This window comes from Acipenser ruthenus, chromosome 6 (genome assembly GCF_902713425.1).
Source record: "Acipenser ruthenus chromosome 6, fAciRut3.2 maternal haplotype, whole genome shotgun sequence".
In the NCBI taxonomy this organism is placed as follows: domain Eukaryota; kingdom Metazoa; phylum Chordata; class Actinopteri; order Acipenseriformes; family Acipenseridae; genus Acipenser; species Acipenser ruthenus.
In genome coordinates this window covers 79,890,531-80,034,709 of record NC_081194.1, presented here as the reverse complement: position 1 = coordinate 80,034,709, position 144,179 = coordinate 79,890,531, and the positions used below count along the sequence as shown (strand labels likewise).

At 37.2% G+C, this 144,179-nt stretch overlaps 2 protein-coding genes and 1 long non-coding RNA gene across 6 annotated transcripts in view; 1 reads left to right on the top strand and 2 right to left on the bottom strand.

The window, feature by feature from the left end:
• Nucleotides 1-37,662: 37,662 nt before the first annotated feature.
• LOC117410941 (uncharacterized) lies at nucleotides 37,663-49,267 on the top strand. Its single transcript, XR_004545746.3, has 3 exons — nucleotides 37,663-37,784; nucleotides 40,205-40,377; nucleotides 49,133-49,267. It is a non-coding gene; the product is annotated as an uncharacterized LOC117410941 (long non-coding RNA).
• Nucleotides 40,818-139,213, bottom strand: LOC117410940 (collagen alpha-1(XII) chain-like). Of its 4 annotated transcripts, none has more exons than XM_059025878.1 (66): nucleotides 138,991-139,212; nucleotides 134,814-134,921; nucleotides 128,803-128,919; nucleotides 128,099-128,242; nucleotides 126,895-126,960; nucleotides 125,315-125,578; nucleotides 124,690-124,854; nucleotides 124,021-124,194; nucleotides 121,586-121,876; nucleotides 120,872-121,474; nucleotides 117,250-117,522; nucleotides 115,997-116,269; nucleotides 114,409-114,681; nucleotides 105,755-106,024; nucleotides 104,490-104,756; nucleotides 104,166-104,358; nucleotides 103,341-103,465; nucleotides 101,081-101,233; nucleotides 100,871-100,990; nucleotides 100,494-100,658; nucleotides 100,101-100,247; nucleotides 99,378-99,517; nucleotides 99,034-99,163; nucleotides 96,194-96,339; nucleotides 95,918-96,047; nucleotides 95,570-95,706; nucleotides 92,161-92,290; nucleotides 91,421-91,560; nucleotides 91,181-91,313; nucleotides 91,042-91,068; nucleotides 90,295-90,434; nucleotides 85,016-85,145; nucleotides 84,379-84,518; nucleotides 83,307-83,436; nucleotides 82,484-82,626; nucleotides 81,559-81,688; nucleotides 79,161-79,303; nucleotides 77,214-77,343; nucleotides 76,853-76,972; nucleotides 76,030-76,176; nucleotides 75,376-75,492; nucleotides 73,938-74,090; nucleotides 73,544-73,618; nucleotides 71,102-71,241; nucleotides 70,577-70,700; nucleotides 69,431-69,574; nucleotides 68,978-69,142; nucleotides 68,656-68,694; nucleotides 68,418-68,556; nucleotides 67,348-67,490; nucleotides 66,845-66,954; nucleotides 59,399-59,557; nucleotides 57,622-57,699; nucleotides 55,803-55,889; nucleotides 55,370-55,423; nucleotides 54,514-54,609; nucleotides 53,794-53,847; nucleotides 52,494-52,547; nucleotides 50,653-50,706; nucleotides 49,862-49,933; nucleotides 47,932-47,967; nucleotides 47,767-47,833; nucleotides 47,460-47,648; nucleotides 45,947-46,024; nucleotides 44,605-44,775; nucleotides 40,818-41,768 (listed from the first exon to the last, which is right to left on the bottom strand). In XM_059025878.1, exons 2-66 carry the CDS (start codon nucleotides 134,884-134,886, stop codon nucleotides 41,611-41,613), a joined length of 9,378 nt encoding a protein of 3,125 aa, XP_058881861.1. In that variant the 5' UTR covers nucleotides 134,887-134,921; nucleotides 138,991-139,212; the 3' UTR covers nucleotides 40,818-41,610. The 4 variants fall into 4 exon arrangements, with proteins under 4 accessions (XP_058881861.1, XP_033873795.3, XP_033873798.1 ...); XM_034017904.3 differs by having other exon boundaries at nucleotides 101,081-101,230; XM_059025879.1 differs by lacking the exon at nucleotides 40,818-41,768 and adding an exon at nucleotides 41,974-42,743 and having other exon boundaries at nucleotides 138,991-139,213.
• Nucleotides 139,214-143,241: 4,028 nt separating this feature from the next.
• The window catches only part of LOC117410769 (cytochrome c oxidase subunit 7A2, mitochondrial-like), an 8,198-nt gene continuing 7,260 nt past the window's right edge, over nucleotides 143,242-144,179 (bottom strand). Inside the window, exon 4 of the mRNA XM_034017560.3 lies at nucleotides 143,242-143,474. Within this exon, the coding sequence (XP_033873451.1) occupies nucleotides 143,419-143,474 (56 nt within the window). The 3' untranslated portion in view covers nucleotides 143,242-143,418. The remainder of the gene's footprint in view (nucleotides 143,475-144,179) is intronic.

Genomic DNA, 144,179 nt, shown 5'->3' with positions numbered 1-144,179 from the left:
GTAAATGAATAACAACTGTAAATGGGTAAAAATATATATATATACAGCTGCCATCTTAAGTTTTATATGGGTTAGATATACACCATATGGTATGAGTGCTTCTCTAGTGGCTTTCAAGAGTGACTGCAGAAAATACTGGATCAGTTTGTGGTAGGATGAGGGTTATTAGGAGGAGTGGAGTCTGGCCTCCAACAGATGGAGGTGCTATTGAGCCTAGCTTCTCTTTCCCTTACCAAGATGGATCGGACCCAAGTCTAGGACTACATTGCAGTGGAAATCTTGGTAAGGGCAGCAATACAGGTGCTCCTGGTTCCATCTCATCAGTACAGTGAATAAGCAATAATCTAATCGATGTGATTGGCTATTGCTAGAGTAATGGGGCAGAGCTTAGAGCATGTAAAGATGGTGGATTGAATGGAGGAGCCGACTCATACCACGTCTGGATCCTGCTTGACTTGCTGTTCCAAGGCGGTGACTCCCTCGCCACTTCAGGAGTAAACCTGTGAACAGTGTCGCTAATCAATACTACTGGAGCTCTGGCTATTTCAGAGGGGAGGTAAAGCTTGACTGAGCCATATGAGAGTACTGAAGATTTGGCCTGCTGTAGGATTTGAGCAGCTTGTAGGGAATAACTGTTTTCAAAACCAACTTAAAATAAGTGATCTCAGAAATGCATAGAATGTGAGGGACTTCCAGTGTCCTGGTTGATACACCCAATTCTTCCACAGGACAGAGACAGATTCCAAGTGATGCAATGTTCCTGAATCTGAACATGACCTCATTCCTGCAATGTGGTTTTCACAACCCAAAGTATAAACTTTTACACCTGAAACAACAATTGGCACAAATTGCAGAGAACAGAGGAACCTAACCCTACTAAAAGTCCACCTTTAACAGATCCATCTGACATTGCCTCTTTTTTTCTATTTTTACAGGGTGTCTGAGTGTGAGCAAAACAAAGCAGAGGAATTTGGTCAAGCAGACAGTTCACATTTTCAGTGCAAATCATAGCACTGAAAATATATATTATGTATATTGCTGTACTGTAGTGTGTGTGTATATACTGTATATATATACATACACACACACACACACACAAACACACATACACAGTTGTAGTCAAAAGTTTACATACCCCAATGGAATTTTTTTTTATTTTTAGTAATTTCTCGAAAACAAATAATTATAGGAAAAATCTTTTGTAGCAATTTTTGCTTTGTGGATGAGGAAAAAAAAAAGTTACAAGAAATAAATGTCTACAATGATCTATTTCAGCAATTTTTTTTTCAACACTCCAAAAATGCTAATTCAGAAGTATTCATACTCTGACAAGGGTGATGAAATTAATAGCTAGTTGAGGCACCTTTAGCAATAATAACCTCTTTTAAATGATTCGGATATTTGTCAATGAGCTTTTGGCATGATTCTTTAGTGATTTTTGACCATTCTTCAATGTAAAATTGTTCCAGTTCATTCAAATTCCGAGGACTTCTCTTGTGCACAGCCTTCTGCAACTCATACCAAAGAATCTCAAAAGGATTTAGATCTGGACTTTGACTAGGCCAATCCAGAACCTTGATTTTATTCTTCTTTAACCATTCTGAAGTAGATTTTGGTGTGTGGATTGTTGTTGTGTTGGAACGTCCAGTTGCACTTTGACCAGAACTCATATCCATCATTCAAAAGCTGTTTTGCAAATTTTAAGCTGTTGTCCTTGTGATGTTTTCCTAAGAGCATTTTTTTCCTTGGCCTGTGACCATTGAGACCTTCACCATGCGATACTCAACCTATAGTTGAAATGGAAACCCCAGTCCCACTTGCAGCCAATTCACTTTGAATATCTTTGACAGTCAATCTCAGATTGTTATTAACTTCCTCACAATTCTTCTACTTGTTCTGTGTGAAAGAACCTTCTTTCTTCCAGACCGAGGGTACATTGTGACATGAGTCTTGTACTTCTTGATAATAGAAACAATAGTTGAAATTGTGGTACTCAAATTCTTGGAAATCTTCTTGTATCCTTCTCCAGCTTTATGACAATAAATCATTTTCTGCCTAAGGTCTTCAGATAGCTCTTTACTTTTTCCCTTAGTGACTTATTGGTAATGACAGCAATCCTATGCCTAACCCTTTTATACTCTCTAGAATGTTCACCTACAATCCAACATCTTCCAGACTTTTCTAGAATTAGGTTTTGCATTATCATATGGAAATTTCCAGCACTTTGTAGACAATACTATCATAGCATCAAAGGGTATAAATATGTTTGAATTAGCATTTTTGGAGGTTTGCAAAAAAAAATCTATTTTTTATAAACTTTTTTTTTCCTCATCCAGAAAAGCAAAACTTTTGCTAGAAAAGATTTTTCCTAAAATTCTTTGTTTTCAAGAAATACAACATCGTATCACTGCATTTAGCGCTCTCGTCTATGTAATTCACATTGATACTAGAGTCTGTACTACATTTGGAACCAATATCACTTTGTAAAAATATGAATTAATATAGTAAATATATGAATTAATAAATCAAACGTTTGTATAAATGACATTATGTTAGTTTGCTTGTTTAATAAAAACAGCATATAATTGAAATAAAAAGTACAAAAACGTCACTGTTTCTGCCAAATATTGTCACTAATTACACTGTATTCACATTGTAATAACATATTAATTACACACATTGTTGTATAGTTACAATGCACCAACATGTTTCAATACAAATTGTTTTTTTCTTTTTTAATTACACTGTAATTACCACACAAGGTTGTGTATTTACCATGTGATTACTATATTACCATACATGGAATTCCGCTGATCATCAGCAATACTTGTCCCAGCTACTGTTTGAGATGCAAATGCAACTGATTAAAAATCCAATCAAAAATGTATTCTGCAGAGGGATGACACTTTATCATCACAAACAGGGCCAATTTTTTACAATTCTGTATGTCATTTCTTCAGCAAAATCTCACAAAACATATTGTGTTGAATATGTAATGCGTGCGCTTTGCAAAGTTCAGTAGGATGAGCAACTGCTTCCACCTTCCCACCACTCCTCAGCCAGCCTTTTCTTTTGAAGCCCTGGGATATACTTGGTCTCTGTCAAGGTTTAATTGCTTCTCCAGCTCATCTCCGCTACCTCTGCAATGGATAAGTTCTGCCAATTTTCATAATTATTTTGCAACCAAATACATTTTGAAGTTTTCCAAAGCTCAGCCTGCATGACTATATAATAAAACATGCAAAAATCAAAACGGAAAAAATGGCTGAAGAGAATTCTACATTGTGTCTGCGTCTCTTTTTGGAAAATGTGTTTCTTTCTCAGTCACTGCTGGAAGTGGATCTTCTGTTCTTTCTTTTAATGATGTCAAAAGGTGTCTCTGAAAGAGCCAATGTCACCCTGTTGTCATAACAACAAATGGTGTTATAAATATTGATTGAGTTTGCATTGGCTTTAACCCCTTTCATAATCTTGAATAAATTATAAAAAACAAATCCATTACTCAAACCTTGGTGTGTTCTGCTAGTACTCATATGAGAACAATACACACATGGGCCTTTCTACTCATAAATCAAAATATTTGAATATCTGGTTGCCCATTTTCCTGTCATTTAACTGGCTGTTGGCAGGTCCAATGGGCCTGGATAGTTTAGTATTGTATTTGACCCTCATAGTCTTTCTTTAATAAATGATGATGGAATCCACCAGGAAAACAGTTCCTTTATTTAACTATGACTCAGTTGGCTTGAAATCTTACACAGACAAGTAGCTTTAAAGGCAATCTGAATTTTTAAGCATTGTTAATGGTTGTTATAGGCTCTGTGAGGCCAATATGTAATATGGCTATCTGAGCTCTGCATTGTTAACTGCATAAAATAAACACCAGGGGAACTTAACACTAGAACAACCTCATTTACAGGCATATCCAGAACAACCATGACCAGTCAATTTGACCAGTGTATTAAAAACAACATAAATATTATAATGAAAGGACAAAACATTGGATATAAGTCATAGTTTTATTCAGGAACATCATATAAAGCATCTATACAACTGAAACATTGTAAATAAACGGACATTTGAACAGAAATGTGTTTATATACAGACATATTACATAACGTGCAACCTCAAAAGACGATAAAAAATGAAATAAACAAATATTTGAAAATGAATTTGTGTATATACAGGTATATCATATAAATACAAAACTGTACAACTGAAACGATGTAAACAAGTATCAAAATGTCTTCAAATAAATGGGCTGATATTGCCTACATAACAAAGCACATATACGCAACCAAAGCTATGCATTGGTACACGGACAGCTATAATTGAAATATTGGAATGACATGAATAATTAAACATTTGAACAAAATGGGCTTCATTTACAATTGTTTCAAAGTCTAAGTGCTGTTTGTTTTTTTGGGGCTTTTTTTGTTTTGTTTTGTTTTTTTATTGTTTAGTGAGGTTAATAAGTAAAAAAAAACAAAAAAAAAACGCGGCTGGATCAGAATATTAGCATGATTGCAACAAAGCTTCATGACAGCTGTATTTGTTTATTCATATGCCATTAACTTGAGTTACAATCATGGTCCATTTAATTTAATCCCAGTATATGTAAATGTAACTGGGTTTGATTGCTCCAGTTTTTTTTTTTACAAAACCTGTTTCATTAATATGCCTATACAGGTAGATTGAAAGTAAAATGAGTTCCATAGCCTAGACATCATAACATAGCAGACCTGTGCAGATTGTCAACTATACCCCCTGTGTAGATGACCTGAGCACAGAAGGATCCACACTTATGTAAATGGCCCTAGCTGTGCTGGCAACAGCTGTTAAAATATAAGCAGTTTTCAGTTTGTAGACTTTGGGAAAATTCACATCGAGGAAGAAGCCCCCTATTCAGAGGGTAGGATGAGTAGAATGCCCCAGTGGAGTATTTAATAGACCTATATTCTTTTATGTATAAGGGATTCATGCTGGAAATGGCCACCCTAGCCAGCATGGATAGTAATGCTGAGAGAATGTACCCATTCAATACTTTGTATACACATCTGATTGACAGCAGAGTATACCTCACACCACACCCTATTGATTGCTCTATAAAACACAGTCTTTTAGTTGCTGTTTTATTGTAGTACCCTTTTGTCTTTGAAAAACATAATTTGGCTAATTTCAGAACCAGATTTCTGGAGGTATTAGTTTTAGACATTTCAATCAGGGCAGTACGCTTGTCAAGCCCTTCATATTATATGACTTTCTGTACCAATGAAGGTTTCTTGAGGATAATACCATGGCAGCCAGTAAGCAGCTTCCTTTAATACATAGTCTTATTAAATTACATTTTTGCAACACATGCCTCTGTTGGGCTATAAACATGGCGGTGCTGCCTTCTTATAATGAGTAAAGGTCTTTCTGCCAAAACATACATAATTCACAGATGATAATTTATCTATATAAGCAATGTGTAAACAGAAATATAAAGCCTTCAAGTTCAATGCAGAGCAGGGAAACACGGTTCTAATACATGACACCATTCTTTTCAACGAAGAAGATGGACCTTATGAGCCCTTGAACAGAACATTTGTTATTTACATTCTGCACTCTGATGTGACTAATGATTCATCAGTTAAATACTTTCCAAAGAATAAAAAGGTCACTTGATGTGCAACCTGTGGTCTTAATAACTTTAACAGCATTCACATTAAAATCATTTGATTTTACAAGAAAGAATTACCTAATTTACAGCCCGACATGGGCTCCAGGTCTACTCTGGTCTCTCGTAAAAAAAAATCAAACTAAAGGTCCCTATGCAAAGCCCTAAGCCATTTTGTTGATGTACACCAAAAACATAATTGTAGGAATCAACATTTACAGATATAAAGCCCCAGCCATCTGAAATCAGGGCATTTATTGGATAAGACTTCTGAAAGGCTGTGGTGTGCTTGTTAGTATATACAGTACAGTAATGTTTGAATCATTAAGCATGATGGACCTAAACATAACCACAAACATTTAAACTAAATATGACATAATTCCCATTTAGCCAAATGTTTAATACAGCTATTTGTAACAGATGCCACAGATCTTCAAAATTGTACAAAGGGTTTCAAAAGATATCTGATGTCCTTCTCTCACTCATAATGGGCAGTACAAACTAATCCACAGATCTACAGTCCAAAGAGGGTGAAATGATTTCCATCCAACAAAACTCCTTGCTGAAGTTAAGGTAATAGCATTGTCCCATATCAGAAAACTATGCTGAAGACAAGTGATATATTTCTGCTGGACAAAGCAATATATACTGTATATATATATATATATATATATATATGTATTGCTTTGTCCAGCAGAAATATATCACTTGTCTTCAGCATAGTTTTCTGAGTATATCTATCTATCTATCTATCTATCTATCTATCTATCTATATATATATATATATATATATATATATATATATATATATATATATATATATATATATATATACTTCTTTGACCTCAAAACAGAAACAAGGACCAGGGGTCACAAATGGAGATTAGACAACGTGGCATTCAGAACAGAAAATAGGAGGCACTGTTTTCCACAGAGAATTGTGAGGGTCTGGAACCAACTCCCCAGCAATGTTGTTGAAGCTGACACCCTGGGATCCTTCAAGAAGCTGCTTGATGAGATTCTGGGATTAATAAGCTACTAACAACCAAACGAGCAAGATGGGCTGAATGGCCTCCTCTCGTTTGTAAACTTTTTTATGTTCTTATGTTCTTATATATATATATATATATATATATATATATATATATATATATATATATATATATAAGAAATATAAGAAATAAATAATAATAATAATATATTGGCCTGTCGATAAGTGGCTTTCTTTTATTTCCAGTGACGTCCCATGGAAATCACAAGTATTTCCAGTGATGTCCCATGGAAATCACAAGTATTTCCAGCGATGTCCCATGGAAATCACAAGTATTTCCAGTGATGTCCCATGGAAATCACAAGTATTTCCAACGATGTCCCATGGAAATCACAAGTATTTCCAACGATGTCCCATGGAAATCACAAGTATTTCCAGCGACGTCCCATGGAAATCACAAGTATTTCCAGTGACGTCCCATGGAAATCACAAGTATTTCCAGTGATGTCCCATGGAAATCACAAGTATTTCCAGTGATGTCCCATGGAAATCACAAGTATTTCCAGCGATGTCCCATGGAAATCACAAGTATTTCCAGTGATGTCCCATGGAAATCACAAGTATTTCCAGTGACGTCCCATGGAAATCACAAGTATTTCCAGTGATGTCCCATGGAAATCACAAGTATTTCCAACGATGTCCCATGGAAATCACAAGTATTTCCAGCGATGTCCCATGGAAATCACAAGTATTTCCAATGATGTCCCATGGAAATCACAAGTATTTCCAGTGACGTCCCATGGAAATCACAAGTATTTCCAACGATGTCCCATGGAAATCACAAGTATTTCCAACGATGTCCCATGGAAATCACAAGTATTTCCAGTGATGTCCCATGGAAATCACAAGTATTTCCAGTGATGTCCCATGGAAATCACAAGTATTTCCAGTGACGTCCCATGGAAATCACAAGTATTTCCAGTGATGTCCCATGGAAATCACAAGTATTTCCAGTGATGTCCCATGGAAATCACAAGTATTTCCAGTGATGTCCCATGGAAATCACAAGTATTTCCAACGATGTCCCATGGAAATCACAAGTATTTCCAGTGATGTCCCATGGAAATCACAAGTATTTCCAGTGATGTCCCATGGAAATCACAAGTATTTCCAATGATGTCCCATGGAAATCACAAGTATTTCCAGTGACGTCCCATGGAAATCACAAGTATTTCCAACGATGTCCCATGGAAATCACAAGTATTTCCAACGATGTCCCATGGAAATCACAAGTATTTCCAGCGATGTCCCATGGAAATCACAAGTATTTCCAGTGATGTCCCATGGAAATCACAAGTATTTCCAGTGACGTCCCATGGAAATCACAAGTATTTCCAGTGATGTCCCATGGAAATCACAAGTATTTCCAGTGATGTCCCATGGAAATCACAAGTATTTCCAGTGATGTCCCATGGAAATCACAAGTATTTCCAACGATGTCCCATGGAAATCACAAGTATTTCCAGTGATGTCCCATGGAAATCACAAGTATTTCCAGTGATGTCCCATGGAAATCACAAGTATTTCCAACGATGTCCCATGGAAATCACAAGTATTTCCAACGATGTCCCATGGAAATCACAAGTATTTCCAGCGACGTCCCATGGAAATTACAAGTATTTCCAGCGACGTCCCATGGAAATCACAAGTATTTCCAGTGATGTCCCATGGAAATCACAAGTATTTCCAGTGATGTCCCATGGAAATCACAAGTATTTCCAGTGATGTCCCATGGAAATCACAAGTATTTCCAACGATGTCCCATGGAAATCACAAGTATTTCCAGTGATGTCCCATGGAAATCACAAGTATTTCCAGTGATGTCCCATGGAAATCACAAGTATTTCCAACGATGTCCCATGGAAATCACAAGTATTTCCAACGATGTCCCATGGAAATCACAAGTATTTCCAGCGACGTCCCATGGAAATCACAAGTATTTCCAACTATGTTTGGAGATGGAATGTTTCTTGAATCCCTGTGTCACATCCAAGCCCAGGCCAGTAAATTTTTTTAAAACAATGTGGAAAAACACAATGATGTCTAAGCTTCCGATTATCCTTTTGTTTCTTTAAAGCATTTGCCAGACGGGATGACATATAAATGTTAATTATTTAACAATGATTTACAACCCAGAAAATACTTACAATTACTTATATGAGTGAATACATCCTGTCATCCTGAAATGCAACTACTTACTGTTACTGCAGGACAATAACCCCCTTCTCTCCAACAAGCATGTAAATTCATGTCTGTGGCAATGCTTAAAAGCTACATTCTGATACTGAGGTCAAATGGCCAGCGGTAAAGATGACTAGAATACTTGATACAGAGAACCTGCACATTTGTGAACTAGTCTGTCAATCCACCTCATTGGATGGAAAACAGCATTCTGATGTTGTTTTGTAGTGTTTCCATTTCTCTAATGGCAAATCACTTTTTTTGAAATTCAGAGTCTTCAGAGTTAGCAGAAATGTTAACCTCAAACCCTTTCCAACTGTTCCGAAGAATATCATATTTAACAGCTCCTCTCGCTCCTGATTATAAACATATTTTGCAGAGATACCCACTATTTAATGGATTTGTACCTGTTTAACCTACATCTATATCACACTGAACCTACTTTGTTTGAATGAGGGGAAAAATCAAATAACAAAGTTTACATGTGTTCAATGCAGTATGTACAGTGTATTGCACCTCTTTTATTGAAGCTTGTAGTACTTTAAGATGTAAGATTCAGCAATTACATCATTTAAATATGTCAGTACTAATATTGCTGCAATAATCAAAATAAGCAAAGACAATAAAACCCTGTAAACAAGTTACATCTATGTTGATCATGACTGGGACTCAAAGGAAGGGGTGGAGGAAATGTCTGTTATTCAGTTTTAAAGAAGGGTCTCGGCTGTTTTTGGCCCAGCATAGAAGTGAACATTTCAAAGTGTAGGAAACTGGGAGTGTGTTAGCATTAAATTCCTTTTATGAAAATATTGAGATGTAATGGGAAATATACTTTTGCTGGCTTTGCCAAATTCTTTTGGCCAAGAAATACATGACACCACCATGTTTCAAAGTTAGATGTACAGATATACAATAAAACCCTCCTTTACAGCCACTTGGTTTGATCTGTCAGTAAACCCGGATGTGACAGGGCAGAAGCCCTGCCCATGTAAATAATGTAATTGTATTCATAAAGTTTATGTATTTTGAATTTAAGTTTGGCAGGGATGGGGTTAAAATCTCATCCCTGCCAAATCCATGTGCAGAATGTGGCAAGAGTTTAATTGATTAATTGAGGCTCAATGAAGCACAGCCACGTGGTTTAAATGAAGAGCCAGCACCTTTATTCTGGGGAGATTAGTGTAGGGGGAATCTGTGGAGGAGCAGGTTGTGCTTCTGCATCTGCTATTTCTGCCATTGGCCAGCCTTTACTGTGACTCTACTCTACCACACCGGAACATATTTACTTTGAATGAGAGAGACACCTTTTAACCCCAGCACCTTGTGTGACCAACACAAGTATTTTGAATTGATGTTGCATGTTGCATGTAAACCGGCATGGCTGGGGGAGAACTGACTGGTGAATAGCTACCACCCATTCATTTTGGTAGCAGAGATGGGGAGGAGACGATTTGTGAATTAAAGTAGGCTGTTTTTTTTCAAGTTTAATTTGGATAGAGTAACTTGTCCCGGCAGCCAAATTTATGTTTAAAGTTTAATTAAATTACTGCCCACAGGTAAAAGTGTGGGAACAAAAGATCACACAATTTTTATTACTAATGTACTGTTATATACTTGATTACCCAGGTATGTTTCTTAATGGATTCCAGCTTGGGCAAGATGCATTTTGGAAAGAACAGATTTATTGATCTAAAATGGTATGCTCATCTTGGCAGATGTAGCTCTCTTGATGGTCTTATCTTGTAGAATTCCAAAGTTTTTATGAGATTCTGATTTGGTCTTGTAAATGTGGCATTCCTGGTCATGGAAAGTGCATTACAGCTTTGTGAGGGTTCTGTGATACCCCATAAAAATGACATGGGCATCACATGATACCTCACGAGAGCCACACAAAGGTACAATGTTTCAATTGCGTTGTCTCCTTCCTCATTTTCCTGTGCTTATGTTGAGAGTATTTTAGAAAATGTGAACTGTGTCTTTTTAATACATTGACATCATTTGGTGAATAATAGTAGCTTTTTGGAGAGCAACTGTGTTTATTCAAACATAAAGCATATGTATACTGGAATAAATCTTATACATATGAGATGTGTTGCTGATGAGAATCACAGAGCATTATAGTCTAAATATGTATTGCATTAATCTATATGACACTTGCTGTAAAGCATGTAAATATGTAACACATACTGTAGTCTGAGTAATTTTAAAAACTCCTGCAAAAAATGTTTTTCATTAGTCCCACAGCAGGCTTACAATAGCATGGATTATTCATCTTCAAACCAAATCCAAGTTGCAGTGATTTGCCAGTTTGCATTTTATCCCTGTTGTATGAAGTTTAAATGGAAGCTCGCACTGTAGTTAATAGAGGGGCTCCAGTCTTAGACTCTCCCCTTTCAACATCACCCGCTTTCTATCAAATTATTTTGCTTAACTTGTGTGACAGTAAGAGGTCAGGAAGGTCATGCATTGGAGAAAGGCTGAAGACACAGCTTTTAATATATATTTATAGTGTTCTGTGACAACCTTAAATCACACTGAGAATGGCTTATTGCATACACTTTGTTTTAACAGGCCCACGAGCAAAGCAAAATAAAACAATAATTTCTTGACATGCCTCTCTGCCTTTGTCCAAGCACAATCCAATCTGACACTGCGCAAGTGTAGCCCACAAAAATGATACATCCAGTGATTTCATGTACATGCATGTGCCATTTTATATAACCAGCTTTTATCAGCCTACTGCATTTGAATCTTTTTCAATTACTGGATAGAAGAGATTAAACCTCAAGACTATGTACACTAGAAATAGTTCCAAAATCATATTATTTTGATAGAAGTATCTTAACTAAAGTTTAATGAGACTCTGAACAAACCACAAAGTACTTGCCGATAGTTTCCACCAAATTCATCACTTTCAACAAAAAAATAGAAATACTGTATGCTGTACAGTGCAGAACACAAGGCTGGTAGGTAAAGGTCATGCACTGGTCTTACAATTAGTCATTCATCTAATTAGTCTAAAACTCAGACATTCGTCTAACACAGTCTAACCTGAATATGGTGACACATCTGCTTCTTCTCACACCTCACACAGCTTACCACATGTTCAAATGAACTTGATACCTTGCATGAACACGCTAGTTTCATAACTAATCAGCAGTGAAATAGGCAGGCATACACATTACACATAAGAAAAGGCCATTCGGCCCACCTATGCTCGCTGGCTTAATGCAAGCGTGGTCCGTTAGGAAAAGTACTGATGACTTTATTTAGATTGTATCCCCTTAGAAAACAGTAGGGGTGCCTAGCTGGACTATCATTTCCTCCTGTGCATTGTTGCTGAGGGAAAGTGTAGGGAATTAGGCATCTGTTCATCCGAGATACCATAGAAGTGTCCTTAATTAGATGCAAGCTATAATTATTTGTAATTGATATCTAAGTGATTTTGTTCAGTCACCAAACTGAACTGCCTGCTTTTGCCAAACACCTAAAACACTCCAGTTGATAAATCCAACTGAATCAAGCTGTCCGTACTTGCCATGGGTGTGCCTTGAGCATTCTGTAAGTTCAATCTGTGACTCAATTTCAATAACTCTTCAAGTTAGGTATGCCTTTAATGCCTTTTCAGCTACCAGGTGGTTTTACATAAATGTTTTTATACCTAGTACTTTTAAGGTAGTGTGTCACACAACAGCATTCCTTACACTCTTCCCCCTTTAACCTTGGGGATCAGCTGCAGCCAATCTATGAGATCTGAGCCAAGGCACCAATGTAACAGGGTGGAGACTGAGCGCGAACCAGCAACCTGGGCAGTGCTAGCCAGCGTCTTAACCACAATGCAGAAGAGCCGGTCTCGTCTGCTTTTGTGATGAGAGAATAAAATTGGTGAGAAAAACAGGGATAAAATAATTTCTCAAAAAATAAAACAAAAAATAAAAACTGCATGTGTTAACAAGCCTGGCTGTTTTGCGCAGTGGTTAAGACAGTTCTATTCCCAGTCTCCAATTATCATTTATATTTTTTTGAACACTTTTATTATTATTATTATTATTATTATTTATTTCTTAGCAAACGCCCTTATCCAGGGCGACTTACAATTGTTACAAGATATCACTTTATTTTTACATACAATTACATAATTTTTTACACATTATTTTTACATACAATTACCCATTTATACAGCTGGGTTTTTACTGGAGCAATGTAGGTAAAGTACCTTGCTCAAAGGTACAGCAGCAGTGTCCCCACAACCCACCGGTCAAGAGTCCAGAGCCCTAACCACTACTCCACACTGCTGCCCTACACATGCACTATTGATTTTATTATTTTTATTGACACATTTGTTTATTTGTGTAAGTTAAGTTACCTTGTTTGTATTGCATGGAGCACTGTGACTGGGAAGAGGCAGACATGTGACATCATCACCTTTTATAGACATTTCCCACTGGATTCTAGGAAATGTAGTTTTTGATCCGGTGCTAGTGCTGGTTAGAAATTGTTTGCTGTGTCTAATTCGTCTTGAGCAGGAATAGGAGAGGCAAACCAGGTATATGAGCAGCACAACATGAGCTAGAGAAGGAGAACGACCGGGACACAGATCAACGTGGAACTGGGGAGAAGAACTACAGTTTCAGAAAACCGGCGCAGCGAAACTTTAAATGTGCCAGCTTACGCTGTGCCTCATTAATTTTGGGCCAGTTAATACATTCGGGATGGGGTAAAGTTTGTGCCGCCCATTGTTTTCCTTCTCCTGGGGACCCAAGTGGAGATCAGATGAACAGCAACTTTGCACTTTAGCTATTATAGTGGGGGGGGGGGATATTTTGTACTTTTCCCATAGCCATTGTAGTGGGGGCTTCTTTTATTTTCCTACTTTACACCCTAGTCACTGAAGTGAGTGTTTTATGCTTTGGATTTTATCCCACCATTTTATCTACTGTTTTATTTGTTGCTGTACCTTTAATAAATTATTGTTTTAAACCGTGCACCTTGTGTTTGCCTTTCTTGGTATGGTTAGTGTCTGTGGAGGCTTCCAAAGTGGTCACATTTTAAACAAACCTCTGTAAGCCTGTTGAAATTTGGATCCCACTGCCCGACCACCACCAATTGGCGTAGTCGGCTACCAGTAAAACAAAAAGAGATTTACTACAAGTAGTACATTTAAGTAAAGCTAAATTAAGCAGCCTTGTGCTTTGACGACTGGTGACATATCCACTGGACTATTTGTAGCTTCCAGGCACTTTTCCAACAGGGTAGAAAAAAGCTGTTAAGCTCTGTGATAGAGCATAATAACAATGACTGTGTTTAGTTTAATAGACCAGCAAGCAGTTATTCTCAGCTTTGTGTGCAAAGAAAAAGCAATTAGTCAGTAATACCCATGTAAAATTCTATTTTCCACAGTCAATATTTAGAGGTCATTAAAACAAACTGCAATAACCGGAAGGAGACACATATGGAATGTTTTTACTACACATACTGTTGCTATTCTGTTTGCAATCTATTGTTAGATTGCTATTCTGTTTGCAATCTAACAATAGCCTGACAAGAATGATATCATGAGGATGGAAAGCTTTATGAATGGTTTATTCCTACTAATTTATTCCTACTGTCACTACTGAGAAACATTGATTTGAATCTTTTTAATGGTTTACATCTAAAATGTTAACATCCATTTGGTAAGGATTACATTCCTCAAGCATTTAGTAGTAGCAAACTGCTTTTTCTGAAAAACTGAAATGTCAAAGCCCTCACTTCAAATGAATGATTACATCAACATAAATACAGCATGATAATGCAGCTGTTTTTGGCATCCACATCTCTTAAAAAAAAAAATACAACCAAATGTATGAGATTTAAAAGACTGTGCCTTCAGAGTAACTTCCAGTTTTCAAATTTAAACTGACAATAAAACTATATCCATATGGAAGAAGGATGTCTGGAATTCCCTCTCCTCGCTAATTCACTCTTGATTATTGCTGGAAAGCTATAATCAACATCCGCAGATATTAATATTTGAGAATATCAGTGATTAAAAAAAAACTTTGTAAAGACTGTGGAAAAGAAATGTAAAACATAACGGGACCAATAGGAAAATGTGGCAAGCATTTTCCAAGTAAAAATAAAACCACCACTATAAACGTATAGGACATATATATATATATATATATATATATATATATATATATATATATATATAATAAGTGCCTTTAACCAGAAGACTGGTGGCAAAACCAGAAAGTAGAAGGAAGGAATTAAATAGATTATGGTTAAGCCTTTCAGCTGATTGATATCTTTTGACGTTTGAAATGTATTTTCTCAATATGGTAAAAATTGGGATGACTGCATCAGCCTGCAAAGCTGCAGATTTTTTTTCTGTATAAAGGGTGTTTTAGCAGTTTGTATGGAGGAAAGGGTCTTAGGAAGCCAGGGTAAACCTTGTGAACATCCTAATAGGTCAACTCATCACATCTCCGATCAGCTAGCATCTGCTGGTATATGGCCTACAGTGTATCTTCCACGAAGTAGAAACTGCAGGCAAATTCCAGACAATGGAAAATCAGGTCTGAGATGGTATCATACATTTACAAATGTATGGATAACACCGCTCTTGTTAATCTTTTATAAAAGAGGTGTAACACTTTGGTCCTTGATTTTCTGGGATGCAGACAACTAATCAGGAACACATAAGCATGACCTTTAAAACTAACAATCTACCAGCGTCACAGCCAACTAACCAAATGTAGCTGTTCTAACCAAACTAACAATCTACCAGCGTCACAGCCAACTAACCAAATCTAGCTGCTCTAACCAAACTAACAATCTACCAGCGCCACAGCCAACTAACCAAATCTAGCTGCTCTAACCAAACTAACAATCTACCAGTGTCACAGCCAACTAACCAAATCTAGCTGCTCTAACCAAACTAACAATCTACCAGCGCCACAGCCAACTAACCAAATCTAGCTGCTCTAACCAAACTAACAATCTACCAGCGTCACAGCCAACTAACCAAATCTAGCTGCTCTAACCAAACTAACAATCTACCAGCGCCACAGCCAACTAACCAAATCCAGCTATCTACCAGCGTCACAGCCAACTAACCAAATCTAGCTGCTCTAACCAAACCAACAATCTACCAGCGTCACAGCCAACTAACCAAATCCAGCTGCTCTAACCAAACTAACAATCTACCAGCGTCACAGCCAACTAACACAAATCCAGCTGCTCTAACCAAACTAACAATCTACCAGCGTCACAGCCAACTAACACAAATCCAGCTGCTCTAACCAAACTAACAATCTACCAGCGTCACAGCCAACTAACCAAATCTAGTTGATCTAACCCTTGAATACAACATATTGAAGCTGATCGTGTGGCATGCAAAGTAGGTCAGCTCCTTTTCGTAAAATTGCTGCATAATGTACTGTTTCTGTTTTATATCTTAATTATATGTGTGGGGGGAGGAGTACAGCCAGGGGTGAAATTCTCAACAAAAAAGTGCAGGTACAGCCGGGTGTAAACATTTTAACAATTGAGACAATTTGAGTGCCAATGAATAAATACTTTAAAAATTTATACATATTGGTGCATGATACATGTATAAATACAAAATAAGCCTTAAAAAATAACTGATTATTTATAACCAATTCAACATAAACAAAGAAGCTGAAAATCACTCAGTCATGTACTGAACTGTAATGTAACACTTAAACAGTTAAACCTTAAATGACAAGCATTAAGAAATATGACACTATGCAGTAACTGCTGTAGAGAGGGCATTTTTTTCAAGATATCCTTAAAAGGGATGATGTTACAAAAAAATGGTATAAAAAAACAACTGTACTACCAGTATTAAAAAAATGATACAACAAGGTCTAAGTCAAACAATGCACAATAGGGGCTAAAATACCCCTCAAATGTATTATGTAACAGGCACTACTACGACTAATGATGTACTTGGCCATTTTAATCTCCATAGTCTTCTCTGAAATCATTCCCATACTTTCCAGACCCTGGGTACTCACCTACAACAGGACCTGGCAATGCTACAATAATAGCCTTGGATTAGAACATACTGTATATCCCTGTGTCTTTTATTTGTTTTGTACTTATTACTTATCTTACAATAATATGTTCTGTGTGCTTCTCTGTTGTGTTTCTGAGTAGATTAATTACCATGATCTAATCCAGAAAAAGATTTTTCAGGCAGCAACAGTATAAAAGTAGACTTTTTATTTTATTTTATCCCTGGTATTGTGGTTTCTGCAAAAGAAACAAAGTGGCAAAAGACACATTATCATAAAGTAATATCATTACTGTGGTTTACTTCTGCCTTTTTTTGAGATGTGCATGCAAGTGAAAACTCACTTTTAACTTAAATAAACTCTTTAAAATGTTTTAGAAAAGGGGGCACCTCATCGTTTTGGTTTTTGTTTATTACAGTCCTCATAACAGAAAATACTAGGATCAAAACAAAACGTTGATGACTATGCTTAACATGTACCTTGCAAGTTGGGCCCATGTTTGAAAAGCGTGAAGCACACCTTCATCTGTATCCTGATTCTGATTCACTTACCAAATCTGAAGCTGCACTTTGATCCTGTTTTTTATGTTATTGTTAATCGCTACTGTCCCACACATCACTTGCCATTTTAGAACATTTTGTGCAAATTCTGACAATATGGTAAATTAGTACAAGGCAAATTGTGTTATGATAATTATTTCTAATATTTATCAACTATGTAATTTATAGTGAACACTGACGTGGATTTTTGCTTTCAAACTCATGTGCAGCAATGTTCGTTTTGAATATTTCAGATAGTTTCTCCGCCACAATAAAGAAAATAATTATTACTTCATAATAATGATAATTACTCCATACAGCTGTTTTCACGTTACACTGCTAAAGTCTTCTCTCGTTGATCAACGAATGAGCACTGACACAAAGCTGATAAGTCCCGGTACCCAGTGTCGGCATCAAAATAAGTCCCGGTACAGAGTACCGGTAAGTACCAGCAGAATTTCACCCCTGGGTACACCCATACATTCAGGGAAATCCATTTTTTCATAGTCTTTCATGAACTTCTGAAAGCTGAGATTATCAAAAAGGTAGATAAAACTGTGTGACAGAGAGCGAATGAATCCTAGTCAACAATCTCCCTCCTGACCTGTGAGGGTGCTGTATAACAGGAACAGTGTGCCTCGTACTGGATGGTTTGACAGTTCATTCCAGGGTCAGTTGGAAGTAGGCCATCCAAAAAGGGGGCGAAGCCACAATACTAGAAGTCAGCGCCTTACTGCGGTAGGCAATGTGTCAGTCATGGATTAGAGGAGACATAACTGCACACACTACCGAAGGGGACATGACTGAAAGTATATCAGGGAATGTGGGCAAGCGATCTGTTCCTGTGTTATGGTTGTGAAAAAGACCTGTAAAGGATGGTAAAAGCCAAAAGTAACCATGAGTTTTTGTCGTGTTGTATCTGTCTGTCTATTAACTGTCACCCTTATCATTCATGGAAGACTAAATTTTGGAGCCATCGCTATTCAGCCAGCATCAATCCAGGACTGCACTGCACTACTGTTTCAGTGTTACTGTATAATTCACTACTTACATTAGGAGTGCTCACTGCTGGCATTCATGACCATGTCTGTGTATAGTTTGTGTTATTATTATTTCAGGACTGAACCCTGTGGTTTTGACTGGCTTTACACATCGCTGTGTATAGTCAGTCTTATTATTTAAAGCAACAAATAAATCTTTTTCACCATTGGTACTGCTGTTGGACTGTTGTTTCTAAGCACTGCATCACCTCTACACCTGTGCACTACTAACCACTTTGCCACAGACATTAATGTGTACAGGCCACTGTGTTTTGTTTGTTCGGTTAGAGGTGTTTTGTTTGTTCGAGGTTAGATGTGTTTTGTTTGTTCAGTTAGAGGTGTTTTGTTTGTTAAGTTAGAGGTGTTTTGTTTGTTCGGTTAGATGTGTTTTGTTTTTTCGAGGTTAGAGGTGTTTTGTTTGTTTGGTTAGAGGTGTTTTGTTTGTTCAGTTAGAGGTGTTTTGTTTGTTCAGTTAGAGGTGTTTTGTTTGTTCGGTTAGATGTGTTTTGTTTGTTCAGTGTTAGAGGTGTTTTGTTTGTTCGGTTAGAGGTGTTTTATTTGTTCAGTTAGAGGTGTTTTGTTTGTTCGGTTAGAGGTGTTTTGTTTGTTCAGTTAGAGGTGTTTTGTTTGTTCAGTTAGAGGTGTTTTGTTTGTTCAGTTAGAGGTGTTTTGTTTGTTCGGTTAGATGTGTTTTGTTTTTTTCAGTTAGATGTGTTTTGTTTGTTCAGTTAGAGGTGTTTTGTTTGTTCAGTTAGCGGTGTTTTGTTTGTTCAGTTAGAGGTGTTTTGTTTGTTCGGTTAGAGGTGTTTTGTTTGTTCAGTTAGAGGTGTTTTGTTTGTTCGAGGTTAGAGGTGTTTTGTTTTTTTCAGTTAGATGTGTTTTGTATGTTCGGTTAGAGGTGTTTTGTTTGTTCAGTTAGAGGTGTTTTGTATGTTCGGTTAGAGGTGTTTTGTTTGTTCGGTTAGAGGTGTTTTGTTTGTTCAGTTAGAGGTGTTTTGTTTGTTCAGTTAGAGGTGTTTTCTTTGTTCGGTTAGAGGTGTTTTGTTTGTTCGGTTAGAGGTGTTTTGTTTGTTCGAGGTTAGAGATGTTTTGTTTGTTCGATTAGAGGTGTTTTGTATGTTCGGTTAGAGGTGTTTTGTTTGTTCGGTTAGAGGTGTTTTGTTTGTTCAGTTAGAGGTGTTTTGTTTGTTCGGTTGGAGGTGTTTTCTTTGTTAGGTTAGAGGTGTTTTGTATGTTCGGTTAGAGGTGTTTTGTTTGTTCGGTTAGAGGTGTTTTGTTTGTTCAGTTAGAGGTGTTTTGTTTGTTCATTTAGAGGTGTTTTGTATGTTCGGTTAGAGGTGTTTTGTTTGTTCGGTTAGAGGTGTTTTGTTTGTTCGAAGTTAGAGATGTTTTGTTTGTTCGATTAGAGGTGTTTTGTATGTTTGGTTAGAGGTGTTTTGTTTGTTCGGTTAGAGGTGTTTTGTTTGTTCAGTTAGAGGTGTTTTGTTTGTTCGGTTGGAGGTGTTTTCTTTGTTAGGTTAGAGGTGTTTTGTATGTTCGGTTAGAGGTGTTTTGTTTGTTCGGTTAGAGGTGTTTTGTTTGTTCGGTTAGAGGTGTTTTGTTTGTTCAGTTAGAGGTGTTTTGTTTGTTCAGTGTTAGATGTGTTTTGTTTGTTCAGTTAGAGGTGTTTTGTTTGTTCAGTTAGAGGTGTTTTGTTTGTTCGGTCAGAGGTGTTTTGTTTGTTCGAGGTTAGAGGTGTTTTGTTTGTTCGATTAGAGGTGTTTTGTTTGTTCGATTAGATGTGTTTTGTATGTTCGTTTAGAGGTGTTTTGTTTGTTCAGTTAGAGGTGTTTTGTTTGTTCGGTTAGATGTGTTTTGTTTGTTCAGTGTTAGAGGTGTTTTGTTTGTTCGGTTAGAGGTGTTTTGTTTGTTCAGTTAGAGGTGTTTTGTTTGTTCAGTGTTAGATGTGTTTTGTTTGTTCAGTTAGAGGTGTTTTGTTTGTTCAGTTAGAGGTGTTTTGTTTGTTCGGTTAGAGGTGTTTTGTTTGTTCGAGGTTAGAGGTGTTTTGTTTGTTCGATTAGAGGTGTTTTGTTTGTTCGATTAGATGTGTTTTGTATGTTCGTTTAGAGGTGTTTTGTTTGTTCAGTTAGAGGTGTTTTGTTTGTTCGGTTAGAGGTGTTTTGTTTGTTCAGTTAGAGGTGTTTTGTTTGTTCAGTTAGAGGTGTTTTGTTTGTTCAGTTAGATGTGTTTTGTATGTTTGGTTAGAGGTGTTTTGTTTGTTCGATTAGATGTGTTTTGTATGTTCGGTTAGAGGTGTTTTGTTTGTTCAGTTAGATGTGTTTTGTATGTTCGGTTAGAGGTGTTTTGTTTGTTCAGTTAGAGGTGTTTTGTATGTTCGGTTAGAGGTGTTTTGTTTGTTCGGTTAGAGGTGTTTTGTTTGTTCAGTTAGAGGTGTTTTGTTTGTTCAGTTAGAGGTGTTTTGTTTGTTCAGTTAGAGGTGTTTTGTTTGTTCATTTAGAGGTGTTTTGTATGTTCGGTTAGAGGTGTTTTGTTTGTTCGGTTAGAGGTGTTTTGTTTGTTCGAGGTTAGAGATGTTTTGTTTGTTCGATTAGAGGTGTTTTGTATGTTCGGTTAGAGGTGTTTTGTTTGTTCGGTTAGAGGTGTTTTGTTTGTTCAGTTAGAGGTGTTTTGTTTGTTCGGTTGGAGGTGTTTTCTTTGTTAGGTTAGAGGTGTTTTGTATGTTCGGTTAGAGGTGTTTTGTTTGTTCGGTTAGAGGTGTTTTGTTTGTTCAGTTAGAGGTGTTTTGTTTGTTCAGTTAGAGGTGTTTTGTTTGTTCAGTGTTAGATGTGTTTTGTTTGTTCAGTTAGAGGTGTTTTGTTTGTTCAGTTAGAGGTGTTTTGTTTGTTCGGTTAGAGGTGTTTTGTTTGTTCGAGGTTAGAGGTGTTTTGTTTGTTCGATTAGAGGTGTTTTGTATGTACAGTTAGAGGTGTTTTGTTTGTTCGGTTAGAGGTGTTTTGTTTGTTCGGTTAGAGGTGTTTTGTTTGTTCGAGGTTAGAGGTGTTTTGTTTGTTCAGTTAGAGGTGTTTTGTTTGTTCAGTTAGAGGTGTTTTGTTTGTTCGATTAGATGTGTTTTGTATGTTCGGTTAGAGGTGTTTTGTTTGTTCAGTTAGAGGTGTTTTGTTTGTTCGGTTAGATGTGTTTTGTTTGTTCAGTGTTAGAGGTGTTTTGTTTGTTCGGTTAGAGGTGTTTTGTTTGTTCAGTTAGAGGTGTTTTGTTTGTTCAGTTAGAGGTGTTTTGTATGTTTGGTTAGAGGTGTTTTGTTTGTTCGATTAGATGTGTTTTGTATGTTCGGTTAGAGGTGTTTTGTTTGTTCAGTTAGAGGTGTTTTGTTTGTTCAGTTAGAGGTGTTTTGTTTGTTCGGTTAGAGGTGTTTTGTTTGTTCGAGGTTAGAGGTGTTTTGTTTGTTCGATTAGAGGTGTTTTGTATGTTCAGTTAGAGGTGTTTTGTTTGTTCGGTTAGAGGTGTTTTGTTTGTTCGAGGTTAGAGGTGTTTTGTTTGTTCGATTAGAGGTGTTTTGTATGTTCGGTTAGAGGTGTTTTGTTTGTTCGGTTAGAGGTGTTTTGTTTGTTCAGTCAGAGGTGTTTTGTTTGTTCAGTTAGAGGTGTTTTGTTTGTTCGGTTAGAGGTGTTTTGTTTGTTCAGTGTTAGAGGTGTTTTGCTTGTTCAGTTAGAGGTGTTTTGTTTGTTCAGTTAGAGGTGTTTTGTTTGTTCGGTTAGAGGTGTTTTGTTTGTTCAGTGTTAGAGGTGTTTTGTATGTTCGGTTAGAGGTGTTTTGTTTGTTCGGTTAGAGGTGTTTTGTTTGTTCGAGGTTAGAGGTGTTTTGTTTGTTCAGTTAGAGGTGTTTTGTTTGTTCAGATAGAGGTGTTTTGTTTGTTCGATTAGATGTGTTTTGTATGTTCGGTTAGAGGTGTTTTGTTTGTTCAGTTAGAGGTGTTTTGTTTGTTCGGTTAGATGTGTTTTGTTTGTTCAGTGTTAGAGGTGTTTTGTTTGTTCGGTTAGAGGTGTTTTGTTTGTTCAGTTAGAGGTGTTTTGTTTGTTCAGTTAGAGGTGTTTTGTTTGTTCAGTTAGATGTGTTTTGTATGTTTGGTTAGAGGTGTTTTGTTTGTTCGATTAGATGTGTTTTGTATGTTCGGTTAGAGGTGTTTTGTTTGTTCAGTTAGAGGTGTTTTGTTTGTTCAGTTAGAGGTGTTTTGTTTGTTCAGTTAGAGGTGTTTTGTATGTTCAGTTAGAGGTGTTTTGTTTGTTCGGTTAGAGGTGTTTTGTTTGTTCGAGGTTAGAGGTGTTTTGTTTGTTCGATTAGAGGTGTTTTGTATGTTCGGTTAGAGGTGTTTTGTTTGTTCAGTGTTAGAGGTGTTTTGTATGTTCGGTTAGAGGTGTTTTGTTTGTTCAGTTAGAGGTGTTTTGTATGTTCGGTTAGAGGTGTTTTGTTTGTTCGGTTAGAGGTGTTTTGTTTGTTCAGTTAGAGGTGTTTTGTTTGTTCAGTTAGAGGTGTTTTGTTTGTTCGGTTAGAGGTGTTTTGTTTGTTCGAGGTTAGAGATGTTTTGTTTGTTCGATTAGAGGTGTTTTGTTTGTTCGGTTAGAGGTGTTTTGTTTGTTCAGTTAGAGGTGTTTTGTTTGTTCGGTTGGAGGTGTTTTCTTTGTTAGGTTAGAGGTGTTTTGTATGTTCGGTTAGAGGTGTTTTGTTTGTTCGGTTAGAGGTGTTTTGTTTGTTCAGTTAGAGGTGTTTTGTTTGTTCATTTAGAGGTGTTTTGTATGTTCGGTTAGAGGTGTTTTGTTTGTTCGGTTAGAGGTGTTTTGTTTGTTCGAAGTTAGAGATGTTTTGTTTGTTCGATTAGAGGTGTTTTGTATGTTTGGTTAGAGGTGTTTTGTTTGTTCGGTTAGAGGTGTTTTGTTTGTTCAGTTAGAGGTGTTTTGTTTGTTCGGTTGGAGGTGTTTTCTTTGTTAGGTTAGAGGTGTTTTGTATGTTCGGTTAGAGGTGTTTTGTTTGTTCGGTTAGAGGTGTTTTGTTTGTTCGGTTAGAGGTGTTTTGTTTGTTCAGTTAGAGGTGTTTTGTTTGTTCAGTGTTAGATGTGTTTTGTTTGTTCAGTTAGAGGTGTTTTGTTTGTTCAGTTAGAGGTGTTTTGTTTGTTCGGTCAGAGGTGTTTTGTTTGTTCGAGGTTAGAGGTGTTTTGTTTGTTCGATTAGAGGTGTTTTGTTTGTTCGATTAGATGTGTTTTGTATGTTCGTTTAGAGGTGTTTTGTTTGTTCAGTTAGAGGTGTTTTGTTTGTTCGGTTAGATGTGTTTTGTTTGTTCAGTGTTAGAGGTGTTTTGTTTGTTCGGTTAGAGGTGTTTTGTTTGTTCAGTTAGAGGTGTTTTGTTTGTTCAGTTAGAGGTGTTTTGTTTGTTCAGTTAGAGGTGTTTTGTTTGTTCAGTTAGAGGTGTTTTGTTTGTTCGGTTAGAGGTGTTTTGTTTGTTCGAGGTTAGAGGTGTTTTGTTTGTTCGATTAGAGGTGTTTTGTTTGTTCGATTAGATGTGTTTTGTATGTTCGTTTAGAGGTGTTTTGTTTGTTCAGTTAGAGGTGTTTTGTTTGTTCGGTTAGAGGTGTTTTGTTTGTTCAGTTAGAGGTGTTTTGTTTGTTCAGTTAGAGGTGTTTTGTTTGTTCAGTTAGATGTGTTTTGTATGTTTGGTTAGAGGTGTTTTGTTTGTTCGATTAGATGTGTTTTGTATGTTCGGTTAGAGGTGTTTTGTTTGTTCAGTTAGATGTGTTTTGTATGTTCGGTTAGAGGTGTTTTGTTTGTTCAGTTAGAGGTGTTTTGTATGTTCGGTTAGAGGTGTTTTGTTTGTTCGGTTAGAGGTGTTTTGTTTGTTCAGTTAGAGGTGTTTTGTTTGTTCAGTTAGAGGTGTTTTGTTTGTTCAGTTAGAGGTGTTTTGTTTGTTCATTTAGAGGTGTTTTGTATGTTCGGTTAGAGGTGTTTTGTTTGTTCGGTTAGAGGTGTTTTGTTTGTTCGAGGTTAGAGATGTTTTGTTTGTTCGATTAGAGGTGTTTTGTATGTTCGGTTAGAGGTGTTTTGTTTGTTCGGTTAGAGGTGTTTTGTTTGTTCAGTTAGAGGTGTTTTGTTTGTTCGGTTGGAGGTGTTTTCTTTGTTAGGTTAGAGGTGTTTTGTATGTTCGGTTAGAGGTGTTTTGTTTGTTCGGTTAGAGGTGTTTTGTTTGTTCAGTTAGAGGTGTTTTGTTTGTTCAGTTAGAGGTGTTTTGTTTGTTCAGTGTTAGATGTGTTTTGTTTGTTCAGTTAGAGGTGTTTTGTTTGTTCAGTTAGAGGTGTTTTGTTTGTTCGGTTAGAGGTGTTTTGTTTGTTCGAGGTTAGAGGTGTTTTGTTTGTTCGATTAGAGGTGTTTTGTATGTACAGTTAGAGGTGTTTTGTTTGTTCGGTTAGAGGTGTTTTGTTTGTTCGGTTAGAGGTGTTTTGTTTGTTCGAGGTTAGAGGTGTTTTGTTTGTTCAGTTAGAGGTGTTTTGTTTGTTCAGTTAGAGGTGTTTTGTTTGTTCGATTAGATGTGTTTTGTATGTTCGGTTAGAGGTGTTTTGTTTGTTCAGTTAGAGGTGTTTTGTTTGTTCGGTTAGATGTGTTTTGTTTGTTCAGTGTTAGAGGTGTTTTGTTTGTTCGGTTAGAGGTGTTTTGTTTGTTCAGTTAGAGGTGTTTTGTTTGTTCAGTTAGAGGTGTTTTGTATGTTTGGTTAGAGGTGTTTTGTTTGTTCGATTAGATGTGTTTTGTATGTTCGGTTAGAGGTGTTTTGTTTGTTCAGTTAGAGGTGTTTTGTTTGTTCAGTTAGAGGTGTTTTGTTTGTTCGGTTAGAGGTGTTTTGTTTGTTCGAGGTTAGAGGTGTTTTGTTTGTTCGATTAGAGGTGTTTTGTATGTTCAGTTAGAGGTGTTTTGTTTGTTCGGTTAGAGGTGTTTTGTTTGTTCGAGGTTAGAGGTGTTTTGTTTGTTCGATTAGAGGTGTTTTGTATGTTCGGTTAGAGGTGTTTTGTTTGTTCGGTTAGAGGTGTTTTGTTTGTTCAGTCAGAGGTGTTTTGTTTGTTCAGTTAGAGGTGTTTTGTTTGTTCGGTTAGAGGTGTTTTGTTTGTTCAGTGTTAGAGGTGTTTTGCTTGTTCAGTTAGAGGTGTTTTGTTTGTTCAGTTAGAGGTGTTTTGTTTGTTCGGTTAGAGGTGTTTTGTTTGTTCAGTGTTAGAGGTGTTTTGTATGTTCGGTTAGAGGTGTTTTGTTTGTTCGGTTAGAGGTGTTTTGTTTGTTCGAGGTTAGAGGTGTTTTGTTTGTTCAGTTAGAGGTGTTTTGTTTGTTCAGTTAGAGGTGTTTTGTTTGTTCGATTAGATGTGTTTTGTATGTTCGGTTAGAGGTGTTTTGTTTGTTCAGTTAGAGGTGTTTTGTTTGTTCGGTTAGATGTGTTTTGTTTGTTCAGTGTTAGAGGTGTTTTGTTTGTTCGGTTAGAGGTGTTTTGTTTGTTCAGTTAGAGGTGTTTTGTTTGTTCAGTTAGAGGTGTTTTGTTTGTTCAGTTAGATGTGTTTTGTATGTTTGGTTAGAGGTGTTTTGTTTGTTCGATTAGATGTGTTTTGTATGTTCGGTTAGAGGTGTTTTGTTTGTTCAGTTAGAGGTGTTTTGTTTGTTCAGTTAGAGGTGTTTTGTTTGTTCAGTTAGAGGTGTTTTGTATGTTCAGTTAGAGGTGTTTTGTTTGTTCGGTTAGAGGTGTTTTGTTTGTTCGAGGTTAGAGGTGTTTTGTTTTTTCGATTAGAGGTGTTTTGTATGTTCGGTTAGAGGTGTTTTGTTTGTTCAGTTAGAGGTGTTTTGTTTGTTCAGTTAGAGGTGTTTTGTTTGTTCAGTTAGAGGTGTTTTGTTTGTTCATTTAGAGGTGTTTTGTATGTTCGGTTAGAGGTGTTTTGTTTGTTCGGTTAGAGGTGTTTTGTTTGTTCGAGGTTAGAGATGTTTTGTTTGTTCGATTAGAGGTGTTTTGTATGTTCGGTTAGAGGTGTTTTGTTTGTTCGGTTAGAGGTGTTTTGTTTGTTCAGTTAGAGGTGTTTTGTTTGTTCGGTTGGAGGTGTTTTCTTTGTTAGGTTAGAGGTGTTTTGTATGTTCGGTTAGAGGTGTTTTGTTTGTTCGGTTAGAGGTGTTTTGTTTGTTCAGTTAGAGGTGTTTTGTTTGTTCAGTTAGAGGTGTTTTGTTTGTTCAGTGTTAGATGTGTTTTGTTTGTTCAGTTAGAGGTGTTTTGTTTGTTCAGTTAGAGGTGTTTTGTTTGTTCGGTTAGAGGTGTTTTGTTTGTTCGAGGTTAGAGGTGTTTTGTTTGTTCGATTAGAGGTGTTTTGTATGTACAGTTAGAGGTGTTTTGTTTGTTCGGTTAGAGGTGTTTTGTTTGTTCGGTTAGAGGTGTTTTGTTTGTTCGAGGTTAGAGGTGTTTTGTTTGTTCAGTTAGAGGTGTTTTGTTTGTTCAGTTAGAGGTGTTTTGTTTGTTCGATTAGATGTGTTTTGTATGTTCGGTTAGAGGTGTTTTGTTTGTTCAGTTAGAGGTGTTTTGTTTGTTCGGTTAGATGTGTTTTGTTTGTTCAGTGTTAGAGGTGTTTTGTTTGTTCGGTTAGAGGTGTTTTGTTTGTTCAGTTAGAGGTGTTTTGTTTGTTCAGTTAGAGGTGTTTTGTATGTTTGGTTAGAGGTGTTTTGTTTGTTCGATTAGATGTGTTTTGTATGTTCGGTTAGAGGTGTTTTGTTTGTTCAGTTAGAGGTGTTTTGTTTGTTCAGTTAGAGGTGTTTTGTTTGTTCGGTTAGAGGTGTTTTGTTTGTTCGAGGTTAGAGGTGTTTTGTTTGTTCGATTAGAGGTGTTTTGTATGTTCAGTTAGAGGTGTTTTGTTTGTTCGGTTAGAGGTGTTTTGTTTGTTCGAGGTTAGAGGTGTTTTGTTTGTTCGATTAGAGGTGTTTTGTATGTTCGGTTAGAGGTGTTTTGTTTGTTCGGTTAGAGGTGTTTTGTTTGTTCAGTCAGAGGTGTTTTGTTTGTTCAGTTAGAGGTGTTTTGTTTGTTCGGTTAGAGGTGTTTTGTTTGTTCAGTGTTAGAGGTGTTTTGCTTGTTCAGTTAGAGGTGTTTTGTTTGTTCAGTTAGAGGTGTTTTGTTTGTTCGGTTAGAGGTGTTTTGTTTGTTCAGTGTTAGAGGTGTTTTGTATGTTCGGTTAGAGGTGTTTTGTTTGTTCGGTTAGAGGTGTTTTGTTTGTTCGAGGTTAGAGGTGTTTTGTTTGTTCAGTTAGAGGTGTTTTGTTTGTTCAGTTAGAGGTGTTTTGTTTGTTCGATTAGATGTGTTTTGTATGTTCGGTTAGAGGTGTTTTGTTTGTTCAGTTAGAGGTGTTTTGTTTGTTCGGTTAGATGTGTTTTGTTTGTTCAGTGTTAGAGGTGTTTTGTTTGTTCGGTTAGAGGTGTTTTGTTTGTTCAGTTAGAGGTGTTTTGTTTGTTCAGTTAGAGGTGTTTTGTTTGTTCAGTTAGATGTGTTTTGTATGTTTGGTTAGAGGTGTTTTGTTTGTTCGATTAGATGTGTTTTGTATGTTCGGTTAGAGGTGTTTTGTTTGTTCAGTTAGAGGTGTTTTGTTTGTTCAGTTAGAGGTGTTTTGTTTGTTCAGTTAGAGGTGTTTTGTATGTTCAGTTAGAGGTGTTTTGTTTGTTCGGTTAGAGGTGTTTTGTTTGTTCGAGGTTAGAGGTGTTTTGTTTTTTCGATTAGAGGTGTTTTGTATGTTCGGTTAGAGGTGTTTTGTTTGTTCAGTGTTAGAGGTGTTTTGTATGTTCGGTTAGAGGTGTTTTGTTTGTTCAGTTAGAGGTGTTTTGTATGTTCGGTTAGAGGTGTTTTGTGTGTTCGGTTAGAGGTGTTTTGTTTGTTCAGTTAGAGGTGTTTTGTTTGTTCAGTTAGAGGTGTTTTGTTTGTTCGGTTAGAGGTGTTTTGTTTGTTCGAGGTTAGAGATGTTTTGTTTGTTCGATTAGAGGTGTTTTGTATGTTCGGTTAGAGGTGTTTTGTTTGTTCGGTTAGAGGTGTTTTGTTTGTTCAGTCAGAGGTGTTTTGTTTGTTCAGTTAGAGGTGTTTTGTTTGTTCGGTTAGAGGTGTTTTGTTTGTTCAGTGTTAGAGGTGTTTTGCTTGTTCAGTTAGAGGTGTTTTGTTTGTTCAGTTAGAGGTGTTTTGTTTGTTCGGTTAGAGGTGTTTTGTTTGTTCAGTGTTAGAGGTGTTTTGTATGTTCTGTTAGAGGTGTTTTGTTTGTTCGGTTAGAGGTGTTTTGTTTGTTCGAGGTTAGAGGTGTTTTGTTTGTTCAGTTAGAGGTGTTTTGTTTGTTCAGTTAGAGGTGTTTTGTTTGTTCAGTTAGAGGTGTTTTGTTTGTTCGATTAGAGGTGTTTTGTATGTTCGGTTAGAGGTGTTTTGTTTGTTCAGTTAGAGGTGTTTTGTTTGTTCGGTTAGATGTGTTTTGTTTGTTCAGTTAGATGTGTTTTGTTTGTTCAGTTAGATGTGTTTTATTTGTTCGATTAGTGGTGTTTTGTTTTTTTCAGTTAGATGTGTTTTGTTTGTTCGGTTAGAGGTGTTTTGTTTGTTCAGTTAGAGGTGTTTTGTTTGTTCAGTTAGAGGTGTTTTGTTTGTTCAGTTAGATGTGTTTTGTATGTTTGGTTAGAGGTGTTTTGTTTGTTCGATTAGATGTGTTTTGTATGTTCGGTTAGAGGTGTTTTGTTTGTTCAGTTAGAGGTGTTTTGTATGTTCGGTTAGAGGTGTTTTGTTTGTTCAGTTAGAGGTGTTTTGTTTGTTCAGTTAGAGGTGTTTTGTTTGTTCAGTTAGAGGTGTTTTGTTTGTTCGGTTAGAGGTGTTTTGTTTGTTCAGTTAGAGGTGTTTTGTTTGTTCAGTTAGATGTGTTTTGTTTGTTCGGTTAGAGGTGTTTTGTTTGTTCAGTGTTAGAGGTGTTTTGTTTGTTCAGTTAGAGGTGTTTTGTTTGTTCAGTTAGAGGTGTTTTGTTTGTTCGGTTAGAGGTGTTTTGTTTGTTCAGTGTTAGAGGTGTTTTGTATGTTCGGTTAGAGGTGTTTTGTTTGTTCGGTTAGATGTGTTTTGTTTTGTTCGAGGTTAGAGGTGTTTTGTTTGTTGGGTTAGAGGTGTTTTGTATTTTCGGTTAGAGGTGTTTTGTTTGTTCAGTTAGATGTGTTTTGTATGTTCGGTTAGAGGTGTTTTGTTTGTTCCGTTAGAGGTGTTTTGTATGTTCGGTTAGAGGTGTTTTGTTTGTTCGGTTAGATGTGTTTTGTTTGTTCGAGGTTAGAGGTGTTTTGTTTGTTGGGTTAGAGGTGTTTTGTATGTTCGGTTAGATGTGTTTTGTTTGTTCAAGGTTAGATGTGTTTTGTTTGTTCGAGGTTAGAGGTGTTTTGTTTGTTCGAGGTTAGAAGTGTTTTGTTTGTTCAGTTAGAGGTGTTTTGTTTTTTACAGTTAGAGGTGTTTTGCTTGTTCAGTGTTAGAGGTGTTTTGTTTGTTAGGTTAGAGGTGTTTTGTTTGTTCAGTTAGAGGTGTTTTGTTTGTTCAAGGTTAGAGATGTTTTGTTCATTACAAGAACGGGAACAAGCCTGTGGTTTGCAGCTGTTAACACAGAATAAGTGGTGTGATGTCTACAGAGATGCTAAATCTTTATTGTTCCACTGCTCACATGAAGTCACCAGACACACTCACTATCATATCGATTTCCAAAAGCATTATATCAATATGAGGTCCCTAATCTCTAGTAAAGGACCTTGAATGTTATCATTCAAACTATGTTAATGTAGACTAAGTCTGCTTCCTCGCTGTCCTATATGTTTAATATATCTATTTAAATTTAGTAAGCACTGTATTCTCTTCTCTACCAAAGCCAGGAGTCTTTGAATAAACTTTATCTACACAAATGTGCATGCAAATCTGAATTAAAAAATAAAAAGCTACTGGTACTTTTATTCATTTACCTTTTTTTATAAGGTAGATAAAAACAAACAATTCACACTATGTTCACTTTTGGGTAGGAGGTATGTGAACTCAAGTATACCTCCATGCAAGTAGAAGTTTTTTTTTTTTTTTTAGCACTGCGTTATTATTTAGGCTATAGGAAATGCCCATGTCGTGATATTATCCAGTTACAGCACACAGCCCCAAGATTAACAAATATAGAAAGAAAAAAATACAGAGAGAGAACAAATACTCAATTGTAATATTATAAAGACCTCTGAGTTAACCATTTCAACTGGGATAATGAAGCCTGAGGCTACTAGACCATACATGGAATTCTGAGCTCACTGCATTAGGCCAATTAAGTGTGACACTATGTCACTGAAGTGCATGATCCAAAGAGACAAAAAAGTCTGTTACACTGGGATATAGTCTAATTCCGTGAGAGCACCTCTCTTATTTTGAAGTTCAGGACCCACGACAGTATATTGTAGGACAGTCAGTTGTTAAAAGATTATAGTCTATATATCAGGCAGGCGGTTAAGTTTGATAGAAATAGTGTCTCTTGTTTAGAGTTTAAAATAGAAAAAGAATCTCGAAAGAGTACATGATAGGTCTATACCCTGAGGAACACCTGATAAGATTGCATATTCCTAAAAAAAAGAATGAGAAGCCAGCACAGCAGTGACTTTTTACTGTGGAATAGATAAAAATGGAAAATATTATGGTAGTTTAAAATAAAAAAATCTATAGTAATAATGTTGATATTTTTTGTTCTCCAAATATATACAGTGCCTTGCATAAGTATTCACCCCCTTGGACTTTTCCACATTTTGTAGTGTTACAACCTGGAATTAAAATGGATTTAATTAGGATTTTTTGTCACTGATCTACACAAAATAGTCCATAAGTGAGGAAAAAATCTACATATTTTTCAAAATTATTTACAAATAAAAAACTGAAAAGTCTTGATTGCATAAGTATTCACCCCTTTTGCTGTGACACCCCTAAATAAGCTCTGGTGCAACCAATTGCCTTCAGAAGTCACATAATTAGTTGAATGGAGTCCACCTGTGTGCAATTAAAGTGTCACATGATCTCAGATTAAATACACCTGTTTCTGGAAGGCCCCAGAGTTTGTTAGAGAGCATATCTAAACAAACAGCATCATGAAGACCAAGGAGCTATCAAAACAAGTCTGGGATAAAGTTCTGGAGAAGCACCAATCAGGGTTGGGTTATAAAAAATATCCCAAACTTTGAACATCCCCCGGAGCACCGTTAAATCCATTATTAAAAAATGGAAAGAATATGGCACAACCGTGACTCTGCCTAGAGAAGGCCGTCCACCAAAACTCAGTGACCAGGTAAAGAGGGCATTAGTCAGAGAAGCAACCAAGAGGCCAATGGTAACTCTGAAGGAGCTGGAGAGATCCACAGCTGAGATGGGAGAAACCGTCCATGGGACAACTATAACCGGGACGCTCCACAAAGCTGGGCTTTATGGAAGAGTGGTGAGAAGAAAGCCATTGCTGAAAAAAACCCACGTAAAATCCGGTTTGGATTTTGCCAAAAGGCATGTGGGAGACCCTGGAAAAAGGGTCTCTGGTCTGATGAGACCAAAATTTAACTTTTTGGCCTTAGCGCAAAACGCTATGTGTGGCGCAAAGCCAACACTGCTCATCACCCTGAGAACACCATCCCCACGGTGAAGCATGGTGGTGGCAGCATCATGTCATGGGGATGCTTTTCATCGGCAGGGACTGAGAAACTGGTCAGGATTGAGGGCAAGATGGATGGAGCCAAATACAGGGGAATTCTAGAGGAAAACCTGTTTCAGTCTGCAAGAGACCTGGGACTAGGGTGGAAGTTCACCTTCCAGCAGGACAATGGCCCTAAACACACAGCCAAAGCTACACTGGAGTGGTTTAAAACCAAGAACCTGAATGTCTTAGAATGGCCCAGTCAAACCCCAGACCTCAATCCGATTGAGAATCTGTGGCAAGACTTGAAAATTGCTGTTCACCAACGGTCCCCATCCAACTTGACAGAGCTTGAGCAATTTTGCCAAGAAGAATGGGCAAAATTTGCAGGACCCAGTTGTGCAAAGCTGGTAGAGACTCAGCCAAAAAGACTCTCAGCTGTAATTGCTGCCAAAGGTGCTTCTACCAAGTATTGACTCAGGGTGGTGAATACTTATGCAACCAACAAATGTCTTTTTTTTTTGTTTAATTAACTTTTGTGTCATAATAAAAAAAAAATTACACCTTCAAAGTGTTAAGTATGTTGTGTAAATCAAATCGTAAAAATCCCAATTAAATCCATTTTAATTCCAGGTTATAACACTACAAAATGTGGAAAAGTCCAAGGGGGGTGAATACTTATGCAAGGCACTGTGTTTTTTAAATGTTCTTTTTTAAAGTCTGTTTTAAAAAATAAATAAATTACAGTTTGATATTCATGAAACTGCGCAAGATGGTTACTGGTTTGTGTAACAGTATAGATTCCCTTCTTGAATACAAATACCAACAGCCACTTACCTTTCCACTTGAGTAATGTAGTCAAGGAGGTGCCCAGACATTGCCTGTTAACACGGCCTCAAGTAAGTGCTTTCAGCTGGGATAGGCCTCAAATGTGCAGTTTCTGCAGTTGATTCTCAATGAAACTTTCATTGAGATTCCAAACCTGGTTTTCATTTGGATCATTCCCATGTACTGTACAGTAGTTTTACCACTGGAAAGATTGAAAAATGGTCATAGGAATTACCAATAGTTACACAGGATTAGTTGGGATTGAAAACCTGAAACGTTTGCTCTGCTCAAACTTCTCAGCTCCACTTCCTGCTATGACCTATGTTATTGGTCTGTAAAGCACTATAATGTTATAACCAGTTCAGAATCCTGGGAGACAGGGGTGTGGATAATAATAAAAGCATAGGAAAGGATTCAGGACCCCCATGGGCAGCCATGATGACACTGTAGTGCTGAGTCTGCAAGGAGCTCTGATTGTTCAGTCAGAGAACTCCCGTGATAGACTATTCATTGAAACAGACCAGACAACACTTCTACAATATACATATTTTATACTACATTCTTCTGTCTCGCCTTTCGAGGTATCCCTGCCCATAAAGTAGCTTGCAGATAAGTGGAGAGGCTGGCCATAGTGGAGCCATGGGCAAGGGAGCAGGATAGCAAAATAAAGAAAAAAACGGCAAAAAAAGAAAAAAAGAAACGAAAAAATAAAGCCAAAAAAAAACCAATTGGAGGCTAGAGAAGTGGAGGTGAACGCTGGCACACAGCGGGGGCGTAATGGATTGAGGTAAGATATAAATCCTGTCCTTGCCGATCATTGGACATATTGTTTATCGAGGGACGAATACAAAACTAGCTATTCGATTGATATTTACATGATTTGATCCAAGGTTAAAGTGGGTTTCCTGCCAGAACCATCTCTTTGCTTAATGTCTGTAAAAATATGTGACTATTCCTGAAATGTTACCACCTCGAATTCATTCAGATCTGCAGCGAAGTCTGTTTTACCTGCCAATCAAGCATTAACTTTAGAAGTCTGTCAGATTTCGTCTTTGCCACGTGAATGAAACTGACTTGATAAGTTTATATGCAGGACACGTTGGCATAGCAAATACATACGTGCAGACTAATGGACAGCCTTTTTATACAACATTTGGTGCTGCAGTACATACATATTGTTGGCATATCTATTGTTTGCTGACTTCTGGAATTGCATTCAGTTTGGTTTTCCAATGAATACCCTTAGAAGATGAACATTACAGTATTCCTGAATTAGGTATTACATAAAAATATATTTGTATCATTTTTTAAATGCATTTACAGTTCTAAACTCCCAACACGTTGACATATCATTTAAAGAGTTATCTTTCAATTAATCTTTTGAAAAGGTTAAACATGTTCATAAAGGCATTAATGTAGTCACTATCTATATAGGTATACATATTAAAATGTCATAATTAATCTAACTACAGTACTTACCATAATGTTCAGTAATCTCTAAACAGATAATGTAGTTAAAGTGAAAGTGATGGCTGATTAAAAGGACCTCTGACAGACTGCCAGGATTTGCCTGGTTCCATACAGTTTCCATTAAGTCATTTTTTGGCTGGAAAACCATAAAGGTTTATAGTTCTGCTAAGTACCACAAAAACCCAGACAAAGAAATGTGTTTTTCTGCACTACATAGCAAGACATAAATAACAGCCACATACACGCTACAGTATGAAGGGTTGTGTACAGTAATTCACTTTTTAAAATTCAGTCCTGTTTCCATTTAATAACTGGTATTGCCAATGTTGTAAATCAGATTTGAATTCATTAAGAGTAAATTAGTTTTGGTCAGTACAGCATGCACCTTCCACTATAGAATCACTGTTTTGTTCTTGTGTGGTTGGCGTCATTCTTGCTAAGGGCGCTATACAATAAGAGAGAGTGGGAGCTCTACTCCATCCTACTGGATTACTGCAAGCAACCCGACTGTGAGAAGTGTGAGAGAATGCTTTTACCTTGAGGAGTAAATGTAGAAGTGCTGATCTAACTGCATGTACTATGTGAACTGGACACTACCATGCCCGGTACATTCAAGTAAAAGAAGGAAGACTGTTGCAGCTGTCCATCCAGATGCCACAGCATGTAAGCACCCTTCTGCCAGCCCTGCATACTGTGTGTGTGCTATTAAAATATCTCATCCGCTAGCTGACTAAGCTGAATAATATAAAGACCCGTCTCTCTGTTCAGCAAGTGGAGCAGACCATGCTTTGGTCACTGAACCCCGGTGATCTGCAGTAATAGCAGTAGCGCTGGATTACGGTGATTAATGTAACTAGAAATGTCCATGCATGGTCAGTACTGTGTAGACACATGGTGTTAACGGGTGTTAACAGGTCCAGTGAAACATCAGCAGCTCCAGAAGTATATACACATTAAATTTATATTACTAAGTCTGGGGCAGGGCTCATACCTTCAGCAGGGTTTCATTTTTCTTTTTCTAACTGGTATACATTTTTTAGTATGTCTTGGGTTTCATTGCTTACCATCAGGGCTGAAGAAATTGAAATCTTAGCTGCTTCTGGAGGTGTGGGTGTTCCTGGAGAAGTAAGTTTAAATACTGACGCTCCCAGGGTCATTCGTTCCAGATAAACCAATGACTTTTGATGCAAACCAGTATCAATGTATACAAAGGTTCTTGATCAGGACCCTAAATGGTAGTCATTTTGTGGAGTTTTCCCCCTTAAATTAAAGTGCAACAGAGCTATTTCAGTAAATGGCTTTTAATTCCTTTATAAAAGAAATACAGTAAGGACTGTTTTTGCCATTAGCTGCCCATGTTGGCAGTGGATTGTAAATGTCTGCCAGTCTACAGTATGTCGACTCTACATTAGCCCGTCCTTACTATCCACCCACCAGCTGCTTTAGAAGCCCAAATGAAAAGTAAATTAGCAGCTTTGCTTTATCGTTGGTAAAGGCCAGAGACATCCTTACTTTGGTTATGCTGGACATTCTTTGAGAGCTAACACTGATTTACTGAAACACTTCTAGCATCTCAGGGGCCAGCTGTTGACCCTTACATTACACTGTTAATATTTATGCATTTGCTCTTACTGTATTCTGGTAACCAATAACATGCTCTATTGTACTGACATGATACCTAAGGGTCAAATCAGATGCAGCTGTGCGGAGGTACCAATGTGATGAGCTGTCCTTAGAGCTATGTAGACAAGAACGGCGTCTGTTAGATACTAGTTTTTATTGTATATGACTTTCCCTTGAACTTTTTGTTTATCAATGACTAGATGATTTTTACTTTCATAAACAGAGGAAAATGTATTGGTTTGGCTTCTTGCATTGTCCATGCTGCTAGTAAAGGACACTCTTCCCATGTGAAAAGTTGTTGCTGTGCCAATAGTAGAGTCTCTAAATGGAACATGTGCATACACAGTAATCATAACTAACTGCAACACAAGGGCAGGGGGAACAGATTTGTATATTTTAAAAAAGCATATTTCATATGAGGTAGTTTCATTGAAAAAGTCAGAAACATGCCAGCTTTCTATTTTAAATATTTTCTCCAATACACTACATCATTCTTCACTTACCGCTGTTTATGAATTCTGTAAATCACCAATGAGCTGAAATTTAAGCCTAAACCAAAATGTGTCATTCTTTTAATATCAGAGTGCAGTGTAATTTTCTGTGATTGTGACAGTTCTGTAGGGGGTTGTAAGAGTGCGTGTATCTCAGTGAAGAGGTTTTCAGTGTTTGCTTTATGCGCTCTACAGGTTCAGCTTTTAGTTTGAAAAATAATATATTTCTGGAAGACAGGCAGCTCAGTGCATTTCTTATCTGTAAATGAGTACATTTCTGTTGTGTTTCATTGTCATGTTGTCGTAAGTCTTAGCAAATGGATACAAATTCAGAACAAATTTGTAAATGTTCAATCTTTAAATATGAAAGTCGCAATTACTTGCCCACTGTAAATAAAAAGCCCTGTAATCGCCCCTGCTTATGAATAGGAGGGTGACCTGTTTAAAACAGTTTTTTATTCCTTAAATAGTAAGAACAGTGAAAGAACAACAGAGATACCTATAAAAGACACACATTAAACAGGTACAAAATAAAGATGTAAATGTAGGTGGCAGGGAGTTTAAGTTACGAAATACAAATGCTGAATTTAAAGTCATTTTTTTTCTTTCAGAACAATGGCCAATGGAAAGTGGAAACTATGACACAGGCAAGCCTTGTATTTTCATTATGGATCCACCAAACTGCATTTGTGGTACATTTTATAGGAAGTTAAATTGTAACGCTTGAAATGTTTTTGCTTACGATTGTAAGTCGCCCTGGATAAGGGCGTCTGCTAAGAAATAAATAATAATAATAATAATAATAGCGTTACACTATTTAAATATTTCTAACCACTCATGTTTACCATAAACTTCATGTAACTGTAGCCAAAGTGTAAAAGGTATTTAAAAAAAAAAAAAAAAAAACTACATAGCAAACTCCTTGGATCAGGAAATAGTGGGAAACATTTTGAAAAGCGAATGCAGTACTTGAAAACTTGTTTGCTGTTCTGGAAAGGAGAAAACGCCCCTAACCAACACGTCATCACCAAGCGCCATAAAGGCTCTGTGTGGCTTTCACTCATGTCGCTTCTTTTGTTTTGGCCTCTCAGTCACGCGTGGTGAGGCCGAAACAGGAGACGACCATCTTAGAGCCTGGAGGAAGGGCTATCCTCAGCCATGGATTCCCTGAGGTTTCCCCCTACCATCAAAAAATATATAAATAATGTGAGTTGGGGGGGTTTCCTCACTTGAGTGCTGAGCGGTTCGTATTTAGTTCTGCAGGGTGTGTGGTCAGGCTGGAGAGGCTGGGCTCTTTCCCTCAGTGCAGTTGTGATCTGGGAGAGGGTCGTGTCTCAGCTGCTTCACTTTCATTAATCGTTTTCCATATTTTTTGGGGGGTCGGTGGCAGTGCGTCATTGCGGCTCGTTGCGTTAATCATTCATTATTATTTTATCCATTCATGGTCTGGCGGCCTCGTCTTTTGGTGGGAGGTGGCCCTGAGTGCCACTTCCTATCTGCGGCACTAGGATGCATTATGTCGTTCGTGTTTCCTAGCCGGCCTCGCGCAGGTAGCTGTTGAGCACCCACGGACAAGGTCTCCAGCCAAATTTATCATTCATCATTAAATCATCTGTTCAATTGGAAATCAATAAATCATCACATTGCGGATTCTCCGTTCTGAATAGATCATTCTTGTGCACGGCTAAGATGGTCGCTGTTTAGGCTGTTAGGGGTTGGGAAGACTGCAGTGATGATGCGTATAATAGACTTTCTGAAGATACACAGTGTTACATTGCACACATAAAGACTTGAAAACATTTCCACAAATATCACGAAGCACAGAGAGTAGTGATTGCTGTGTGAGACTCGCACATTATATTACACTGTCCTTGGAACAATAGGATAAATAGAAGAAAATCAAACACAGCTCATTATTTAAACCAAATGACTCTCGCTGTTACACGCTAGCCAATAAAACAAGTTTTTTGTCCACAGTAAATCTTAGCTTTGAAAATGATAAAGATTTGTAATATTGTGAAGCACCACAAAAATGAAAGTTGTTCTGCCGTGTTTTGGTAAATTTCCTTTTAATTCAATTTTGTATAATAATGGCCTTTTGTAATTCTCAGCTGTACTTTGTGTGCTTTTCTCTGTTTTTGTTTATAAGCCCTCCAACACATGGGCATAGTACATGTTTAATAAGCTGATCAAAGTCTTTCAGCTGATACCTGAGAAGGACCGCCCTGATCATGCTTGCTCTGTTTTTGTTTATAAGCCCTCCAACACATGGGCATAGTACATGTTTAATAAGCTGATCAAAGTCTTCCAGCTGATACCTGAGAAGGACCGCCTTGATCATGCTTGCTCTGTTTTTGTTTATAAGCCCTCCAACACATGGGCATAGTACATGTTTAATAAGCTGATCAAAGTCTTTCAGCTGATACCTGAGAAGGACCGCCCTGATCATGCTTGCTCTGTTTTTGTTTATAAGCCCTCCAACACATGGGCATAGTACATGTTTAATAAGCTGATCAAAGTCTTCCAGCTGATACCTGAGAAGGGCCGCCTTGATCATGCTTGCTCTGTTTTTGTTTATAAGCCCTCCAACACATGGGCATAGTACATGTTTAATAAGCTGATCAAAGTCTTTCAGCTGATACCTGAGAAGGACCGCCCTGATCATGCTTGCTCTGTTTTTGTTTATAAGCCCTCCAACACATGGGCATAGTACATGTTTAATAAGCTGATCAAATCTTCCAGCTGATACCTGAGAAGGACCGCCCTGATCATGCTTGCTCTGTTTTTGTTTATAAGCCCTCCAACACACGGGCATAGTACATGTTTAATAAGCTGATCAAAGTCTTCCAGCTGATACCTGAGAAGGACCGCCCTGATCATGCTTGCTCTGTTTTTGTTTATAAGCCCTCCAACACATGGGCATAGTACATGTTTAATAAGCTGATCAAAGTCTTTCAGCTGATACCTGAGAAGGACCGCCCTGATCATGCTTGCTCTGTTTTTGTTTATAAGCCCTCCAACACATGGGCATAGTACATGTTTAATAAGCTGATCAAATCTTCCAGCTGATACCTGAGAAGGACCGCCCTGATCATGCTTGCTATGTTTTTGTTTATAAGCCCTCCAACACATGGGCATAGTACATGTTTAATAAGCTGATCAAAGTCTTCCAACTGATACCTGAGAAGGACCGCCCTGATCATGCTTGCTCTGTTTTTGTTTATAAGCCCTCCAACACATGGGCATAGTACATGTTTAATAAGCTGATCAAAGTCTTCCAACTGATACCTGAGAAGGACTGCCCTGATCATGCTTGGTAGCGGTGCTGACAAATCTCAGTAAGAAGACACTTCAAAGCTCTTTCAGTCATAGCCCATCTGTGTAAATCCTGAAAAGGTGTTACCATGTCTTTACTTTTCCAGTGTTTGCTGGGTTTCTTATGACTGGATATCTATTTTCTCTGTAAGCATATTTTTCTTATTTTTCATTCCATTTTTTTTGTACTACCGGTAATTTCAATATTAATGCCCGAAACAAATTTTCAGAGAAAAATGTAATTGGGTTGATCATTCAAGTTTATAATCTGTGGGTAATTATATAATTTCATACATGACATGTTGTTACAGATAACTGCAATATGGCCCTGCAGCAAAGAGGCAAAGGCGGGGAGCAACAAACCTTCTTTAGGTTTGGCATTAAATGCAAAATCAACCCTGCTGATAACGTTGATGCATCAGAGAGTCAAGCGCCTGCCGCAGGAGAAGCTGGAATCCCCCAAGTAACTCAAAATCGTGTCTGTGTAAGTGTCACAACTTAATTTGAAATGTCATGTGCGTGGATTGTTTTTGTCTGTTGCATTTCAAACTGAGATTTTTTTGGATACACGGTATGAGGCATTTCACTGTATGAACTGCAAGAACATGAAATGAAAAATAACGTCAGTAACAGAACAGCGGAGAGGACTTTTTCCACTCTAAGAAGACCTACTTGCAGTCCACCGCTTTTTTGGTTCATTTTGATTTTTTTAAATAATTTTGGAATCTGCCCCCCCACCCCCCAATGTCAAACATTTTCTATGCCTATGATGGATTATTAACATTTATAACAGGTGTTTACATTAAAGGGTTACTACATGGTGCAAATCCTCACTTAACCTCTGTGTTAACAGCAAAGAGATGGGGCTGTAGAGGGGGAATCATACCAGAACCATCCCCTTCTAATTAAAAAGGACACAAACTGTACATTTTCAGTAGTTTTATTGAAAAATGCCTATTTTGTTTCAGAAATAAATAAGAAAATAAGGCTGTGAAATTCACAATTTGCAGTTTAAACATGAAAGCAGCAATTCTATATCAATAGTCTTGCAAACAAATTCCAACTGCATTGAATATCTAGAGAAAACCCCAACTATATTCTGATTAAAAAAAAAAAAAAAACATCCCATACTAAATATACAACACAGGCATGCAATTCCACCTTTGGTAAAATCGGCTGTGAGTTAGTATAATAAAAATACAATTACAAAATGGAAGCCATTTTCAACTACTGTATTGTGAGTTTTGTGTTGTTGGTAGATCTTGTAAGAAATATCCTCCTTATAAAGGCAATTAAAGAGGCTAAATATATAATGGCAATACAATGACAAACACTGGTTTTACGAGAAGACGTGTGGGGGAATGAAGATGCACTAGGGCATGTGAAAAATTAAAGCTGCATCCGGGCTAATTATTGTTGGTTACCATCATGCAGTGTGCCACCGGAGTTACTGAAATGCTACATTTGATAAGATGTGTGAATGTAATGCAGTTATATTACAAGCACAGACAATAAAGGGGGCAGATAGCAGATAGTAAGCTCACATGTTTTTAAAGAAATTCAATTTTTTGTTTTGTTTTTTTGCTATATTCACACATGCATAAATGTCAGCTGCTAGGTAAACCAAATACATTGCTTGTGGTGAGTATGTGACTTTGATAACATTTTCAGATGTGAAAATAGCAAATCATTTAACAAGAAAATCCATCCTCTTTGGCTACAGCGTTTTCTTCGCAGATTGCTTTCTTGATAGTGATCTCTTTCCACGCTGGTTTCGTGAATAGCCTGGTGACTGTATTTCTGTTTCCTCCTCCTCTGGTATTGGTACTACGTAGGTTTCTGACTCAGGCTGGTAAGGTCCTGGCTGGTAAGATTCTGCTTGGAAATATTTGTCCGATTGAACTTAATGATCATATGCAGTCTTTGAATCCACATGCACACAGACTTTTTGAATGTTGTACATAGTAATATGGCTACAGACATTATTGTTATGACATCATTAACATTAATATTAGCCAATAACTAGTTCGTTCCATGAAGGGTTAAAAAATGTTTCAGAAAAAGAGAAAATGAATGGCCATTGTAAACATTTTCTTTTTTATATATACTTTTTGTTAAAGCCTTGAGATTTATAGTACAGCAATTGTTCAAACAGCTCTAAAATTGGAATTACAGAGGTTTTGGAATGCATATAAATATATTATAAACTAAATTATTATTATTATTGGTGCTACTGTATTCCTCGCAGTTTACTGAGGTACAGATAAATAACTGGGAAAATACCTTCAGCATTTACATACAAGTATAATCGGCATGTGCTTTAATTTAGACCTGAGCAGATAGGCTGTGTAAATTCATTAAGGGGTTATTATATAGGCATACAGCAAGCAGCAGGCTACAATGCAAAAGCTATTTGAAAGATGTTAACTGATTCTAGTGGACATGATTCCAATAGAATCGTTTACAAGGCACAATTAGTTTATTTACAGATTCCGCTCCTTCATTACCATGTTAACCTGATTTCTTGGCATTACCTCCACATTGTTAGTAGTTTTACAAGCTCCTCTGCTGAAAGAAGCCTCTTTTTGTTTGTTTGTTTGTTTAATTGGTTCAAGATGCAAACAGGCTCACTAGGAAGCCATTGCTGGTGTTTGTCAGATTTAGAAGCTGAAAAGTGTTGTTAGTACAAGAGTCCTCTCCTTTATGATGGCCAACAATGTTCATTAATCATATCCATGGTGAATATCCTTATAGGCTCATAAGCATGTGAGCAAATATCTCAGAAACAGGATTTTCAGGAACTCAAACTGCAAGCAGCACAGGCGACTTAGAAAATGGGTTATGCCGAACCTGAAACAGGTTAAAGAGGATGTTAGTTTTCTCTGGAAAAAAAAGGCCTTTTTTAAAATAAAAAAATGACGTGATAATGAAAAAAAGATGGACCAAAATGAGTTATTACATACAGCACATACTTGAATGTTTTCTTATGCTAGGCTTTTGTTTAAATGAGTACTTTGTAATATGTTTAAACTTCATTCAGCAGGATGAAGAGAACGTTGTGTAAATGCAGAACTGGAAAAGTGATGGCTTATGATTATCTGTAATATACAGCTCTGGTAAAAGTGATGGCTTATGATTATCTGTAATATACAGCTCTGGTAAAAGTGATGGCTTATGATTATCTGTAATATACAGCTCTGGTAAAAGTGATGGCTTATAATTATCTGTAATATACAGCTCTGGTAAAAGTGATGGCTTATGATTATCTGTAATATACAGCTCTGGTAAAAGTGATGGCTTATGATTATCTGTAATATACAGCTCTGGTAAAAGTGATGGCTTATGATTATCTGTAATATACAGCTCTGGTAAAAGTGATGGCTTATGATTATCTGTAATATACAGCTCTGGTAAAAGTGATGGCTTATGATTATCTGTAATATACAGCTCTGGTAAAAGTGATGGCTTATGATTATCTGTAATATACAGCTCTGGTAAAAGTGATGGCTTATTATTTATTTCTTAGCAGACGTCCTTATCCAGGGAGATGTCACATTATTTTTATATACAGTTACCCATTTAAACAGTTGGGTTTTTACTGGAGCAATCTAGGTACAGTACCTTGCTCAAGGGTACAGCAGCAGTGTCTCCCACTGGGGATTGAACCCACGACCCTCCGGTCAAGAGTCCAGAGCCCTAACCACTACTCCACACTGCTGCCCGGCTTATGATTATCTGTAATATACAGCTCTGGTAAAAGTTTTGCAACACCTCGAATTTTAGGATTGAGAATTAAAAAAAATGAACATAATTTCGATATTGCATTTAACATCATGTAATCAAAGAAACTACAGAATGATATTATGTAAATGTCATAGTAGCTGTGTGTGCACGTGAATGTTAGTTTAATTTAATATATGTTTTTGTTTTTTTTATTTTAATATTTTTAAATATAACTGGGAGCAGACTTTTTTTTTTTTTTTACCTAAATATATATTTTTGGTACAGTATATAGTCATTATAGAATTATTGAAGTGTAAGTGTTTCTGATCCCAGATTGAACCTATGATGAGATTGTCTTTTAGAGTGATGTTGTTTTTAGGGATGTGAAATTACTGCTGTCTGTTTCTGGTCACCTTGCCAGGATACATTAAAGAATGAATACAATCAATCAATAAATAAATAAATAAATAAATAAAATATTGCAAAAGTCTACAGGAAGCCCTATTAGTAGATAATAGTTCATGTAAAATTTTGAAATGTTGCATTTTTCAATTTGTCATGTTTTTCATTCAGTTTATGGAAAACTACAAATGTAATTCAATATGTTAATGTAACATTATTCAGCAGGTTTCATTCGATTTTATGAAGCAAAATTTGTTCATTCTATAGGGTGATACAAAATGTTTGGCCATAGCTGTGCAGTGACTCAAGAACTGCTCCTGTACTGTTTTTACCGATCCCCTAATTGGTGTGAAATCTAACATATTCTTTACTTAAAGTCTCTAAATACAATGAAACGGCGATAGCACTAATGAGATGTCTAATGAAACTCCTATAGCACTAAGGAGATGTCTGATGAAACTGCTATAGCACTAAGGAGATGTCTGATGAAACTGCTATAGCACTAAGGAGATGTCTGATGAAACTGCTATAGCACTAAGGAGATGTCTGATGAAACTGCTATAGCACTAAGGAGATGTCACCCTACCTGGGAATCCTTGTCCATTGTAAGGAATGCCCACACACTGAGAGGAGTCGCAGTATCCAGGTGGACCCGGAGGGCCCCTGATCCCAGGTATTCCTTGCCGACCAGGAGGACCGGGAGGACCAGTGGAGCCCTGAGAACCAGGAGGGCCAATTGTAGATTCTCCTCGTTGGCCTAGGTTTTTATAAAAATTAAAAAAAAACACAAACAGTAATAACCAACTGACATCCTTCTCAAATATCAGCTGAATTAGGATCAAACAATTTGGTTTATGCCACTGCAATTTAAATTAAAAAAGTGAGCTCTGTTGCATTATTGGCACTTTTTCTCCTTTCCGTCTAGACGATGTAAGCATAGTACAGAATCTTTTAATTCTTTCAAGATCCCCACATGTGTTGTCAATGAAGCCATGAGAGGAAGCCCAATGTACAATATTCTGATTAGCCTCTGACTCATCATCACTTGCTTCTTTACTTGTATGCAATTTTCGACCCTTTATTCACAGAACCAGATTTGGCAGCGTTTGACCCATGCTACAGACATCAATGAACTGCATACTTTTTCCACTCTCTACAGTATGTTATAGGAAGTCCCCCTGGAACCCAGTGCACAGACAAGCACATGGTATTACAATTACATTGCATGGCTATATTAGACTTGCTACCCTATACCCCCTGGGTGGATGAAGTCATGCTTGTGTTGGATCATGCTGTATTACAGGGTTACAGAAATATTAAGCCTTTCGTATTTGGGGTTTAAAAACCATGGCATGTTTCATATAGCCACTGTGATTAACATAAAAAGTAATTCTAAAATTGGTAACTTGAAGACACAGGGAGCCAAACATAAACCTCTGGCTGCCAGCACAAAAGTTATTAAGGAAGCTAATTAGGTGACAGCATGAGCAAAAGAAGGACAGGAAGATTGTAACTGTGCATCACTCGAAACCAAAGGGACTGTGGGTTATTCCCAGCTTATATATAGTGCTGGCAGACTATTTCGTTCCATGTTGTCTGGAGTTAGTGTACAGGAAGAGGAAGAAGAGGGGTTAGAGTAATGTATGCAGCAGATGTGAGATAAATAAAAAAAGGTAACCATACTGACCCCCCCTCCCCCCCTCCCCCCTTCCAAAGAAAAACAACACAGATATCAGACATGACTACCACATGGGTCCTCACAGACTGCTTGTGAAAGCCCTAACAGTGTCAGGTAAGAGCTGGATAAAATGACAAGAAGAAAAAATGCCTACGATCACAACCAGATCTGTTTTGGAGAGGAAACTTTGAATTACTGAACATGCTTGGCTTTCTTCATGAAATTTGACAGAATAAACTATAACACGTACCAGGTGGTCCGGGTAAACCTCTCTGTCCTTTTGATCCAATTCCTTGGTTTCCTCTTTCACCCTTTTCTCCTGGCATTCCTATTAAGTGTACATTAAACCAAAAAAAAAGTAGCAATGGTAAGAATTACAGAGAAATGTCTCGTAATTCATGACTTGAAACCAAAAAGCCAATTTTTCTAATGCAAACACTTGCATCTGGCTTATGTCATAATTGTCCCCCTATATCAACACTAGACATCTCTCGTAACCCTTTAAAAACCTTTACAATATGCAACTTTACCGCTACTATAGAAACCAAAGGACTGGAACATGGATAATAGTGTTGGTATGCTGAGAGGGAGAAGTGTTGGTAGATGTTTTAAATGTTGCACTTCTTTCCATCTTACTTCCAAAAGTCACAAGAAGAAGCACAAAAACACAGCAAACACGTGACTCTGGAAAAGCAGTGATTGGTTACTAAGAAGCAGGGCAGCTCAGTCCTCAGTAACCAACTGATGCTTTTCCAATGCCTCACAGTTTGATGGATGTCTCTGTGTTCCTCTTGACTTCTTAAAGTAGAATGCAGAGAAATCAGTACATTATATTTATTAGTCCCTTAAAATAAATACCATACATAATTAAATCCATGTTTGCCATAATGTGTGTGTTTTACATAGGAAAATTAAAACGAAATATTCCGTTAGGTAAAATGTTGGGGGTTGTTTTATTTTGCTAGCTCTGTGTACTTTATTTTTAGGCTGCCATGATTCTGATGGAAGTCAAAAGCCCTATGTTCCATCCAACTGGAGAGCTACAGAACACCTGCTGTTAAAAATAGTACAGAACAAAAAGAGATTGTGTTCATGGTAACTTTAGCTCTTCCTTTGCTTTGGTATAACACATTACACAGATGAGCCAAAATAATCTGTCAGGATGGAAGGGAATCCACCATTTGATGCCTCATCACAAAAGTATTAAGGCAGCCCCAGCAATTCAATTCCTACAGTATCTACTCATTTCCTTAGGCATCTGCAAATATGGATCTGCATTAAAAAGGTTTTAACAAACACTTCAGTTAATGTATAACTATAACTATAATGTATACTCCAGTTAAAAAAAAATAAAGCAATACTTATTAAATACTTCTTACATGAACTGTAAGAAGTATTTAATCTTTGATACAGTTGTCATTTTGAAATATAACTTACTTGATGCTTTAAATAAACAGCATTGGGGTACCTTGAATTAATTTATGGTACTGCTTCATAACAAGTTTAAATTGAACTGCCTCACGCATGTCTTATTCTCCAATAAAAGTACTTACTTTTTTTTTAATTTCCACAAGGCAACACAGCAATATTTAAAAAAATGCTTTAAAAAAAAAAAAAGTAATTTAACTTTGACATTTTTAATTCTGAAAAACTTTTCAAACTCTTTACCCCTCTTTTTTTTATCCGACTTGTCAAATCTTCCCTGTTGCTCAGCAGTTAAACTGTGGTTGGGTTCCACAGCTCCCTGGGTGTCTCGTACGTACCTCTCTCTCCTGGGGGCCCTGGAACTCCTGGGGACCCTGGGAAGCCGGAAAGGCCAGCTTGACCCTGCTCTCCTCGGGGCCCCTGGTTGCCTGTGGGGCCAGGGGGACCAGGGGGGCCAGGATTGTTGCGGTTTGAATAATAACCGTTGGGAATTTGGTTTAGCATTGTGTTAAACCGGTTCATCTGGCCTAAAATTCAAAATCAAGATGGATGTATTATTTAAAGGTGAGATGAAGTGAGGCCACTGCAAAAGATGACCCATTGCATCTATTTAATACAATTTGGTACATAGTACTGCATGCTTACCGTTCATCAGTTGTTCACAAACTTGTCTGGCAATTGATCTCATCATGTTTTGGGATGCAAAGTCTCCCTAAGAGAAACATTACATATATTTTATTATATGGAGCTAGAGAAAAGCTATTTTCTTTTTTTTCAATTTAATTGAATTTTTTTTTACATAGCACTCACCCTCTCCCCCTTTTCTCCTTTCATACCAATTGGTCCCTAAAAAAAGATAAAATAATAAATGCAACATCTGATAGTTGATAATGATACTGTATCTACATGATATGTACTGCAAACATTTACTGATATCTGTACATTATTATATCCAAAGATGAGAGCTGTATAAAAACTAGGTGTTCTACATTGGGTGAGGATCCATGACCGAGTTTCACTCCTTATTGGGTAAACTCTTGAATTAATAGAGATGGAAGCACACAGCAGAAACCCATGATGCAGGTTAATGGCAGATCAGTACATGGATCAGGGTGAGGGTGGGTTGTTAATAAGGATTGTCAGGAAAGGATTAGTTGTTAAATAAGAAAAAACACAATATGAATATAGGAATAGTGTAACCTATATTTTGGAGAAAAATGTGGTTAAATTAGTCCATCTGTAAAAGATCATAGGCTAGATTATCAAAGCTATTAAATAAAAAAATGTGTTGAGTAATTTTTTTTTTTCAAACAGGGAAAAACCCCACTCGATTTTCCAAACCAGATATATACAATTTGTGCATTTAACTTGGGTGCAGTCTGATGTTGTTTCTTTGTTTGTTGAGTGCTTTTACCCTTCAGACAAATAACAGCTTTGAGAATCCAGCCCCATATGTTTCAGGTTCTTTTTTATCATAATTGTAATATGTGCTTTGCACAGAATGTTCTGGTAAGCATGTACAAAAGATGGACATGTGCTGCCAGAGCACAGTGTGTGGCTCATATTGCATTGCTCACAAAGACAAGCAACATTATTTTTGACCACATCATTTTATGAAAGAGCAAAACCTAAAAGGAAAGTTCTTTACTTTTAGTAGTTTTGTGGGTTTCTTGACATGTCCAAAGGATTTATTGTTTAACAAAAATATGACTTGTTTTTAAAAACAAGGAGGGCTTTCTTCAAAGGCAAGCCTTTTATTAATTCATTCATGTAATCACTATTGTATACTGTACATGGTTAGGTTATATTTCTATTTCAAAATGAAATGTTATTTACTTCAGAAACTTTTAACTCATGTTATTTAAAAGGATGTTTTAGTCTGTTTTGAATGAATAAAGTTTAATTGTTCCTGCAGGGACATTCCACGTGAAATCATTTCAATATTTTATTTTCAAAAGGAAAATGTTTAAAATATTTCTTCTCTTATGACATTAATGTGTTTTTTTTTCAGGACAATGTCTGACCTCTGTTCCAGTTGTACTTTTTGCTTTGAAACTCAGAAGACATAAAGATGAAATCCGGTCACAGTGGTTCAGTACACATGGCTGGCAGAACATCTACAAACTCCAGAGCCATAAGATGCTGGATCACAGAACTTTATCATGAAACCCTTTTGATTCAATTTATTTTGTGGGCCACCACTAAAAGAAAAGTGTCATTTGAATACACACAATAACAAGTTGAATACTGTTGGCTATCCTAGTAATTAAGCTGTTTTAGTCACCAGTTTGAAACGCATTCTTTGTATGTCCAAGTTGTAGCATGCATTCAACGACCACACCCAAACAGCAGGTGACACCCGGTCCAAGCAGGGTCCACGTCACTAATTGCTGTTGATTTGCCCTTTTTGTTGGTTGTGAGTCAACCCACTAGTACCTATGATGCGCTATTACTATTAAATGTTTTGACTCTGAAGTAAATGTATCCAAAAGGGCCACCGTTTTCTATTGTCAATAGTAGGTACATGATTTACTTGCATGGTAGTTATTAGTTGTGTATTCATTGGTAAGTGGTGAACGAGAAATTGGGATGGAGCCAAAGCAATACCCTGTATAATTTACAATTGGGGTGACTGCTGTCTACACATAGGTTATTCTCCGTGAAAATCCTGCCCAGGATTTGAACTCAAATCTGAGGTGCATAACAAAACCTTGCCTTGCCACTAAACCGCAGTACTTACTAGTTGTCCCATATCTCCTTGCTTTCCTGGTTTTCCAGTAGATCCTGGCATTCCATGAGCTCCTGGAGGACCCTACAGAATGGGACACAAATCATGGATTTGGAGGTTTGCAAAAACAAAAAGTAGTGACATATTGCATGTGCACAGGCCCTGTTCCTTGGTTTGGCCCCTTGGTTTATTTGAATCCTTTGAAGCTGCTTTTCCCCACTATACTGACCTTCATCCTAGTCTAGAAGTCAGTGAAGTAAATGCTTACCAAATGTAGTGCAAAATGTTAAACTGTTTTTCTTTGCAGTTAACAGCCAACCTGGAAAAGCACATCAAAAAGCGTGCTCAAGATGTTTAGTAAAATCTCTTAGCTGTTAAAACCTGAGGCATTTTAAGTTTCCAAAACACATTCATCAAGGAGTTCTCTTTGAACACCCTAAACTCCACATCATTAAAGCTCTATGTAATACAGGACTGGGTTCGATTTCACCTATTTACATACTTACATTTGATGTTTAAGTAGGAACATTATCTTATACTATTAGATGAAGTGTCAACTGTATTGTGAAGCTGGCAATGGGATTTGATTTGCAGACCTCTGAAGTAAGCAACTCTTTTAGTGAGCTAAATACTCTGTAAATGACACTGTCTGTTCATATGCTTGTACAATATGATTGTTAATCCTTTACGTATCGTACATATTTTATAATGTAATTTTGCTGCCACCCCACCCCCACGTCTTAAAAGTGCTGTTATTGATAAAACTTCTGTGCAAGACAAAAAAAAAAGGGTTGTTTTTTTACCATTGGGCCTGGTGGGCCTCTTGGTCCGGATGGTCCTTCCTTTCCTGGTGGTCCCTGCATTACAGACAGAATGAATATATACAAGACACTTACTAGGGATAAAGAAACCGTTGAAGAGAAGAGGGCACACAAACTGAAATTAGAGATTTGTTTTGCAAGTGGATTCAAAATGTTGTACCCTACTGTCTAACATCACATTTGTGCATGGGATGTCTGACACATTTTCGTCCGTACAAAAGCATATTAAAGAAAGAATGTTTTCAAAACGTATTAATTTACTGTATCATTGGCATTAACACTGTATCACAGTAGTTTTCTCTTATAGTGCACAACAAATACATTTTAAATTTGGTGTCTAGAGTGACATAATACATTTGTGGTAATAAAATAGTTTAAAAGACTCAACATTTTTACAATGTGTGTTCATTGCAATTCATTCCCATTAGCTATGTAAACAACAGCACACAAATAATAGATCATTTACTGGGAACAGCCATATTATATTTCAAACTTGCAAGCTTCAGCTTTAGAGGGTTCCAACAATCATGAATTTAAAAACATCTTTCTTTTCTTTAATGTCAACCCAAATAAAAGTAACATTTTCCAAACTCGTTTTTCACTTTGTTTTTTCTGTGTATAGCAGCTTTTATAGTCCATTCATTTAATATATCAAACACTGTGTCTTTTGGTTTTTTCTGTGTTGTGAATGTATTTGTATGGAAAGTTGCATATTGGGTTTCGTTTAATATAAAATGTTCCCCACAAGTAATTAAGAGCTATTTCTAAATATGACATCAGTTAGACGGATGATCATTTAGAGCAAGTCTGCCTTTTTGAAAGTTACATATAAGAATGTATTACTGTTTGGAAAATATGCTTTTAGGTATTAGATTACAGTGTCTGTGATACTGGATAAGATTTACGTAAACATACATATTTAATACTGTAAAGATGACTACCACCCAAATGGTGTCAATATAAACTACAAACTGCCTAAAATGGGCACTGCATTTGCAAACTGGCTTTCAGGCTTTGTTCAATTTATTTCTGAAGCTGGAAGATATTTGATTGTAAGTTTTTTTGCAGATTAATATTGTGTAATAGACCACATTGTTATAGCTCTTGTGGTATTACACAAGATGTGTTTAACCCTTTGCAGAGGACCTTTGCTGAGACACACTTGTATTTAGTCATTTTTGATATATATTCCACTGTGAAATACTGTAATTTGTACAGTGGCAAGCAAAGGGTTTAAAGGACACCATGTAATAATAACATAGTATTCATCATAATAATATATTAAGTATAAACATCCTGCCAGCCCAATCAATGTTATGGTGACACTAGGACTTTCTAACTGTTACCAATATGTGTGTCCAATGTATACCACTTTTAAGCTTCCCCCGATTACAACTCACTGGCAATTCTGGTTAAACCAGGAAATACCACTAAAAGCAATCATATTTGTAAATCAAGTGTTGTACTGCAAATCTCAGCATGCAATGAGGTAGACTAGTCTTACAGTACTGTTACAATGCATTTGTAGACTACTGGTACAAATCCTTTCCAATGTTATAATGTGGCAATGTGGCATCCGTTTGGAATTTGAATCAGATGTAAATAAGCAGCAGCAGTGGCAGTGCTCACATACTGTAGGGGTCTGGAATTAGGATCTAAACATCAGCACAGCTTAATATTGAGCCCCAGAAATGTATATGCCTACTATCACTGACTTCTTCAGCTTCTTAATAAATCACCCAGATGGAAAGAAACAAACCAGAATAATGAATATAAAGATCGGCTGCTGAAATAGACACCAGAAAGAAAGAAATGCAACTTACCCGGTCACCAGCTGGTCCAACTGGGCCTACTGGACCCGTCTGCCCTGGATTCCCCTAGGAAAGCAAAAAAGAAGCAGCTTTGCAACCAAGACATCTTCCATCCAGTAGCTTCCATATCGTGACACATCTCTTCGTTACCAGCTTTAGGAACATCCTATTGCCACATGTTCACAGCATCCTATAGTTAACCCTACTCCATGCCTGAATGTGCTTTCTTCATATTAACACATACAACATTTTACCAGTTCTTTTTGGTTCTGATTTGATGTTTACCAGAATATTAACAAAGCACTCAATAAGTTCCAGATCCATTTTATTGGCCTTTACAAACCTGGTTTGCTTACTTGGCTGATCATCAACTAGATGATGTCACCCTGGATAAGGGCGTCTGCTAAGAAATAAATAATAATAATAATAATAATAATAATAATAATAATAATAATAATAATAATAATAATAATAATAATAATAGATGATAATTAAGAGTAAGTGCATGACAGCCTAGCCTATTTTTTTAATGAAACCCAATAAAAAGAGGCAATTGCCTCTTCGTTAAATAAGACTACAAAATGTCTTGCAACTGGCATGGAAGATATTAAGTATACAGTACCCCATCAGCATGCTCCTGCTGTAGGTATGTACTGCATGCATTGATATCAACGTGCTCCTGCTGTAGGTATGTACTGCATGCATTGATATCAACGTGCTCCTGCTGTAGGTATGTACTGCATGCATTGATATCAACGTGCTCCTGCTGTAGGGATGTACTGCATGCATTGATATCAACGTGCTCCTGCTGTAGGTATGTACTGCATGCATTGATTCATAATAAATTAAAGGTGTCTTATTGAGGGGCTTTTCAACTATTATAATGCAATTATATTTTGAATCTGCCAGCAAACTTGATGTGCTATACAATTACACAGCACTGTTTTGATCAATTTGTATATTTTCATTCATGTGATCTACAATATTAATAGCATTGTATTTATTCTACCCTTTGTGAAATTGAGGAGGCTTGTCAATGGCCCCCTCTCATCACTAACCAGACTATTTAAACCCCAGGGTTTGCCGCTTTCTTTGCTATCTCTGCAATTGTGTCTAAGTTTTCATCTGTGGAGGCTCGATCTCAAGATCAAACTACCCCTGCAAACCCCCCCTCTCGCTCCCTAGACATCGTCCTTCCTAGTGAATGGAATCAAGTGTGTTCTAATAAAATCGTGATCTGGTGTGTGATTCACTGTATGGGTTACCCTTTGTATTCTTTACAACCACGTTATAGATTAAAAGAAGCACTTACTGGACGGCCAGGCAAGCCTGTGTCACCAGGATCACCTTTTAATCCTTGCCGACCCTGAGGAAATATAAAATAAGTTATACATACATGTCCATCATGTGAAGATTAGGTTCTTAATTATTCTGTAAAACTTTTCTCACAAATACAGCAAATTCACTTTCAGTTTCTGTTATTCTCTGACATAACAGAAAACACAAAACGTAAATGGTGACATATTAAGAAAAAGGTTAAACTTACAAGAAAGTCAGGTAAGTAGACAAATGTAATAAAGAAGGCCTAACAGGTTTCCATTCTTACCTTGACATCGTACACCACGGAAGAAAAACATGTTTTATACCATTTGACAGCAAAAAATGCCATTGTGGGATTATTTGAGGGTAAAGGTAGCGAGATGCAAACATTGTCTTTAGATGCAAGCAATTGTATACTGTATGGTAGGAGGAGAGCTTCCATGTACAGCAGTTTTCTGACTGCCAACACCTCATACTGCTGTAATTAGACTGGAATTTAAATACTTAAGCCATGCATAAGATCTTCAAATGACAAAAGCTGGGTATATAATAGGTTTCTAAATGTATGTTTGTGGATAACTAATGTTAAATGAGTTTTGGTTCATTGGGTGCAAAGTCAACCTAGCCAATGTGCAAGCACCTTTCAGAGAATCCCAGCGTCTACAATAAGAATATTTATGGCTTCATAAAGCCTGTATTTTGGAAGACCTACTGGTTCTCCTGGAATAGACAGCCCGTTGGGTCCTTGCGGGCCTGGAAGTCCTTGTGGTCCTGGTGGGCCTGATTCTCCACGAGGACCCAGTGGACCCTACAGAAAACCACAAATAAACCAAAGGTCACATTTCACACAAGAACATCTTTCTGAAGAATCTTCTGCCATCCTACCTTACAGCACAGTGCCACACAGTGGGTATTGGGAAGGTCTTACACAATGTCTTGGGAAGGTCTTACACAATGTCTTGGGAAGGTCTTATGCAATGTCTTGGGAAGGTCTTACGCAATGTCTTGGGAAGGTCTTATGCAATGTCTTGGGAAGGTCTTACGCAATGTCTTGCGTAGGTCTTACGCAAAGTCTTGAGAAGGTCTTACGCAATGTCTTGGGAAGGTCTTACGCAATGTCTTGGGAAGGTCTTACGCAAAGTCTTGGGAAGGTCTTACGCAATGTCTTGGGAAGGTCTTACGCAATGTCTTGGGAAGGTCTTACGCAAAGTCTTGGGAAGGTCTTACGCAAAGTCTTGGGAAGGTCTTACACAAAGTCTTGGGAAGGTCTTACGCAGTGTCTTGGGAAGGTCTTACGCAATGTCTTGGGAAGGTCTTACGCAATGTCTTGGGAAGGTCTTACACAATGTCTTGGGAAGGTCTTACGCAATGTCTTTCGTAGCCTGCTGTTTTAACCTGTAGTATTGCATAACATTTACATTTTGAGACATGCTTTTTAGGATGTCAAGAGATGTCAGTATGTGACGGCGTGATGCATATGTTGGTGTATGACGTGAACTGTTAAGAGATAATGAAATACAGAACTTTCTATTTGTAACATTATCTTATCAATACAATACAGTACTTACAGCTGGGCCACTTTCACCTCTTTCACCTCGAGGACCTTTGCTACCAGGACCACCCTGGGAAAGGAATGACATTGGAATAATGAATAGAAACTTTGAACAATCAAACCTGACCTCCATGACACAGTCTGCAGACAGAAAGTCTCAAAGGATTACCTACAAGAAAACAATCACGCCAAACTAGACCTGATCATGATTAAAGGCTTTACGCAAGTATAAAAAGCTCTGTAACCTTTTACCTCACATTTATTTTTAGAAATGAATATTGTCCCTTGCTGATTCTCATATTGCATATGGTGGTGCCATTATGAAATACTTACCATATAAAAGTATATTTAACAATTAGCCTCTGTTAACCTGAGGTAAACTAGAGGTAATACAGAAATAACATTTAATAGCACCATTTATATTTTTTTGAAATCACAAACTCCCTTACCGGTGGTCCGGAGGGCCCCTGTGGACCCACACTATCCTGTGCACATGTGCATGCATGTGGAAGGGCCGGGCATTTCGCTTCATCTCTCTGGAAACAAACAAAGAAAAATACTTTGAAATTACTGGTTGCCATGCTCCACAGCAATAACAACTGACCTACGGATATCAAGTTAAGTTCTGAAGGTTTTACAGGTAAAAATGTTCCTTGCACTAAAGGTACAGAGGCTGGTACCCAGCCCTGCTCCGACAGTAAACATATTCCTTGCACTAAAGGTGCAGAGGCAGGCACCCAGTCCACTTCGGACAGTTTGAAGCCAATGCCAGGGATGTTTCCACATTTACTGACAGTAGGGTAAATCAACTGCTGGGTGTGTGTCAAGTCATTGAGGCATGTTGTCGTAAGTCTTAGTATTTCTCATCTGGATTTGCCACAGACCTTCCTGAAAGAGGTGAACCAGCAGTTGCTCAGTTTACCCTTGAGGAAAACAGCACGGTGTGCATGGCTTCATGATGTGAGTGACATTGTGGTGGTGCCAGAACTGAGCTTGTTTAAGTGAAGATTTTAAAAAGCCTTTGTGTCACCAGGGTTTGCTTGAAGTTGGGTAGCAGCCTGGTAAAGGCTTTCACACCATCAATATGGACAATGCATGAAAGGTCTACTAATGTTGGACCATCTTGACAGGTAACTCCATTACAGGAGGCAACACCATAGGAATCTGCAGAAATTGAAGACTGGTCTCCTGGATACCAGGTGGTGATACACTCTCAATCCATGTCCTGGTCTATTCAGACCCCCAAAAAAATACAGAGATGGAAGGAGATTCCAGTGCTCAGCAATGCTGTTTTGAAACAGCAGATGTTTGGAGTGATCAAGTTACTCTGTCAAGTATCTGTATGTAAAAGCATCTTGGCGTCTATCGTAATACAGTATATACAGAAAATAAAAACCATCTAATCATATATTTATATATTTTTTTAGCCAAATACAACAGTCACACAGATGGAAAGTAAAAAATAAATGGGAATGCCTGGTGTTGAATAGTGTATAGGTATTTAATTGTTACTATTTATTCATATCAATTCCATATGTTTTTTTAAGGCTTCAAACTGAGAATATCCAGTATCTGAACAAATGAAGCCACATACTTAAATTCAATGATTAACAACAGTACATAGAATTAGGAGACTACTATAAATACAGTACTGTATATATGGCATGTTGTTGATAGAAGTACTTTTTGATTAATATAACCATTTCTAAAGTGAAACTGTATATAAATTATATAGCCTGCTACGCTGAACTTTATGTGGGGCTCTTGTTGTCCCTTTCCTTTTTTTGTGACTTCCAATCAGATGTACATTTAAATAATGTGCTTGATCTTTAACCCCATACCTTTTTATGATATGTTTAATCACTCCGTGTAGTGCTGAGTGTTGTTGTGAGTTTGATTGATTGGATTTTTTTTCTTAGGAGCAATCAACATTCCCAGAACATCTAGTTTCTCTTGGAATTCCTTGTTCCAGTGCATGATGCAGGTAATATCTACATGGCTACTTAAATAGTGTTATCATAACACTATATTAATACAACATAATTTACTGTTCAGTCTTTGTTGAAATTATTATATCATATACAGGGCTAACAAATCTGATTGTTTTGGATTTTTAGAGCAGCGTCACCAGTATAGAGTATATGCACAACACATATATAGTTACTTTTAGGGAATAATTAGTTGAACTGTAAGGCTGGTTATCAAAAGGTACAAAATGATCCAGACAAATGATCTGGGTGTAAGGCTTTTCATTGCTGCTCTTCTTACCATAGCAGGGAGGTCACAACATCTGTCTCTGCTAGACCAGCCTATGCTGCAAACGATATCAAACATCTGGAGCTGGAACTGGAAAACAAAATGGAATTTGATGAAACGGTGTGGCGTAGCGTCCCAGGCAAGGCAGGTCAGCGGCCTTTGAAATATGAGACCCAGACACAGAACTGCAGTTTACGAGCTTTTTGCACACTTTTAATAAATCACAAATAACAAAACAAACAAAACAAACTCTACAAATATAAATAAAACTTCAAAATAAACACAATACCACACCCAGGTTATGGCTTTCCAGTGCACTCTTTCTTGCTTCACTTTTTCTCACTTTCTAATCTCGTTTTTCTCTCTTTCCTACACTCACTCTCCTTCTCTCTCTCTCCTACACTCACTCTCCATCTCTCTCTGTCTCTCTCCACACTCTCTCCGTCTCTGTCTCTCCTACACTCACTCCCCATCTCTCTCCTACAGTCACTCTGCATCTCTCTGTTTCTCTCCTACACGCACTCTCCGTCTCTCTGTCTCTTTCCTACACTCTCCATCTCTCTCTGTCTCTCCTACACGCACTCTCCGTCTCTCTGTCTCTTTCCTACACTCTCCATCTCTCTGTCTCTCCTACACGCACTCTCCGTCTCTCTGTCTCTTTCCTACACTCTCCATCTCTCTCTGTCTCTCCTACACGCACTCTCCATCTCTCTGTCTCTTTCCTACACTCTCCATCTCTCTCTGTCTCTCCTACACGCACTCTCCGTCTCTCTGTCTCTTTCCTACACTCTCCATCTCTCTCTGTCTCTCCTACACGCACTCTCCGTCTCTCTGTCTCTTTCCTACACTCTCCATCTCTCTGTCTCTCCTACACGCACTCTCCGTCTCTCTGTCTCTTTCCTACACTTTCCATCTCTCTCTGTCTCTCCTACACGCACTCTCCGTCTCTCTGTCTCTTTCCTACACTCTCTCCGTCTCTGTCTCTCCTACACTCACTCCCCATCTCTCTCCTACAGTCACTGTGCATCTCTCTGTCTCTTTCCTACACTCTCCATCTCTCTCTGTCTCTTTCCTACACTCTCCATCTCTCTCTGTCTCTTTCCTACACTCTCCATCTCTCTCTGTCTCTTTCCTACACTCACTCTCCATCTCTTGTTCCTTTTTACACCATGTGGCCAGGGGCTTGATTGATTCAATCAATCATCCAATCACCACCTGGCCACATTCCACACTTTTCCATTCACTCTCAATCAAACAATTAATCATTCAATCTAAAAATCAAACCATGTGGCTGTGCAAACGTTGGCCAAAACGGTGAACCAAGATGGCCACCAGCCGCCAAACTCTCTCTCACAGATAGACACACACACATACACACACACACATACACTAACCCGTGCACCCACATGTGCAGAGCTTATGCTCAGTATATGCATGCAATTCACATGTCTTGCAAAAACACAAGAAAAAAGGTAAAGCACAGGTAAATATGGTAAATCACATACAGTAAATCACAAAACTTTAATACGCAATAAACAACAGATGACTATGGTAAAGCATGGTAAATGCATGGTATGAGCATTGGAAAGGCAAATTACCATGCAAATATACATTGGTAAACCTTTATAAGGGCTAGTTCATATCTAAATATAAGGCCATGCACTTACTGTACTTGTGATTGTACTGTAGTGATATCGGCACCCCAGTGACTCGATGGCTCAAACCTGTCCTAAGAACACCATTATTTTCTATCTTCTTTTTATATAAAAGGAATGTGGTTTTTACTCACTGTTGCTGATTCCCCTTTTGAAGCTCTTGACTGCCTCATTTTGCCAAGTATTTGAAAGCCGTCCACAGTAATGTTGTTGGCTTCTTTAATCTCCTTCTCTGTAAACTCCTGACAGTCCACATTTATCTTTACAGCTTTGGGGGTCACTGCAATATGAATCTGCAAAGAACAGAAAATTACCACCAAGGCTTTTAAAAGAAAACACAACACAAATATTTACTTCATCATACTAAGTGGCTTTAATTACTGTATATTTACATATTAGTTACTTAGTAAATACATGTGTATTTACACAGTTACAATGTTATTATGCAGTTACAATGCACTTAACCTTAACCTTTATCCCCACCCAACCCTTGCCCTAACCCTTTTCTGATGCAATTGTGTACTTACATATATTGCTCATTTTAAGTACATTGTAACTATGCATGATAAAGTGTTACCATATATTTACCAAAATCAAATGTATTTTTCAATGAAAAAAGTTTCAACGTTTGTCATTGAAGTTTCTTTTAGTATTTTGTAGTATACGTCAGACTCACATATCCGACCCTATAAAATTTTGACTTCAGTGACGGTTAAACGCGTGTGACGCATATCTGATTATTTCATTTTGGCCCGTTACAACCCTTGTCTGTTTTTCAGGAAACACAAAAAAGATACAATGTCAAAAATACATAGCTGAAAGGATTGTGTTTTAAAATAAGTAGGCTTCCATTTAGAAACCAACTGTAGTTGGTTTTGGTGACACAGTACTACATTTTCAACAGAAGTAATATATTAATTCAGAACGATATGATTCTAAAAATATCACTAGCCAAAAGAGACGACTGTGGACACATGGACTGTAATACAGTACATATTTTTTAATCTGGTACATATTGTAGCAGTATGTAAAATTCCCTATCCATCCAACTGTGTAAAACATAAAAAGCAATTCAATTTAGCAAAAGATAAAAAAACACAACACCAGTTTCCAGAATTAAAACAGTATCCAAAGCCAGGAAGTAAAATTGCAGAATACAGCGCTCGATAAGGCCCTAATGTCATCACAGTTCACTTGCAAATGAAAATGCACAAAAGCAACTAAAGATCACAGATTTAAAAAAAAAATCATCACAGTATCTAAAACTGTTTAACGATTAACTTTTTTACATTACCGTAGCTGGTCTCGTTCGCTTTGTTTCTGCTGCATTTTCATCATGGGAAATTGGAGGACGCGCTGTGTAACTGCACAATTAAGACAGACTGATTTGGCATGCGAGAAACAAAACACGCGGGCTGTCACGGATAAACAAGTACATTGTAACATTGAAGAGATGGGCTTTGTATCAGTAGTTATACTGGTGACGGAGTCGGGAATTGCGCGTGACATGTAAGTGCATTGACTTGTTACATATATAATGGGGATTGATTTTATTGTTAATACAAGGGCAGTGAAACATGACCGACGTGTATCTAGGTAGCGGATATCCGAGTGCTGACTGTAGTATAGATAAATAGCAGCAGAAAAACAACCGTAACATAAGTAGTGTGCTTTAATATGGCCAGAATTTCACATGCCTTCATAACTTACTTAAAGGAACTGATAAACAGAGGATAACAAAACTACACTACCTTATAACAATCTGCTGTGCCATCACTCAAGTAAAGAATATTGCCCTGAACATTACTGTTGCAGAGCTAGGAACCTTGATTGGGATGAGAGATAAAAGATGTGTTGCAATTTTATGGCTTTCACCATAAAGCAGCCAACAAAATCAGATCTAATTCGATTGATTTGGAGCGAGTTAAATCGAAAGCTAACATTTAAATTATCATATGTTTGTTTTTTTAGTTTGTTTTTGTTTTCTTCAAATCCATGTATGTCCACGTTTAGGTCTCAATATGCCCAGTGTTATTATTATGTTATTATTAAAAGTATATGTTTGTAAAGTTATTTGTATGCTGCTATTAGTTCATTCAATACATTTAGTGCATACGGCAATATACCAAAAAAAAAAAATACTATTATATAGATGTTTATCTTTAGAATATTTAACACCACTGGATTTATAAATTATGCTTTGTCATTTTCTAGTAGTTGATAATAATTAATAAATAAATAAATAAATAAATAAATAAATAAATAAATAAATAAATAACAGAAGGGGATCCCGATTTATTTAATTAATATGGATACTTAAAGAGCTGTATAATTGGGCTTCTGATTTTTGCTTTTAACTGATAAAACCGATAAAACACCCCCAATACAAAAAAAATGAAATCGGTGGATAGCCAATAAACACGGAAAACACGGGAAAAACTGTGGAAATGGTTAATCAATTCATGTTGACTTTACCCTTTTCCCATTAAAAAATAAAACCAACTACAAAAATAATAATAAATACATTTCCCAGTGCTACTGGGCAATGTCCCGCCTCTCTGACTTGCATCTATCATTGATTCGTTCTCTACTTTAAACCCGCCCCAACTACTGAATGACAGCTCATTCCTACATTTCCATTGGAGACTCTGCTTGCGAGATTTAAAACGAGATTACAATCAGGTTAGCAGGATTTCAAGCTGTATTACAGTTAAGATATGGAGGATTTAAAACAGAATTGCGGCAAAATGTGCAAAAATGCCTACACACAAAAACCCCAGAAGAATGTGCCTGTGACTGCAGGGATTCCGTTGTGGAAGACAGCAATGGAAAGAAGGTACAACTTAAGTGTGCAAGTACTGCAGAGTTACTACTATACATATTTTGACAGGAAAAAAAAACATTCAAGCGTTTTGGAAATTAACTAATTTCATACAGTATATCAAAAACGAAAGCCCCAAAAAAACCGATTTACATAAAACTCAAAAATAGCTAAAAATAAGGACAGGAAAATACAATTAATAAAACCCAAAAAACAGAAGCCCTATGTATAATGTACAAAGGCATGCCCTGGGAAGACAGCATTATAGAACAATATTTGCCCTTGCTAGATTGGTAACAAAACTGTCAAGCAGATTGTGATTACAATTCTCCTCCCCCCTATTACATCAGGTATATGAACAGTTACCATATGCATGTGATATGCCTAAAACTTTGAGATGTCCATTAAGAGCTTTATTTCACATAAAGAAATCGTATTACATTGCATTGGGTGGAGCACAGTTCTGCACATGATTTGACATACCACATGTTTCGATGATATCATTTCATGGTATACCACAAAAAGAGCACACACTTGTACAGTTCCATGATGACTCAATCCTGCTCCCTAGGTAGCCGCAGACTCTAACAGAAGACAATGAAGTGCAGTACTTGGCATGTCTTTAGAGAGAGGTGATTCATAATAAAAGCACCAGATAGCATGCTACAGTACCTTTGGTTTGCAGTTCTAACCAACTATTTCATCAGGACCCTCTAAGTTTTCTTTACCATATTGCTAGGACTATCGCAAGGCAAAAGCAAGTAAACGCAACAGGGACTGATACACATAAGCAGACAAAACCATAACACTGGGAATACGTTGTTTTTTTAGAAAATACAACAAATGGTTCTACCAAATACATGCAAAGTCCAATTTCTTCTTAAAATACATTTGAGAGTGACTCAAGTATCACGAGGAGGGAACTGACAAATTGGATGTCCAGATCCAACCTGTCATTACATTTTAAACCCTGTTTCGTACACCTTGTTGCAAAAATTGAAAGGTTAGCATCATTTGTACCTTAACAGAAGGACCAGGTTACCCATTTACAGAAATGGGCATTCTTTTAGTTAAAGGGGTACCATGAGGAAACTATGGATTTCCTTTCAGCTTCAGTACTTTAACTGCATTAGCATTTTGTTGGCCTATTCTACCTGCTGCACTGAGCTCTACCTGCTGCACTGAGCTCTACCTGCTGCACTGAGCTCTATCTGCTGTACTCAGGTCTACCTGCTGCACTGAGCTCTACCTGCTGCACTGAGCTCTACCTGCTGCACTGAGCTCTACCTGCTGCACTCAAGTCTACCTGCTGCACTGAGCTCTACCTGCTGCACTGAGCTCTACCTGCTGCACTGAGCTCTATCTGCTGTACTCAGGTCTACCTGCTGCACTGAGCTCTACCTGCTGCACTGAGCTCTACCTGCTGCACTGAGCTCTACCTGCTGCACTCAAGTCTACCTGCTGCACTGAGCTCTACCTGCTGCACTGAGCTCTATCTGCTGCACTGAGCTCTATCTGCTGCACTGGGCTCTACCTGCTGCACTGAGCCCTATCTGCTACACTGAGCTCTACCTGCTGCACTGAGCTCTACCTGCTGCACTGAGCCCTATCTGCTGTACTCAGGTCTACCTGCTGCACTGAGCTCTACCTGCTGCACTGAGCCCTATCTGCTGCACTGAGCTCTACCTGCTGCACTGAGCTCTACCTGCTGCACTGAGCTCTACCTGCTGCACTGAGCTCTATCTGCTGCACTGAGCTCTACCTGCTGCACTCAGGTCTGCCTACTTTTTAATGTTTTCAGGTCTGATTGAACACTTGCTGGGGTTTTCTCTCTACACCCCTGGGTCTATAGACGCACACTCTGCATATGGTCTTATTTGTCTTGTATTATACTCACTTGACATGTTTGCATGATTTGTATCTGCCTATTATTCTTGGCTGGGCCTTGTCTGTCTTGGCTATTTCTTTCATTTCAACTGCTGTTAAATCAAAAGTTTACAAGTTCACAACTTAAAATCAAATCCCATTGACTTATTTTTACATTTAAAAGCAGCACGTGACCACATTTAGCACACAGAAAAATATATTGTTGCTCAGAAATAAAAATGGATGGGAACTCGCCCCACCACAAACAGTGACACCTGCATTCCAACTTCATTAAAATCCAGCTGTGTACCATCTCAAAACAACACCTATTCCACTTAAACAAATTCACTTTCTACCAATGGGTCGTCGTCTGAGGCATCTCTATGGTTTTCATTTTCATTAAATTAATAGGATACAGGTCACAATACATTTAAAACTGATAGATGGATAGAACGGTAAATATACTGTAGCAGTTGCCCTAAATAAATAGAAATTCAGCTACTGTACAGCTATGGCTAAACGTTTTGCATCAACTAGAATTTCAGGATTGAGACATAATTTAAAAAAGATATATATGAACATAATTTTGATCTTTTATTTAACATCATGAAATCAAAGAAACTACAAAATGATATCTCAAAAGTCTACCGGAAGCCATAATAGTAATACAGTATTTCATGCTAGATTTCGAAATGTCACCCACATGTTTGCCCTTTTTAAGCAAATTCAATTTTGACCAAAAGACAAAGTAACCACTGCTTATGCTTCAGATCGTCTAAATCACCAGAAATCCCAAATCCCTAGGCAATGTTTGCAGAACATTTTATATAGCTTTAATTCTTTTCCCACATCGCTGCCAAGTTACTTCAGGGCAGCTCAGCCCGATTTCAGAAAAGCCATTCCCACAGGTTAGACTGTTTTATTAAAGTTGTCATTTATCCTTTTTTTTATTTTATTCTATTTATTTTATTTATGTATTTGTTTTTTTAAAGGGGGTTGAGCAGAAGGTTCTGGCATTGCATTTGAAATACATCATTTAAATATATTTTAAAAAATTGCCAGATTTGATTTTGGAATCTTTATTATTTGACAACCAGATTAAGGGTAAAAAAAAAAAAAAAAACTGAATTGAAGCCTCCCTGTTGACCACCTTGATTATTGGGTCTTCAGAGAAATATGTCTGAGAGCATATGGCTTGGGTTGATAGTAATAGAAAAACAATTGCAAAGGCATTAGCAATCTGAAGTAAATGTAACTTTGGATTTTAGCCAAGGCTAAAATTGTTTTACAGTCGCCAAGATCAGCTGCCATTTCTGACATTGATGCAGTGCAAGACATTTGAATGGCTATGGTTCTGGTAATAAAGGGTTGTTTGGCAAGGCCTCTGCTGACTATCTCTACTGATCTACAAATGAGCGCAGCATACTGAGATACCACATACACTACAGTGCTTGGAAGCCAACCACTAATGTGCAAATCCTTAAAAACAAATCCCATACAGCCAACTACTGAAAACAAACGATACAGATCAGAATGGGAACAGCGAAAAAATAAAGACAAGCAAAGAGCCAGGCTAGCACTGCAATGGTTTTCTGATGTTGTTATTTAATAGCCATAGCAATGACCCAACATTTTCCAAAGGAACATGCAACTTCAGCAGCTTTTTTTTTTTTTTTTTAAATACAAATGACACTAAAATTCCTAATAGGTAATTTTAAAAAGTGTGTCTTTGCTAAGACACAAGGTGAATGTATATCAAACATTTATAAATCTTTGAATAGATAATCTAAAAAAAAATGTTATTTTTTAAATCAAATTCTGTTTATTTGCTTTTTTTTTTGTTTGGTTTTGTTTTTTGATTGGCTGGTTATGCAAAAATGCAGGAAACAGTGATGCTATTAACTACTTGTATTTAACAAAATAAAGCAAAGAAATGATTTGTAAGCAAATAACAATATAGCTACTATGAACAGCAACTCATAAAACATTTGTTTTAAATTAATTGGCAGTTTTATCTTACTTCTTTAAATTAAAATGCCTTGATTTGCAATATCTTAAAGGATCATTTAACTTGATTCTACCTGCAGCATGTGAACACTATAGGGCCAGATGCCAGGGATGAAATGCAGACCTCCGTGGATAAAAATGTCAATTACAAAGCCTTTCTACAATGTGTATGATATTGCTGTCATCTCAGTTTTATTATACCAGCACTAGAATTAAGATCAAAAGACAGCAACCACAGATTGTGTTGTTTATTACTAACCTTTTTGAATGTCTGTTTCAGTATGTATCTTTATAGATATAATTACACTCCATTTCATTGCTTGTGCTGATTGTTGACAATTGTTCCTTTATTTAATGGGTGTATATGTTTTGTAACAATATTACATATGACTCCATGTATACTAGGACAGTGGGACAGTTCATGTTTTTCAATTCACACTGCAATGCATTCTGGTAAGTGTAGTCCTGTTGTGAAAGGTACCTGAGACAGGTAAAACGTGTCCGAATGCATTGAGGTGTGAGTTTAAAAGACTGATCTGTCCCAAACTGTCTCAGTGCACAAGGAGTCCTATGACAACCCTCGGTAAAGTTATGCTTATATTACATTAGTATTTATTGTAACAATGAGAGAAGCTTTCAATAAGAGTCTGTAAAATATATGTGCTACAGCTGGCCTTTGCAAGCATTTACTGGTAGAATGGATATATATCTATATATATTTTTTTATAATTCCGAGTAAAAGTGAACGGAATTGTTGCTGGATCCAAGTCATGCAAACACAGAATAAAGCATTGTAACCACAAACTTCTTTACTGCCAGCTGGATCATATTAGGGGTCTACTGAGGAGTTTGTGAGATGTGCCCACTAGTTTGAGAGAGCAATTACCTTGTGGAAGCTGCCGTGAAAAACTTTCTTAACGTCATCATTATCAAACGTGACCTTCTGAATCTCTCCTCTCGTGTCCTTGTTATAGAAGGATATAGTTTTGCTGGAAGCTGAAACAGAAGAAGATTGCATCAAATCAGTCTCCAATAAATGCCTAAAATGATATGTCATGCAAAGCACATTAAGTAGAAAACCTCAGTGCTGCATGAGAAAGCCACAGAGCTTTATCATCCTGCCAAGCAGATATCCAACGAAGAATCAATTAAGCACGCAAAGCCACGCTTCCCTGTGGCAGCAGCAGCAGCACTCCAGATTTAGAAATACCTGTCCTCATCTGAGGTTAAGCTTTCGTTTGTGTCTAATTGTGTAAGATCAGTACAGTACTGGGCTCTGGATCCTGTTAAAGCTACTCATAAGTGCAATGGTGTTTTAATAAGAAAACCTCAATAATCACAACAGACTGAAAGCTACTCCTTCAATGTATCAAAAAGGCTGTCACATACCATCAACAGTCACACCGACTTGGGGTTTGTAATCCTTATCAGTAATCTGCCAGATGTCAAAAGCCTCATTGGGTGAATCCGGAAGAAGGCGGAACATCAGCAAGATTGTGTAGGAAGCTGGCAATCCTTCCGGGTGAACATCCCTGTTAAAACAGGAAGCATGCAGAATGAACAATAGCTGCCTTTCGGTAATTAGTCAGATACCTCGGAAGCGACAAGGGCAGATTTACCACACATTGCTTTGATTCGGTAACATATATACATCATATTTAGAATAATCCAGTTGTGGTAACATTTTAAACTGTGTCTGTAATTATTGTGTATTTACAAAGTAGTTACTTAGCAAATGCATGTGTCCTTACACATAATTACATGTTATTATGCATAGTTACAATGTACTAAATCTGTACATTTTTCTGCGCCATATATGTGACTACAAAATTGTAATTGTGATGTAATCATCTGGAAGTATCTCCATAGCTATAATTAATCTGTGCTCCGACTGATTGAAACAGCCTTGAACGTATAATCTACCTGACACGCTGTATGATTGAAGAGACATTTTAAAAAGCAAGATTGATAATTTATTTATTTATTTATTTAGCAGCCGTGTCATTTTTCTAATTAGGTGACCAGCCGTTCGTAAGCTTGACAGACCATTTAAACAAAGCTTAAGTGGACTGTGAGAATCCCAGTCAAGCAAAAAAAAATGATGAATGAGAAAACATGAAGGCAGACATTACATCAGCATTCTTAGTTGTTTATTTCTAGTTTTAAAACAATTATGTTTCCTTTCAGTAAGCAAGCTTAGTAAATGTAACTCTGTGTCTCAGGGGTGTCGTCATAACTTGAACCTGCAATACTAATGCATCCGAATAATTAAACAGATATATACTTTTTTATAGAACCTAGAAAAATAAACACAGGGGGGCAAACATATATTAATAATATGAGCAGTGGGATTTTGTTTTGAGCTTTGATTTATAGGTTATAATTATGAACATTCTTTAAAGTGAAGGCTGCATTTACTGTACATCCTCATCATTTATCAATGTTGGTGTTAAACCTACTTGGTGGGCTGTGTGAGGAAAGCGTTTTTGTGGAGCCTGTAGGCGATATAACTGTTGAAAGACCCAGGTTCCATAGATACTCCTTGCACAGAGGCGAAGGTCTTCTCTGTCAAGTTGAACGCCTCCAGCATTCTGAACCCTTTGCAGTCAAAAACAGATCCAGTTAGAATGCAAATAGTTAAATAAAAATACAACCCCAAACAGACATAGAAGCAGAAGTTAAGGGTATTAGTCTTACCTGGTGAGGTAAACCCGTTCAGGTAAATCAGTGGGCAAGCTGAAAAAGTAAAAAAAAAAGAAAAGGTTTTGCATAAATGCTAAAATTCTCCATCCGAAAAGGTATTATATACAGTATATACTGTATGTATATATGTGTGTTTAGATTCATATATTTTTTAGTTTAACTACTGAATAAGTAAAGGGGTTATAGGTCATTTTGCTGTAACATTTGATCATTTCAAAACCTGTATGAGGTCAGCATAGGGAATGGCAATGCATGGAGAATGACTATTGTCAAGTGAGTGAAAACAAATTGTAGATACGATAAAACAATGACTTACTGGAAGTGGCTGTTTCACAGAGAAACGTAACAAGGTTATCATGAATCTGTTCAAAAGCATCAAAGTCATCCACTATAAAGAGGTGGCGATCGCTTGGCTTGCTTCCGATGTTCTGTAATTCTGCGTAATCCACATCAGCCACACCGATGACAAACACACTGTAACCTGTAATTAAAACACATGAGTTTTAAAGGACTTACACTGAGCTGATCCACTGATACACTCAACTGATAAATGAATCAATTTTTTTTAACTCCTTCACATCAGGGATCTCTTTGAAGCTGGAAGCTCTTGATGTGTTCCTGGCTTCAGACCTTTGTGAACTTCTAACACTGTGGTGTTATTCTCCCATGCTATTGCAGTCCAGGACATTGAAGAAGGACCACATGCTGTTCTAACACACTAAATACCCTTCTCACTAACCTTTATATTTATTGTTGACTATAAACTTACCAGAGTGCTGTAAAATGGCAGCAGACTTCTTAACCTCGTCTTGGGATCGTCCATCTGTGACCACTACAAGGACCTTTGGTACATTTCTCCTCATGCCGCTCTCTTTTGTGAAGACCTTCTCGCCAATGTATTTCAAGGCTACACCTAAATAACCAGAGCAGAAACAGAGACTTGTGCGTTAATCTTCAATAGAGATCATGCAAACCAAAAAAGAAAATTCAAAAGCCTTGGCGTGACCCAATTCTAAGTATTTCAAGGCTACACCTAAATAACCAGAGCAGAAACAAAGACCCAATTCTAAATATATTTCTATCTTTAAAACTAAATATGAATATATGATAAAATTGGTATGTAACTTAATGTCACTAGTAATGTATTTTATGTATTTACTGCATAGCTTTTATCTGCCCATGCTCCTGAGAAACAATTTGGTAATCAACAGAAACAGGCTGCAAAATTATATATATATATATATGTGTGTGCTGATGCAAATATAAAGCTTTTCTTTTTAAATAGTTACAATATTCATAAAGGGAACACTGATTAATCTTTGTTCTGGGTTAAAGGGCTTTCAAGAAACTGGCTGAAACAAATGTTTCCATTGCTAAAAGGATGTTTACTCAAAGGCACTTCTAATAAAAAAATAAAATGTTAAAAGTACTTTTCCAAAACCTGCTGAGTCCTGCTGAGTTTTTAAAATGTGCACATGCTTTACGGCACTTTTGGAAAAATAATTTGATTCAGATATGATAATGTAGGGAATTAAGTAAATGTTGGCAAGACCACATCACTAAATTCAGTAAACGCATTAGGGAACACTGGGGTAATGTTAAGGACAAACTCATTAATTATCATTGCTGTCTCCTGTTCTTCACGCAGCTTTGCAATATCCACAGCATATCTTTGCAGTTCAGTTGAAATATGTGTGATTGATCCAACATTCATCAAACATATGTTGTGCAATCTGTTATTTCATTGTTTTTAATTCACTATAATATGTACTTAGAAGGACAGTGATTTAAAATAGTATTTTATGTACCTGTTCTGGTGTTTCCTCCTCTGTAACGATATGTTGTGCAATGTGTTACATCATTGTTTTCAATGCACTATATAATACGTATTAGAAGGACACAGTGTTTGATGTACCTGTTCTGGTGTTTCCTCCTCTGTAACGAACAAGCTGAAGGGCTGCAAGAGTCATTCCCTTGTCACTATAAGTATTCAGTTTATATTCAATCTTTGCATCGTCGCTGTATTGTACCAGGGACACCTGTTAGGAAGGCAGGAACAAATATAATGCATATATCTCCCCTTAAAGTCTTCCATAGTAAAAGCATAGAAAAGTGTAATAAAGCATAGTGAAAGTATGGTAAAGCATCATATAGCCCTGATAGGTATGGTAAGCATATCTGAAAAACATGGCAAACCATGACAAACTGTGGTAAATGCATAGTATAACCATGGGAAAAGCATGGGGAAAATATACTGTGGTAAACCTTTGTAAGGGTCTGTCTCTACACTGGGTAAGTATTTGATTATGCATATGTCTAAAATGCAAAAAAAACCCTGCAGTACAGGAAACTGGGAATTGTTTTCGAAGCTCCCTGTGGAGAATAAGTAAAGTACAACATCATCTTCAAATGCAAAGCGCAGAACAGCAGAGTAACACACCTGCATTCCATCTGGGCTGATCTCATCAAAGGCTCCGATGGTGTTGAAAACAAACTGCAGAACTTTGTTGAAGTTATCATCCCCAATACTCCATGAGCCATCGATTAGGAATACGAGGTCTGCCTTGGCACCTTTGCAAGCTAGAGCAGGGCAACACCAACACCAGCTTTAACAACAAAACTGCACAGCTGGCCCGGGCCAGTAGAATCAAAAAACACAACTGTACTGTAATTAGGCTCAGCCGTCCCGCGCTTGTCATAAAATGTAACAAGCACATTCACTGCCTAAGACATCGTGATTTAGATACACTGTCGATAGTGACTACAAGTTCTTGGAAAATACATTTGGACACTGAGGGGTAGCTGTATTAAAGTGTTGCGCCTGTCGCAATAATTGTAAACCAGTTGCAAACGAGTCAGAAGTCTAGGGTGAAATGTACTAAACAAGTGCAATGCTATTAGCGACTTTTTAGGGAATGCTTTACGGAAGCAGTTTTTCTTTGCGGTTCAGCCTTAGATGAATATGTAATTATGGGCATTCCTGCATAAATCCGTATAAATGGGGCGGAGATATTATCAAATATTATTATTTATTTCTTAGCAGAATAATGAGATGTACTAAAGCTGCCGGCAATTACGACACTTATAATTGCAGTTGTTAAAAACTTTGAAAGCACTTCAAATAGTCGCAATTGTTGCTGGCATTTCCCAGTCCAATTTTCCTCGTACGTTGCCAGTTGTGCTCAATGCATTTTTGAGGCAAACACCCAAGTACCAAATTTTCATTAGTCAGGGTGTACTTACAAGCCTTGAAAACAAATTTCTATGACATTTCTGGTTTCCTCAACATGTTCCGAGCAATAGACTGCACACATGTACCACAAACCCCTCCAGCTCATTCCGAGTATCTGTATAGGACCATGATCTATTTTGTGTTAATTGTCTAGGTTACTAAGTAGGCCAAGTTAAAAATAATAATAATTAAAATAAAATAAAAAAACCCTAAAATCATTTCGTTTCAATTTAAAATGTACTGTAAACTGTAGAGGCCTGCTGTGCAGATTAATATTTTTACATAGTGTAATGTGTAATCTACCCAAATCACATTAGTGTTATTTCAGTGCAATCATTTACATTTAAAATGCATTGAGCACTATAAATGTATGTGTGCAATTTTATTGTATTGTTTTTAAACCCGATACCTCCTTATGTCGGACAAACATGTCCGGTTAAGTGAGGTGGTACTGTGTGATTATGAAAAGCTTTTTGGGGGTGATGGTGGGGGCCCCACTATAGAATCTGATGGGATTAAACTGCCTTTCATTTATTTTTTTTTATATATATAACATTATTAAAATAGGTAAAATTAAGACAGAACAGAATGCACTGTACAGATGACATTTACATTTAACAAAAAAATGTTGTTTTGATTTTTGCACCCTTGCATGTATAGACGTTATCCTTCGGGCACCCTCTGCTGCAGCAAAGCACAACTCAACTCCCTCTATTTATTTGAACAATGTCGTACGACTCTTGCAATGCTAGAGATCTCATTAAGAAGACACAACAAATATTTAAATGAGTATAGTGCGGCTCTTTACATTAACATATTTTCTCTTAGTACATACAACAAAATGTATACTATGCAAATTTTCGCAATAAAACTGGAAATTGCGGCATGTTTGCACTGTGACTGGCCCACCTTAGTACACCTACCCTTGAGTATAGGAAATGAACACACTTTATTCGAATTTGCTTTGATACCAATTGATGGTGGCCCCAGCACAATGTAGCACAATGTTCCAGTTGCCTGTAATGCTCATGAGTTATTTAAATGAATAAACTGGACTATAGGAAGCCTTCAGTACAAGTGGAGTCTCACTGGCAAAGTGCAAGTATATTTTCATGTTAGTTATCCCCTTACAGCAATGTGGTACCTAGTCAGTCTACCAACACAAAATGTAAACATGTCTAACTTTTTTCCTTCATATGCATACAGCTTCTTACTAAAACAAAATAAAATATGAAAACTAATGGCTTACACAGTACATGAAAGTGTACATTTGCCTGTTTTCCACACTGAATCCTGGGGGAATCCTGTTTTTTTGATTGATTGGTTGTGTGACTGGCAACTGGAACCAAGATGGTGCTTGTTTAATCATGGTGGACAAGAACATCTACCTCATGGAACCCACAGAGCAAAAACTGCTAAAGAGCCCACTGAATTCCATCCTCCGAAGAGAGAAATCCCCAAAACCCAGTGTTTAAAAAAAACAGTGGAGATGTGATGTCATCACCAGGGACTGGACTGATGTCACTCAACTAAGGCATAACTGTATGGCTATGTTTAATGAGACTATACATAAATACTGTTTGTTTTAGAAATTAACTAAAAATGACAGTTTCCACTTATGCTTTCTTGGACAGAAACTCTTGTGCTTACCTTCCCATGCTGGTGGTATAGTGGGAGGTGGAGGGGGTGTTGGTTGCACAGTTGGAGCTTCTGTTGGTTTAACCACTATAACAAAAAGAACACATGTCATGTTCTGATTTATCACAGTATAATATATTTATATATATATATATATATATATATATATATATATATATATATATATATATATATATATATATACACACACACACACACAATATATATTATACGCACACTATATATTTTGTCTATATATTTTTTGCATCTAGTTCATCTAATTTTCAGATGAGCTAGATGTTTTTCTTTCAAAAAAAAAAAAAAGAAAACTGGTATATTTAGTGATATTAGTATACAGCTTTTTCAGATTATCAAGCGCGCTACAATATCAAACATTGTTACTCACAAGTCCGTTCACGCACACTGACTCCTGGTCCCTCAAGGTTAGGGGTCTGGGCAAACACTGTAGCGTTGTACAAAGCATCCGGAGAGAGGCCGTTGAAACAGTACGTCGACTCTGCACCACTGATTGTTATCTCTTGCTGTCCGCTACTGGAGGCTACAATTGAGAAAGAGCACAGTTCATGCAAATGACTGAGAGACAAGAACAGCACGTAACAGTAGAGCCCAGGGGCTGCACAGGCACTGTGTTATAGACCACCACACCCTCCAGCAAGTCCTGGGACATGCATCACAGATGGAGCTCAGTGATATCTCAGCATTCTGAACTCCACCAGCAGGATGTAAACATGGCATGCTGACACAACTGTGGAGTGGATGGCTGCACATCAAGCAGTATTTAACACCGATAACTGTTTTCAGGAAAGAGTTAAATGTCATCTAAAACTAGGGATCGTGTAAAATAGGCAGACCATCCTTTTGTTACTCTGCAATTACCAAAAAGACCAGAAAAAAACTAACCCAAAACCAGCACTATCGTACAGCTCTGGCCAAAAGTTTTGCATCGCCCTATAGAATTAACTAATGTTGCTTCAGAAAGTCGAATGAAACCTGCTGAATGATGTTGCTATAACATATTGAATTACATACTGTTTTACAGTTGTCCATGATATACTTCTGCAATATCATTTTGGAGTTCCTTTGATTACATTATGTTAAATAAAAGTTCAAAATGATGTTCATATACATATATTTTTAAATGATGTCTCAATCCTAATATTCTAGGTCATATAAAACTTTAGACCACAGCTGTACATCTGAATGTATTACTGGCCAGGCATGAATGCATATATAACTGTAGCGCATACAACCTGCATTTTTCTTCAACAGTCAGTTTACACAATATTGATTCCTGTTTTTAACAGTTGCCCTGTTTCTAAGTGTGAATAAATAACAGATGGAGACTGGGGTAAAAGAGGGGGAGGATGAAAGCGTGAATTATTAACGCAATTAACCTTCTTTGTGAGACTCATGGGGTTATTTTCCCTTTAGAAAAAAAACTAAATGACAACATTGCAAACAGACCTTATGGGAATTACCCCACATGCAACAAGATAAACACTAGGGAAGGCTTGAAAGAAAAACTACTATATGCAAAAGATTTATTATAGTCCTGCTTGATTCCACTTTTAATATTAATTATTCATTTATGGTCCCTATAGCTCGTATGCCTTTTACAATAAAACACATTTCCTAGATGATTTGCAAACAGCCAGTAATTCAGGTTATATGTAAACTCATGTTACCGGCACATGTGTTATCGTTTGCCATCTGATTTATATTTTAAGCCCCCACAATTGAATTTTAATACCCAAGATTTTAGCGATTCAATTTGTTTGGTAACCCTACTTTTATTCTTCTTTGTAAAAATAACTCTCAATTACCATCAACAGGGTTTAATTTAATTCTGTATGACGTTGCAGATCTGTGAGGGCTCCATTGGGCGCAGAAGGTGTCCCAGCCAACCTTGTAGGTAGTCAGGTCAGTGACATTCAAGTACACTATGAATGAAGGAAAGGAATCATTAGCATTGGGGTATTAAAGGCAACTGTATAACTGTCATGACAGTATCTTAAAGTACAAGGCTAATAAGGCTATCCGTTACATTAGTGTAGGCACGCTCTCTTGCCATTGCCCTCGTCACAGCTTTCTAAAGCCCCTCAGGCCAAGGAGGATCCAGTATAACTACAGTCACAACTCATGCAAAGGCTGATTGTTCATCCAAAAAGTCAGACCAAGTGTTTCTTTGGTTTTTTTCTTTAGGTCCAGTATTCCTGATTCCTATACTATGACTGGTGCTACTGTTATATTAGATAAGCAGGAATGACAGCAGCAGCTGTACTCAATAGACTTCTCTAGTAGAGTCACTGAACTCATACAATAGAATATAACCTTTATAGTGTTGCTTAGAAGGTATTTAACAGCTATTTACCATAACACAGTTCAACACTGGACAAGCAAACGCTATTTCATTCTACTGATATACAGGAAGACTTCTGAAAAACATTTAAAACAAAGCAGACTGTGCAGGGACATACATGTGGTGCCCTGTCCTGTAAGCGCTCCACTGATTCCTCCATCATACTGGGCGTAGACTTTGAGATCATAAGTGGTGCCGGGGAGCAGGTTCTGCAGTGTGTACGATGTTACATCACCAACAAACACTTCCAGGGTTTCATCCGTAACTGAAATCAAGAAAACCAAACAAAATACTTGAAACAGTTCAAATGACAAATGGCTAAGAAACGCACAATATCAGTATTCATTTGAATTTGAGTTTTACATGTAATTGCTGAAATGTCCCTGTTTTATTTTCCTTTTCGTAAAAATGTATGTCTTGCATTTTGCAACCCAAATAATGATTTGGAACGGCACCTCATTTTAATGGATTCAACCCTTGCGGTACAGCACTGTCAGATGATTCATTAAATTCTAAAAGTACACATGTCTGTGCTTAAGCATGATCAAGAACTCTTGCTTTCCACTTTCCTACCCCATTACATCCTCTCCACCTGGCAGATACTTTACTAGGATGCGTTTTTTTTTTTTTTACAGCCCAGCTGTAAGTGCTTACCTCCTCCTGTTTGAAACTTTCCTTCCAACCACTGTATTCCTCTTTAACAATCCACTCTCTCTAACCCCTCCCTCCCCCCATCTATTACTGTTTCACGTCAGAGCTATAAAAACCAAATCACAATTTTAAAGAATTATAATGAATTCAGACATAAAACGGCAGTTCAAGATTGGAGGCAGATATTCATTAGAGGGCAATGAAAAGATGAGGAAATAAACAGGGCTATTACCTCAGTACAAAAGACAATGAAAACAACTGCAATATGTGTCTTCCAGATGTTGACTCACCTGTTGGCTGGTAGACAAGCTTGTATCCCAGGACTGGTGAGGGAACAGCATCCCAGTGCACGCGGAATCGCGTGTACCATTCATCCGAGACGCGCAGGTTGCGGGGCTCCTGCAAGCCAACTGATGCATTGCAAAATAGACACAGCTTTCCATTAATAATCAGTTATGCCAATTACCCACTCAAATACTTTGATTTGTAAATTTACTGCAATAATATATTGTTAATGTTTATCGTTGATAATGAATGATAATTCAAAATCATTTTCTACATTTATTTCCCAATACTTAAGCACAGGGATTACATGTAGCTATAGGCTGAAAAAAATAATAACTTTCACGTTGCAAACTTGAGTAACGTTACCTGTCCGGCCATCTCCTGTTAGCTGTCCTCCGTCTCCATCTGGGTACACGGCCACTACACTAATCCTGTACGGAGTGTCAGGCTGAAGATTCTGAAGGATTACATTGTTTCTTCTTCCAGGGACAAATGTCTGCAGGAAACACAACCAGAATTATCATTTAATCAATCATTTGAGTACATTTTATAATACAATACGGAACGTTTTTCAGGAATTCTGAGCTAGTTTTCCACTATGATGTGTGGTGCAATACTATTAGATTAAGCAGCCAGTTGATACACCAGAGACAGTGCCTGTAAGGTCACGCTTTGTTTTAAGGGCCACTTTTTTCAAACAAACTTTGTTAATTTTGAGCTCAGGGTTATACATGAAGATCTTTATAAACTAACGTAAGGGGCAGTGTTGTGTGATGCACTGCCATTACGGATTCTGTTCCCTGTCAGTGAGATGAGGTTAAAAGCTCTATAACCACGAATGCAGATGAGCCCGACTCTTCTGCATTGTAGTAAAAAACCTGATTTAATTTGCTAAACATTATTACAGTAACAATTTGAACTGATTTCAAATATATGATCAACTGGAAATGTATTATCCAGAGGACTCTGATGTTGGCAGCTGGCTCTTTGAACTAATATATATATATATATATATATATATATATATATATATATATATATATATATATATATATATATATATATATATTATTATTATTATTATTATTTATTTCTTAGCAGACGCCCTTATCCAGGGCGACTTACAATTGTTAGAAGATATCACAGGGTTTTTTTTTTTTTTTTACTAGAGCAATCTAGGTAAAGTACCTTGCTCAAGGGTACAACAGCAGTGACCCCCGCTGGGGATTGAACCCACGACCCTCCGGTCAAGAGTCCGGAGCCCTAACCACTACTCCACACTGCTGCCTTAACATACTGAATATTAGCGCAAAGATCCAGCTGCCCAATGTTTCGATATGTTATACATATCTTTCTCAAGGGAGCATGTGTTTGAATCAAAACTTTGGAGGTATTTATTGGTTTTTATAAAATATATAAAAGAAAATACCTCATTTAATTTACTGAGATGCCCTGCTGAGAGTAGAGCCAGTTACAACAATCCAGTTACATTTAAACTGGAGCCAGCAATGGCCTCATACTCATCATACTCATCAATTCAGTCAAAACATGCGTGGTGCATACTGTATCCAGCAAACACTTTCATCTGTGCAATACTGTGCAAACTACATTCTCATGATCAGTATGTCACTCATATACTGAAGGCCAACACACAGCTCTTAAAACATGCAGGGCTTCTGAGCTCCAAAATATGGCTCTTTTTATTTAGAGGTGAAATATATCATTCAAGGCTGCTGAAAGGTTTGAAAAGACTGCAAGGGTAATCGGTAGTTTTAGGTAGCAGACGGTACAGTCATAATGCATTACAAAATGAGCACAACAATTTTGGCTGGCAGAAAGCCCTACACTGTAGTAGGAATTACACTTGTGGAGTGACTATCTCAAACTAAGTAAAAAGTGATAATCCAGGATAGGCTAAAGCCACGTGTAATAATACAAGTCCCTTTCACACTGCAGAAGAGCAATATTGACTTACGTACAAATTGAGGTTTTTTGTTTTGTTTGTTTGTTTGTTTTTTTAATGAGGTTATCTAACTGCTGAAAAACACAACATACATATGGATGGAGCTTGCTGTAAATCAGCTGCTTGTAGAGGTTTAGAGACAATGTCTTTTTGAACCTTTAGGTTTCCATTACGTATCTTGGGTTCGCAGTAAATACATTCTTTACAAATAATTTAATGAAAACATCCTACAGTGCAATTAATACATTACAGAAGAGTATTAACGTACACATTCTTCAATTAATACATTACAGAAGAGTATTAACGTACACATTCTTCAATTAATACATTACAGAAGGGTATTAACTTACAAATTCTTCGATGGGATCGCCAGTAGTGGGAGCGTAGATGATCCTGTACTGCTGAACAGGCCCCTCAGCGTGATCCCAGTTTACACTCAGGCTGTTTGTGGTTGCATCAAACACTCTGAGGTTTCTTGGCCCGCTGCGAGGCACTGAAATAGGAAAGAAAAAATATGACGCACTGCTACTTATAATAAAATGTACATTGTGCTGAGTGGAAGAATCCACTGGCTTTGAATATTTTATTGCAATGCCTTAGGATTTTAATACAATCAGTTTAGTAAAAATGTTATAATGCACGTCTCACAATTTTCAACCCAAAACATGATTTGGAATGGCACCTCATTAAAATGAACTCAACCCTTGCTGTACCACAGTATAATTTGATTCATTACATTATAAAAGTACACTTTTCTGTGCTCAAGCATTTTCAAGAACTCTTGCTTTTTATTTTTCCCCCTAACCACATCCTGTCCACCTGTGACAGAAAGTTTCATGCAATGGTTTTTTTTTTTTTTTTTTTTTTTTAAACGCTGTATGTCTGCATTAGAGAAGTTGCCAAATTGTTACCTGCTATTAACAACTGTGGAAAAAGGTTTACAGATGTATATAAGCATAAACTGACATGTGTTTGTAGAGTACAAGGGTCTTTCAATACCATTTCCAGAAAACTCCACATACGATATCACTACATACCAGAAACCTAGACCAGATGCTCTGAGAGGAGCAGTCATTATCCAACAGGAAATATCCTGAAACTCACTTTAAACAGCCATTTCAATTCCATGCAGCCTGGGGATCCAGTACTAAGTACAAAACATTAACCGAAAAACATACTTTTTTTTTGTCTATAACACCATGAAAGTCAATTCCATATGTCATTATTTGCACATGATTGACCTTGTCTTTGGTGAAGTGCCCCTAGCTGGAGGAAATGACTGATGTGTTGGACATGTATTGTTCAGCATAATCTCCCCTCTGTTCAAAGTCCAGTCATTTTGCACCAGTCCTGTCAGCCTGCTTTATAGAAGCTGCGTGATGTTCCTTTATTCCAATTCCACACAGTTGTTAACAGGTCATTTTCAGTTAAGAATGTGTGCCAATAGAGACTTTCCTTCATATATGGAAACAATTACAAGTGTGCTGTAAGCATATCGCTAATGCAAATTATCATGAATTGTGGTATGTCTTTAACACACTGCACTTCCATAACTGAATCTCTTGTTAGCTGATGCGCAAGGGAGGCAAAATAAGCTGATCCCTGGAGCCAGCATTACACTTCAGCCATTAACACCAGACAGAAGGATATCTACATCATCATATGGAAGGAAACGTAAATGGATGGAGACACATATGGATCACATTAGTTTACTGTAAAGCTACGTCTTAGTTGGTGTTTATCTTGGCGAGAGCCGAGTTCAAATCAGCATGAAGTTTTAACATCTACTCTCGTGTAATGGAAATCAGGTAACCCTTTATTTGGTCACACTTTATTTTAAGGGCTGCCTATTAACTATTAACAACCACCTAATAAATATGTTAAAATGCATGATTTATTTTTCTGTTAATTGTTAGTTATTATATAATAGGCCAGCTAACACTGCAAACATCAGAGCCCTATGGATTATCAATTCCCAGTCAATCATATATTTGAAATCGGTTGAAATTCTTATTGTAGTAATGTTTAGCAATTTAAATCAGGTTTTTATTAGCAGCCGTCTCACCCACAATGCAGAAGAGCTGGGTTCATCTGCATTCGTGGTACAGAGCTTTTAACCTCATCTCACCGACGGGGAACAGAATCCGTAACGGCAGTGCATCACACAACTCTGCCCCTTACATTAGTTTAGAAAGATCTTCAGGTATAACCCTGAGCTCAAAATGAACGCTTGTTAACAGTTAATAAGCTAAACAAGCGTCCCTTAAAGTAAAGCGTGACCCTTTATTTACATAGCCACTATAAGTCATTATAAACAATCTATAACATGCTATTCATAATGCTATTACACTTGTGCCATTGTTTTTTTTTTGTTTTTTTTTTGCTATTGTTTATAAATCAGTTATAATAGATATAGTCTGTCTGTCTGCCTGTCTCACCAATTGTATGGGCTGGCGTTGCTTTTATAATACAGTTATTATACACTTTTGCCATTCTTTTTTTTTTTTTTTGCTAATATACCTAATATACAGATACCTAAACTAAAGTGTTACCTGTTTACAATACTCTGTTTCTATGTGTCCATGTTGTATTCACTATGCTACTAATTCCAAGTGCTTGACTACAACACATGTGCATTGGACAGATGAGGATCCAAGTCACAAACACACTTAACACTCAAGTCTCTATGGTGTCGAGTATTATTGTTGGAAATCATTCAGCGTAATTCACGTGCAGTAAACCTCTTACATGTTGTTCCCTGGGATGAGACTTGCGCTCCTTCTCCATCAGAATATAGAGCCACGACGTTGACAGAATAAGGTGTTTCCGGGGTCAGGCGGTCCAGGAATGCATTGTTGGTATTTCCTGGCACAAGCACCTATTGGCAATAAAGACAAGTGAAAACAATCAACACCACTATAGTATAATTATCCCGAGATAACTACAGCTACAATTTTACAACCCAGCACTTTTTATTGAGTGTGGAGAGCAGGCTGAATTATTTAGAAAAGTAATCTTACTGTATGGTCAAGAAACACTTTGTAAAAATTAAAATGGACACAGCTAATATAACAAATGCCTGCTCCAGAAATGATGCCGTTGTCAGCAAACAGACAGCCTTACTGTGCACCTGGTAATGCAACCCCACCAGTGGGACCCAATTACCAGTAACACAGGAATTTATAACTAGGGCAGAGTATTGGCTGGCAATAATATTGGCGCAGTACCATCCTTGAGAAAGACATGGTTTAGCCTTGGAATATTATTGATATGACGAGTTGTTTTTTATAGTGTTATGAAAGACTATCTGTCCTTCCTTCTGAAGCACATGCATAACATCTTAGAAGGTTGAGAATATAAAAAAGAAGGCAGTCAAAAGTTGACATCATCCACATGGAAATACAACATCTAAATTGCTTATTTCTATTACTTTGATCCCTCTCAGTATATGTATGTATGTATGTATTATTATTTTATTTTATTTGGACAAATTCCTTCAATGGGTCAAAATCTTTTTTTCTGAACATAAACTTCTTCTCATTTCTTTTTCAATAAATGAAAGTCTAACTGCTTTAACTTTTCCCTCCCTATTCCACACACTGCTCCCTCTGTATAGGGTGGTTATATGCTGATTAACCAGATTTTGTGGCATCTGATTATTGAAAGTACTCACAGACTCAGAAGGTCTTGTTCCACTCAGGGGAGCGTAGATGACACGATACTGCTGGACCTGCCCCACAGCAGGCTCCCAGCGCACATTCAGGGTGTTTGGAGTTGGATTGTAAACTTGGACATTTCTTGGTGAACCGCGGATCACTGTGAACAAAAACAAAACAAAATGAAAGCAAAGGCAACTTTTAACCCAGTTCTAAGGTTTCCACGGCTACCCTTATTATGATAAGTCCACTGGTTACAATATGACTATCTCAGCTCCAATAAACAGAATATTGGCAAATGGCTGATGGAACTGGTCCTAAAGGCTTCAAAAGCACAACGCAGCATATAATGCAGAATGTTACTAGGGTTACAGTTTAGCTTTAAATATGCAAATACATGTAAATACAGGTACAGCTTCAGGTACAGCTTCAAAAAAAAATATCAGCAATTTCAAAAACACTTGATAATAGAAAGTAAAACCTTTAAGAAACAAATGTCATACCATAGCAATGTTCTCAAGTGCGGTTTTTTTTAAGTGTCGTATTTGTAATTTGAAAGCACAGAACTTCCCACAAACAAGACAGAATTACTCATCGTATTCCTCCCCCCTCCCCCCCTCTTTAATGGACCAGTCTAGACACAAGGCACTTTGATGTTTCTGCTATTAATCAGCAGTTATTTCTCCACAAATACAAAGCTCAAAATGAAGGACTAACATGTTGAGTACTGAGGAGATTATTTTGTATTATATGCATGCAGCATTTTACCAGCTTCTTTATTTTAGGAACACATTTAACGGCCACTGCAATCTTAAAAGCAGCAATTCAAAATGAACATACGTGTCTTGCCGGTGCCAGAGAGTCGTCCACCTTCCCCTTCAGAATAAACTGGAACAACAGTGATAGTGTATCCGGTGTCAGACTGAAGGTTCCTTAGAACTGTGGAGGTCGAGCCTCCAGTCACTCGTACCTGTTCACAAAAAGGGCCGATTCAGATCACTCAGAATAAAGAACTGGTCTTATACTGTTTTGGTTTCAATTTAGAAATCAGAATGATATGGAAATAAATAGAACCATCTTTTAACACTTAGAAATCTTTGAAATTCATAGCACTGTAACCAGGGGAAACTATAAGAAAAGTCAAATATCAAACTATCCAAAGTATAAGATATACATACAAGTATAAGATATGCATATGTTTTTTGGGTGGCTAATAACATACATTGTAATAATTCAATGAATTAAAGGCACGTGTTTGCTATTATAAACTTGTAAACTTAGTATTGCATGCATAAAACAACTTCCAGCCATTCAACTGAAATCTTCAGGCAGTCAATGCAGTACAGTAAATAGAGTACAATTGCACACATTGTCCATTAAGGCCAGAGACCCAGCACATTTTCAGTGCATAGGGCTCAGTTTTATATCCAATGATCTAATATAATGTACATGCAAGTTTGTTACTTCTCGTGGACTAGGATCACTGAAAAATAAAAATAAAATCATTTACATATGTATTGCAGCTGGGCAGATATTGCAACTAAAGAATGAGGCGGCATTTTCCAAGCCCGCTGGTGTTTCCTCTAACCCCCCTCATACCCTGCGCACTGTGATTAAACATGTCTGCTACAAGGAAAAAGAGCCTCCAACTTGTGAACAGCAGGGTTTTACAGCTGTAGAACTGCAGAGAGCCATCAGACATAACTCATAAACTGCCAAAGTGATTTATAACCGCTCCAGCGTTGTACTTACTACCTGGAGACATCAAACACTGAAGAAAAGGGGGCGGTTCTGATGGAGCTGGCAGCTAAACTAGAACAACATGTTTAATTGAACACTGACTTGCACAGCCAGAGATACCACATGCAAAGCATAGCGGAATAGGGCAGAAGGAATGTAAGGTAACCCATACCATGTCCTCAGCTCCTCCAGTGGATGGAACATACAGGACCATGTACTGACGGACATTGCCTTCAGCAGGGTCCCACCTCACATTCAAAGTGCTTGTCGTTGGATCCGTTACTCTCAAGTTCTTTGGAGCACCAAGTGGCTCTATAATATAGAAACAAACATGATAAGAGTTCTAGTATATAGCACGGCGTGATAGAAATAGCTTTATTTTCATAGTGACGCAGCAACTTTTTTTGACAAAAATATGATATAATAATCCACATAGCACCAAGAAAATCTAATAGCCTAAAACTTCAGTCCACTTTCCCAATTGTTAAAAAGATATGTATCGCAAAGGTAATGGACAAATTATTGGAGCTATTGTAAGATACTACAGAATGCAATCCCAAAAGTATTCTCTACGAATTTTAAAATGTAATAATTTAAAACAACATAATTGGTTCTGGTATATCTACACAGTAAGAACATTGTTCACAAACCCTCAGACGATAACCTTCACATGTCATCTTTTTCAGAGAGGGGAAAACTCCCAAAAATTCAATGAGTTCCAAAACACTGAAAAGAATATGTAGTTTATGCTGTAAAAGACCAAAACAACATGCAAGTAGTTATACCAAACCGTTGTTTTGTATACTTACTGGTCTTGCCTCGGCCCGTTATACTTCCCCCCTCCCCATCCTCGTAGACTGATGTTACAGAGATGGTGTACGGTGTGTCTGAGGTCAGCTTCTGCAGCACAACGCTGTTTTGTTTGCCTCCCACTTGTGTCTGTAGAATAAGGCAATTCAACATTAATGCATATAAACCTTTAGAAAATGAGTAGACGCTAAACCCACTCACACCCGCTTTATTCTTGACAGGTGTCTAAACTAAAGCTGTAATAAAACAATATGTACATGGCCACATAGATTTCTTGAAATAAAAATTAAAAAAGAAGAAGAAAAAACTTGCACAACAAATTCTAAAAATGTTGATAACAGTATATCCATTATCATTAACAGCTTACTCCTTTACAGGGTCGCGGTGAGCCGGAACCTAACCCGGCATACACAGGGTGCAAGGCGAGACTACACCCTGGACGGGACGCCAGTCCATCGCAGATAATGGTATATGTGATATTAAATATCATAATATACACCATCATTGCATTTAAGTATGTAACTGCTTATGAAATAGCTTGAATAAGATTTGTTATAGAAAAATGGGAAATACATTTAAATATAGCCAATCACACTTCAAATACTGCAAGCCAGCTGACGCATTTCAAAATAGACACATTTTTCAATGTAATTAGTTTTTTTTCTTTTTTTTTCTGTGTCTTAACATGCTTACTATTCTATTTGAAATGTTCAGGAAAGGTGCTGTTCAACACCTGGCTGCTCTGTCATGTCACACTTACGGACGTGCTCAAATTTGTTGGTACCCTTACAGCTCATTGAAATAATGCTGCATTCCTCCTGAAAAGTGATGAAATTAAAAGCTATTTTATCATGTATACTTGCATGCCTTTGGTATGTCATAGCATAAAGCAAAGAAGCTGTGAAAAGAGATGAATTATTGCTTATTCTACAAAGATATTCTAAAATGGCCTGGACACATTTGTTGGTACCCCTTAGAAAAGATAATAAATAATTGGATTATAGTGATATTTCAAACTAATTAGTTTCTTTAATTAGTATCACACATGTCTCCAATCTTGTAATCAGTCATTCAGCCTATTTAAATGGAGAAAAGTCGTCACTGTGCTGTTTGGTATCATTGTGTGCACCACACTGAACATGGACCAGAGAAAGCAAAGGAGAAAGTTGTCTGAGGAGATCAGAAAGAAAATAATAGAGAAGCATGGTAAAGGTAAAGGCTACAAGACCAAATCCAAGCAGCTTGATGTTCCTGTGACAACAGTTGCAAATATTATTAAGAAGTTTAAGGTCCATGGAACTGTAGCCAACCTCCCTGGGCGCGGCCGCAAGAGGAAAATCGACCCCAGATTGAACAGAAGGATTGTGCGAATGGTAGAAAAAGAACCAAGGATAACTGCCAAAGAGATACAAGCTGAACTCCAAGGTGAAGGTACGTCAGTTTCTGATCGCACCATCCGTCGCTTTTTGAGCGAAAGTGGGCTCCATGGAAGAAGACCCAGGAGGGCTCCACTTTTGAAAGAAAAACATAAAAAAGTCAGACTGGAATTTGCTAAAATGCATATTGACAAGCCACAATCCTTCTGGGAGAATGTCCTTTGGACAGATGAGTCAAAACTGGAGCTTTTTGGCAAGTCACATCAGCTCTATGTTCACAGACGAAAAAATGAAGCTTTCAAAGAAAAGAACACCATACCTACAGTGAAACATGGAGGAGGCTCGGTTATGTTTTGGGGCTGCTTTGCTGCACCTGGCACAGGGTGCCTTGAATCTGTGCAGGGCACAATTAAATCTCAAGACTATCAAGGCATTCTGGAGCGAAACGTACTGCCCAGTGTCAGAAAGCTCTGTCTCAGTCGCAGGTCATGGGTCCTCCAACAGGATAATGACCCAAAACACACAGCTAAAAGCACCCAAGAATGGATAAGAACAAAACATTGGACTATTCTGAAGTGGCCTTCTATGAGTCCTGATCTGAATCCTATTGAACATCTATGGAAAGAGCTGAAACTTGCAGTCTGGAGAAGGCACCCATCAAACCTGAGACAGCTGGAGCAGTTTGCTCAGGAAGAGTGGGCCAAACTACCTGTTAACAGGTGCAGAAGTCTCATTGAGAGCTACAGAAAACGTTTGATTGGCAATCAACCTCTAAAGGTTGTGCAACAATATATTAGGTTAGCGGTCCCATCATTTTTGTCCATGCCATTTTCATTTGTTTTATTATTTACAATATTATGTTGAATAAAAAATCAAAACCAAATCTGATTTCTATTAAATACGGAATAAACAATGGTGGATGCCAATTACTTTGGTCAGTTTCAAGTTATTTCAGAGAAAATTGTGCATTCTTCGTTTTTTGTGGAGGGGTACCAACAAATTTGAGCACATCTGTATATACATTTTATGTGTTTTCATTTTGAAGATAAACCATCAACAGTGTGCTCTTCAGATTTTTTAAATGAGTGGGGCAAACCACACTGTTTTATTTTGCTGTGTAAACCTTAATAAAATGAAATGTGACTGCACTGTCCTGCTACATCTGTTTCTCAAGAAAATACATCACATACACAGTACAATAGGTTAAAAGTCAGCCCCAGGACAAGTGGAACAGTTTTCAAACCTAATGTGCATTTCTTTCCAGATTGAACATTAGCTTGTCGTTTGTGTTATATAAAGCTTAATTATAAAGACAATACATTTGACTACTTATTACAGGGTTGCAAGTTCCTTTGAGGAGGACCGATAATTGAACAGGACATGTCAAAATGCCTAAATATTATCATAATAATAAACTATTTAGCATTATATTCCTAAATGACCTTTAGCAGTACTGGGGTTTGGGATAGGGGAGTCACTGCAGACCCAAGTCTTTCCATTACATGCGTTGGAGTTGAAAGAGTCTCTCCTCTCTTAGGGGTTAATAAAGCTGCACAATTGGTGCATGCATACCAATCGAGAAGTACATGACACATGCAATAACTAAAACAAAAAAAAAGCTTCTTTTTAAGTTATTTTATTTTTCAACAATGTTGCCTGGAAGTGTTTCAGGAAGCTTGGCACCACGTCCATGGCATGATGGAGACTGCAGGCGCTGAGCGACACAGCTGGGGGTTCGTTTGCAGTGGATTGAAAGGCATTCCTTATTATTGGCACATAAACACAACAAGAAATCATTATTCTGTTTAATTTTTTTTTTAATTAATTTAACTTTATCAATAAAGTGTTATGTGATGGCTTTGGCCTATATTTGACATGTTAAAAGATTAATATATTTAAATGGCTGTGTGTGTTACTTTTAATACTGTTTCCATTTAAAAAGAGGCAGCCAGCCCGTTTAGGGAACAGGAACATTTGACTTAAGAGTATTTGGTTTGGCTCCTGTTTTAACTCTCTGTCAGTGTGCAAATGCAAGCCCAATACCACTGCTGACATTTGGTATTGCAGGTGTCAGACTGCTCAGTAAATGAGGTTTTCTTACATATGAAACTAGCTTAATCAACAGGGTCTCATAACAAAACACTCTCCGGTACTGCTGGCATGCTGTCATTGACCTGAAGGCTTCATCTCTACAGCAGTCACTGATTACTTAATTGCAAGGTGGGTCAGAGCTAGAATGACTGTGTGTCTCGTCTACATTTTCAGATGACACATCATATAAAGATACAGTACATTCTGGAGGAAACCTCATACTTCTCACTAGCAACTCTTAACCCCGGCCACACTGCTTACATCTGTGCAATTCATATGAATTTTAAGATAAAGCAGGTTAATAATCTGTCTCACACTTCAATACCTAAATGTTGAGATTAATTAGGATCAATAGCTACTCTTCAAGACAGGTTTAAGGCATGTTTGCTACCCTTTCCAAATATCAGCCTGGGGAACTCAAATGTAAAGTTTAGGGTCAGAGTCAGGGCAAACTCAAAGCAAGTGCCTAATAGAATCACTGTATGAGGCACATTCTTATCAATCTTCTTGGCTAAACTCACTCAGCTCAGCTTTATTTTTTTTATTTGGCAGGCGTCTTTATCCAAGATGCAGCAAGTTAGGATTACAACACTGTAATTCTCATAGTTATTGTCATAGTTTATTATAGGTTTGTTTTTGTTTTTTTCCCCCCCAACACAGCTTTTTTCCTTACATTAGAATTGTAGTGATTCAAAAGTTAAGGGAAGATGCAAGTGTCATTTAGAGGAACTGTTCAAAACATTATCAGGCAGAAAATTCATGGGAAATCAACTCCAATCCAATCCATTTACTTGTATTGAATGAGGCAGCTTGAGTAATGAATAGACTTCTATCACAGCGACACGATTCTTTTAATACACTTCACGCTGTAGTGCTTGCTTTTATATGTCTACATGCAACCACTGTGTGCATACCGTACTCAGGGTATAAATACCACTTTACAAGAGGGTGCTAAATTAACCGTTTAGGCAAATTTAAAATGCTTTTATCTTTATCTGGTACAAAACTGTGTGAACAGATAGTCAATCAGTCGGTTTGTGTTGAACAGCATATTCTTTAGCTGTTACAAGACAATTTTACATTTGTTAGACAACACTCCCATGAGATAAACATCAACAGAGAAAACAAAACTGAGGCCTGTTAAGAAATGTTAAGCTTTTACACCCACCAGCTCGAGCAACACTACGTGTTCTTGGAAACATATAAGTTTCAGAAAGCATCGATTTAGCAATCAAATGACATTTATGCAATATAAAAGAATAGTTAGACCAATCATTGTTACAGGCTACATCTCCCACTCCCTCCTCCATGTCCGTTGCCATGTCTGCATATAAAAATGTGAACCACATTAATCAATAGTGTAAAAGGATTTGATACAATTATATTAGCAATTCTGTGCTCGGAATCTTCATTTTAAGATACCCTGTTTATGTCAAATACAACTGCCATATCCATTAAGAGTTACCAGAAACCCACCAATATTCCTCAATATTTTGTTTTATTACAAGAGACTGCCATAGTGCCATTTTGAATCTAGATTAAATAACAGTATTTAGTCAGATATATACCCATAAGCTACAATTTAATAGCTGCAATTAATTTTTATTCTCTGATAACAGTGTTTGTTTGTTTTTTTCTCCCAACACCTTGGCAACATTCTTAAAAATCTTTAGGATTTAAAAGCATAACAGCCCCCTGTACACTTGAATAAAAACCAGAAAGATTAACAGCCCCCTGTACACGTGAATAGAACCAGAAAGTATAACAGCCCACTGTACACTTGTAAAACATACAGACATTGCTACATTTACCGTGAGCTCAGGATCTCCTCCTGTTGGCACGTATGCGACCCTGTATCTCAGTACTCTGCCGATGGCAGGGTCCCACTTGACAGTCAGGGTGCTGGAGGTGGCATTGTACACCTGGAGGTTGGCCGGGGCACTCATTGGGTCTAGGGAAAAAAATACATGACTATGCATCACAACACAGTCACTTACTATGAGGATGCACTATCAAAATAAATGCACTGTTTATTTGCAAGTTTAAGCTAACAAAATAATTCCTGCTAGTGCTTATAGGTCTCAAGCATGCATTTTAAAAGAAAAAATAAGTGATGTAGCATTTTTAAAAATAAGTGTGTAGAAACGTCTTTAAAAATAAGTGTTGTAGAAACGTCTTTAAAAATAAGTGTTGTAGAAACGTCTTTAAAAGTAATGCTAGCTGGTACAACACTGGGTTAAATGAAGCTCTCATTGTGCTTGCTTTGTCTCCCAGCAAAGTCTGTTACTGTTTCACTTCTACGGTTTCTTTACCTCAGTAGTTTCTTCAGATTCAAAGCGTGTTAGTCAATAGGGGAATGAGCTGTACTTTTGAGACATGGCGAATGGAGGTTCATGACAGGTAAGATTCATGAAATTATTGTGTTAGCTACAACCACTTTCAATGTAAGAACTATAGGGAACCCAAAAGTGATAGTTATGCACAGTAATATTGCTACGCTTTTAATGCTTACTGTTAATAACTGTCCTCTTAAAAAAAAAAAAAAGAAAAAACCTTACCTGGTGGTGGTGGTTTATATTCTGACACTAGAAAATAAATGAAAAAATGTATAAATAAATGCAACGCAATGATAAAATAATGAACATTTTCTTTACAAGGTTTTTGTGGAAGTATTTTCATTTTTAAAGTGGGGCTTACAGGTACGCTGATTGCCTATTAGGTCTTCGCTTTCCGATTCATCAGGGTAGATAGCAGTGACATGCACTTTATACAGAGTATCTGGAGTCAGATCCTCCAGCAGTTGGTTGTTTTCGTCACTGTTGAGGATTGCCTGAGAGGAGAAATCAAGCTGCATCAGTCTAACCCTAAATCAACTGAAAACATTGTTTTAGACATAAGATGCTGACACATCAACAACAATATTGCTGTAGTCCTTACATGTTGTATGTCTGTGCCTCCCTCTTCCACCCAGCTAATCCTGTAGAGTGCCACATCTGGAGCCCCATGGTCCCATGTAGCCCTAAAGCTGGTCTGCGTCACTTCAGAGAACTGCAGATTTGTAGGTGCCGGAACAACATCTACACATAGGGACAAAATATGCAATATACTTATTTTATAAATGACTTTTTTTTTTTTGTAATATACAGCCAGATGTTCACAGTTAATCCTCATACAGTCAACTCGATTAACTGGGGTAATGGAAGGGAGGAACGCCCCCCGAATAAAACAAAAACACAGATAATGCAAAACCTACGAAAACATAGACAGCATACTGTACTTCATTTATAGTTTCTTAAAGTAGTCGGGTATCCTTGATTTCTTCATTTATTTCCTCTTAGACAAACTGCTTGAAAAATCAGAGCTACTTGTGTATGAAATCAACGCTTCCTCCTTTTTTAAATCACAAACCGTCTGTTCACCAATTCCATATTCCACTGAAAGATGTGTTACAGGACTACCTTTTTTTCCAGCTTCTCAACTACTTATTTTTGAATTGTTCAAACCAAGCATTTACGTTTACTTGCCGACATGTTTAGTCACTGAGCCGCGCATGGGTAAAAGAATGTGCGCTGTACAAGGTGAACTGGATTTGGTAAATTTGGATTTTGGTTCAATTGGATTTGTTACATTGTTTTTGTTATAAAGTAAGTCCCTTTTGATTTATTATAATGCCTTACCGGTGGTTGCTTGTCCCATCATTGGTGCTGCTGGTCCTTCATCATATACAGGAGTAACTGCTGCATCATATTCAGTTTGGGAGATAAGATTCACTAAAACATTTGTTGTTTGTCTGCCATCCACTTCAATCTGCAAAACAACATGATTAAAATGGTCATATATTTCATATCTTAAATACATCTGTTAGCATTTTAGAGCTCTGGTCCTATATACAAATAGCATGCCAAGGGAATTTCTACAAAAGATTCCTGGAGCCACATTTCAGTACAGTTACAGAGTTGATGCTGTTACATCGGGCAATTTATTTGACTGTTATTTTAAGGATTAAAGGCCAGGCACATGCTTGCCATATTCAGCCTCTAGTAACCTACTACTAAGGTAAGCCTAGAATCTTGCAGACCTCCACCTGGTGGATCCCTCTGCTAGGTCACAAGGAACTTTAACCTCAAAACACACAATTAGAATTCTAAGGTATAACTGCTGGAAACCAAGTAGACCACATTCCATTTCAGCATTCTAGTGTCTTCTGCAGTGCATTGGTTATTCCTTAATAATTAAACCTAGACCACCTACTGCAAAAGTTGATGACACCACATAAAAGTGTCAATCTCTATTATAGCTAATATTAAGAATGCAACATCAGGAACACTTGGTTACAATAATGACCATGCGCACATAGGGGTCTACTCAATTGATCTCAAAAAGATGTAAATATATAAAGCTGACAATTAAACCAATTAAAAGAAAATTGACTTTTTTGAAAACCAAAACATTTGTTTTTCTTCTTTTGTCTTAAAAAAAATGGTTTGGGGTTTTTGAATGGTGTTGATATTAAGATCCGCCATCATTATGATCAACTGAATGACCCAATAGATATACACACCAAACAGAGAGGAAGAACATCTCAAATTAGAAACGACAGCTATAATCAGTAACAATGGCATCTAACAGTGGTTCCCAGAAAGAAACCAGAAGCTTTGTTATGGTAGGGGAGGTATTCCACATGCTCCGGCCAACATATGGAAATGAACAGGAATGATCAAATGTACCAGATAAAACTGAAATTACAATCTGCTAGCATTAAAATCCACAATCCTTTGTGCAAGCCTTTCACTGTGCCTACACTGTCAGTACTGTACTGGGAATCACACATGGAGTTCAGCTTCTGTATTTCATTCATCCTGTGTCCTGTTGTCTCCATCAGTGTCCTCTGGCAAGAACTTGCTGCATGGTTAGCTTTCATGGTCTTGCAGATTCTCCAGCTTGTGAACTGCCCTGGCAATGCCAGTACCCCTGCAGCTTATCCATTAAAAAGGATAAGTATCACAAAGTCAGTCATATACAGTATATATGTATTATATATATTTACTTGTACATCCATAGGCCTTGTACATTAACCAGCTTTTGCTATCTTTCACCCACTGAAGTATCTGATATGTGAAGATGCAAAAGAAAGCAGGAAATCCAATCTGTCCACTCTTTTGACACTTTCAATAAAACCATGGGTGTTCTGGACCAAGTCCCCAAAGAAGATTAGCTAAGCCTTGCCTCAAGAGACGCCTTGTATAAATATCCTCAAAAAAATATCCAAACAAAAAAGGTCAAAGTGGATTATAGCAATGTTGTGTTTGTGCAGTCCTTGATCCAGTAATATGAAGTTTAGTTTATAGAGAGGTTTCTCAGTAATTCCTCAGGCTAAACCCTCATGTGAAGTTTGCTGAATATAAATCCACAGAGGCAAAAACAGTATTATCCATTACCTCCCACTGTAGAAATTATGATGTGTGTCCTGGAGCAATTTACTTCAGGATAAAGTGTTCAGCTGGGGCCAGAAATTGCAGCCAAAAGTCTTCAGAAGTTAGCACCTTCAGCAGACCAAACTCATAAAACATACACCCCACGTAATTAGAAGAAAAGAGGCATTGTTTTTTACATGACTGCTTTAAAATCCCCTATGCTACCTTGTCCACAAGACACAGCGGTTATGCAGTACATCAAGCTGTTCCCAATGTGTTAGGAACAATTCCAATTACTCCTGAAAATGGGTTAGCCAAGTCATTTTTATTATCCCCTGATCGAATTTTAAGGCACATATTATTTACTGTTTCTCAGATATCAACCATCTTGCTTGAACTACTTGTATTTTTTTTTTAAAACATCTTTAGCAGGTTTAAGACTGCATCGACCATTTTCAATGCCACTTAATCATGCAAAGAAGTCCCAATTAAAATGCCTCCCCCTCCAAAACTCTGAGTCACTTTAAGGCATGTACAAGGTATGTCTGCATTTTCACAAACAGATAGGAGATTCCCTTTAACCTGAAAAATACATAAATACAGTATTGTTTTAGAAGTAGAATGTTAATGCAGATTTAATTTTGTTTGATTTTATTTATAAGAATCTTTAGGGGTGCCAATAATTCTGACACCTATCGTTTTGAGAAAATGTTTTATTACTTGTTAATAAAAAACTTTTTCTCTGAGCAATTGTATTAGAATAAAATAATATGGTTTTCCCATATATTTGAGCATAAAATATAGCTCATTACCTGTGTTGTTTATTTTATACAGTTTTTATCTTTATCAAGGGTGCCAATAATTTTGGAGGTGACAGTATATTATAGTAGAGTCAATTATCCAAACTAATTGGGACCGATACTAGTTAGCATAATTGATTTGTATGGGCTACAGGTATTAATAATTATGTTTTAATTAATTACTGTAACTTTTTTACTGCAATTCAGTAAAACTTTAACACCTATAGTTCTGGTAATGAAATACTGTAATTAAACGTACCATATACCAAACTTTGAAAATCATCAAAGAATACAATTCAGTACAACCTTTACACATTGCAGAACTTTAGGAATCATTAAACTTCAAAAATTCAGTAAAATGTTTCTATACTTTGATACTTGCTGTTAAGGCATTGCAATAACATGCAATTGAAATGAATAAAATAACATTTCTTAGCTGTTCAATAATAAAGACAGGATCTCCAGCCCTTAATGACGAAACAGAAGAAAAATCAAGAACGAGGTGACTGTTTTAATTTGCTTAACTGCAACAGTTTAAAGCACACAATGCCCCATCGAAGGTTTTGGTGGTCTGAATAATTCTGTAACTTTCATTTGCCTCAGTCTGCTGGACCTTTTTTTGGCAGCTAAATCTCAGAGCCTTTTAAGCAGCAGAAGCTGTGTGCGTAATACACCACACGTAACTCATCATGTGGCTACAGGTGCGTTCGGTTGATTAGACGGTCAAAGACTGGATAATTGACTCACTACTGTATATATAATCTCAGCTTATACAGTTGTAAACACAAAATAGAAATACACCAAACAGTGCTGTAGATTGGGGTGGAGAGGTTAAATAAACAACTTGAAACAGCTAGAATGCTTCCACTCACCTCCTTGGATTCTCCATTATTTGGTTTGTATGTGATGATGTACTTGCGCACTTTGCCTGGAGCTGGATCCCAGGTTAGTCTCATCGCACTGTGTGTCACTTCTGTGATCTGAAGCTCTCCAGCTGCCGGCAGTGGCACTGAAATATACAACGGTGCAGTTTTAGGGTAGGACAACCGCAACCTCAAGAGTAGTCATGTCTCTACCTCACCATTTTTTTTTTGTAAAGGATTGCAAGCAGTGTGTAAAATGTAAGATTCCAGAAACAGAAGACACACAGAGAAGCTCAGACTGAGCTGATTTGAAAGGTACAGGAAACACTTAAGGTTGTATAATAAAATGAAGCGTACATGTCACTTCCTGTGAAGTCAGTGGGTCACTAGCTGCCTCATTGTGGAGTGCGAAGATGGTCAGTGTGTATTCAGTGTTGGGGAGCAGCTGTTCCAGTTGAACATCTGTCACATCATACCCAACCCTCAACTGAAAGAAACAAAAGTCAAGCACAGTTGTGAACAACACTTTGAAAACACTGTTTTTATTAGTTTTACAATTTATTAAAAGTGTGGCATTCCTTAATTTCCTTAAAAACGGCATTCAGTGCTAGTAAAAGAAATGCTGTATGTTACCTCCTTTTCCACTGCTGGTACTGTAGCATTAACTGGTTCATAGAGCATCAGATAGCCAGTGGCTCCACTTGCTGCTTCCCATTTCACTCGCATTGTAGTTGTGCCGATATCATAGATATTCAGATTTCTCACAGATGACAGGGGCACTGCCAGGACATGTGGAATACAGAAAGGCAATGTCAAGAAAAGTCAACATTAATTAATTAAACACATCAATCAAAACAGCACATCCTCCTCCAGGGCAGCAGTGTGGAGTAGTGATTAGGGCTCTGGACTCTTGACCGGAGGGTTGTGAGTTCAATCCCAGGTGGGGGACTCTGCTGTTGTACCCTTGAGCAAGGTACTTTACCTAGATTGCTCCAGTAAAAAAAAAAAAAAAAAAAAACTATATAAATGGGTAATTGTATTTAAAAAATAATGTAATTGTATGTAAAAATAATGTGATATCTTGTAACAATTGTAAGTCGCCCTGGATAAGGGTGTCTGCTAAGAAATAAATACTACATTGTAAACAAACTTGTAAAAAACTGAATAGACTTAATATTTAAACAAGTTAACAATACAAAAATGCAAAACTTAAAAAAATACTTTGTGAATACGGCACAATATTACAAAACCTGGACCCTGCCTCAGCTGGAAATACCGTATCAGACATACAGCTGTGAAAGTTGGCTATATCAGAATCTCAGGTGTAGAGGAACAGTGATGGATTGATTGATTGTCAATGTGTGTAGGAACGTGGAGAGTTAAGTGAAGGCACTGCCAAGCCTGAACAGTGTGAGAGAAGAGAAAAAGAGAGGAGAGGACAAGGGCATCGTGATAGCTGGTGCTGTTTTGTTTTGTAGTGTTTTGGATTTGTTTTGTTTAAACCTTTTGTTTGTTCCTGTTTGTTTGTTTTATAAATAATAAAAGTGCGTGGAAGCACTAAACTGCAGTTGCTGACTCTGGGTTTGCTATTCCTGCAGTTGACCAGCCTTGACTGCACGAATATTACTTCTGGATTTGATTAGGTCAAGAGAAATGTGCTGCGAAGAGGTCTGCCATTGCCCTAACACATTCTAGCACGTATACTAAATGCAGTGTGTGATTTATAAACCTGTATTGCTTTACATACCCAATTCCGAAATAAAACACAGACCATGATTTATTTCACTTTCTGTTTTCCTAAACTGGCCGTCTAGGCCCTTGCGGAGCCATACAGATAATTTACATCAGGCCCTTCCGAAGCAAGTTAAACCAAATGTATTATTATTATTAAACTAAATACAGTCTCAAATAATAAGGTATGTGACAATATTCCATAATATGCTATGGAAAGAAGATCTGACAAAAGCTGTCCACTTCAAAGGAACATTTTCATTGCTATGCTGATGATACTCAACTATATCTGTCTCTGAAACTGGGTGACTCCACATCTGCAAATATTCTGACTACATGTTTTGCTGATATTGAGCAATGGATGTCAAAAAAATGTTTTATTATTATTATTATTATTTATTTCTTAGCAGACGCCCTTATCCAGGGCGACTTACAATTGTTACAAGATATCACATTATACATTATTTCACATTATACAGATATCACATTATTTTTACATACAATTACCCATTTATACAGTTGGGTTTTTACTGGAGCAATCTAGGTAAAGTACCTTGCTCAAGGGTACAGCAGCAGTGTCCCCCACTGGGGATTGAACCCACAACCCTCCGGTCAAGAGTCCAGAGCCCTAACCACTACTCCACAATATTAAACTTATTCATTATTATTATTTTTATTTAGGTGTAATCTTTGACCCAGATCTTTCATTCGAACCTCATATTAGGAATGTAACTAAAGCGTCTTTTTTTCATCTTAGAAATATTGCTAAAATAAGACGTTCGCTTTCACTACAAGATGCTGAGAGAGTGATGCATGCTTTCGTAACATCTAGAATGGATTATTGCAATGCCCTGTTTTCAGGTATTCCAAGCTATGTTTTATCCCGATTGCAGCTTGTGCAAAGCGCTGTTGCTGGGGTTTCAACAAAAACAAAAAAGCATGCTCACGTTACGCCTGTGTTAGCAGCCCTACGCTGGCTTCCTGTATGGTTCAGGATTGATTTTAAGGTCCTGCTTATAACTTATAAAGCCTTAAATGGGTTGGCTCTGTCTTATTTAAATTGTCTTTATACCTATATGTTCGATCCTGGGATGCTGGGTTACTTACTATTCCTAGCATTGTAAAAAGAATGCAGGTGGCAGAGCCTTCAGCTACAGGGCCCCTAAACTATAGAATGATCTGCCTAGTTCTGGAAGGGAAGCACCAACTGTTGCAGCTTTCAAAACCAGACTAAAAGACTCATTTTTATAATCAATTTTATTTATCCTAAAATGATTGTGTTTTTCTTTCTCTCGTTTTTGTTTCTTTTGCTGTCTTATGTTTTGACTGTTTTATTGTATTTACTGCTTGTATTCTCTGCTTTTTTTTAAGCTTTTTTGCTTATTGTTACAGCTTTTATAGCTGTCAGTATACTGTTTTGTCTGTGTGAAGCGCTTTGTGGCAGTTTATTGATTGATTGATAATATCTGCTTGCCTGATGATCTAGCATTAGTTGAATATTCCAATGCTGTTTCCATTGCTCACTTCAAATTATATAAAAAAATGAATGGTCACATTTGGGTTTATGAAACCTGAACACAAACAAAATTAACTTGAAATCTGATTCACAGTAATCAAGACTAAGGTATTGGGCCAAGAAACAGAAACTGATAGATATCCATAAGAGCAGCTATGATAATCAGTTTAGGTCTGCATTGTAATATGAAGGTACATAGCTGTCACCAGTACAGTGTTAAACTTACATGTGGCTTCTCTGCCTTGCAATGGCTCGCTGCTTTGCTCTCCATTTACAGCATACACATTAACCTTATACATGGTTTCTGGGTCCAAGCCAGGGAGCACTGCAGTTGTAGTGGATCCATCTACATATAGCTGAAGACAAAAAATGTATTGATTTCCAAACACATTAATAAGCGAGTCATTTATTTACTTTAACTACGTTTAATGTTATTAATGTGTTGTTACAATATTATAATAAAACCACAAATTAGGCAAGGTGGGAAGAAAGGAAGGAAGGCTAAAGTTAATCTTAATACCCGCTTGACTATATGTAAATGTCTCTCAAGGGTATTCTATGAGCACCAACCTCCATTGGTTTGTCTCCTGCTACGGTCATGTACTCCACTCGATAGCTCTCCACAGGTCCGCTGGGGGCAGTCCAGGAAGCCCTAAATGATTGAGCTGTCACCTCTGATGTTATTAAATTTGTGGGAGCATCTGGTCCTCCTGCAGCAACATGAACATGCAAACAGAGAGGTTCACAAAGATGGCTTCTCAAACACTACAATGAAGATGGCTTTTCCACCCATACAGTTCATTCGGGGTTCTTAGCACATTTTGTTGGTATCTTTAGTATAAAACATCCATTCCATTTCATAATGAATTCAATCCAGGCCAACAACACTCAGATCCTAAACAAAAACATAATATATGCCTATAACCACAAAGGACATAAGTTCTAATACAGTAGCAATTTTATTTTTTCTGCCAAAGTATAGTAAAACACAGGCTTAAATAGTGCCTATGCGTATTTACACAACTGTATCAAAACATCAGTACAACTAGTACACTATTCCTCTAATAATGACCCCCCCAGTAGGCAGGACATTGCATGCCACTTTATATACTGAAGATTTCAGTCTAGGCATTTAAATCACTGTAAAAACATTTACTCCCCCACCCCCCCTCCTTTATTTCCTTAGCAATTGCCAGGGTAACAAATATTTCAAAAATACACTCGTAGAAGAGCAGCAGTTCATAAACACAAAGGCAGGCATGGTTACTGTCATACATTTAAAAGGGTATTTACCAGGGCCTTTCACACTATTACAGAGGTTATTGTTAAGATCATCAACAATGTCAAGAAGAAAGGAGAAGTCAGCCACGTTGTACATGTGAATCTCATCTGGGTCTGAAGCAATCGACCTCAACTCGTTCTCATCAGCATTTTTAACACCTGAAATCAGAAAAGACAGCCAGTGTATCTGGGTGTTTAGCATTTGACAGATCAAACCTGACAGTATAAGGCAGTACACCCCTGGATACACACCAATGAAATCTAGGTCACTTACAGTTAGGTACAGTATTAAAAAATGTAGGTTGATATTAGCCTTTGTCTCTCTGAGGGCGGCATTATGGATGAAATGAGAAAAAAAAAAGATTTTTTTTAACATAAATAAATACAAATAAAAAACCTACGTACCAACAGCATACAGTTCAATATCCTGGTCTCGTAAGCTCTTAGAGCTTATGATGATGTCATCTTGTGATTTGCCGTCAGTGACTAGGACACCTATTTTGCGTGCATTAGGACGAAGACCAAACTCAGACTTAAAGTTGTTCTGGAGAATGTAGTTCAAAGCCAAGCCTGATAGAAAAAACAATAATAATAATAACCAGTTAGAATATGGTACAGTATCTGGGGGGAAAAAAGTAAAAAAAAACAGCTTGTTCCCTCCCCATAATATTCAAAAGACAAAAACTGAATATAATTGAAATGGAAAATATTTTATATATGGAAAGACTTAACTAGTTTTACAAAATATAGGAGTAGTTCTAACATATATGTGCACAGCATACCAGTTAAAGTGTTGCCTCCTTTATAAGGCAAGTTAGCCACTGCATCCAGCAAAGACTTCCTGGTTTTGTGTGCATTAAGATGCCACTCAGTCCTTGGATCTCCACTGTACTGGGCGAGACCTCGATAAAGACAGTTACAGAGTTAGGGCCTCGTTATGCTCCATGCTCAAATCAATTTAAATGTTTTTCCCACATTTTTGTACCACTCACCAACTTGCACTCTCTCAGGGCCGATGTCAAAGACTCCTACCATGCGTGCAAGGAATGCCCTGATGGTTTTGAAGTTCAGACGCCCAATACTCCAGGACCCATCCACAAGCACCACGATATCTGCTTGTGCTTTAGTCTTACATTGCACTTCTGCTAGGCCAGACAGAGAAACTGATTAACATACAGAGCTGTTTAAATGAAAACTTGTATCATTCTGGCAAGAGATCTCAAAAGTGAAGACGTACAAGGGTATACAACACAGATGGTGCAGAGAGGTGTACTGCACTGACACAAACATTACATAGTAAGACAGAGGAGAGGTTGGGAAACAGCTTGTACAAAATATACAGTTAATACAGATTTGACACAATGCACAATATTTTTGCTAAAAACAGCAAGATGAATATTACAGTGTCTATAAATCAAATAAGATGCTGATGGTTTCAGGTCACCGTTATGAAAACATTTACAATGCTGAGGATTTCAAGTTAAGCTTCTGTTGGTGCTGAGGATCCCTTTACTATCCATGCAGTTCCTTGGACTCGTGCCATTTTAGCTTCTGGATTCGACATGGAAACCATTTCATGGAGAAATACAAGCCGTCAAGACACGAAATGTCAGGGATTCTTCTTTGAGAATTATTATACATTCCTCATCACGGTCCGGAGCTAGTATTCCAGATGCCTGAAGGATTAAAATGATTTTTTGTCTCCTGCATAAAATGCAGTTTCTTATTTATATGCTGTCTAAGCAGGTAGAGCTGCTGAGGAACTGGAAGAAGTTAGAAGTTAGAAGTTAAAAAAAAGCATTTGGTTAATACAAAACTCTCTTAACTAGCACTTTGAGTATTTAAGACCATACCATCTGCCATACACCTGTGTCCCAATACTGACCCATTATTGGAGTACAGTATGTTTGCTCAGTGCCAAAAAACACAATGGTCGAAATTCTCAAAGTTCCGTTTTCGAAATTGCCATTAAAACACAACCGTTTAAGAGAACCTGGCTGGGTTTTTTTATTTTTTTTTTATTTCTTGTTTGATATCATTATTAGATCAATAAACAAAAACATGCTAATGACGATTTGAGAATCGAGCCCATTATGATTTCTTCACTTGTTAATATATTTCAAACTAGTATTCTTATTAGTTAACAAAACCTACAACAATAAGACCCCAACTGAGCAAATGTATTTACACTGTGTATGTGGCCAGAGGCCTCTGAAATATTTTTAAGCTTCTAAACAAACGATAAAGATTATAGTAAAGCCTGCAAGGAATAAAACCGCTGTGCAATAGAGTATTTCACTGTGTTTTATATCTGTCTATCTATCTATCTATCTATACACACAATAGCGTATTACAGTGTATTATTTACAATAGAGTATTACACTGTATTATATACACTACAGTATTACATACAATAGTTTTGGATTTCCATTTGATTTGCAACTTTATAACTATGAAATTAATTATTGATTATTGGCATGATAGATGGTTTAACGAATATCGTCAGCATTGCCTTTCTTCCTTTTGTTCTTGTTTGAACACCTCACTGCTGCAAGCTGTCATCGTCACTGTACCAGCTCTAGATTATATTTATATATGGAATTGCTGCCTTAGGGTCATTAAAATCCTGGAGTCTTATATCAAAAACATAACATTTTCCTTGCTTCATACTGCTAGATGGAAGCCCAACTTCACGCTCTTGCTAGGTTGCAAAACATTTGTAATTGAAAACAGATTGCTTTTTTGTGTTTCCATTTTCCTTTCAGAAAAAAAGACTACTATATGTCAAGAAAGTGACAGATCAAAATGCATGTCAGCACACACCAACTGCATTTAATGCTGTTAGTCTCTACCAAACAATTTAACTGTAGAGAAATGTAATTAGTTTTTTTATTTACATAAAACATAAAAGAAAACACCTCTTTAAAAGAACAGAGAATGAATGTATTTTATATTACAGAATAAGTCTAACTGTACCAGTTACAGCATAAATTGGTTTAAAACAGCTGAATAGCTACAGAATATTCTGCATTCCAGATGCCGTGCAGAATGGCTTCATAGTAAGCTGTTATTGTTACATTTTTTTATTTACACAGATAGCTAACACCTTCCAACGCAACTTTGTCAAGCTTACTGTGCTTGTGTAAGTAAGATGCATGTATTGTGTACTGATATCTTGTGAGATCCTAACGTCATTACTATGATGTAAATTAGAGCTCACAAGTTATTGTAGAAAACATGTTCTATAAATACCTGGAGTGTCCAGAGGAGGAGGAGCAGGGTCATCAGAAAGAGTTGTCTTTTCTTCACCAGCTAGAGGCATACTCTCTCCTCCATCAAACATCCCAGCGACACTCACTGAATACTTAGTTCCAGCTCTGTGAAATAAACACAGAAACAAGCTCTGTGGCAGGGGATTTGGCAAATGCAACATCTATGCTTTTGGTAATTTGTCCTCTAATGAACAGACAATGAATCATACATTGGAGGTTAATTTATGCACACCAGGGAGTCTGTGTGTGTGTGTGTGTGCGTGTGCGTGTGTATGTGTGTTTTCTCAACACTAATTAAAAATCTAAAACTTTATTTTTTTTTATATATAATACATGGGACGATTCAAATTGAGTTTTTTGTTACTTTGTTTTTATTAATAATAACATATAGCTTGATAATCATAAACTGCTGTTACAGTATATTCAATTGATGTAAACATTCTCAAATGTAAATACCACCATCCTTTAAATCACTAAATAGCACCCACTCAGGCATTTTACATGGTTTGACTTACATAAATGCACTACAGAGGCTCACATGCAGTCTTCAATGTTTCATAACCTTCAGTGGCGATATGTATGGGGTATGAACAGACCGCATTCTTACTTAGCAACATTTTAGAACAGCTTAATGAACATCAAACCTCCTTTAAATAACTCATTGTGGCTTAAGTGAAGAATAATCACAAGATTTGATGAGTCAGGCTTCCCCCATCACCTTGGAGTCAATCTCATACCAGACCGAAGTCGAACGCCTTGCTTTACTTCACTGCTGTGACTTATCACAAGCTGGATTATTGCTTACCTCAGTTCTTCAAGTACAACTGTGTTGTCATAGGGCCCGACAAGCAACTCCCCCAGAAGCACTTCGTCTCCCCGAGGGTGAAAGGTGACTTTATACCCTCGCACTTCCCCTGGTGCAGGATCCCAGGATACCCGAAAACTAGTCTTAGTCGGTTCAGAGGTCTGAAGGTTTCTGGGTGCTTTGTATGGAGAGACTGAAAGAGAAGACATAAAGTTACATGGGTAATTAAAATGAGGTCCGGTCAAATCACAACACGGTGTAAATATCTGTGGTGTGTATCAGCTCAGACACATCACACTTCTGGTTAACTATGGACCCACGTACGTGTCGTTCCGACTCCTTGCCTTGCTTTCCCTTCTCCTCGTTTGTAAATGGGCTGCACTATGATGTCATAGGTGGTCCTGGGCTGCAGTCTCCTGAGCACTGTGGTTGTCAAGGTTCCAGGCACCTTGGTAGCAATCTGTCGGCCACCAGCAGTGGGCCGGTAAGTGACACGGTAGTTAACCACGCCGCCTGGAGCTGCCTGCCAAATCACTTTTAAAGTATTTTCCGTTTCCTCATTTACAATCAACGTCTTTGCATTTGGAGAAACTAAAGAACAAAAGAAAAAAAAATGCACTTAGTCCTGGAATCCTAAGTTGAATAAACATATATAATTTTTAAAGATGAACTGCTTAAACTCTTTCAAGCTTGTGCATTATCCTGCAAGTATTCTGACATTTCAAGAGGCATTAGTAAGATTCATAAATGTTATTTATAATCCTCAAACCGACCTACGAATATCAGTGTTCTTGAGCTGCTGTATTGGTATGAATATTGTGACATTTTGCTTTGGTACAATTTAGTTACGATACAAAGAAAAGTTTAACATTGTGAGGCACAGCAGAAAAATAAACAGATAGCAAATGCATATTCAGCTCAAAGTCAAAGCAACAAAGAAATTGAACTCTTTTTACCAATTTACTTCATGTTGCAAACACATTTATGAATTGGTGGAGTTATGTACTTATTCAAAATAAACATGACTGTGCCGGTATTGCATTGTAAACAATGTAATATTCGATCCTCAGGCGAATTAACTTTTTTTTTTTTAAATACTGCAAAGGGGACAAGTCACAGAGGGAAGGACTGGGTTTGCTGTCATTCAAATTGTGCTCAACATCCCTGTCAAAATCAATAAAAAAGCTGCTCGAAGGATTTATTTTTCATGAACAGTTTTCTGCTGAAAGGCTTCATTACTCTGCTCGTCTGATCTGTCTGGTCAGAAATCTGTCACCATGGCTGCCATTAGTGATGTGCTATACCTTAATTATAGCTGCATGCATTTGCTAATGATCTATCATAAAGTTTTTCAGAATTATTATGACTTTTGAAAGTCTTGGTAAGAAAGAGCCTTATCATTAGATACAAAATCACTAAGCACTTGTGATGCTTTTGCACAGAAACTGTTTCTCATTTCATACATGCTCTTAATATCTTAAATATAAATGCATGCAACACTATTGTCTCTACAGATTTAAACTCGTTGGAGCAGGGTGAGGAAGTCTTAAATTGATTCATGCATATGGCAGGCCTCCCATGACAGATACCTTCTGTGGTGGCCTCTCCCGAGAGCGGGTCTCCTTCACCGCTGTTGTAGCCTGCAAAGACAGAGATCCGGTATTTGGTTTCAGGCGTTAGGTTCTCCAGGATGCTCTCTGTCACGTCTCCAGGAATGCTTTTCTCTCCAGACTCGTCATCAAACAGAGACTTCCATGCTATCCTGTAAGAACGCACCATCCCAGGGGCGGCGGTCCAGGACGTTCTGATGGTCGTGTCTGTAATATCTTTAGTGACCAGGTCACGGGGGGAGCCACGTTCTGCCAAGAAAACAGAAGGAAGAGTCAGCATGGTTTTACAGATCGGTGGAAACAAAAATCTTTATAGTATTTATTATGAACATTTTTCTTTTTTTTTACTTTCAAATAGGCCCATTCCTTCCTACAATGATACCCCGACCACCAAAGGGACTGAGTAAAATGGTCTTAATAGAGAGCTGGTCTTAATGAAAGGAAACATGGAACTGATAAAGTGGCCTTAATGGGGATCTGTTTTTGTAAATTGAGACAGTCTTCGGAAGGGAGCTTACTATAATTCTGTGTTCCTTTCTCCACAATTCCTATCTCCACATTACAAAAAGGACACTGTGGCCCTGGAGAGAATCCAGTGATGAGCAAAACAGGGCTTACAGGAATTAACTTTGAGAATAGGCTGAGGAAACTAAATGTATTTCAGGGAGAACAAAGAATAATATGGAGGGACTGCACTGATGTCTTTAAAATCTTAAAAGGAGTTGACAAAGTTAACCCTGTTCAATACTTTAAGACCAGCACAGAAACTAAGACCAGAGGGCACAGTTGGAAATGAAGTGTAACAGGCAGTTTTTTGTGTTGCACTGCCTTTACAGATTCTATCGGTGAGATGAGATGAGGTTAAAAGCCTTAAAACCATGAATGCAGACAAGCCCACATAGCTTACACCCTCACACAGCATATGATTTCTGGACACTCAAAGAGAGATCATTCATAAAAACGAATTTCCATTTGTTGAGTTTCTATGCCTTCTTGCTTGCTCTGGCTTTATTATTAAGCAGCATAACTTCTGAAAATGCTGAAACCCATTTCCCTTCTCTGATTGAAAGGCATTGTCTTCCGGCAGTGTTTTTTCCATTATACATGAAACTCAATCCATAAAACTGTATTTGCTATGAATGCAGATGTTCGGCACTCCCTGTGGAATATACATTGAAAGGCTAGAAAGAGAGAGTGTATGTACAGATGGTGAGTTAAAAAAAGACTTTGATTTGCAGCATGCGAGAGCTTGCCAATACATATCTGAACATGCAATACACAGCTACTTTTACTGTGGCCATATCAGCACACTACGCAACTGTACTGATGAGGAATATAGTTAACAATACAGGACAGTTGAGTACTGAGTCATGTTTCCACAACAGCCTGTTAACAATCTTGGAATTTACAGAGCCAAAAGCTAAAACCATTCAGAGTTAGACACTTTCTGTTCATTACACTTGTGCATGTAAATAATTAGCTTGGAATGACGAAAACCACTTGAGATACCAGTGGAAAAAATAAAAACTTGAGAATACATGACATTAACAATACGTTATAGGAGATTAGCCTGCGCTCGCAGTCTTAACAGTGCCTGGTAATTTACAGCAGTGCAATCAAACAAATCATTTTAGAGTCTCTGTCATCTTTCAGCCATAAATGTTCCCCATTTTAAAGATGAAAGGCATTCTACTGACCGTGACCTGCCAAACACAGTCTTGATTATAGCCATACATTTTAGCATCAATGTAAACTGCTACCGATAGTAAAATTGATGCATTAACAATAAGCTTGTAAAGCCTTGGGTATAAGAAAGGCAAATCAGCAAGTTCCTTTATATCAAGACTGAAGCAGCTCAATACCATACCAGAGGGTGTGGATATGGTATCATTTTAAGCAAAATGGCTGAAAGCTGGGTATTCATATTCAAGATCTATTGCAGTTTAATTGTTAGATCAAGACAAAAAGCATCCCGTTCCTAATCTACTTAGTAAGTTTCCACTTGCCAACTACAAAAGATATTCTGCATTATAAGTTTCCACAGCAGTAATCATTTATTTAAACCATCCACAAGTACATACTACAATATACTGTAGCTTCACGGTATCAATCCGGTTGACTAAATCCTGCTACTTGTGCTATGAGCATGTGAATAACAAATTCAGCTATGAATCATGAGAGATTTATTTATTTTATTTTTTATTCTAAGGCCCTTCTAGTTATGAAGAGTTCTGGAGGGTTACGATGCCAGTGTCTTTTTGCTGCTAAATCTTTGACTGACTTCCACTGCTAAATACCGCTGGGAATGGCCCACTTGATAATGAGTTCAGCAGACACATACAGTTTTCATCATCAATATATGAATTGAAGTGTCTGCCAGACTTCCACACATACTCTATCCTACTTTGATATTGATGTGGGAAAGCAGTAAAGCAGAGATTCTATTGAAAACCTAATATATTTAGTTCTGCACTTCAGTGGTTGTCTTGTTGAGTGGTTCAACCCATTTATTTAAAGTCATTGTAAACTTAATTGCAGCAAATTGTAACATGGGTGTCACACCCGTAGCCAACTAAAAAGTACAAAGAAATGTTATTTCCAAAGACAGTGTGAACTTTATGAAGATGCAGAAGTGTTGCGGTTCATTGTGTGTTCTGGGTGTAACCATTATAGAGTACCAGTGATCCTTTGGTACTGAATGACCTCAATAATATGGTGGGTAGTTGAACAAATAAGCAAAGTAAGCAATGACTTTCACATTAATGGTCCATGAAATACAAAAACCTCAAACACAAACCACAAATTGTAAAAATGTAAGAAGCAATGTTTGAAACCTGACTGAAAATGACCAGATGTAAAGTCAACAGAATCATTCTCATGAGCTCTTAAACTCCCCTAGTGTCCAAAACCTGAAACCTTACAATAAAGCTTCAGTCTGATCCAAGCTGCTGATGACAAGAAGGACATGTTTACAACACCTCAAAAACACGTTTTTAATTAATGTTCAATGTGCAACAGATGAGTTGTGTCGTACATTCACTAAGCGTCATCCTTCGACTATGGCACTATATGTGCATTAGGGTTTTACAAACGCAATTCAAATGGAAAATTGTTTACTACAAAAAAATCCAGACGCCTTCTGCAAGTAGAATAAAGCTGCACATTAAGCATGTGTTTAGTTTTATAGATCAGTAACTAAGCTGTGTCTGATTTCAGTACCGAGTCTTTCCAAGTACCGAGCCAAAAATAATCTATCAAACACAATACTGCTTATGTGTGCCATTCCAAACTTGGCTTAGTGCTTAATTTTATGACACATGTGCATTTGCTTGAGCGCATACTTAGCCACTGTAAAGAGATTTTAACTCACGATAAACAAAGGTTTTAACAATGATAAAAGATTCTATAAACACATTATGTTTTGTACCCAACAAAGTCAATTACAGCGAATGGGGAAAAACAAACAAACCGTTTAACAAATGGACAGCTAAATAAAGCTGCCATCATTTGTACACAGTACGCAATGTTGCTGATGTATGATGCCTGTTGTTTAAGATGTGTTCACTGCTTTCCCGGCCTCCACTGGCTTAACACAACATGCCTTGCTTACTTGTAGTTTAACCCTTTCCCCACTAAACAACGATGGCTCTAAAGGCACCACCCCAAAGAAGCTCACTGGGGCTCTTTAGCTAGTAGGCATATATTTTCTTATGTTCTTCTTATATGATTCCAAAAGGCGTCTCATTAGATGAATGCCTTATTTTAAGTGTCATTCGGAACATTACTGTAGGTCAATTAGTCAAGATGGCATCCTGACTGAAATTGACTTGTAACAGAAATACTGCTTCTATTTTAAAAATGTGCCGCTGAATAATAAATACATCCGTCATATACAACCAATTAACATCCTACTGTAAATCCTACTGTATATGCTGCGTGTGCTTTCCTTGTAATTGTCTATTTCAACATGCTTCTCGTAGTCTACTGTAATAAAAGTAGCCTGCATGATTTCAGTGTTTGCATTTGGACAGCATCCATTCCTTTTCTTTATTATTATTATTATTTAGTTCTTAGCAGACACCCTTATCCAGGGCGACTTACAATTATTACAAGATATCACATTATACATTATTTCACATTATACAGATATCACATTATTTATTTATTTTTTACATACAACTACCCCTTTATACAATTGGTTTTTTTACTGGAGCAATCTAGGTAAAGTACCTTGCTCAAGGGCACAACAGCAGTGTCCCCCACTGGGGATTGAACCCACAACCCTCTGGTCAAGAGTCCACACTGCTGCCCCACTACTCCACACTGCTTCACCAATGTGGGAGTCTACTTGCTTATTCAGCAAATCACAGCAGCTGAGAATGCTCCGAGAGCTACAAGTACACTAAAATGACCACGGAAATATGTGTTATTTTTTGATGAATATCAGGAAAGCAATAGAAAATGTCAAGGTCGTTTTCCTGTGAATGTACACTATTCACTACGGAAAGCAAGAGACAGCATTGAACTTCCGAGCTAGACACATCTCCCTTGTTTCATGCTGTGTGGGAGAGAAACTGCACCGCACTCGATTGCGTACATTTCGTTGATTTACTGAAAATGGAATTGTGAGCAAATGTCAATTGTAATTATCAATCTCGAGCATGTGTAGGAGTCACAAGCATTTCTAAAGCTTCCTTCAAGCTGCTATGCCAGCAGGTCTACAGCTACGGCCAAAAGTGTTGCATCACCCCAGAGAAATAACTAATTTTGATTCATCAAGTCAAATGAAACCTGCTAAATAATATTACGTTAACATATTGAATTACATAGCGCTTTGTAGTTTTCCATATACTTAACAAAAAACTGACAAAAATTGAACAGTGTTACATTTCGAAATCGGACATGAAATATTGTTTGGCTTCCGGTAGACTTTTGCAACATCATTTTTTAGTTTCTTTGATAACTATGATCTAAATTATGTTCACATAGTTTTTTTTGTTTGTTTGTTTTTTAATTATGTCTCAATCCTTCAACTATAGGTGTATATGTGTGTTCAATCAAGGGCTTGTAGAATTTCAACTGTTTTGCTTGAGCACTAGTGTGTTTGGGGGTCGGTGTAGCATCACACGAGTTGCAAAGCTGAGTTTATTATTGGATCAACCCCCACCAAGGTAGCTTCATGCAGAGTGGCACATCGGGACATTATTCCCAAAAGAGGCAAGGTGTTTATAAGTGATCTCTACTTCTTTACTGAATCTGAATTCCTTAATGAACTTTCACTGAAGCTAAACAGTCCAAACTAAATATCTGCTGACACCCAGCTATGTCTCTGGCCTTTGTTCCAGTATAAAAATGTCTTTATGACATTAAACAATAAATGCAGCCAAAACACTTTTTTGCTGTCTGAAAAAACAGGGTTCATGTTGTTTGATTCTAAACAGCTGTTAGCTCAGGCATCACTGAAATCTATTAATCCTCACAATGTATATTGTTTGGTAAAGACTAGTTTTAGAAAACTAGGTGTTTTGCTTGGCCATGCAATACATGCATCTCAGCATACCTGAGATGCATGTGAAACAGTCATCTGAGACACACTCAAAACACTATACCGGTATGAGCTTTATCAAAACAGACTTCAAAAAAGCATTCTTTAAATAAGTACTGATTTAAAGTTTAAAGTAATTGTAGCTGACATACTATTTTGCACTTCCATTAGATGCAGCACATAGGCCTGAAATGTGCAGTTTTGAAAGAAAAACATTTTATTGTGGTTTCTTTCATTTCACCTCAACAGTTTCTTCTGGATCATAGCATGTTACTGGCTGGAAGAAGCTGACAGGAAAGAAGCCATTGAAGGGGTGGGAACAATTTCTCCCTCCAGGTGCAATGATCAAGGAAATGCAACAGTATCTGTAAGCACTGACATCAATCAAAGGTTTCTTTAATCAAGAGGAGCACCCCATCTCAAATTGTAAAATAAAAATACATATGGTGGTGTTCTTTCAAAACTGGACTTTTGAGACATATATCACAAATGCAAGTGCATAGCAGATATGATTTGTGGAATTCTTCAGTTAGATACAATCACTTTAATGAATAGGGTCCATAGACCACATAACTAAGAGGTATCTTGGATCCAAGTTTGTGCTTTCATTGTGTCATATTGATTGCTGCAGTTCCTTGTTTGTTGGTTTATCTAAGTCTGTTGCCCAGGAAAGTCATTGTTTTTCAGTATTATTTGGAATTGATTTGCTATTATCTCTCATTGTCTTCCAATACAAGCTCTCTGCTATTGCAGGTATTCCAAATGTTTCCTTGAAGCTATCACACTACCTAATCCATGGACAATTCCTCCTAAATCTTAGCATATTAGTCTTTTAATGAATGTATATTTATCTGTGCAGTGTTTTAAGGTGGTGGCCACTAAGGCCCGATATACATATTGTATTGAATGTTACTGTGCAAGTGCTATTATAGTACTTCAACAGGGAGAAAAAAAAACATTTAAATGTTAAAAGCTTAACACCACAAGTGGTGCAAATAGTCCAAACTACACTGTTTACTACAGCTGATGCTAGCAGCAGCGTGTCTGCAACAAGATGCTGGGCAGTTTGGAGACTAAAAAATGATGCATTAAATAATATAGGCTAGATAGTTGTTAGTTTGGTTTGTTTTTATTCTGTATTAATTCAGTTATATTAATAATATAAAAAAGACGAGAGAAGCAGAGTATTTTTTTTTTTTTTTTAAGTTAGTTAGTTAGTAGGTTCATGTTGCTGCCGGGCCATGAATGGATTGAAGTTCAGCACCAACTCTAAATAAAATGTTACTGTTATGAAGCACTAGTAATAATCTGAAGCAGTGGTATTTCAAAATAACAAAAGCCTGTTTTTACTTTAGCGAAGTACGCTAGAATGTTCTTATTATTAAGAACGTGTCGTTCTTTATTAACATTCATGTTCAGCTTTCATATTAAGCTTTTTGTGCTCATTCAATCAAACCAAGTAGGATTTTTCTTGCACTGTTTAAGACATTTTTCAAGCCAAGTAAGCTTATTTGTGTATAAAAATGACATGGAGTCGCAGTCCTTTTTTGCAGCCAGTGCCATCTTACTTTAAAAGGCACCTGAAATCGTAAGGTAATTAAAATGTGTTTGCTTTCCCCGTCATTCTGCGCACTGTCAGTCCTTGTTAAAGATATATTGTTGAAATTGTTTTATTCAGCAAATAAATAAATAAATAAATAAATAAATAAATAAATAAATAAATGTCTTTGCATTTGCTTGAGGGCCAATAACAATGTATCTGTTCAACTCGCCAAACGTGACTTTACCCACTTTGTTATTTACTACTACAGCACTGATTCAACCTATCATTAGTGTCTCTTAATTACAGTACAATCCAGAAATGTCTTATTTGTATATTTTGTTTAACGTAATGTGTTTTGCTAAATTATCCTCCAAACTGACCCAGTTTTGCTGTTTATAGCTCATGAAAAGTGTAACGCTCCTTTTCAATAGGCGACTTATCTAGTTTAAAAAAAAAACACCCTTGTTACTGACAAACTCCAATCACATTTGAATCACGTTTCAAATAACAATCCACAATAAGAATCACACCAGTTACTCATTTAACAATGAACACATTTACCATTTTAATTGAGAACCCAAAACAAATGAGAACAATCAGAACAAAGGAGAAAAACAGGACACAACGGGGTCCATTTGTCTTTACCTTGGGCAACTAAGGAATCGGAAATAAATATTGACGGCAGACCGTTCTAAAAAAACTTCTGTGTTAAGATCACCTGTCTACGGTGACGGTCATAACATCAATTCATCCAATGAAAGACTGCACAGTTTTTGAAAAAATTAGGCATCGCAGTCCCGCCCCCAAATTTCGTTTTCAGATTGGTTGTCCAAACTAAGCAGATATGGATGAAAAAGACGAGACTGGCAAAAGTAAACCAAAACTATTATTATTATTATTATTATTTTTATTATTATTATTATTATTAACTTTGTATAACAAAAAAAAAATGTAGGCGACAGAAACAGCTGACTGGAGGCCTTATATTTCCACTCCTGACTACAAGATACTACCATCTAACAGTTAAATGCTTCAAATGATATCAGGCCAGACTGTTGAGAAGACACATAATTATTCCAATATATGTGGAATATACAATATAGAACACATCTAATAACCTTAAACACGCCATCATAAGATCTTTACTAATATCAACTGACAAACACTTTTACTAGGTGTCTTTATCAACTCAACCTACCATAAAGAGCCACTTGGTGTATGAAATAGAGTTATATTCAAAATCTTGTTTAGATTCACTTTGTATCATTTCACACCTATACTAGGCTGCTGTCTACAATAAATCTTTTTTGTACTGAAGATTAGCTAAGACAAAATAACACAATTAAGTATTTATACCCAAAACTATTTTATGGCAGCACTATATTTAAGGTTTATTTTTTTTTAATCCCCTGCACACACATCCCATAAGTGATCCTCCACAGTTGTGTCAGCATTGTTTTCATCTTTGCTCTCAGCCTATGACCATTTCAATCCTAAACTTTCCCACTAGAGCTAACTAATAATAACTGTGTTTGCGATTTGTACCTTCCAGTGTTGTGCCTTTCCCAGCGAGTGGCTCTCCTACCCCAGAGGAGTACCGGGCGCTCACAAACAGGTCATACTCAGTGCTGGGCAGCAGGTTCTTCAGCAGTGCAGTGGTTGCGTCCCCCTTGGCTGAGATCTCCTGGCTCTCTCCCCCTGCCGATGGTCTGAATGCGATGCGATACTGCAACACCCGACCAGGAGCTGCAACCCAGGAGAGCCTCATACTGGAGACAGTGAAGTCAGAAACCTGCAAGTCCCTGGGGGATCCTCTAGCTACAGGAAGGAAAGAAGACACAATGAATTACAAGGTATTTGACTGGGCATATTTCAACTAGTGTAATGACAGCAACATACACGGCCCGACCACTTTAGTAGGACCTGTCTAAGCGGTTGGATTTAGCATTGCCCTGAATTAGCGGTAGATTAGGTGTGTTCTGTGATGTAACAAGGATTTTGCATTGCCCTGAATTAGCGGTAGATTAGGTGTGTTCTGTGATGTAACAAGGGATCCCTGCAGCACTGTAGCTGCCTTAAGTTTAAGCATCTTTGCAGATCTAGTCCACTGTGTTCCAACTACATATTAGGTACAGATCCTAATAAAAGTTCCATGTTTAATTATAGGGTGATAACAGTCCAATTGCTAAATCACAGAAAAAAAAAAAACCTTGATTATCCAAACCTCGACTTTGCAAACACCTTTGTTAGACCAACTGCTGTCTAATAATGGTGTGTGCAACGCTCTTCTGGACTAGCTGTTACAGATGCATGCTCTAACCAGCTATGTCTGATTTTACATGACCTATACAAAGGTACAGGAGTGTGTATTGCAGCAGGTTACTCGATTGGGAATACCAACAATATTTCTCATCAGAACATACATTTTATGATCCACATTTTAAAATTAGAACAGTGAAAAATATACTGCAAAGTCTTTTCCAGATGTATATGGAAGAAGGGTGAATGAATGAATATGTATAAGGGGGGGGGGGGGGGGCATATAAGCATAACTTAAATCCTTTAGCAGTCAAGCGTACATTAAATATAATTCGGTAGCCGTGTTTCAATGTGGCTTATATCACCCTTATATAAGCATAGAATAAAAACATGGAACATTTCAGAATGCAAGCGGAAGTAGAAGCCATCTGTATATAAATCTCAGAATGTAGGCACACTAGCTAAGCCTTTCACTTTCACTACAGGGCCAGCCAGATACAAGTAGCCATTTAAAACCAGATGGAACATGGAAAATGCAACATGTCCGCAAATAAACTGCTAATGAGAGAATGTCAAGTGTTTGTTGTTTCATATGCAAATAAAACGTGCATACGAGTTTCATATGGAACTCTTGTTGAAGTTTACTGCGCATTGCCGTGCCTGGCCTACAGATGCTACCCTGCACATTACGATTCCCAGAGGTACACTGACATGCCTCAGATTTCCTGGCACGTGTTCCTATTCCAAGCCTTGAGTACTACCAGAATCCTTTTTTTTTAGACATTAACAATGAATTTGATTTGTTCAGTTTCTATTCAAAGGTATACAAGGGAGCATGTAAAAATGAGGCTGAGGAGTGCAACAGGATCTCTACCTTCTTTCGTAGTTCCATCAATTTGCATTTCCCCTCCAACCCCAGACTGATATTCTGCAGCAACAGATACTCGGTAAGTGGTGGATGGTAAAAGTTCTGGTAGCACAACTGAGGTCTCTCTTCCCGGGATGGTGGTTTCCTTAGTGTCTCCTCCTCCAATGGGATAGTAGGAAAGTCGGTATCGGACAACATTCCCAGGGGCTGCCCCCCATGTGACCCGAAAACTGTCCATCGTTTCTTCTGATACCCTTAAACTGCGAGGGGTTCCTTGTTCTACAGCAAAGAAACAGAGCACAAGGAATTAGACATTTCCCATAGATTTAACCCACCCTGAAATAGCTGCTTCTGTCCCACAGATTCTGTTTGCAGTCATGTTTAGAGTTTTTAAGTGGATCCGCTACTCCAATACAATATTGTTCTTCAATTTTTCATCTAAAACATATCTGTGGACTGCAAAATGACTGTCCATTTTTAATGTCCTCATTCCAGAAGGACATGTGATATAGTGACTTGTCAACTCTGTTGGCTGCACCAGTTCTGTGATTGGAGCATGGTTTATAGAAAGTGGATGTTAGGAAGCTGATTATTCAGTTTCTTTTCCTTGACACCATTTGGATCAAACCGTTCTGTATGTGTTTATTTGCTTGAATCGGGTGAGTGCGACGCCCACACAAACTCCTGTTTCTGTAAACCTTGCTTTGAAGCACTTGAAGCCAACAGAGGTGAAAGGTCACAGACTTCAGGATATTGTTGCTTTTCAGTTTCCGACTTTGCTACTTTTGCTCCTATGCTACTGTCCTTTTAACAATTGGCTACTTATTGAAAGGCTGCAGCTGGATTCATAATTGTGTACCCTACTGTTTATAACAGTAGGGTACAAGACGTAATGCTATGTAAAGGGATGGAGTGAGCCAGTTGCTGGTTCGTCAGTGAATACTGGCATTAGTTCATTTCTTTCTCAGTGCCCGCTGGGAGATAACGCCCTTGCTGTCATGTAAGAACCCGTTGATTGATACTAAAACTCCAAACACTCCCATCATAGGCATTCTATGCTTGGATTCTGATTACTGGTATAGCAAATGCAAGTGTACATAAGAACTCACTTCTCTCTTTCTTTCTTTATATTATAAGAATGTTTTACATTTAGAAAAAATAAATCTCTCTGTTTGACACTGTATCTGTGTGATTATATATTATTATAGTAGTTTCTAAAATAAAAAAGATTTTGAGCCATGAAAAGACCTAAACATTACCTTCAAGAGTGGTCTCGGATCCCTTCAATGGAAAGCTGTCTCCTTTATCGTACTGTGAAAGCACGCTGACGTTGTACATTGTGAGAGGAATTAGATTTGTCAGGACAATTGAGGTAGTTTCCGCTGGGACTGAGATGGTGATTTCATCTCCACCTGAGGCTACTCCATATTTAACAAGGAAGGACTGGACATCTGCAGAGTCTATAGACCAGCTGGTTCGGAAACTTCTAGATGTCACTTCAGAAAACTCAAGATCCCTTGGAGAAACCAAAGCTAAAAAGGAGAAATTTGTTTTTTAGCCCAAACTTCCATTATCCCAATATATATTTTTTTCTTTTTTCAATATACAGGGAAAATTCTGTGTTTTACTCATTAGATGGAGTCAGCCCAGAGTGCACTTTAATCATTAAAAAATAAAGGGCTTATTGTAATCTTTCTACAAAAAATAGACACTTGTGCCAACATTACCATACAGAACATTCAACCTAACTTTGGCAGTGATATGAAAACATTTCTCACTGCACTCTAGTTTTAACACATTCTATAAGCAGCCTTGCTCTCAAGCATTGTGACCCAGTCTACAGTACATAAACTGGTGTACGTTGTTTTCTTTCTTCTTTCAGTAGTACACTATATTGTCAATGACTGTGCATCTTAAAACAGGAGGTTAAGGCCTTCATTGCCATTCAGTTAATGGCCCTGTTGCATCAAATCTAATGGTACTGATAAAACTATCTGGTCTAGACAAATTAACTTTTCGCCAACAAATTAACTTTACCGCAGAACATGAAGGGAACTTATCTTTTGCCATCTCTTTGGCTTTGTTGTAAGTTCCACAGATCATGTCATGCATTACATATTTCTCCAACTGTCCTTTAAATTAGATTTTTGGCTTAAAGGCATACTTCTGCCTACACTGACAGTCCTGTCATTTGTATGTGTTTTAGCTGAATACATTTCCATTTCAGAATTATAATTCAGTCAGGAAACAGACTAGACAACACTACTACAATATACATATTTTATACTAGATTCTTTGGCCTCGCCTTTCAAGGTACCCCTGCCCATAAATTAGCTCACAGATAAGTAGAGAGGCTGACAGTAGGGAAGCCATGGTCAGGGGTTAGGATAGCTGCCCTCTCACCATTACACCAAGCCAAAAAGCAGCTGGAGGCTGGGGAGAATGAAGGCCTGGACACACCAACACGTCACTTTGCTTTACCTAGCATCACGTTTTGATATAATGGATTTCTATGTAACCGCACACACTAGAAATGAAAAACTGGAGGCTCAAAGCAGAGTTATGAAATTGTATCAGTTTTTTAAAAAACAAACTATGTTTTCTATGTAGGATCGTATTTCTTACTCGAAGTGTACGAAATACAGTGAGTATGTTATTGCACTGTTTATGCATTTACTTCGAAGATCAATCCGAAACCTAGCATATACAATTGATTCAGGAAAGGATGTTCGCATTGCACAATCAATGAATATGACTGTTGATTATTTTATTATTACGTGCTTTATTTTGCTGATTCAGTCTCTATTCAACTAAAAAATATCACTATATGAGCTACAAGATGTACCGGTCAGATCTTTTGCTGCATAATCAGATGTTGTAAAACTGTGGTCTAGTAATATTATTGACTGTTTACACACAAAATGTATACGCACACAACAAAACACACACACACACACACACAACCACACATGTACAAATATGCATAAACACATACTGTGAGTATCTATCTGTGTTTAAATAGGCATGGTACTAAAGATGATTAAAAGACAAAGGTTCTTTATTTTAGAAGGCTATCTAAATTCCCTTTAAGAAGCTCAAGTCAAATGTATGTTCAAGCTTATGTGCTGGTGTGGTACTGTCTACCTCGCGTCAGGGGCGTAATGGATTGAGGCAAGATATAAATCCTTCTTTGCCGATATTGTTCATCAGGGGACTAGCTATTCGATTTAGTCTGGTATTGGAAGCAACTAAAATGTGCTTCATGTTTAGGTGATTTAATCTGAGGTTAAAGTGAGTTAGCCAGAACCAATAATAATAATAAATCGGTCTTTCTGATTTTAAGTTATGTTAAGAATTATGTTAAATTATCCATACAAGTCTTGTTGCTATAGTACTTACAAACACTTAACAACAACAAACTGTGTAACTTGTGCTGGCATTGCACTGGCCTCTGGTTTTCAGTTATAACTAGCATCATGAGAAATGGTTCTTAATATATCTTAGAACAGTATAACTGCATGTGTGGTGGCTTCAAAGAGAGCCATGATTAATAGATTCTGAAACGATTCATTTAAGATATTATTAATGTAAATCCGGTGCTTGTCAAATGTTTATTTTCATTACAGCCATTATAATTTCCATTGTTAAGAGCTGTGCTGTTTTCACAGTGTGCCATTTAACTTTTTAACCAGGACTGCTGGGTCTCCGATTATGCAATAGAATTATTTTTACAGGGTTCTGATTTCTTTTCCTGTTATACCACTTATCTGTATAACCAAACATGTCATGTCTGCAGATGAAACTATACTTTGCAACAGGATATGTTATCTTTTGACACATTTCCAGATAGACTGACTCCCAAATGTTTTGCTACTTCTTTACAGCATCTGACTCCCCTCAGTGCAAATGAAGCTTGAAACTGCTTTTAGACCAGGCTATGCTAATCTTGCAATTTGATTGTAGTGCCGATAATACAATGCATTGAAAAGACAAACCAGACAGTTTACTTTAAAAAAGCTTTCTCCAGCCACCCAAAATGAAAGCAGTACCACATTGAGAGAGACAGTGCTTTCCCTGCCATGCAACATGATTAAAAAAATATGTTCAAAGTAAAGCTATCACATGTACAAGTGACCCTGTGCTGGCTCTGTTGATATTGTTGAAGACATGTCTGCCAGGGTTCTGCAGTGTTCGTCAGTCAGTGTCACAGAAATTTAATTTTTTGACTGACCGACAGGACAGCCCTTCAGGAGAGCACAGTGCTATTCCCTATTATTGGGATTTCAGGTAAACAAATACATTTTTCTAAGATGTGTTCAAATGTGTGAACCTGTGGTCCAGAGCTGAGGTTCAACATTGGATGTTATATGTGTTTAAAACTGTTTGGGATACATGTTCATTTAACTGTGTGGGTTTTAGCATGTGCAGTTCCATCTTCCCCCAAAGTGACTGTGTAAACTTGTCTTACTGGAGAACTGGTCCTTATAGAGGAAGATCAAATAGAGACAGGAGATGGAGAGAGGGTGTCTGCTGTATCATTACAGTGTTAAATGCATTGGCCTGCATGTATATTGAGATGTTTTAAATGGTCTGGTGTATGCTGTATCATTACAGTGTTAAATGCATTGGCCTGCATGTACATTGAGATGTTTTAAATGGTCTGGTGTATGCTGTATCATTACAGTGTTAAATGCATTGGCCTGCATGTACATTGAGATGTTTTAAATGGTCTGGTGTATGCTGTATCATTACAGTGTTAAATGCATTGGCCTGCATGTACATTGAGATGTTTTAAATGGTCTTGAAGGCAATAGGTCAAAAGTTCCACATAAATAGAGAAGCCTCTTTCAAGTTTACTAAATAAAATGATTGACTACTTACATCTCATTTTAATAGCACGGAGTTCTTGCTCAATTCTCAAGCATATTTGCTGGGTGAGCTCAGTTGAGATCCGTTGGAAAGCATCAAAGTCTTCTACGGTGTAAACATGGGTCTCAGCAGGGGAGTTGGCTATGGCTTCCAGTTCAGTGCGGACAGCGTCTTTGACACCAACAGCAAAGATTTCCACATCTGAGGTCCGTAGCTTAGTAGCAGGATCTTTGAAAGCATCTGACGATTTACCGTCTGTGATCAGAATCATAACTCTCGGAACACTTGGCCGGGCTCCTTTGCTGGGGACAAATATTTTTTCTCTCACGTAGGTCATTGCTTTCCCTGTGTTTGTAGAGCCTCCTCTGTAGGGGAAATTGCGTACAGCCTTCAGCACATCATCAAGATTGTTGTGTGTGTTCAGAGCAAACTCGGTGTAAGGATCCCTGCTATACTGAACAAGGCTTATCTGTATCTTCCTGGGTCCAATGTGAAAGGATTTCACCAAAACTTCCAGGAAGCCTCTCACTTTAGCAAAATTAGTTAGACCAATACTGTAGGAGCCATCAACCAAAAGGACAACATCAGCTTGTACATCGACTCCAAGTGAGCACTCTAGAGGAGGCAGAACATTATCATTAGGCGTGCTTTCCAATATATATATATACTCATGCTGCTGTGTCCACTGATCTGTTTACTGGCAGTGTTATCTAGTTCAATACTTACCCAAGGACACTTTGACAGGCTGGGTTGTCTCCATCACCACTAGAGGTTCACTTGGTGTCAGGCCTTTCAAAGCAAACAAGTTGATCTGGTACTCAGTTTCCGGAGACAGATCCCTGGCGTTAATGAATGTGACATTAGGACCCACATACAGCTCCTGTCGTTTGCTGCCAGCTAACATTGGAATGAGCTGCAGCTTGTATCCTGTTATCTGCCCCGAAGATGCATCCCATGTGATCCTCATGGATTTGGATGAGATGCCGGTAACTTGTAGGTTTGATGCTGGTTCTACGTCTAAGAAAAAAAAGTTGGCAAAGTTAAAATGTTGCATAAAACATTATTTGCAGCAGCTGAGTCCATGGCTAGTATGTGTGTGATATTTATATATATATATATATATATATATATATATATATATATATATATATATATATATATATATATATATATCTACTGTATATAATGGTGGGCACCAATATTGATATTTTGATATGATATAGATGGATAATAATTTCCATATCGCAATATCGTGGGATTAAAAAAAATAAAAATATACATACGCTCGTGAGACATACTTTGTATTGCTAATACAAACACAGTATAATCAAGTTTATTTTATATTAAGACACAACAAACCCTATACATACCAATTACTGTCAGTCTCATAGGCAACACCACACACTGAAGTATGATTTAACCTTTGTATTCCACTGATCGGTGTTTAGGTACCAAACACTATTTGCTGCTGCATTAAGCACAATTGGCCATCCGTTTTGCATTATTTTGAGATATGTGCATGCATTAGCGGTTCATTACTTATACTATTATTAAGCTATTTTGAAAATGTGAAGTTTTAAAACATCAAAACACATCAAAAATAATGCAAAATTCGGCATGACACCATACTTAAAATACTAAAACAGAGGTGTCGTGAGTCAGCATTTAGACGCAAAGCAACTGAAGATTCAATTACTTCCAGACTGGCTAGAAGTCTGTGCGCAGTGAAGTATAGAAATATTTCGGTTTTGAAGTGGCTGATGATGGAATAGTAAAACAATATAAAAAGACCTTGTTTTTCTCTATGGGTATTGTGAAGCAGAGCACCACTAAGCTAAAGTAAGTTATTGCTTTTCATATGGAAATATCTGTTCACGTATATATGTTTGATACTGCAATTGTGTTATTATATTTTTCTGTGTTTTGCAAGAGTTCGATATTATTGATTTCGAAATATGTCCATGATATCGATATACAATTTTCATATCGTTGCCCACCTCTAATATATAAGGCTGTAAGAAAATCATGATTTTATTATCAACAAGTCACGGCAACTGTGTATTAAAGTTGCGGTTTAGGTGCGGTCATAAATACAAACAGTTTGCACGTACTGTACATATACTTGCTTTCAAGATGGATTTGTGTTCATTTGTTCAAAAACAAAAATAAGAAGAAAAAAAAACATACAAATGGATAACCAGAACATGAGTTCTTAAGAATTCCTCTTTATCACCATTTGAAATAAAACATTTGACGCTGTGTTTCATTACAAGTGAAGATTTGTAGCTCACAATAATGGTGCATAACATACAGTACTTGCATAACAGTAAAAGCTCACTCACAAAATTGAACAGCCACTATTTGCAACAATGGCAATAAACCTTCAGTCACAAAATTTAACAGTAAGTAAGTACAGTACTTTCATCACGGCCCACAGTCTTCTTTCCCGTTGCTAACCATAGCAACGGGAAAGAAGAACACTGATTGGCTAGAGAGGATGACAAGGCCTACCAATCCCCCACTAGCAAAAGACAATGCGAGAGTGACGTTTCCTTTTCTGTTGCAGTTTATTTTTCAGCATTATTTTGCAACTAAATAATAGAAGCATTGTAGTCACATTAAAAGTTGTGGCAAATATAAAAAGTTGTGATTTCCGCAACAAATTCACGGCCCACAATTTTCTTACAGCCTTAATTTTATATATACATTTAATTTTCCACTATGAGCTGAGTCTGCAGTACATATTTAATATGAGTCAGTCAAACTAACGAGAGGCAAGGTTGGATAGTAAATATGACTACATATACTGCAAAGCCATATTAATATTTGCAAGCCTTTGTGGAGGTGGAGGATGTTCCTTTGAAAAGGGGCAGGACTTACACTGATGTGAACCAATCACAGGAGGGAGACTATTGTTCAGTGGTGTAAGGATGTTAGGGCAATATTTCTATCTATTTTTGCTCTTATGATGAGGTTTTAACCAATCACAGGCCAGAATTTCCAAGCACTGATGTCAGCATTTCATATGCACAATGTAAATCAATACAGCTGCAATGTGCATTATCTTATATTCACATGCACAGTGCGTTTGCCATATGTTAGGTTATAACCAGGACAAACGCTATCTCACAATACTATATTTTAAATAAAAGCAGCCTTACCTTCTTCACCACTCACAAGTTCATTGAGCTGCTCATCAACGCCAGCACACACTTGGGAAATGAGATCATGCTGTATATCTTTAATCAGGTCGAAGTTAGCTACATTAAACACGTGCTTGTTAAAGGGTCTGGAGGCCATTTGTCTCATTTCATCTGCATCTGCTCCTTTGATTCCTACATTGGGTTACATAACAAATCACATATAAGATGCACATAGATTGTTACAATCAAAGAGATCCAGCGTACTCAACTCAGCAGCATACATTGTGATCTTGTGCCAACTCGGAGAGCTTGGGGAAGCCTCTCAGTTCATTGTCTAAGTGAGCCGTTATAAAATGCAGATGCATATGAGAACATTCTGGACATTTTGAAATAATTTGTAGAATGAAACCAGTTAAAATGGTCTTCAAAGATTTAATGTTGTAGTGTTTTTTTGTTTTTTTTTTAAATCACTGTAAACAGGAATATTGCTATATGTATATGTATTAATAAATAAATATTCACATTTGATTGCAAACTACTATCGGAATGTTCTCAAGAAAGATGTCCGCAAATCTTTTTAATATGGAAATTAAGTGGACAAAAATAGATTCAATAAATAATTTAACAGACAGACAAAATCTGAACCTCATCTGTTTTAGTTGTTTTGTTACGCAGCTCAATACCAACCTAAAATGAAAATCTCTACGCCAATATTCCGAAGCTTCCTTGCATAATCCTCCACAGGGTCCTGTGATTTCCCATCGGTGATGATCACTGCCACTTTGGGAAATCCTTTCCTGGCTCCAGATGCCTCAGTAAATGTGTTTTTAATTAAGTAATCTATGGCGTCACCTAGATTAAACAAAACAATAAGGGGTAACAAGCTTTGCATATGCTTGTATATTAAAGGCCTCACATTTTGAATTCTAATCATTGTGTTGATATTTGGCCATTTATTTGACTTTTAGGTCAATCGCTTCAAGAAATAAACAAGAGGTGGTCAGTTGGGTTTGTCAGCAGTCTTGTTATAGCCATTCACAGAGAATTTACCACAGAGCTACATTAGCAGTAAGGTTACATATCTTATGAGCTCTTAAATAAACTGCATTAGCTAAAGCTTTAAGGGAAAATGTATCTGAATTCCATGCAATGCTAAATACAAACTGTAATATTCATCAGGTTTTCATCTGTAAATAATATATTCAGAACCGATACAAAAAACATTATAAAATAGTTGATATTAAGTTTATTAAAATAACAGAAATGTATATACCTATACTGTATATCCATATATATATTTTCTATAGCTTACCTGTCATTGTGTTTCCTCCTTTATAAGGCAGGGTGTTGATTGCTTTGAGCAGTTCACCTTTTTTAAAATACCGGTTTAAGTTAAATTCGGTCCTGGTATCCGTGCTGTACTGCACAATGCCAACTCTGGTTTTATCTTCCCCAATGTCAAAAGCAGATGTGATCGCAGCAATTATGTTTCTTATGTATTTGAAGTTCTCTCTCCCAACACTCCATGAGCCATCGACAAGAAAAACTAAATCTGCCAGCGCACTTAATGAGCATTCTAAGAAAGAAGATGAAAAAACAAAACAATTTTAAATCCAGTTTAATCCAGTAATAACAAAATTTAAACACTATTGTTTTTGGTGTTCACTTGGACCACTGTTGGCAGAACAAAACCATCTGGCACACTGGCATTCTTCGCTAAAAAAATGTGCACTTGGTTTGAATGAGAGTGCAGGCTCCGTATTGTACTGTACCTTACCCGTTAAAGATCATTCATACTAAAGTCTTCCAACTGCTGGCCTTGATGAACCTGTTTTTGAAAGGCATGATTAGCCTGCAGTTTCAGGTCTGTTATCTAGGGTGGGGCTGGGTACCATGTTGGGAGGTCTAGTTGTTACGTTGCATTATAAAGTTCTGTGGTAGTAGTAGAATCCTCTAGACTCCCTGAATATAGTTCAAACAGAAGTAACACCTTGTACAGCTGGTTTCACAGACCCTGAATAGCACTAGTCTTGGACTTCCTTATCTAAAGTAACATTAAGCAGTCCAAGATTAGTGTCAGTATAGCTCTGTGAAACCAGCCGTATTCAGTATTATCCAAATGTGTACTTAAATGATTTTAATGATTCAATAGTGATAATTTGGATGATTCACATAAACTTTAATCCTTTGGGTCCTGTCTTAAATTTGAGATTCACGTAAACTTTAACCCTTTGGATCCTGTCTTAAATTTGAGATTCACGTAAACTTTAACCCTTTGGATCCTGTCTTAAATTTGAGATTCACGTAAACTTTAACCCTTTGGATCCTGTCTTAAATTTGAGATTCACGTAATCTTTAACCCTTTGGGTCCTGTCTTAAATTTGAAGTAACTCCAGTCCCAAAGGGCATTAAACAATATAATATGTCCACTGTATTTTTTTTTATTCCATCAGTTCCACTGTATTTGGACATTAAAGTTGAAGACTTGAGACAATGTAGCCAATGACTCACATTGAGACCATGCTTACTGTAAGCCACTTGATTTCAATATGACCCAACCCCATCCAGCTGTAATACTGGGCACAGCATTACACTGAACTTTGAAAATGCTATATGTCACATGTCTTATTGTATGGGCAATTACTTGTTTGAATAAGAAATCCTGTACACATTTCATAGCCAGCTCCATACCATAGCCGCAACTTTTGATGAAGAGCCACTTAAGGTGAGAACCAATACAACTAACTTACGACATTGATACAATTCAATTAAAAAGTGTGGAGATTTTTGTGAAAACCCAAATGAATCATATAGTAAAACATTTCTTGAACTAAGAGGTCACCTGGTCTTACTACATAGAAAATAATGAGAAATGGAAAACTTCATACTTACTAACAACAACCTGCATCTCGGGTTTCCTCACTCGTGGTCCTCGTGGTGATGTACCGCTTGACTGAACTAGAACGTGAGCACATTGGCGTGTATTAGAGTGAGGCATACATGAAGGGAGGGAGCTTAAGTTTCATCAGGCTAATATTTTCCATATCCCAGCTCTTATAATAATTGAAACATGGAACTTCAGGGGTTACCTTCCTGAGGAAACTATGAATAATCTTTCTACAACTACATGAAACTAAGTTAGGTAACAATAATTCAACTATTGAACTATGTTAGAAACAAAGTAAGCTATAGTACCTGAAGCCAAGCTACCCAAAGCTGGGTCTACTGTGTACAGCAGTTATGCAGTAAGTTGAGTATCACTAGACCCCACATCCTTTCTACACATGGCCAGTAAAGATGCAATGGCACACTTTGAAATAAGAGCAGAGGAGTTTACCATGGTCTAATGGCTATATCCAAAAACCTTAGTAACTATCATAGAGCTTATAACTGCCCTCAAAATACATTCCCTTGCACATTCCCCTGGTTATCACTGAAGCATTAGTGTTCGATACAGCATCATTACCTGTTAGATAACTGACCGCAGCAACAGTTAGGTGTCTCAAGGTGAAAACAAGGTCAGTTATTCATAGGTAAAGACTGCGGTAGAGAATGTTGATACTATTTTTAACTTAACAAATGTTTTTGTGTATGCAGACATTTGTTAAATTTGTTGAAATTGCCTATATGACTGGAAATCTATGTTACCATTTAAAGCAAATGTCAAGATTCTAAAGTCCTGTCCTGAGGGCATCTACCATAGGATACTGGTCACTTTACTCAGAACCTGAGTGTCTGAGATATAAGGTTTCTAATGTAAACTAGAACCTTTTCTCAGTTAACCCAAATTGGTTGAATAAAGAATTGATTGATTGATTGATTGATTGATTTAGAAAGTTAAAAAATAGAAGACTACATGATAACATTCTAGTTGTAGTTGGACACAGAATGAATCTAAAATGAATTCTGATTTGTAATGTCTGTACAATAAAAATGACAAGTTCTGTCACTCAAAGATGATTTGTTGTTAAATGGAATATACAAAAAAACACATCAAACAAATGCTGGCATGTACATTTAATAGTGCTTAATGTATTCAAATCTCACAAAAACAAATATTTTAAACATGTAAATATGGAAAACCAAAAATACTTACTTGTGAGTTGGCCAAAGATTGGTAAACTTTCTTCCTTTTCATCATATGAATTTATGGTTACTACATACTCCACATCAGGAATTAAATCTGTAATTAATGTATTTGTGGCAGTAGCTGGGAGATTTAGATCTTTAGCAGGACCATCTGAAATGCAATTAACAGAATGATTTTAGAAATCTTAACAACAATTATATACTGTATAGATCATTATATTAAGGGGATAGTTAACCAGATAGGGGATTCACCATTAAAGACACCTTATGGAAAGATCTGTCTGTCTCACTTTGTATATTTTAGTATTCATGAATAACTAATTAATGAGTTAGGGTTGAATTTTGCATAAAGCAACAAATAAAACAAATATACATTAATATATTTAAAACATCACGTGATTAAAATTATATGAATACAAAATCCCACAAACACAGTAATACTAAGAGGAGGACATTGACTGAAATGCCACCGTCTACATTCTTCTGCTGAAAAGATGAATAATAAGAATATAAGCTGGGTCATGGAGAGTACTGTATATACCGCAAGTTCAAAAGAAGAGCCCAAGAAAGCATAACATAAAAGCTACATGTTAGGAGTTGGATGAGCAGCCACAGAATACAGAATATCTGCTATTAGGCCATACTCGTAAATTACCTTGAAACTGAATTTTGTTTTAAAAATGTTTAATTCCAAACTAAAACCCTACTTACCTGTAGTAGGTACCACTGTCACTTTGTATCCTTGTATTCTACTGAATGACTGTCTCCATGACATTTGTACTGTGCTTTCATTTATAATTTTAAATTTTAAGTCTGCAGGTGGATCAACTGCAAGTAAAAAAATGAATGGGCATTACTTTTAAAATGAACACAGTCTAAAAATAATGAATGTTAATGATGTAAACTTAAGCAAAGCTTTAACATCTTTTTTGCATAAATTTGTTTCCAACAAATAAATACTTCTGGGTTGAAGTTCATTGTTGGAGAGAGAATAAGTAACAACATACAGGTGACAAGTAACAAAACATCACAGATATGAAGAGCCATTTCGGAAAAAAATGACACTCGCTTGAATTGCTTAGACCATGTGTGTATGGCCAGCAAATCAAGCACATAAAACCAAGAAAACACAGGGAGGTACACATTGACTTCACACATCATTTCTACAGGTGCAAACATCTCAAAGACAATTTCATACATGCCAGGTGCAACCATTACAAAGCATGCTAAACCAGCCTAAATGGGTTGCTTACACATAATGAAACAGAATTCAAACAGTCAATAACAAGTCTTCATTCTTCATTCACCGATTATACAATGGAGTCGTATACTCTGACACATACTCTACTATTGCTGGGTGATATTAACACACACACTTGTAGTTGTTTTCAAGTACATGTTCTCTTAATATATGTTAGACAAAACACATATCAAAAGACAGAAATCCATTGCAAACCTCTTAAAAGAATACACAACAGGTGGTGCATGTGTGTACTCTTTTCTTAAACACTGGTGGTATGGCTATAGCGATGAAAATTGTTTCACACAGTAACAGGAAGAAAGACACAGTTGAAATACACATACATAGAGAAGTTACAAAAACAACTTATCAAGGGGTGTTTGACAAAACTTTCTGTTCACACTGAACTTGTATCACAACATCATGCACATACACAGGAAAAGCTGCTTGAAACAACTTTCCACACTGGACAAAAGCTCCCATGTACAAGAGGGACCCCACAGAGTTATAAACATATTTTAAAATGATATTCTCTTTGAAGCCGTCCTCATGCTCAGACATGCTTTATTTTATAGCCTCTTTCCCATTGCTTGTGAACGAGGTTACTGGAGTCATTTTAGCTATTTATTCCCTGATGTTTTGGATTTGGAATGGTTTACCAAACATCTGTCAAAGAATTCTGTAGACTTACGACTGTGAGGTAAAACAATGCGAATTAGATGTAATAGCTGCTTGCTTGCTTTCTTTTTCTTTCTTTCTTTCTTTCTTTCTTTCTTTCTTTCTTTCTAACTCACTGAGATTAAAGTGCAATTTTCAGTCAGTTCTTGGAACACTATTATTTTTAACTTTACAATGTAGTTTGTTTTTGGTTTTGACAAATCCATTTTTCATAAATGTACAAACACACCCCCTCATACATACGGACACAGACAGATACATAGAGATGTAATTAATAGGTCTTATAAAGCGGGACCACCTTAAAGACAATGCAGTACAGTATCTTGACATTCATATCAAGCTCTATTAACTAAGGGAATAAGGCTTTATAATCACTGTTACAATGTACATATCATGCAGCAGTTAGTACAATGAAATGTTCTAATACCCATGCAAGTGCTCGACTGTTTAATGTGTTTTACTTCCACATATGAACATATTCTCAGTAGTACAATGGCTGACACAGTATAATGCATGCAAGGCAGTTAGAAATGTGTTGGATGCAAGAATATCATTCTAAAATACTGTTGAGAAGCCACATCTCAGGACAAATTTAATGCAAAGGCAGACACAAATGACCTGAGCAAAGCTTTATTGGTACATGGAAAAATAGGACCACCAACCTTGGAGATAAACGCAAGAGAGCCAGCAGTGTCCTGGGCTGACTGCTGGAATGTCAGCAGCAGCCCAGCTTGTTCACTTCCTGTATCCAAACGAGCCGTTTCCAACCAAACTGTCAGACTGACTGTGGGGAAAGTCTTGAAACTTCAAAGAACTTCAACAAACCGTTACAAATTGAGACCTGGCGCTGTAAAGACTCGGTTCTTAAAATGGATATCTAAGAAAATTGCCTCTGAAAATGAGGCAGAAGTGTTTGAAATCTCTGAAGTGCTCAGGCAGACTGTTGATATTATGCTTTAGTGCTTGCTCAGCTGGGTTCACACACCCCAATTAGCTTGGACTATTAGCTTGCCAGGATTAATGCTGATCGGGTCTGTGAAACCTGATGTGCTAATGAAAAATATGCACTAGCAGAAATACACACCGTGATGCATGTCAAAATTATTAGGAAAGCATATATATTTCCAAGATTTAATCTTTTTTTTTTTTTTTTTTTAATAATATCATAATTCAAAACGTTCACTTTTCAACCTTTCAGAAGTGTGTAATTACCCATAGTAATCTAGTATGAATTAAGATAACATGCAAGCACAAAAAAAGGGGGTGGGGGGTTGTAGGGTGGATAAAACATATTGTAAAAATGTGTCCTCTTTAAAAAGTGCATCTTTAAAACGCACTGTTTATAACTGCATAAACAAATACTGTAGACTGGTTGGAACATACCGGTGCTGTAAATGTGAGATGTTGGCAGTCACTCTGAATGCTGTGGAGTGCTAATGCTCTAGTGTTGACAGTTTATGTCTTGTGTTTAGGTGGTCTGAGCTGACCTAAGGCAGCGTGTTTAATATTGTAACTGACTTTCTTCTTCGTTATGTTATCTATCAAAATGAATAGAACTTAATATTTGACAAATGACACATTATAAATACGAATACTGTTTTATATACTTTGCAAACTGCTGTTCTAGAATCCAGACGTAAAGTGACCGCCCATACATTGACATCCACGACTGTTTGACAACGTTCTGAACCAGCAAAGCAGTACAGTAGCCTGTAACTTCTCATTCAAACCATTTGAGACCGGACCGTGTTCAGATCAGTGATTAGTTCTTATCTTAATCTGTACCATTCGAAAATAATTAGTTCAGTTGTCCCTGCTTGCATTTCTTTAAAAATTAGCAATGCACATTTGAAAAGAAAAAAAAAACATAAACTTACTATGCTTTCATAACTTTCAAATAAAGACCTTCAATGCTCAATAGGTGCGCATGCTAACTGTTTGCAGTAATATTTTAATTCATCTTTGTGGAAATGGGTTCATTTTACGAAACTAGAACCGATCAGCTATGTAAAATATTTCAAGGCCTATTAAGTAGTCATTATTTTCATTTTGTAACTTTAAAACACAGAATTAAGTTAATTAAAGGTATAAACTCTCTGAAAATGTGCCATATGTTGTAAAAGTAGACGCTTTGAAAATATGGACCTTATATTCTTATTTCCTTATACATTTTACCCTAGAATGGAGAATTTCAGTTTCTATGCCTGGTATGGCCATTTTATTATGATAGAGCTTTTCAGATTATAAATAAGTTTGGACAATTGAAATTCTACTGTCTGTTGATTTACAAGACAATGCACCACGCAATACAAGCATTTGAGTATCCCAATTTCAACTGTTGTTTCTATTATCAAGAAGTACAAGACTCATGGTACTGTCACAACGCTCCCTCAGTCTGGAAGAAAGAAGATTTTTCACCAAGAACAAGTAGAAGAATTATGAAGAAGGTTAACAACAATCAGTGATTGACTGCCAAAGATATTCAAAGTGAACTGGCTGCAAGTGGGACTGGGGTTTCCATTTCAACCATAGGTCGAGTATTGCATGGTGAAGGTCTCAATGGTCGCAGGCCAAGGAAAAAGCCACTCTTAGGAAAACATCACAAGGGCAATCGATTAAACTTTGCAAAAAGGCATTTAAATGAAGGATATGAGTTCTGGTCAAAGGTTTTGTGGAGTGATGAAACAAAAAAAATCGAGCTATTTGGTCACACTTATAGTTGTTATGTTTGGAGAAATCCCAGTGAGGCATACAAAGAAAAGAACACCATACCCACTATCAAGCATGGAGGTGGTAATATCCTTCTATGGGGCTGTTTTTCTTCTAATGGCACAGGAAATTTAGTTCCAACACATGGTAAAATGGATTCCATAGTATACCAAAAGATATTGGTTAATCATCTGAAACCCTCCGCTACAAAACTTGGTTTAAAGCACAACTGGACATTCCAACACGACAATGATCCAAAACACACGTCAAAATCTACTTCAGAACGGTTATAGAAGAATGAAATCAAGGTTCAGGAATGGTGTAGTCAAAGTCCCGATCTTAATCCGATTGAGAATCTTTGGTATGAGTTGCAGAAGGCTGTGCATAAGAGAAGTCCTCAGAATTTGAATGAATTGGAACAATTTTGCATTGAAGAATGGTCAAAAATCACTAAAGAATCATGCGAAAAGCTCATTCACAAATATCCTTGTGCACGACATTGGTATCTTGTGGCCACGAGAATAAGTCGTGCACACGAGCTATACAGTTTCTCCCTCGCTATAACGCGGGTCTCGGGGGACACACTAATATGGGCGTTGTAACCGAAGAGCGTTATAAACGGGGGAGGGGGTGTGGGTCGCCGCGGTACACACAACATACATCTGACTAAAATACAAAATAAAATAACTCCATCTCTGTAATGCACATATAGTGAAGCAACAATGTAATTTTCCGTGAATTAACTATGCATAAAGAACCATGTAATCAACGCTATATTTTTTACAAAAAAAAAGGTAACATTCCCACTCGTGGATGATTTTAATTAACAGTTTTTAAACTATAAATAGCCTGGCTAAACAGCGGTCGGGGGTTCATTTCGAAGCGATCTTCAAGCAAACCAAGTGCGAGAAGGAGAGCGGGTCGGGCGAGGGGAAGAGGGAATCGGCTCGCCCAGGTTCGGCTGCCGGAGCGCAGCAAAAAAGTAAATATATTACAACAGATAATCATGTAGTAGGCCAAATATTTATTTAGTTATAAAACGAATGCTGAATAAGATGGCTGTGTTATAAAGTGCCAACACCGGTAATGTATTTACTGTAGAAATATTGCATGGATCACTAGGGAATTGGGGGACATGCTGTAGGAGCGTTATATCTGAGGCGCGTCTGAGCCTTATAGCGAGGAAGCACTTGTATGTTTTCTCTCTCATTTCGCCTCCCGGGCTTCGTACAACTATCTGAATTACACTATTTGTTAAATTATAACATGTACATATGCGTGTTGATGTTATACTTTTCATGTTATGCACATACAATAAAAGAAAAAAGAAAAATTGCGTCTGTGCCAAATAAATTTATACATAAATAGACAAATAAATACATTAATTAAGCCTTCATTCTTAAACCTGCGTATGACAAATTCAATTAGCATTTGAAAAAGTGGCGCAAAATGCTTCTATCTAGGAATGGTGAATTAGCATTGGACCACAAAATAAATACCGCTGTCGGTGATATTTATGTTATGGTCTCGTATGCAGGTCTTGCAAGGAAAGTACCAGGTTATAAAACACTGTATCGACTGGTGCACTGGTGGTACCAGAAAATGATTGAACCATTTAAGACGCTGTGATGTTTGAGCACCACCCCGTGTAGAATGTGTGCGGACACGCTCCGTATCTATCCCGTGCGCGACTTTGAGTGCATATCAAACAATACACATACCATTTTTCTTTTTTCAAACAACTTTATTAGATCTATACATTACTCCCACAGCTATTATAAAACGTGCTGGTTATGTTATCAATCTCTGTTTTTTTTTTAAATACCTTATTCCTTCCTGTACAATATCCAACTAAATATATTATCTTATTACCTGCACTAAGCATGTTCTGTAGAAATAAATACAATCGTAGAAAAAAGAAAAAAAGAACAAACCTGAAAAATGAAACGAACACAATCGAAGGAATAGGGGGAGAAAAAGCAATACAGCAGTACACAAAAACGTATTTTAAAAAGCAAAACAAAAGAGAAGAAAGAATACTGAAATCTGCACCATCTTGAACAAGAGAAAAAAGAAAAAAAATGAGATTGTTTACCTTGGGCCTCGACGGAGGTAAATAACAGAGCAGTGAGGACAGCAGCAGCTGCCACTGACAGCCTCATCTTCATTGTCACCTGTCAGGCTCAGGGAAACATGAAGGGATCTGCAACGAGGACACGCATTCCAGTCAGGGACTCGACTAGGGAACTAATTCATTGGGATGCAGTTAAACAGATGTATCACCATTCGATTTACACATAATTCTCTCAAATGGAAGTTTTGGAAATTATTTTTCTAAAACAAAAAGAAAACAATTAAAAGTTGCAAAAATGTAAATAATCCAATTGTTTAGACCTATTGTTGTTTTTCTTTTTAGTTCTGTATTGTTTTTTTTTTCTTTCAAAACATGGTGGAGGCTTTATATTTGAGTTAATACTTACTGGATGGTTTACAGTAACATGTGATTGTCAACGATCCTCTATTTTAAATGAACACACTGTTGCTGTGTATGAACACACGTCATCAATCAATCTGCATTTCTAGCAATGTTGATGCTGACATTCTAATTGGCACGCTTATCTTTCACTACCTGCCTGCCTTTCAGTCTTCCCTGCAAAACACTTTGCAATGTGAGAGTCTGGGAACATGACCACTGCACATTTGCTGAACTAGTCACAGCATGTAAAGGTCTCTGCATGTGTAACTTTCTTCATCTCTGTTTTTCTTCCTTTGGCAATGACAGATGTTACTGAAGCGCTGGTTTTCCGAGCGTCGCTGGCTTTTTGGTGTCTTTGTGATCTCTCTGCTCACCACAAACATCATTCGTGCTCCATATCCCACCGTTAAAATCAGTCCTGCATAGTTTACAGAGAGTATGCCCTTTTCCAACGCTGCTTAAGATAATGTGAGAATATATTGTGTTCCATAAAGCTTTGCATCAATCAATTATATATATATATATATATATATATATATATATATATATATATATATATATATATATATATATACACACACACACACACACACACACCAGACCGGCACGCGCAGCCAAACTATTAGGGTTGCCAGATTTCTGACAGAAAAATAGCGACCTCGTTCTTCAAACAAAGCCCAAACCAAACAAACCCTAGCACATTTCTGATCACATTTGACAATTTTTAAGAAGCTTAAAGCGCGGCTCGGTTTGGGGGAGGGCGAAAATGACTTTCCGTTCTGCTATTAGGCCTACTTTTCGTTGATATATGCGTTGAAATATACGCTACAGTATTTAGATTAAAGGTAGACGCATTTAAAAGCATCTAAAAGTATACATCCTAGGCCTTTTTCCATACACTACATGCGTAACAGTAATACGTGTACAGTATTAGTAGTGAGCCGTAGTCTGTAGCAGTATATTGCACCACAGTAACTGAATTGCAAATAGCAGTATGATAAGTTTGATGCATAATCCAATATATTTATTATAATAAATATAGTAATGAAACATATTAACTCAGACACGTATGTAACAACCATTAATGTAATAACTAACCATTAATGTAATAACTAACCAATAATGTAATAATACTCTATAATGTAATAATGTTTTGCCTATAATGTAATAATCACCGGATAATGTAATAACTTAACCAATAATACAATAAAGATGTCTGCCCTATAATGTAATCATGTTTTATGCATAATGTTATAACTCGTCTTGCCTGATAATGTAATAACCTGCCAACCAATAATCTAATAATACTCTATAATGTAATAATGTTTTGCCTATAATGTAATAACCTGCCAACCAATAATGTTATAACTGCCATGCCAACACTGCAAACCTGCCCCGATGAGTCATCCGTGATCTCCAAGCATTTGTCCATGTAAATCTGATGATCTGACTGATATATGCCTTCCTTATGTAGACATATGGGCAAAACTATGAAAAGAGTCCGGGGACCTGCAGTTTTTATACGTGCATTGACCACAAACATGTGTTATGTTTTTTACTTTTAGCGACCAGGAACAAAAAAAAGCCCAAAATATGTGCTAAAAGCGACACAGATAAATTGTATGCGAGTGCCTGCATGGGCAAGCCCAATTCTGCTAGTTTTAAACGGAACTGGCATGTTAGCTATGTGAGCTTGCCTCACGCATTGAATCTTGCCTGCCTGCCACAGGGCTCCCCTGAGTCCTAAACCCTTCTCGTCACAAACGGGGATAGCAGTAACTGACAGTACACAACTTTTGCAAAAAATAAAGGTTTACTGACATAAAGACTTACGTTTTTTTTTTAATTGGTACTAGGACGCTTCCTTATTTAACAGTATAGTTTTGAGCAAAATACGGGGGGGAGGGGAGTCGGGGAAAGGCGCCCCCTACAGGTTTGATTTATTTATTTATTTATTTATTTATTTATTTATTTATGTATGTATGTATGTATGTATGTATGTATGTATGTATGTATGTATGTATGTATGTATGTATGTATGTATTTGATTTATCTGAAGTGTTTATTTATTGGTGTATGTAACTGTTTGTTTGTGTTTAAGCAGTCCGATTCCCAGCCCTTCGTGTAGTGATCTGGTTAATATTAACCCAATTCTCTCACAAGCACAAAGCAGGGTTGCCAACCTTGCAATTGTGTTTTTACTGACATACAGACTTACAGTGGCATTTTGTTTTGTTTACTTCTTATGATCATACATGGACACGCTTGCACGTACACTGGATCATTTGCTTCGTTGGTCTGAAGCTGGGGCTGTTTTTAACATCAGTCTTGATGGTCAGATTTCGATCTAGAATGTCTGTAGACAGTAGCTTTCTTACGTCTGTTTTTACAAGGTTCATCTGAGAAAAAAAAAACTCGTTCCAATTCTGCAGTGCTGTGTGGCAGAGCCAATACTAATGGCAAACTTGGCAAGTGTAGGAAAACGCGGCTCTCCTCTAAGTGCAGACATGAGCGCAATTTTGTGTCAGTATTGATCAGCCGCCAGATCCCGTCTATGATCCGTCAAGTCAGTCAATTGGTAGTTATTCAATTTCTAGGCTATCCAAAATATTTCCAAGAACAATCTGCGGGAAACGCATTGCTAGCTGGACGGTGTCTCCCGAGCTCTGTGTTTTGGCTGCTTGGTTGAAGAACGCGTATACGCATCACATAAGGTGTAGGTATGTATCATTCGAGCCGATTTGGAAAGCCACAAGCAATTCAAAATATACCATGCTTTATTACGATTCGAAATCACGGTTTTATTATTATTATTATTATTATTATTATTATTAAGATGGATATTATGCAAAATAAACTATTAATGTTGAACGATGATACATGTATATTTTGTGGGAGCCTGTGTCCTTCATAACCTTAGAACTAAAACAAACACTTTACATACGAGTTCAATGATAATGTTTTGCCGTTGTAGGTACGCTGTTACTGTATTTAACCATTAGATTTATTTATTTTTAAAAAAGCATTGCTAAAAAGTTAATGACTTACATTTAAAATTATAATTAGAAACAAAGCTACTGAGTAAATATTTGGGGAAATTCAAATATTAAAATTAAGACGATCATATTTTTATTGTTATGCAATGTAACAAAGGGAACAGGTAACGCGTTTAAGTAACTGAACATAAAAAAATAATATAAGTAATCGCACAGCAATACTATAGATCTTAGTAAGAAAAACGGACAATTATGAAGAATTGCATGTTTAAAAATGAACACGACTAACGCATCACCGACACGACTCGCCTTTAAGTCTCAGCGCCTTCTTTCCTAACCGTGAGTATGTCGATTTCTAAGGACTTAACATCGAGCGCTAGTTCTAACACGCCACAAGCAGAGTTCAACAAAGCACTCGGTATAGAAGGACAGAACCCCTCATAATCACATCCACTCTTTCTACAGCTTCACGATGATTTTTCATTCATTGTTTAATTCATTGATTCCTTGACAGCAGTAAGGGAAATAATGACATCGGCATACAATAATCACCCAAAAGTACATTCTCGTTAATAGTGCCGGATTGGTTAGCACAGACCAAGAAATGAAGTCATTATTGGAAATCTACAGTGACACAAAGTATAAAATACAGCTCCAGCTCTCAACAATCATGACTTATCATCAAACTAAAGAAAACAAAAAAACTTCTGTTAAACTAAATTCATATTAAGTTATGGCTTTTCAACAGTTAAAATCCAAAAAAAGGAAGAAATAAAATAATAAGACTTTGAAAGTCAAACCTGGACAAGTTAAAGCGGTCTTGTTTGCTGGTGGCCCTGCGCTGTTGGGCTGGAGAAGACCTTGTGTTGCTCGTGCTGGTTGACTCGCTTGAGCAGACGTTGAGTTGGGAGCTCCTGTTGCAGATGTTCTTTCTATCTAGGAAGCCTCTTTCCAAGTGGGAAGAATCTCTCCCTAATCTGCTACTTAATAGGGGGCTGTTCCCAACTCTCGGTTTCCTCTCGTAAGCTCTTACGAAACTCTAAGGGAGCGTGGAATCCTGCCATCCTATGATATATGCAATATCTTTAAAAAAAAAAAAAGGGTGGGGGGTGGGGGGGTGATGGGGGTATACTTTTGGAAAATGCTGCATACTTTTCTGCATTCCTTAGGTATGACGGTCATCCCACTGCTTTGTGCCGTGGATCTTCTGCAAATACTCCAATGACACAATCTGCATTTTGGAAAACAAACAAAAGCGTGTGTTTCGCCGGAAACCATGAAGGCGATTTTTTGACCATGCAACAATGGAAAAACTTAAACAATCCCAAACTATTTTTTTCAGGAACACAATTAAAAACACAGTAACCGTTTACATTTAATTACCGTATTTTCTACGTCAACCCCCAATTTTTAAGTGTTTAATGACTGTAACACAAAACACGTGTTGCAATAGTGCTACTGATTGATCTCATCTATACAACGTTCCATTGCACCATCTTAAAACTAAAAGCAGTGTCTTGTTTCTCACAACCTGGACTTAGCCAGACCTACAGCCTTTGTTATGTCCTTATATCAATACCGTTCGCATATGTAAACCCGCGTAATTCCTATTAATTTACTGATAGGCGATAGGTACATTTCAATGTTTTTCATCTGTATCTGCGTCTGTTGAGATCACAAATGGTAGTGGCTGTTATATACCATACAGTTCACTTTTTACTTCGTGTTACCAATAGAACAATAGACTTACATGTGTTCAAAGCATATGATGGGGTTTGTATTCTTGAGTGATTAACGTGTGCTTTAAACAGCAGGTAATTAAACATTTAAAAACCACTCATCAGACCTTCGGTTCAAGAAGAACAAAAACACACATTGTGAGAAATGTAAACAAACTAACATGTGAATGTGCTCTTTGTGATGAATCTGAGAACACAGACGTCTAGGTATGCAACAGCGTATTACACAGAAAACCAAGAATACAACTGAAAACAATTGTACGTTGGGACAAAAGGCTGTATATCAATAACTACTTTCTCATATCAACAATTGCCTTTTGTATTTGAGGCTACGAATATAGTCCTGTATGCTTTGTAGGAGCAGCCTTTTAATGAATTTCCAAATTTGATGAGCGTGTGCCCATCAACATCAATTTACAGGTAAATACTGCCCTCTAGTGTCGAAAAAAGCACTGTGCTGTGCTGTCTCGCATTCTGTGGTCATACTGTCCTGGTTGCATTTAGGCAGTGTTTAATACTTTATAACAACACCTCATTACGGTTCAAGCAGGTCATGTAACCCAAAGATTACTTAATTAATTGATCAATACATGGCACAATGATATGAACAAATATAAGCATGTCAAGTGATAAACGAATCTAAATCTAAATGTTGTGTCTTTTACTACTGTGGGAGTTCAACATTAACTATAAAATAATTAGACGTCACACCCTTCGATTGTCTCAAATATCTACATAAGCAGACTAGATAACACCTTTATTATCCCCTATCCTATGATGCAAATTAAGATATGAATAATTCAAAGCCAGTCATCAGTTTGTACTAACATAAATCACTGATTTCTTTTTTTTTTTTAAACGCAAACACTAGCTTTCTAGAATTTTCTATGAAATTATATCTGTATATGGCTGATCCATTTATTCTAACTTCTCTGTTTTTGTACATTAGATGTTTTTGGTGAGATATCACTTTTTTTAACCAATGCTTTGTTGCATCTTGTGTGTCAGACATAAAACTTGGCAACCAGATAGTGATCTTCTAGTGTTTCTACACTATAGAAAACATGGAGAGAAGTGTTGAGCCATACTGCTTCACAATGCTTATGTTGGCCCCACTATTGTACTTGGAAGCCAAATAAAACACTGCAAAGTTACCTCTTACTGCTTCCAGAACACACTCAGGGTGCCAGAACTGTCACTCAATCAAGTATTTTATTTCTGGCATTCTTTAAAACACAGGATCAATGACATTTGCTTGAACAGACATACCACTTGTCTGAAAGGTTTGAGTTATTAGCCTGTCCCATCAAGCAACTAATTTCCTTTTTCTCCTGGGGTGTCCTTTTGGGTGAAAAGCTATTGCTGCAGCACATTATTACTATTATTATTATTTATTTCTTAGCAGACACCCTTATCCAGGACGACTTACAAGATATCACATTATTTTTTACATACAATTACCCATTTTACAGTTGGGTTTTTACTGGAGCAATCTAGGTAAAGTACCTTGCTCAAGCGTACAGCAGCAGCGTCCCCCACGTGGGATTGAACCCACGACCCTCTGGTCAAGAGTCCAGAGCTCTAACCACTACTTCACACTGTTGCCCCATGTCATGGTCCATTCATTGTGTGTGAGTGTGAGACAGACCATGCTGATCAAGGTGCTTTTCTTTCTCCTGTAGGGAGGTTCATGTGTTGGTATTGCGGAGAGCACTGCTTAGAGGATCCTACTGTCAGGCCCTTTAGCCGCCAGGTCAACTATGTCATTGAAACTATGCTGCAAATAGGAAGGCTTACTTTAGAGTATAGACAAACTACATTCCTACTTCATCTCTTTGATTCAAAAGGATCCAGCTTTCATACAAATTGTTTATTGTGTATGGAAGGAGGCTTATAACTGCATCTAAAAGCTTCACATTTAAAAGGATTTAAAACACATTCCATGAAGCACATCTCAACTGTCACATTTTAAAATTAGTATCTCCATGAATTTCCTGCTTAAACTCTGGCGAGGTATTTTTCAAAGCAGCGTCTACAGATGTGTTCTCTCAAAAACAGGAAGAGAGACAATACTGTCTGTTCTGAGTGTTAATCCAGCACCAAACTATGGTTTCAGTCTGAAAGGAGAAAATTAGAAATATTTTCTACATCCAAACAGCACGTAAGACATGGACAATGTTGAGGTTAAGTTATATAATATTTTATGACATGTCATTTCTGAAATCATTCTCAGTACATCCATCTTCTAAAACAATTGCTGTATTCCATTCCCTGCCATTAGTGACAAGTAAAATCTTTACATAACTTCAGTAATGAAGTTGAAGATAGTTATCTTTAACAGGTTAGTCGCAGACACAAGTATTGGCACGCTACACTTAACATAAGAATTCAAGAAAACATGTTAAATACAAGCATTTAGTGAACATTAGCCACTAACTAATGACAAAGACCAAAATAAACAATATCTGGTAGTTAAACAAATAAGATTTATTAAAAATAAAAGAAAAACACTTAAACAATTTCAAATATCTGTTCATGACAAAAGTACTGGCACCTTTACACTAAAAGTCTGTACAAATTTGACAGAACTCATTTAAAAATAAATTAAATTGATTGAAAAAACATTACACATTAATTAAGCTGCATTATAAAGTCAGTAGCCAGAAAGAGGTTATTTTTAACATTTGTTGAAGAACATTTTGGCAACACAGTAGATGGTCAAGACAAAGGAGTTGGATTCACGTTTGATAAAAGCACTCTTAGCAAACTACAACAAATAGCTAAAGAACAGCATCAAATAAATATGGAATGCCAAAATCCACAAATCAGAGCAATAATCAAGAAGTACCACAGAACAAATTCAGCTGAAACGCTTGAAAAGAAGTGGACATCCAAAGAAAATTACAGGTACAGCAGGTAAATGTCTGAAAGCTGCAGTAAGTGCCAAAGGAAGACACACAAAATACTAAAGCTGGGGGGCCAATACCTTTGTGGGTTTTTTTTTTTTTTTTTTTTTTTTTTTTTTAATAAATATTATTTGTTAAAATACTAGAAATTGTGCATTTTGCTTGCAATGCTTGTCCTTAACCTGCTACCTTGAATGACGGTATAATAAGCGTAGGGTGCCAGTACTTTTGTCTACGACTGTATCATTGTACCAATGTCTTTACTGTGTGCTTGGAAAACAGACACTAACTTGCTAGCATAACTGCAAGTCATTACATCCTCTACAGCATTTACTGTTTCAGAATTTAAACCAATGTGTTCATGTAGAATTCTTAAACTAAATACAAAAAATTCAGACCACACAAGTAGAGCAAAATGCATTTATTGTCTGCAGTTTATACAGTACATTTCATAAATATTGATCCCATTAAATGTGAACACAGATTGTTATGACAAGGACAAGTAAGCTCCCTGAAGTTTAACATGACATTTTAAACTAATGGACCAAGAAACCTCTTAGAAGGAACATAAGTGAAACTGGAATCACTTCTTCTTAGGCAATGCAGCACTGCCCAGTTCATACACTACATATCCTGTTCCTGCAATGAGAACCAAGAGAGAGAAAATACATTAACCATACAAACACTTCCTGGGCACTTGCTCTTATGTGGACACAGTGCATGAGAAATATTGTTTCCATGGAAACAGAGATAAATATCATGCATTACTCAATTTTCCATACTGTAGATGTAAAGATTGGACTACACTACAGTTGTAATCCCTTATTTGTCAGGGATTATGAAATCTAAGTAATATTCAGTTACTAAAGAAGTATTGATTGTCTAATTATATATATATATATATATATATATATATATATATATATTATATAACAATTTACCGAAAGGGAAAAAATTAATTGCAGTAATACTGAGCACAAAATAAACAATATACATGCTTAAACATCATGCCAACATTTGATTAGTTTAAAATAAACAAAGTATCAAAACAAATTATGGAAATAACAAATGATTTCCAGGACGACTGGGGGTGGAGATTATAGTACCCATTTTTCCTCTCTCAGAACCAGCACTCACATATCCGACCCTGTAAAATCTTGACTTCAGCGACGGTTAAACGAGTGCAACGATTATTTTAGTTCGGCCCGTTCCAACCCTTCTAGGTTTTTTCAGGGAAAACAAAAAAGACACAATGTCAAAAATACATAGCTGAAAGGACTGTGTTTTAAAATAAGTAGGCTTCCATTTAGATGTACTGTAGTTGGTTTTGTTGGCACAGTACTA

Excerpts from the sequence above, each read along its gene's own strand:
- LOC117410940 (XM_059025878.1), bottom strand. The coding sequence starts at position 134,886 with ATGAAGATGAGGCTGTCAGTGGCAGCTGCTGCTGTCCTCACTGCTCTG. Across the intron at positions 128,920-134,813 it reads TACCTCCGTCGAGGCCCAAG|TTGATCCACCTGCAGACTTA; the intron begins GTAAACAATCTC and ends TTTTACTTGCAG. Across the intron at positions 53,848-54,513 it reads TGTCTATTCCAGGAGAACCA|GGTCGGCAAGGATTAAAAGG; the intron begins GTAGGTCTTCCA and ends ATATTTCCTCAG.